General features: G+C 41.2%; 1 protein-coding gene across 2 annotated transcripts; it reads right to left on the reverse strand.

Annotated features, from left to right (window-relative positions):
* Positions 1-6,729: 6,729 nt before the first annotated feature.
* prickle2b (prickle homolog 2b) lies at positions 6,730-109,253 on the reverse strand. 2 transcript variants are annotated; one of them, XM_042502522.1, is made up of 9 exons: positions 109,098-109,253; positions 107,684-107,769; positions 21,876-22,059; positions 14,950-15,063; positions 13,560-13,697; positions 11,351-11,554; positions 10,543-10,729; positions 8,567-9,451; positions 6,730-8,300 (listed from the first exon to the last, which is right to left on the reverse strand). In XM_042502522.1, the coding sequence occupies exons 1-9, from the start codon at positions 109,137-109,139 to the stop codon at positions 7,357-7,359; spliced, it is 2,784 nt and encodes a 927-aa protein (XP_042358456.1). In that variant the 5' UTR covers positions 109,140-109,253; the 3' UTR covers positions 6,730-7,356. The 2 variants fall into 2 exon arrangements, with proteins under 2 accessions (XP_042358456.1, XP_042358463.1); XM_042502529.1 differs by lacking the exons at positions 107,684-107,769; positions 109,098-109,253 and adding an exon at positions 28,450-28,917.
* Between the last annotated feature and the right edge of the window lie 5,235 nt (positions 109,254-114,488).

Consider the following 114,488-nt stretch of genomic DNA (forward strand, 5'->3'; position numbering starts at 1 on the left):
TCAGGTGGAATTCAGCTCACCTGGTCTGACTGCTGCTGACTGGTATTTACATAAAGTCATAATTGTTTCAAATTCCATGTCTGAAAGGGGCTTTTCTCTCTTTTAACTGGCTTGCACTATTTGTTTGTTTGGTTATGCTTGGGTTGTCTTCAGTATACACTGTTGTTCAGTTAGGCTTAATTAAGGTTTTCTCTTTTCTCTTTAAATAAGTTAAAAATAAACCGTATGTGGTCTCCCTTGCTTGTTCCTCAAATACCGCTTGATTTTGACAAACACCCACCCATAATCTGTTTAAAGGTGACCCCTTCTCTTGCAAAACGGGTGCTGGCATGAGAATGTGACTTAATACAAAATATACCAGAAGGAAGCTCAGTCATTATACTTAGATTTCAGCATGTCCACATCATATAGATTTGATACATAACACAGGTTTGAGAAACCTGTTCAAAAGGACATTTATATCAACAGCTGAGTACAGAAAAAAACAGAAATGCGACAGAAGAACTGGCAGACCTCGCCACTAACAATGCAAACTACTCTACAGGACCATTATGGAATGCAAATAGGTTTCATGGCTGTTAAGAAAACAAAAGCCACAAAATGGATTTAAATAAGGGTTTAAGATAATAAATGTTTAAAGATTTTAAAACTTCAAAACCTTTGATGATATGATTGTCCTAAAATATTCAATTAACTTTTCATAAATAATTATGGATCCTTTTCAAATCAAGATTTTCGTATCTCGTCCTTTCCTCTGACACTTTTGATCAATTACAGCTACAACTGCACATGTAATAAGACAAAAGCCCCATTTGCCTTTCTATAAATCATCATAAGTGTGACAATAATTTGTAGGTCTTGGAAAGTCTTGGAAAAATGCGTCGCTGTTAAGTCAACATCACAGACTTTCTCTGCCTCATTTACAGCCAGAGGACTAATCGGTCCATCCATCATCTCTGCAAAAACCGGGACACAGAGAAGGAGAGAGTTGAGGGGAGAGAAAGAAGAAAATGCAAGAAATTAAGGGGATAGATGTTTAAATGATATACATGAGGGAAACACTCGAACAAATGTGTATGGTATCCTGCATTAAATGTTGCTGTCGGAGGGGATTTCGTACAGGTGGCAAACAGATGGGACCCCTCCTGGGACCTGAGCTTGTTAATGAGCCACAGAGAGGAGGGGAGCAGCGGGCTGATATCATGAACCAGACGGAGCCCTCTGGCAGCGCAGCACCGAGGTACCAAGCATGCCATTCTCCATTGTGGCGAGGTGCCCCTTTGGCCGTCGGAGCTGCGGATTAACCCAAACCTGGCAGCATTGCTCCGTGCCACGTGTCAGACTGAGCAAACACTGGAAATACATTGCTATTTTCTCTCACTGTAGCTGAAAGACAACAATCAGGCCTAATGAGGGGCCCCATAGAGACCTATTTTCAGCCCTAATTAATGGCGCAGAGCGTGTTTCATGATTCTTATTTACAGTATTTAATTGCTTAAAAAAACTTTGCAGAAACTTGAAGACAAGTCTATTGAAACAGGGATTAGTTTGAGAGGTGAAGCTGAGTCGGATACAAAGTGTTGAGCGGTCACAGTTGAGGCCAGTGGAAGGGCACAGGTCACGCTTAAGTGGGTGAGAATGCATTTCGAGATTAGCAGGTTTAGTCAAGATCTACAAGTCTAATGCTGTGCTTGACTACTTAATCATTCACTGTCTTTTTTAGCACACAAGTGGGAGCTGTTTGAATGAAAACAGCAGGGAACTTGTTGGATGTAATTACATTTTGGGTCAGGTATGCAGGTTTGCAGAAAGAAAGTAAGGCGTTAGGAACAGTTCACCCCCTAAATGACCATGTGTCCATTTGTATATCAATTACTCCCCATGTGTTACAGTGAATTTGTTAAGAAAACTTTGTCTTACAACAGCAAAACTATATGGTAAATGGACAGTCTTTTCAGACACTCAAAGCGCTTTCACAGAACATGTCACATTCAGCCATTCACACACACATTCACACTGTGGTGGCAGAGGCTACCCATTCATACGCATGCACACTCTGATGACGTAGCATCGGGAGCAATTTGGGGTTCAGTATATCTTGCCAAAGGATATTACCCCGAGGAGCCAGGGAGAGAACCCCTGACCTTCCAATTACAAGATGACCCAGTCTACCTCTGAGCCAAAGCTGCTCAGAATATCAGAACATCAGTTTACAAACTCTTGCACAACTTGTGCAGTATAATCCAAGTCTCAATCAGTCATATGCACATCACTTCCCATAAAGACAACCCTCTCCGACAGGGAACTAAACTGAAAGTAAAAATTATCGATATCCTCTTTAAAAAACAAACAAAAAAAGCCAAACCATAATTTGAGCTTCTGGTTCACGGCTGCCTCGATCAGTGATATGATATCTTGTGACTTCGGTAAATCCAAACTAACCCTTTAAAACACAAGGTGTACAGCATGAGTTGTGCGAGGTTTGTAAAAGGTTGTTTTGATATAGTTTTTGCTGTTGTTTTACATGGTCGCCTAAGATTGAAATTCCTCAAGATTTTTTTCTGTCTTGAGATTCCTCTTTTCATGCAGAAAAAAAAGTTTTCTTCACAAATTTAACGTAACACAAGATGAGTAACTGATAAACAAATGGTCAATTGGGAGGTAAAATATTCCTTTAAGATAGCAAGGAAGATCTTGTAGAGAAGTAGCAGATGGACAACAGGTTTACTGTCACGTAATATTAACACATCCACCTCAGGAGAGCAGTTAGCCTCCCAGACATGTTCAGATACAGCATTGGGGATATAACCCACTCAGGTAAGAGAAAAATATTTCCAAAACTCATTATCACTGTTTGGAAAATTGCTACAAAAAGAACTTTTGTACCAGTCTTGTTCATGTATCTAAATGTCAGATTGTAGTATACTGTGATATCTGTATTTGTGAATGTGTTGACATTGTTCTGGTGCATTCTTACCATGATAATTGAACACACATGATGAGGCTGAAGGAGGAGAGACTGCTGGTAAAGCCTCAGTCGGTCCTGTCACGCGTCTCTTATTCATCAGCCCAGTGTGTGTGTGTGTGTGTGTGTGTGTGTGTGTGTGTGTGTGTGTGTGGTGAGAGAGTTCACGTGTACTTGCATGCCTTTGAGATCAAGCTGGTTGTGTGTTTTTGTGTGCACGAGAACACACCATTGGCATTCTTCATTTGTAAATAATTGAATCAGGCTATTTTAGTTTGCTCAGAGCACAGCTGTAATTTGCAGCCGTTCTGCTCTTAAGGACCGGTAATTATGGCTTTTAGAGTCTCCCAAAACAACTCAAACAGCTTCAACTCATGACAGCTGTGCATCTGGGCCTCAACACACACATACAGGCACCTAACATATGTGTGGCTGTTAATTGAACTGGTCCATTTATCAACTAGTGGATTTAAATACAAAGGTACAACACGCAAGTAGCCCATGTTGTACATTTATTTATTTTTTACAAATTAATTTTTTTTACTAATAATTTTTAAAAATTAGCAATGATTTTTTTTCAACTATTAGACCCCAATATACAATGAATTGATTTGATATAGGCCACACAACTTGAAGAAAATGGTTAAAATATGATTATTTTTTTCCATGTTTCTAGTGAAATGTTGGATTATTTTTTACAAATTCCAAAAATACAACAAGCTGAACAACTTTTCTAATTGCTAACAATTAGCCATGTTCTTTTTTTGGTATGCAACAGGGCTCATCTTCTTTGCCAGGTAGAGTATCTACAATTTCTCTGGTTGCTCCACGGTGTGCCATTTCTGTTACTTGGAATAGTAGTTGGAAAGAACTTGGTTGAGGCACTTCCTTTGTGCCTTAAATCAAGCCTTTATTTTCCCTGGAGTTTGAACACACATGTAGACAGAAATGCATAGTGAAGGCAAGACCTATTGGGAACCAATCTTAACACTGATGGTGTCATTATTTTATAGCCATTACATAGTCAAAACAACATCTACTTTATAATATAAGTTTAAGTGAAAAGCAAAGGACCTCTGTCTATTTTCACGTTGTCACCTGATTGGCTTATTGTTTATCCAGCAGACACATACCTCAGAGTTAGTAAAAGTGTGGCTTTCAGTTCTCTAGACACTGTGTAATCTGTCAGGCTTAATAAACCAGAAAAGTCAATGCAATTCAATGGATCATTATTGAAGTGGAAAAAATTAGACAAAACAAAATTAGATTCCTCAGTTGGCTCATGTAATACAACAACCTGCAGTACAGTGTAGACACATGGGAACTTTGTCATATTAGTTAAAAGACAAATGAGAATCACCTCAGTTTTACTTCACTGGATCCTAAATGAATCGTTGAAAATGCTTCAGTCCAAAACAAAAAACAAACAAAAATTAACGAACAAACCTGAAATTAACCTGCACTAAATAACACTGAATTGTGTTTCCATGCAACAGTTGTTTTTCTATTCAGAACTCTGCATTATATTTTCTGATCAGGTAGTGTCTGCTGCATAGCTCCACTAGTAATTTTAATGACTATTTTGGGTGTGCTCTGGAAAAATGTTCAGGTTAAGGAAATATATACTAAATTGGCATTTACTAGACAGAGAAGCAAACTTGTATCATTTATGGACACATTATCAGAAAACAATGAAACCATCCCTCCTTAACAATAATGTCATCAATGTCACCAAACTCTTTGTATGTTGAATTAATCCTGAACCGCTCGTGGATTTAGTTTACCGGCAGTCACAGCTTGGTTGTCAATATGACTGTAACATTTGGAAGCATCCAAGCAACTCGAGGATTATCTCCCCACCATCCACCACCTTAAAATATGGCACGGCCCGGGAGGCATATGGCTGCAATCTGTGGCAACCCTCACTGATCGGCCCTCATTTGCTTTTAATTAAACACATGAAGACACCCCACACATGGGACCTGGCAAGGGACTAATAAAGAAACAAACTAATATGAGCTATGTAATGATGATGTAAGGGAGGCTCATGTGTCAAGGACAATAATATCCACATTACTGAAGACAGAAGTCTGCATGTTTTATTGTATGTCTCATTACACTTGGAGACACTGATTACAGTAACACTCGTCAAAACTTGCAGCTGATGTGATTAATAGTCTGCAGCCATAGTTTGAAGACTTGCTAAAAGCAGGGAAAGTCCACATTTTACCGACCAGGCCATCGGCAGTCTGACATAATGTATCTCACATGTTTTTGCAGCTGGTTTTGTCATGTCATGGCCGACTAAATGAGGACTCTTTTCCTCCCCGTCTGGGAGTTTTTCGAGTGTCCCAGAGTAAACATGAAAACTGGGACGCACGCCTTGGAAGTCGAGGTTAGGTGAAGTAAACGCACTAATGTGCCAATCATGTCAACAGCATTAGTGCTTAAATGCCTCTAATCAAGAGACTGGTGTTTGCATACCTCGTTCCAAACATATGTGTGTGTTTGTGTGTGTATGTTTGCGTGGATTATGGGGGCTAGCTGCAGTAATCCCTGGACCACATGGACGTCAGAGGCAATCCAATTTACAGTATGACACTGCTTAACTCTTACAGATACAACCTGTTATACTCCATATGCCCAGTTGACAGTTCTGTCCCATATCGCAAATACATATTTTTCCCCTTACCCGTAGTGCTATTTATCATACTATATTGTTTTGGTGTGAGTTTATTTTGGGGTTAACTGTCCCTTCAAACAGAAGAGGTTGACTTGTTTAGGATTTGACTTGTTTCTTACAAGTAGACAAGACTAAGAGGCTACAGGTGTGCAAGCTCACTGAGACTGTAACTGGGAACAGTGATCCCTTGAGCTAAATGTGGCATGCTGACAATGCTAACACGCTGATGATTCACATGTATAATGCTTATCCTGTTCAGCATTTGATTTCAGTGTGCTAGCATTTGTCAGTCAACACTAAAGGTGCAACTGTGGTTCATGACAATGCCATAAGTTTAGAAGGTATTTGGTCATTACCCAATTTTACAGGATGATGATGCTAGCCAAAAAAAGAAGAATGTGACCAAAGTTATAACAATTTGTCCTGGGGGGAACTTGAATATCTCTCCCAGGTTTCATGGTAATCCATTCAGTAGTTGTCAAGATATTTCCCTCAAAACAACAAAAGTCATGCGGTGCTACTAAAAAATGTTGTGCCAATCTAGCACATGTTGAGAAATTTTACTGGATAAGAGAAATGTTGTCCTGCTGGGTGCTACAGGAGAAATTAAAACGATCAACAAAGTCATTAGGATTTATCCTCTGGGTATCATAAGTGTCTAACTGAGCTTATTAAGTCTGGACCAAAAGTGGTGGCACATACTGCCTTTCTCATCCCCCACTAGCATGCCTTACATACTTGCACAAAGCAACACCACATTTCAATAACTACATCCTTAGACCTTTGTCAGCAGTTCCCAACTTGTATAGGCTGATGCAAGAAACCACAACTTCAGTGGCATCTGTTTCCAGGACAATGGAGCTCTGTGCGTTCAAATGTGACGGCACCTATTAGCGTCTAACAGCCGAGTGAAGGGTGACTCCCCTAATCAACCTCTACACCGCATTGTCATTCATTTATGCATTAAACAGATGGAGAAGGTGACTGTTACGCACTCTTGTGAACACCAGGCACGTGTTGTCGTCCTCTAGAGAGAAACAGCAACTGTCAATCAAAACCACTCACTGAAATACTCCTTTATTCCAATTGCAGGACCAGGTCAGCCAAATAAAACATGCATATGTTGTTTTTGTCATTTTCTATCTCTACATTATAGATATTTAATACATAAATGATTCTATCCATACAAAATATAAAAATATGTGAGGCCTCATTTACAACCATATTTACACGGGCATCCTTAACTTAAGTGAAATTATTAATTCATTTATCTATGTACATACTATGAACTGAATACAATAGTACAGTATCTTCTATATCTAGATCACATTGCATGTAAAAGCTAAACTGTACAAACAGACTACCTTGCACACGTGTTTGCTGCATGGAAATGAAGTTATGATAAAATATTTTTAAGAATTGCACATCAGCTTTTGTTAAATGTTGTAACTTGATAGAACTGCGCATGTTAATTGTTAGCCTTAATACTCAGGAGATATTCTGAAACATTAAATTGAACAAACATGCAAACGCTGTTGCTTTTTCACTGTTTACTGTTATTCATCACTGACTTTCAATCACTTGATATTCAACACTCAACAACACTGAATAAATGGACTGTGGGTTTTATTTATTTTTTCGTTCCAGATGGAAGATGTTAGTGTACACAGGCTGGACACAGTCATTTCCGTTACCAGATGACAGGATGTTAGGAGATAATGCAGTTCTTGCTTTTCCTGCGTTTGCGAGTGTGTAACTGCCCGCTGCGGTTGGGTCCTCCAATCCCTGCGTTGTTGTACTTATGGACGAGCTCCTGGTTGCTGAGGTAGCGCAGCTGGATCGGTCTGGGGATTGGCTCACCCAGGAAGTAACCTTCATCCTCTGATTCGGAGGAGGAAGAGCAAGTGGAGCACCAGCCATCATCATCGTAATCGTCCCATGAGTATTGATTCAAGCCAGTGCGTCGGCTGGCCCCAGGGTTCTGAAGAGTCAGGTCTGAAGTGGTTCTGGGGCACTGCCTGAAGGGTTGGGGCTGGTATCTTCCCCCTCCTCCTCCTCCAAACTGGTCCCTGGCGCTCCTTGGAGGTGGGAAACGGTCATAATCCTCACAGACACGCAATTGTGGTCTTTCTTGAGGTCTCAGCCTTCGCTCTGCTACCAAGTTGAGAGCGTTTTCTGAACGAGACCGACGGGATCTTCGGGAGCGGTGATGGTGGTGCCGCCGCCTCTGGGGAGTATCGTCTGGGGCTTCTATCCGAACACTGGCTCCCCTTCCACCACTGACACCACCCAGTCTGCGCTCACTGATGGGAGGAAGGCGGGCAGCGTTGGCGTTGCTCACCAAACTCACCCTATCCTCCTCCTGGAAGGTGAAGCCAGGTGGTAAATGACTCATACCCATACCCACACCCATGCCAGAGGGGTCGCAGTACTGCACCTGGTACTGGGAGGACCTGTGAGGTTCCATTTCCATGTATGGCTGATTGGCTGTGAGGCTGTGAATAGACTCAGAGCTGCGAAACTGCACTGAGGAGTTGAGGGTGCCCATGTTGCTTTTTTCGGACACATTCATTCCAGAGTCTTTGCTCAGGTCCGGCATGGAGAAACGAGAAAGGTGCTCCTGACGTTTTCCTCCTCCATCTGCAGAGTTTCCTATAGGGAAATAGAGATGCATTCAGTGTCAATACATTGCTGTGAAAAACAATCCTGCATTTGGTATTGTTTGATACAAGTTTTTATGTTTTTTATCATAATTAATTTATTAGTTGTTAATGTTACCAATTATCGATTAAGGAAAGTGCTTACAATTTGCAACCCTATTTCAAACAATACTAGAACCATTCTTGTAAAAACACACAACTTCACCTGTTCATGCTAACATGGCCAAGCAGAGGTCTAACTACAACCACTGAACCCACCTGTTGACATGGACAGGGCCAGAGACTCAATGGATCCTCTTGGGGTCTGCTCCAGTGGGGTCAGTTGCTCTGTAAAGTTAAGTGCATTGATGGGGTTCCTGCTTCGTGCCACTTGCGTCGCTGCTGGAGGCCCCGCCTCTCTGTCCCTCTGAAAGCCGTGCAAACTGATCGAGCGCTTGTCAGAGGAGAAGCCGTTGTGGTGCTGCGAACAATGGGACACCTCTGTAAAACTCTTTTGGGTCCTCAGTTTGGGTGGATAGTACTCCTCTGGAGCTGGCTGTTGAAACCACATCTCATTCAGAGAGTGGCCCTTCATGGCTGATATGGGTGGTCTCTTCAGACCTCCGTTCTCCTTGATTCGGTGATCCTGCTGTTGGTTATTCAGACCAGAGCAGGTGGGGTTATAGGCAGTCCTGACATTGCACTGGCTGAGGAGCTGGAGAGGGGTGGGGTTAGCAGTTGGGTCAGATTGGGGTTCGTAACTATAGCCATCCCCTGCTTGCTCTTGGCTCTGCCAGGCAGGTGGCTCGCGAGTTAAACTGGGCGTTTGGCTTGAGAGACTCAGAAGATCCATTTGCAAAGACAGAGGGTCCACCTCCCCTGAGAATCTGTCACTCTGAACTCCGCCCCCTCCTCCCCCACTTTTTCCTGCCTTGGAGCTGCGTCTGGACTCTCTGGTGGAGCGAGCGCTTTGGAAGGCCGAATCAGAGGAGTCCGAGCCATTGGGCTCCTCCCCAAGACTGCAGGAGCGTGAGCAGAAGATTTGGCCCTGCTTGGGCAGGAAAGGCCGGCCCAGCAGAGAGCGTTTACAGCGGGCGCAGCAAAAGCAGCCCTCTGTTGCGTGCCAGTGCTGCCCATCATATGTCATCTGGCCTTGGTCAATGCCTGCGGGAAAGATACACGAGTTTGTGTAAAATGACTGGAAAATGCACAATTAAAATACAAAGCTTATCAAAGAGCTTGAAATTAAATGTTTAATGTCTTTATTCAAAATGCTGTTTTATGTGCAAATAGTGGCACATTACGAGTTACTTGTTGAGTGAGAAAGTGGAGCTGGAGGCTGTAACTTAACAGCGCCTGGGGGCAAACTTATTATGGAGCTTTCCCAGCATTGTATAAACACGTTGCATTTTGAGTATGCTTGCAATTGTTGCAGGAGGGGGAAGAAAATCAGCTATTTGCTAATGGCTGCCATCTGGTTCCAGCATGTTTTCTGATGTTTTCAATTTATAATCAGTTGTGTTTTTAGCCAAATACTTTTCTATATCCTGTCTAACAAATAATTACAGAGCAAATTTGTTGAGAGGTATGTGCCAAAATCACACCTGGGCATCCTGTTGGGGGGGATACACGCACGTGCGCACACAAACACACACAAACACACACAAACACACACACACACCCACACACACACACACGCACAATCAGAGTTTTAACAGGAGGTGGCATGGGGCCAAGAGTAGCTAATATGAAGGTTTCCTGCTGAAAAATACCCCAGTTTCTCTTACACTACAAGTTGTGAGATGTTTAAATTAGCATTTTACTGACGCTTGGTGCATGTTTCTGTGATAAAAGCAGATCCTGAGAGGGAAAGGTCCCTTGATACAGTAATGCCTTTGCCCCAGGTTAGTTTCACGCTGCATGATATATACTGTATATATTACTGTACTCTCTAAGCTGAGGTGTCTGTGTTCCTCTGCTATGTACCCCTGCCTGAAATGCATGACATCATTCAATGATAAAGTGCTAAAATCGAGGCCACATCCCTTCTACCATAGCTCTTTCCTCCTCTGTGTTACTTGCTGAAAAAGAAATGAGGTCACTCTTTCATCCTTAAAAAATCCTGCAGCCCAGTATTGTTCTACTTAATTTTTCCCATGTATCCATGCATTTAGCATTTGGATTTTTTCCCCTTTGCTTGACCTTTTGGTGATTAATGCAGTTTGTATTAACAGCAAAAGATGCAGGCAGCATACCAATGTGTTCCCCGCAGGAGTCGCAATACTCGGCGTAGAGGGATTCGAAGCAGGAGCAACAGTAGGGCCGTCCCTCCTTCATGATGTAGCGCTGGCCCCCCAGCACAGTCTCACACTCGAAACAGCAGAAGTGCTTCATGTGCCAGTGACGCCCCTCTGCCTCAGTGCACTCGTCCGCAAGGATGATCTAAGAAAGGAGAGATAGGATAGTATCGTTTATCACAGGTCCTCTGAGGTATATCCTCAGTTGGGTTATTACTGTGCGCTGAATGACAGGACAAAGGCTCGCCCTCCCTCGCTCTCAGTTCACACCACTTTCTCCGCTGCAGCTTTGTACTCTTAGATCATCCTCTTTGTCACTGACTTGTGTAGGAGGCTAATGTGTGCGGGGACTTGTGAAATCTAGATGGTGCATTTACTTTTAATTACACTGCTGTTAAAACACCAGGGTGCTTTAGAAGTACTAACAGTGTCCTTGTCCCCATTTGCAAGGAATGTAAGTCAGTGCTAATGGTTAGAGATCAGGATATTGAGAGCTGACCCCATTAGATCAGAAAAACCATTGCATGTGTTGAACTGCGACTGTGTGTGCTAGGAAGCCTCTCAGCGTCATATGACAGCATGCTGTTGTGTGTGTAGGCATGCATACAGTATGTGCAAAATCCACGTGTAAACACTTAATACATAGCCCTACAGACACTGTACCATATTAGAAAGGCACAGTATTCTTGTGATGTGTGTGTCTTTTAACACATGATCTTCCATGTGCAGGCACTTGCGTGTGTATGTGCATGCTGTGTCTATCTACCTCATCACAGGCAGTGCAGCGTGGCTTCAGCCTCTCCGCATGGTGCCGGCCGCAGTAGATCTTCCCGTCCTGGTAGAAGTAGATGAGGTCTACCAGGAGCTCGTTGCACATGCTGCACACGAAGCAGGCTGGATGCCAACACACACCGTGACCCGCCCGTGACGCGAACACAGCAATGTCGCCACCATTTATCTGGCCTCCGCACTAAACAGAGATGGAAGAGGAGAGTTTTTGAGTAAATGGTTGCAGCCATGCAGCTTTTATCAGTACTTGTAACAACTTAGATTGCACTTTTGTTCTCCAATAACATTTGAGATACCTAAATTCAGAGTAGTGGCATACATTGTGTTACATTTTTGACAAACTGATTTATTCAAGTCTTGGAGAACAGTATCGATACACAATTTTCTTCCTGATCATGTCAGGAGCCAGTGTAAAGTCAGCCGGCTTGACCAGAGGTAGACTCTAATGTGCACGCTCTATGGACTCAAAACGTCTTGGGAATTCAGAAAAAACTTTTTTCTTTTTTTTTTCAAAAGTATTGAAATATATCAGAGGGTGCCATCTTGAAACACTGTATGGTATCATTACTTTTTTAGTGGAGTAATTTCTGTTTAAAACAAGCTGATGGGCTACTATAGACAGGAGGTGTGATTTGATAGAAAATGTAGAATGGTTGGATAGTTTAACCATTTATGAAGACTTAATGGGTCTATAAAATGCCAGAACACAGTTTAAAATGCCTTTCATCATTTCCTTAAGCTCCAGTTCATGTCTTCATATTGTTTGTTTTATCCAACAAACAGTCCAAAACCCAAAGATATTCACATAACACATGAGCATTACATCCTTATAAATAAGAAGCTATAACTCTGGAATTGGTAAATGACAGATTAATAGTGTCAGCACTGCAGTAGTTCACCACTGAAGAGGCAGTTTTCCACAAAGTAACATTTTTTCCCCAAGAAGCTAAATAATCTTTAATAAGGTCGGTATGGGTGCTGATACAGATTGAGTGTATCATCTGGGGGCATCTCTGTCTTTAACACAATTTTGCATGAAAACTGGACTAAACTGAGAGCACGAGGGCGTGTTTACATGTTTGGCCGAGGAGGGCAGCCACAGACATGGGGAGGAAGTTGAATGACTGCTGGAGGACGTTGCCGGGGCAAAGGGGAGAAATAAAAATTGAGTGATATACGGAAGGATAAAAAGGAAAGCGAGATTGGTGTGGAGGTGTAAAGGTGGAGAAGCTGGAAAGATAAACGAGAGGGAGTGCTAAGGAGGCAGGGGGGAAAGGTCGGGAGCCAAAGTAGATTTAGAGGGATGGGAAGATGGAGCGGGAGTTACTATCAGGTTATCTAACTGGCACAGAGCCTTCTGCTGCAAAAAGGCCAGGGGGAGGGGGGGCGGGGGGTTCAATCAATACACACTCTCCCAACAATCTGCACACTCGTGTGTGTGTGTGTGTGTGTGTGTGTGTGTGTGTGTGTGACTGTCTGCCATATAAACACAAGCTATACACCTTGGGCACCAACAGAACAGAGAGTAGCTCCGTTCTGCTGTTGTGCACACAGTAACAAATGGCTAGTGTAAGTGCACTAGTTTATTGTTAAAAGAGCACACTCCATCGCGGGCTGTAATCCCAAAAGGCCACTACAAGAATAAATGTAAACAACACATTAAATATTTGATGAGAGTACTATGAAATATTTTCAGGAAAAGCAGGTTCAACTGAAACTTAGTTGTCCACAGTTGACAGTAGTGTTGTTTGTCTTAAACAAATACTGCGTGGACAGCTGGTCTGGCAGAGGGGAAAATAAGACAGCATGTGCATGCAGCACCTCAAGATCCTCTTCAGAACAACACATTGAGGTGAAACTGACAAGGTCACAATATCTTTATAGAAGCACACCATCTCTGCCCTTTGCGTGTCAACATAAAGCGCCTCTCATACATCACTAAAAAAGACCTGAAATGCCAGCAGGCTGCTCGGTATGTCTGTCACACGATTCATGTCTTTCATTCCGCTGGCCACATGATGCACCTTTGATCCCGTCGCACTTAATTTGCTCATGTCACGGGATGCGACACAGAGATGACATTTAGAAGTGAGACAACGGGTGGCTTTCAGATCATCGTTGATCTCTTGTCTTCTCCAGGAAATGAAACAAAAATACATGTTATTTATGATATTTCAGTCAGTTACCTGTTCGCATATTGCCCCCGTCATCGTCACAGGGAATGGCCGGACATTGCCACGGCCCAGGTTCTCCCGTTTCCGTTGGTTACTGAAGAGCTTCAGTTCCCGCTTCTCCTCATCGTCCAAACCGTTACAGTAGCGTACCTAGACACAAACACACATCAACATACATTTGTAAAGTGGGATTTGTTACGCAGACACAAAGTTTTAGGTGGCTTTTAGGTGGCTTTATTTAAAAAAAAGACTATACATAAAAAACATTAATCTCAAAAAGAGAAGAGATGATTCATGCCAGATTTAGCTATTAGCTAGTTTACATCTGTAGTCCCTGAGCAGGTACAAACAGGACAAATACCTCACACTAAAAACACTCATCACACATGAAATGTTGTCATGTTATCATAATAAAAGGTAATACTTATCTTGAGTCAAGAGTACAACCTGTATTAGCATTCAAATTCTGATCTTATTATTTTTATTAATACTAAACAATGGTATTTCAGCCAAGGGTTTCCCCAGTTGGCTTTACAGAGGAAGATAACCACACTGGTTAGTCTTTTTTCTATCAGCATTTCATTATTTCCATTATTTTCTATTCCTGACACAAGCACAATAATTTCCTATTCCCTGCTAAATAAATCCATTTAATTGAGTAAAATGCATTCTAGAGGTAGCCTCACTACAGACCTCACTGTTCACTGTTTGCGTCACTTATACATCTGGTGTCGTGCTCATTGTCTAGCCAAATAAAGCTTAGTAGGTGGTGACATCGTCTTTCTTCATTGCTAGCTAGCTTCATTCATGGAAACAAACTGCAGAAAAATGGCCACAAAACAGCAAAAAGTGTGGGTGAAACTGACATGACTGTATTAGTTGTTACAGAATCAACATTTTTTAAATTGGCATGCTATTATCAAAAATTACAATATTGTTAAAGATATCTTTTGATATTTTGCCTTTATGAGTAAGTTGACAATATAGAGGCAGAGTTACTGATGTCATTTCTTACAAAAAAGAACAAGCACACTCTAAAACAGAAATTAGATAAAAATGAACATGATGCTACACTGAATAATGAAGTGAGAAAAGATGGCACCTCAGTCTGATTATCAGGGTGTCGAAGGGTGTCGATCTTCTCGGTGATGCTAAAAATATTTATGGCATTCACACCAATATATCAACATTATTTGTAGTTTACTGATGTGATAAATTTAAATAGGAAGCTACGCACACAAACACCGAACTATCTCATTCCTGTCCATTAAGAAGACAGACATCAGACCTCTTTTTCCTGTGTCTATCTTCTCTTATCTCTGTACCGCCCTGAAGGAGGGGAGGGAGGGGTAGATAGGTGGATGGATGAGGTGGCGGGGGAGGGGTCAGTTTGGACTCTCACCTCATTGTCGTGGGGCGGGAGCTGATGGAGCAGCTGTTTGATGCGGTATTTCTCTCCAGGGCTGTTCACATAGGGCACCTTGTCCTCAGGCAGGGAGCTGTAGTACTGATGGACCTGAGACAGACACAGAGAGACGATCAGAGTGATGACGGACAAAAACATACCTGTAACATGTAGACTAGCAGATAAACCAAAAATATACTTGGGCTGCAGCCAGTAATTAGTTTTGTGATCAATTAAACTCTTGGTTCCTATTGTTTTGTCTATTAATGCCACAAAATATCGAGAACTCCTATACTCCCTCTCTCTTATTATTGTTTTTTTTTGTCTGTACAGCATCAAAAACACAGATACAAATGCAGTATATAATGATATGATCCACAGAAAAGCTATAAATCTTCATTTGGAGTTGCCAAAACCTACAAATATTTTGCATTTTATTTGATAGATTACACAAAATTATTAAATCATCAGCCAAATGTTGTCTATTAATCATTTCAGCACCAAAGATACAATGGTGCAGAGACTAAATTAACAGATTTGCCCGTGCGTGTGTGTGTGCGCGCGCGCGCACACACACACACACACACACCTTAAAATCTCTTTGATTTATGGCCCACCAGCAAAGACTTGATGGAACCTCACCTCTCCATCTTTGCACACTGACATGGGAATGTGCTGCTGACCTGTCAAATGTGCTCACACTCAGACTCTCTCTCACACACTCACACACACACTCATACATGCATGTGATTAACATGAATGCATGGAGCAGTGCGTGATTGATGGTAATCTGGTCATTCCAAATTGCTTCGGACATTCTCTACATTACAGCGGCGGACAATGAGTGTCATCTCCAGGTTATTTATTGCAGTCTTTTTTATTACACTGTATCAGGGGGCCAGGGTGTAACAGAGGTCAGGCAGTCATATATGAATGTGACTGGAAGGGGTGATAACCATGAAAGCCACATAATTTTTAAATGGACATTTGAGGGTAAAAGAGAAGAATAAGTGAGAAATAAAAACAAGATGGATGAAGAGAGTAAAAGTAGAAGAATGAACAAGATCGTGTCTGATCAAATGAGAGACACAAAAACAATACAGCAGAAAACCTAACAAAGAGTAGGACTGTACAGAGAGACAACATGATCGATACCTGCTGACTAGGTCAGGCCAATCTTAATGACCGATCTGTCTACTGAATGAATCTACTGACTAGAAGTCATCAGCTTTGTCCTTGGCAATAACACCAAGTCTGTCACACAAAAACAGATTAACTTGACAAACGCAGACATGCATTGGCACGGAGAAACCAAAATTAAAATGTATCCTGTTAAAAACTCTCATATCTTGAAAATGAATTATCCTGATGCTGTAGCATCACAGTCTACAAGCATGATTGTTGTTGGGATGGATTTACAGCAGCATCTCTCCTTGTAAGTGTAACCTTATTCCTCCTGTCCTGCTTTTGTTGGCTTCCACCAGTGTTGGCGAGGGAAACAGGATCTGTGTCCAGCAGCACGTCTCGGGACGCCGAGGGGGATTTTAGGATAGTCCACGAAAGACTGACTGTGGTCAAGCACTAATAAATCACACAGCGTCCATGCTTCCAGATGCACACACGCACACATACCGCTAATGATAAATTACAAAACACGTTTCCAACAACAACAGATAGAAGACAGATATGCTCACACTCTTACATGCACATAATGGACACAGTTGCAGTGAGAGCCAGGAGGAGCAGCTTGTGATAATAACTGTAATCGAAAGCAGACAGAACTAAAGACAGGGCAGAATTTTGAATTGTACTGAAAGGAGTGTTTTTAAAAGATGAAGCTAAATGGTAGGACTAAGGCAACTGAGTGACAAGAGCAATCGCTTCACACAGCTGGTTTCTATTGCTATTAATGGCCAGACAGCCAGAGGAAAAGACACCACCAGGCACCAGTCTAACATTCTCTCAACAGGCCACTTTACAGTGGTTGGTGGACATTGATATTATATTGTTGAGAAAACACTGGTAGCTGCAGCCAAACATGGTGGGAAAGATGGTGTTCTCATAAGCAAAGTGAGCCGATTTAACGACTGTGTTTTCATTCTCGGTCATTCTCTTCTCACGTCTTTGCTAAGATGTGCCCATTGTTCAACTCTGAGGTCAGCGCAGTCGTGAATGCAAATTCAATGTGTTTGAAAGCTGAAAGGCCTGAGATTGTCAATTAAACACACAACAGAAGCTATACTGGACGTACAAAAAATCATACTAATATTCTACAGCCAAGCTAGCAACCCTGTAAAGTTGTATTTAGGCAGAGCAATGCTTTGAGCTACATGCTGTCGTCAGTCGGACTGCCCCCTGAAGATTCAAATATAAGTCGAAATCCCTCAGTTCACTGATGATCCCTTCAAATTGAGGGGACCCCAGATTTAGCTGCTGAGTGAGCACTCGATTGCTTTTATGCTGCTCTTTGTTGCAGGATGCTGCAGAAGTGGAGGTAGCTGTCTGAAGGACGAGAGATTTTGTCCATTCAGGCTCCTACATAGTGTTATCCTCTACCTTCTGCTTAGAAGTTTTGAATATACAGCTCACAGCAGCATAATACCATATGGTCTCCGGCTTTTGCATCTTTGTGTCTTATGTCTTTTTTAGCTCATTTGCTATATTACAAGAACATCATTGTCATCCTGAACATCCAACTAAAACCCATTCAAAGTCTCAAACACAATATGGAAAAAATGAAAGAATAGTTCAATATTCATATTGAAAGCAAAATCTGATGTGAATGACATAATTCTGAGTCAGGTACAGCCTTAAACATTAGCATGCTAAAATGCTCACATTGACGCTAGAGGGAAAGGGATCATATGAGTCACTAGGCTACTATGGAGCCCCCCCAAGGGTCACAGCAAGATTATTTTTAATGCTTCCTTGCAGTATGTTCAGCATTATCTTCTAAAAAATATTGCATTCACTTGCAATAAATTTTGAAAATGCGGATAGCACTTCTGCTCAATAGGCATGGTTAAGTGATTAGTAAAAGTAAAGACAAACAAATTGGTCCGTCTGTCTATAGGTTATGTGTTACTTCATGCTAGGGCAAGATGATGATATAACAATGTTGCATGGCAATGCAAAATTGTGCAAATGAAATGTAAAAGTATTGCGGGGTAACAAAATAGTATTGCAAGAGAACTCAAAAAAAAAAAAAATCTCGCTGTGACCTTTGGAGGGGATCTGTACACTCAGTCCTCTGGGGACAATTAATATCTGAAAAAACGTGTCAATCCATCTAGGAGTTATTGAGGTATTTCAGTCTGGGTTAGGGCGGAGAACTTCACTTCTCTTGAACCATGTTGCGAGCATGGCTAAAAATTAGTTTGACTGATTTTTAACTGATCTCATCTGAAATTATCATTGAAGGTGTATAAAAGCATTTTTACAGCTCTATCATATCTCTTCTATTCAGAGTTGCTGGCTGTAATCAGGTCAGGGGCTGGCAGTTTTTATTGTCCTTGACCCTGGACAGGACGGTTCTAATTGTGTTCAGGCCGATTTTGAAACAGGTCAAACTAGCCTCAGGTCCCTTTCAGACCAAATCTTTATTTATCTTAATCAGAGCTGTGGGTCCCTCTCAGAATCTGGAAACACCTTGAGTTTGCCTAAATAACCTTGAACTGAAATTCTATTTAAATACCCCACACGTGAGAGGCCTGAAAAAGCCGACTTCATTTTCACAAGCAAATTTAAATCAGATCCCATTACATGCTGAGAAGGGCTCTCTCTTGAAAGTCTGAGATTCAAACCATCAGGTGAAGACCCCTCAGTTGACTGAGATAGCTTCAACTCCAGCAGTCTTGTTTTTTGCTTGTCAGTGTGCTGTGCAGTACTTGTGGGGATGTTTTGGTCCCTCGATTTTGCTGCGGAGTGAACGCTCTTGTCTTTGATGATACTCTTTGATATAAGCTGCAGCTGACATGATGCAGCGACACTGAGGGGAAGAGAGACTCTAAACCATAAGCTTAGAGACAGCATTATCTTCTCTGCTAAGAAATGGTGAATTTACAGCACTCAGCAGCTTAATAAGATACAGTCTTTGGCATTTTATTGATATCTAGCGTAGGCAAAAAAAAATGCTGTTGTGCATCTGCGATCCATCATTAGCATTGTTAGCTTGTTTACTATATAGATTGCCGCAATCACACTTTAATATCCTGCTGAGCCCGTTCAAACTTAATATTGAAAACCACCCCGAATCACTGAATATTCATATTAAACAGTCAAATGGGATTAAACTTGCGAAATTCTGAGTCAGGTACAGCCCTAATGCTGAGTAGAGTCTGCACACAAGACTGCAGCTCTTGCTATGTGATGTTAAAAAATAAATAAATAAAACACCAGATACAGGCCAATGCTGAGTAACATTCTTGGCCTTGAAAAGCTGTAACTTGGCAACATACAGGAATTTTGTTTGAGAAGGATGAAGAGAAGAGAGCAAGAGGAGAGAATATTGGCAGGCCCTCCTTCACGCTGCAGCTCAGTAACATCTCTAACACACTCAGTAATGGTCGTGTTTGGTGATAAAGATTCATATTCCTTTATGGGTCTGTATTTCAGCAATTGTTGACAAAAATGCAAACACACATAGGACAGTTGAACAGTCCTAACTAAGTGCTGAGTCTTTGTCTGAAATCTCTCATTACGGAGCGGTGACTTTACACCCCTGCTGGCTGAATAGCAGACTCATACACAGCTCTTGCTCCCTACGAAACCTAAACCCACAGTTTAGATCCAAGAGATTAGCTTTGTGTTTACCACCTCCCTCTATTCTCACTCTTTCTTTACCTCGTGCAGAGGAAGGCCAGGTGTTGAAAAGTCCCACATCAGGAAATCTTCCGCTCCTCTGTGAGAGGTCACATAACATGTTTCCACAGCTTGAATGACTTGGATGTCAGGTTGGGGAAAATAGAAATCACTACAGCTATGCATGCTCTTCACTCAGGCTGTTAAAAATGCTCTTAACTGTCACAATTTGTCCACAAAATACAAAAATAGCTGCCGATTTTCAAGGTTTTTTTTAGCATTCTGCTCAACTGAAACGGCACAGTCCCATTTCCATTATAGCCTGACTGTTCCTGAGGCCGTACCACCACTAGACGAGAACCTAATTGACTCTGGGGTTAGATGTGTGACCTTAGGGGGGATGAAAAATAGCTGCGCTCAGTCCATGGAGGTGAAAACAGGGGGCTGTGATAACATTGTATTGACCAGTTCATTGCTTTCAGCTCATCAACAAAATGAAACCAGCTTCCATAAATGCTTCTATTGTCCTATAAAACTGGGAACCCTCCCACATGTGTGCACTAACAGTTCAATGACTATCGTAAAAGAGGATTTTCTTCAACACGCATGGACCCATTTAATGCCTTTGTGTATTACTCAGGCTTAGCTTAGTCGCCATGAGGGCGATGAAACCCAATTTTAACATGTTTGCAGGCAGAATGAATTGGAGATTAATTTGGCTGCTGGAGCCACACAATACTTGTTATCCATTAGCCTGCAGAAGGAGCAGTCAGCATAACTGGTGAGCTATCATACGATGAGGTACAGCTCTAACTGAACAGTTACAAAATGTAGGCATGAGGTGAAACACAATACACAAGTCTGATTAGGTTTACAATCTACTGGGGTGTATGATGGAGTATAAAATTGTGCAACGAATATCTGTCTGTCCATGTTGTTGTTTTACACCTCAAACATGTATCTTAAATTTGAACTTCCTGAACTCACACTGCAGTGTGCATGGTGAATCAGAACTTTTTGGTGACTGTGATTGTAATGTGATCCCAGGAATCTCATTTTTATGAAATCAGTCTCTAAGAGTCTTGATGCACAACTCTGTTGTTAACACCTGCTGTCGGACAATGAGCAAACGCTAAAAGTGTTTAAATTTGACGGGTTTTTTTCAATTTCAGACTGCATTTATACCAAATGGGGTTTTGCAGGGCTTTCCTTTGTAGGATATTACACATAAACGTTTTATTACATACTTTATTTCTTTAACTGGGTGTAATATTTAACAACAGAATGAGACTGTATTACTCGTTCCCGTGAAGTGCGGGCGTCTTATGGTCTGATCACAGCAGGTTGCTGTATTTGTTTTCAGCATCCCTGTGGCCCCACTGCTGCAACCTAGAAAACACGTTCACATCTCAAACTTGTCAAAAACTACTGCTTTGTAAGTGGACATTCACGCCTAAATATCACGTGTTAGGTATTCCCCTGCTGCTGTTGATGTTCCAGGATGGTGCGTCATTTTTGCTCATTACATGTGTACAGTCTTTTTCAAAATATACTTACAACTTGGGTGAAACATTTTGTTCTTTTGTTTATTTCTTTGAGCAGGAAAAGCTTGTGGTTAGGTTTAGAAAACATCATAGTTTGGATTAACAATCACATGGGTAGTGAACAGCGGGCTCCCGGTTCAAAGACCGGACTTTCTAGCTTTTTATATTACAGTAGTCGCCATTGGCATGTGTCTGATGACAACATAACTGACAAAGCAGCTGTATTTGACAAGTAAGGAATGAGAACAGGCTGGCCTAGACACATTACCAACACTGAAATAATTGGGAAGAGGGGCATCTTCACCACGATGCCTGATTTGGTGTGAACGCAGTATAACTGTGGAAAGTCAATGTTACTGGAGTGAATGCAAAATTTGGGTGCACAGCCTGCATCTTCAGATTTATTTACACTGCAGTGGATGAGGCTGGAAGGATTGGGTCACCGTGCGGTGTTTACAATCAGGCGTGATTGAAAACAGCTGACAAAACTGCACAATTTTACAGATCTTTAACAAACACCTCAGTGGTGCTGTCTAGTGTACATGTGACACGGCCAAGATGAATGTCAGATTTTAATACCTGCTCAGGTTTGAGTCCAGGTGGTACCCAGGCGTACTCCTCCAGGGCACAGCCGGAATCGTCGTCTGAGGTCGAGTTCCTCTGGAAGTCATACATCAGCTTAGTGACTGTCTTCTCCATCTCTACAGGCATGGCTGTCACTGCATGCTCCTCACGGCGACACTTACAGTGCACACAGATCTTCCTACGATGGACAAACACAGACAAAGAGCATCTGTCAACCTAATGTTGTATGGAGACAGCACTTTTTCACAACAGGCATATAAAATGAAAGATTTAATGGAATAAGAGACTCAGATAAGAAATCAAAGCAGTTACTTGACCTCCTAAATTGCGCTGCTGAAAAGTGTGATTTGTGGCTTGCAAACAACTATTTTACACTTTAACTCATTATACCCCAGAAAACACCACCATTAGTTCAGTTCAATAAATCATTGTGTAAACAGGGATACATTTGGGGCGATAGAGTTTCAACAGAAACAGGACGTCATACCAAAGCTGCTGTTCGGGCCTCTGAAACCTTCCATTAATCACTGAAAATAAAAATAACCCAAATTGCATTTTTTTAATTTTGTTTTTTAAAGCAACCTTAGACTACCTGTAAAAAAAGGGAAATCCATCACCCAACCTACTTGTCTAAAGAAAAATTATGTGAAACTCTTGACTTTTGTTCAAAACCGCATGGAGTCTGTTTGCAGACCCTCCACCCGTACAGCATGTGAACTCCACACAGTTCAGAGGTCAAGGTTTCCCACTGCAGCTCTCACAGGAAAATGTGGGTACCACAAATACAACACTGAAAAAACCTCTGGGGTACCAAGAACAAGGATATAATCACAAACAGGCTATGGAAATTAGCAGAATACAGCCAATGACAGTGATGGAAAGCAGCACTGTACAAACACACCAACACACACACACACACCTATGCACAAGGTTAGCGAGAAACACTAGCAGATGCTTAGCCAGGACAGTGCTCCACTCTCATTAGTCAAGCAGACCCACCCAGCTATGAAATGGAAAGTATCCATGTGTGAGTTTCCACAGAAAAAAAATGGTTGGGAGTTACTTGACACTGACACTTCTTCTGCTTGCTGCTCTTTCATCTCTAGGAGTGTCCAGAGAGTAATAAAAAGAGTTGTTATATTTCGTAGACTCAAACAACTATTCTGTTGTCTTACAAAATATTGGGATTACCAGGCAGGAATGACTCCTCGGAGAATAATACAAAGTTTGTGAGATGTCTCACAAAAAGCAGAAATGGATGCAAGTTACCTGAGTGCATGATTAAAATTAAAATATGGGCCACCTCACCATGTCTGTGCTCCGAACCAAAGGGTGACGACACTGCATACATACAGATTCCCGTGTCCTTGACATCTATAAGCTCATGCATGGAGGGGAAACTCTGGGTGGCCAGAAGGTTGCATCCCACTAACCCTTTCTGTCCCTCAGGCGGCCAAACCACGGAGACAATCCCATTACCTTCCCAGACGGATGCCTGCCTGTCTGACAGACAGCCCTATGGAGGAGCTTAAGGACACTCAGGACACCACTTGACAGACTGACAGATTGGGTCGGCGGTTAGTATAAAGTGCTTGGAGCGCAGACAGCACCATGTGGAGAGTTGGCCAAGTCTCACCTTGCATCTTGTTCAAAGGAACACTTCTCATCCAAGGGCAGAGTTTTGGTTAACAAAGCACTTCAGTCTGTTTTGGCTTAGCGCTGATGGATTTTGATGATAGAAATACTTGCAGCTCTCAAAGTAAAACAGACATGCCACAACTGGTCATATGACATGTCATCTTTGACAAGAAAACATACAAAGACATAGGTCAAAAATTCTCCATCCATCACCAATTGAGATTCTTTGCCATTCGCTTGGAGCCTAACAGCCTATTACTGTCAGCTCCAGCTTTCAACACCGCCCTGCAGAGAGGCAGACCTCTGCAACACCTGCGGTCATTGTGGAAGGGCCACAGGCTTTCCAATATGATTCCATAAATATTACACAAAAAGTGGCCAGATATCGGCATAAATATTAATGGTTATGATAAACAGAGTGGTGATACAGCCCAGGCAGACAGAGTCATCAAGCAGCTGTCAAGCAGACCGAATGGTAAATCCCTGTCCCAGCGGCGTGATGCTATAGCCAGGGGCAACACAGCTTGCCTCATTACAACCCAGCACCTTCACCATCATTATTAATTTAGGGCTGATTAACTGGCTGACACACACACAGAAAATGCATGCACCCCAAAGAACACACACTGGCTGCGAAGATGATCATAGAAAGTGAAAGACAAAGACACCAAAGGTGAAGATAAAAAGACTTAAGCACGTATGAACACCTTTTCCAGTCTTCTGACACGCTGCCAGGTGGTTATTTCTGCCTTGGGGTGAGGAGGGACTCTTGGAGATAAGAGTATACAAATAGCCAGAGCTGAAGGAAAGCATTTCACACTGCATTCCTTCTGAGAGGACACATTACAGCGTCCCTGCCCGACGCTCTGCCTATACTGTCTCTGTGGGGTTCAGTCTGAATACAGAGACTTGTTTGGGAAACGCACCTCTCCGAGCCACTCTCTCAATCCAGATGTGCAATGATGACCTTCCTTCAGTGATTCACCTCGCAAACATCTGATCTCCCGACATCAGCACTGGCAGAGACACTGTAGGCCTACAGGGGCCTGTTGCTCCTTCCCTCCCCTTCTATCCTCATGATTTACGACACGCTTCATGCACATGCCTGGGATTTCCCCTCTGCTGAAACGTAATCCCTGAGCTTCCCCTTGTAATCTACATGATTTCAATTAGGGAAGATTTGGCGACTTTGGTAATACAAGTCAAGTGCATCACTGACGCCTCATAAATGACTGCGAGGTAAAGAGAAGGAGTTAAAAGGCTTGTTTGTTATTCAGACGAAAACCGGGCCTGCTACCCCCCGGGAGATGTAAATGCTGACGTATCACTGGTCAGTTGGGAGTGTGAGGTTTGTTCAAGACCTGGGGGGTATTGTTGTTGGATAGTAATCCCTGTGACCATGATGTCAGTGGACAATGATTCACCTTGTCAGGTTAATTATCATCGCCTTGCTCCTTTAGGTTTGCCCGTTACCAAGGAAACGGGTGGTTTTAATGCGTAACTAGGGTCTGATAGGCCCCTTAGACAGTTACATATACTATGTTTAATAGCTTTAGGGCACTGCTGCAAGATCTTCAGCAAACGTGATCTCGGGTTTGGCCAAATAACCTGTCTTGTCCTGATCTAATACAGTGTAATTTATTGTATAACTTTAAGGTAGTTTCACATCAGTATAAAACAGCAGTTTTTCTGGAAGCAAACAGCAAAAGCAAAAGAATAGTTTGACTTACCCTGCCTCTGACTGGCTTACCTGGACATTCTTACCCTAACTCTAACCAATCTCACTCCTCTCGCCTAAACCTAACCAATCCAACATATGAAGGCATCAAGAAAGAACCAATAAAAAGGAGAGTAGGGTAGGTCATTCCTTCGCTATCCTAGGGTTTGCACATTTGTTTCCCGAGAAACAATTTTTCTTCAGTGCTCTACAACAGTAACTTACACAGCAAGTTGTGCTCTGCAGCCACTGGCACCTTTTGTTTTAGAGCTGCTGAGAAGAACTGATTTCCAGAGCGTTAAGTTTCTGTTACACTGCTATTCCATACTCTTACTGTCCTGTTTAAACTTTTAAATGTCTTTTATTTCACTAAATTGTTACTGCACTTTAAGTCTTTGAAAGAGTTGTCATTTATTTTCTAAGATTGTATTTTTTGGACTGATATCTATTTGGTAAAAAAGGGTAGTTCTATGGCATTCATTCTCTGTATGTCTTCGTTCATATTTTACCTTTAACCTGAGCCATGCAATAAAAAATAATTATATAAAATAATGAATTACATCCTATCCACACAGGGTTACAAGTATATTGCTGCTGTTTTTAAAGGCGTTGGTATTGGGTCGGAAGTTCATGAATTGAAATCAGTATCAGGAAGGAAAAAATGGTATCAGAACCTCTCTACTCAAATCTATCTTTACAAGACAAAAAATAGAGCTAGGGCTGTAACCTACAGGGTTAAAAGACTCTATTCAACCCAAGCTTCAGAAAACCCTCTGATTCAACCGTATCCAAGAGCTGGCGTAGGAAGCCTTGGAGGGTTTGATGCAGAAATCTCATTCCACTCTCATTCCTGAGCAGAAACCGCTGCAGCTTTTCCATGGCATCACTCTAGATGGTCAGATTAAAATCCCATCGTTAAATGGCAGCTCTGAGCGAAAGCTGAGGTTAGATGACAAGAGAGGAGAGCACAGAGAAAAGAGCAGCTGGGAGCACACAGCAGCCAAGTCTCGTCTTCTTTTTTCCTCCTTCGGCTTTTGTTTTCTCTGGAAGAAGTTTTGGGGAAGAGGAGGACAGGCGCTTGTCTCTGTAACAACCTTTATGTTTGGTGAATCTAACATATCCGTTCAGCGTTTTGAAGCAAATTTTCGGGGTCTTCAACGATTAACCCTGCTTTTATAAATGACTAATATATACAAGCACACAAAGTCTTTGTACCTGAACTAGATTGCATGATGACTTTAGAGCCAATAGTAGCTAATCACAGTTAAACATGACTCGAGGATCAGGCTCAACAAAGACATTTTCCATTTGCGGCCAATTAGTAAGAACCAGATGCGGTGTGTTGCAAAGGTTAGCGATTAGGCCTGCATCCACCTGTCATAACAAACTACAGAGCGCGGCTCTCTTTTCAGCTGACCTCTGGTCCAAAAGCCTCAACCTGATGATGTAGTCCTTTACTGTAGAGGACAGAAACATATAGGCATTTTAACCTACATTTTGACTGAAGTACAACAACTCCAGCAATGGTGCACATGAACTCCAATTGGACTTAAAACTTGCATTTCTTTTAAAACAGAAAGCCAGTAATACAAACTGGAGTGGAGTCAAAGAGACGTGGGCATTTAGGAGATCTAATCATAGATGCTAGTGAGTTGTATAATGGGAAATGTAGGAGCCAATATTTTTGGAACTTAACCCATACTTGATGCTAAAAAAAGTTGGTATATCTCGATTGCTGCTGCTTCAGTTTCAGTCACTCATTATTTAACCTCTCTTGTGTGCCAGTAAAACTTTATGGAAGTGCAGTAAGGTCATTAAAAAGTAAAGCGTATCATAGCTTCCCATATTATCTCTCTTTCTAAGAACTGAATACAGGACTTGTGCTGGAAGTGGGGAGCAAAAAGGAGAGAGAGGTATTTATATGTAACATCAGACTAGGACGCTTTTCAGCTGCAGCCACGCTATACTCGAGACTGGATCACATTACTTATTCATTCAGTGTTGACTTGTTCCATAAAGCGACACTACTTTGAATGGGAACACTGGGGAGTCATGGAGGGGCCAGGCTTCCAAGACAACCTCAGTACGGACTGAGGCCAAGACAACCAGGCAGTAGTGCCAAATCATCAGTGAATTTTTAACCATCAACTTAAGCATTAAGAGGCGTTGCTCTACTGGCGTGTGATACATTTTAGTAGAAAATGTCTCAGAATTCTGTGAGTGCTTCGAGGAACTTTATTTTTATATGATGCCGACTTTTCTTTCTTGTCAGTGGAGAAACCAGCAACCACTACTGGGCTGATTTTTTTCCCCCAGAGGCAGTTGAGGATGTCAGAAATTATGTTGACTTGCTGTTTGGGCTCCTGTCAGTTCAGTTAATGTTTGGACTGCTCTCAGACCCAAGGAGCCTGATGATAATGCAGCCAGCTGCTGAAGCCACATCATTCATTATCCCCCAGTCACTCCATTCATGTGCTAATCCAGTGACCCTTTACGCCACTGAAAAGTAGCCATCTAAATGGTTCAATTAGGCTGCATTGAGTTTTATAATGTTCTGCCACGGAGCTATGAAAATTATACCACTTGTTTCCAGTGCAGTTTGCAGCAAAGTCCATGAAATAATTACTGCTTTTTAACGAGGAAGAGTGACATAATAACAACAACATAGTGACACTTGACTGGAGATGAATTATGAAGCAAGTTGATTAGGAGGGTAAACAAATGAAATATACTACGGAGGCCTACTTATTTATGTGTTTACGAAGCCATTTAGCGCAGTTTCGGAGCAACAAAGACTTTCTGGCTAGAAAACGCACAGTAGCTTGACCATTGCGCCACAGGGGGTTGGGTGGGGGATATAAACCGCTGAGAACACGTCTATAAAGAGAGCTACAGTGAGAGTCCGACGACTCAGCGCTTTGGGTTTTATTTACATCCAAATAACACCCGCTTTCAGTCATGAATGCGCACAGTGAAGATTTCAGTCTGAATACTGAGGACGCTGAAAACGAGACCACTGGCTCCAGTATATAGTCCTTTGATCACTTTACGCACACATTTCTCAGAGGTTTAAGACAGAAAACAAACTGGATTTCGTGCAGAAAGCTTCAAATCTCTTTTCCATTACGCATTTAAAGCCCCAACATGGATGGTCCGTCGCGCGACAAAACGGCTCCGACGCAACATAAACAGGATCAATAATCAGCTGCTTACCTTCTCACAAACTGCGGCGGAGAGGAACCATGGCTCTGACCTCGGCGCTGGTTGCGGCGGTGCGGGTTTTAAAACACGTCTTCCTCATTGCACAATGTGACACACAACTTCCAGCGCCCAAGCTTTGCCACGAAAACACCGCGCTCTCACCCGCTGCGTGGTGTCCGCACCCCTCTGCTACATCTACCCCCTCCGTTTAAAAGCCTTTTGTCAACCCCCTGCTCTCCGCAAACACACTCAGGAGCTCAGCAAATGAGGAGAAAGCGAGGAGCCAACTTAAAGTGCGTAAAGTCAGATCCCCGTTTACAGATCCAAACAAGAGCGCAGACTCCGCGGAAATATTTGAAATCCAAATGATAAGTCAGAAGTCTTCCTCGGAAGCGGAGTTGCTGCTGGAGGCTCTGAGTGAAGATCCGCGCGGACTTTCGCTGCGTAAAGGCACGGAGCTCCGGAGCTGCTCCTCTTGCTGCTGACTGACCCACTGAATAACAGCGCTTTAATCCTTTCCCCCTGTCAAGTGCGCACACATCACATCATCACTTCCGGTTGGCACTTTCATATTAAAAGCACCATGTCAAATGCTTAGGACCATAGGTTTGGGACAATAATTTAAAAAACCCCAAATAGGCCTATGCCAAATTAAGTGCAATATTTTGAGCAATACGCCAAAGTGCAACAAGTTTCTAACCATTTAATTACAACATGAACACAGTGTTTTCCTTTTACTTTAACTGCAATGCAACAGAAAACTTATAAATGCTTATGTTAATTAAGAAGCCAGCAGCTACAGAAATTTGGCTTAGTTGAACAGTTTTATGAACAATTTAATCAGCCAAATTAGCTAGTCTTTTTTTAAACGCCATACATCTACACAGCCTATGTATTTATGTCATGTAACTGCAGTCATATAGGCTCTAGATATTATTAAGAGGTCTTTTTTTTGGACCAACTTAAAATATAGAATGCAAAAGGGAAGTGCTGCAAAAGGAAATCGCACACTAACAATTAAGCACACTCAGTCCACTGAGGATAATCATGACATTTGGTTGAAAGATATGGGGAAAAAGACTAAGTGGACCTTTTATTTAGATTTTATTTACTTATTTATTTTTTAATCAACCTACCGTTTCTGAATTCATGAATGAATTTCCACGCTAAGAAATTAATTAGAAAAAGGCTTTTGATTTTTTCTCTTGGTCAAACTGCATATTTATTCAATATGCGTCTTAACCATGAAAGTCTAGATATATTCTGTAATAGCCACAGATACATAAAGCTATGATTTTGTTTCCTTCCATGTCGCCATTGGCTTCTGTTTATTTCTGTAACTACAAAGCTTTTGTTTTCAGGCAAAGTCACTTACTTCCGATCTTGAGGACCTTCTCTGGTTAACTTCACACACACACACACACACACACACACACACACACACACACACACACACACAACACACACACACACACACACACACACACACACACACACACACACACACACACACACTCTCTCCTCCCTGCATGCTAATATCCCGGTGTGATGTCAGCAAGTCAGCGTCGCCAGCATTGCTGTAATTAGCAGCGTGAATGGTTGGTGTTCTGGCGAGATTTGCATGTGAATTAAACCACTTCCCTGAATCAACTGGCCCGCGACAAGAGGAGGGAGAGAGGGAGGGGAGAGAGGAGCTGCAGGGCGCTGACCTGCATGGGGAAATGGGGGAAATAGGGAGGTAAGCCCCTGTAAACAAAACGGTGCTGTTTAACATAAGGAGAGGACAAAAGGCTTACAGACCAATGAAAATCCACTGAATCAAAAACAAATGTAAAGCCAATTTAGAGGGATCTTAAAACTCTACAGCCTATTTTTAATACTGCACAGTGCACTTATTGGGTCTGTTATTATTTTAGACAAAGTTGTTTGCCATAGATTCATTAACTAGGGACACAGTAGACTAAAGTATAAAATGCTTTATAGTCACATGTAGAGCATTTTGCCACTTTTGGTTTGAAGTGTGTTTTATGAACTAAGTTTATTTCCTACACTGATATGAAAATAAAAATACAACTGACCCAGATACATTCGGTCATGAGTAAAATTAAAACGGGGGACTGTATGCGATCAACACGTGGCGCCAGTCATCTCAGCTATTGGCAACATCATGAACAGCAGTTTGCTTCCTAACAGAATGACGCCATCTCAGCTATTTTGGTTCTTTTTTTCATTTCACAAACACTCACATGACAATATTGCTATTTCTTGTCTCCTCTTCCCACAATGAGTGGTAGGAGTGTTAAACAACATCCCACCAATGCTCCTCATTTGTGTAACGCAAAATGTGTCAAGGAAAAAGGAGAAACAGCCAAAAGTTTTCTGGCGATCAAAGCTGAACAGATTCGTGGAAGATTTCAAAAGGCAACTTAGAGGATGGATGGAAGTGGGTTAGAGAGTAATTAAATCAAGATTTGTGTATATTTTTTCCCAAAGTGCCTTGCTGCTGCCTGTTGGCCAAACACAAGTAAAAAATGCAGAGAGCAATATAAAAACGCTTGCTTTGAAATAACATATGCAAAGCTGCACAAGGAGGAACTTTGCCTTTGCGCCTCAAAACAGCCAGCAGCTCTGAATGACTTCCTTGGTTTTTAAGGACAGTACTGCGGTCTCTTTTCTCCTTTTAGGAACTGCTCCTTTGGCTTCCCTTGAGTCAATCTATAGCTCTGCTTTTCTCTCTCCTGAAAGCCGTCTTTCTGCCCTCGATTCTCCTCTCACACGTGGCGGGGCGACTCTCGCTATGACTTAGTCTCATATATAAGAACATATAATCGCAGCCCCTTTACAAACACAAGAATATCAATTACAGCTCAGGCTGTACTTACGGCCTATCCACAAGATTTTATGAGCAGCCCTAAGTGACAGTGTCCTCTGCTCAGAGCGACCACAGAATGGGTCAGCTGGTTTGGGGCCAGCCGTTTACCTCAATAACTCATTCCCTTTTCCCCAATAAACTGTTCCTCGACCTGTAGTGAGCTGTTTTAAATGCTACGAGAGGACTGAATAAAAGCATAGGGGCCAGTGTGGGGGACATACCACAGATAGCATTGCCTGCATGGGCTCATGGCATGCACCAAGAGCCTCAGCTTGGTAATTTTAGACAGTGAGCCAAACAGGTTTACTCCCTTCCTAAGCACGCATAAGCATATTGAGGTTTTTGTCTCTATCAAAGGACAGGATGAGCGATATTGTAAATACATGCTCCCCAGGGCCGGGAGCTGTATCTGAAGTATGCAAGAAAGTTGTAGTGCCTCAAAGGATCTTATCCTACAAGAGCATTATTCATATCTTACCAGGAAAGGAACTGATTTATATACTGCATGATATGGTCAGAAAAACACTCCTGATAAATCAATGCCTTTATCTCGATTTGAAATGTAGCCAACATCCCAACATGGCCTCCTCATCTTTATTTCTCATCTGCTTTTTTAGGAACACCAGTCTCCTCTCCTTTCATGTGGCAAATGCTGATGGCTATCACTCTAGAGTCAACACACGAGGCAGCTGGGACTCACCCCAACAGCTGATAGCTCGGACATGTTGGGAGGGAGGGAGGGAGGGAGGGAGAGAACCAGCTTCCTCTCTCATGTAGCTTTTTTATCCCACTGCTGTAGAAGTTTTCTTAAGCAAATTTCTGACTACTTTGAGTATTTACACCGCCCAGAATGAGATCTCCGGCTGGCTACTGAACTGTGTTGTAGCCCCTTAAACCAACTGATCTAGAACTGAGGCGGCTATAATTTTGAGGGCAAGGTAGTATAATCACACAATATCATTCCTCAGAAACCAGACCAGCAATGAGACAGATAGAGAGCAGCAACACATTTTTTAGGTTTGATTGGAGACAAAAAATGACCAAAACTAATTGTAAAACTACGATTAGAGCTCTGGGAATAAAAAATACATTATAAAGAAGCTGAAGATGTACAAAAGATTATGCCTCCAGAAACACAAAGCTGATTGTTAACAACTGAAGAATGTTAAAAAACTTAACCTAATAAAGACAATTAGGGGTACTATGGTGCGAGGGTGTTGTCAGCTGAAGTCCGGCCACACATACCAATGAGCCTACTCATGAAGTCTTGATACAGCTATGGTCTGTATTTTACAAATTTAAAGTGAGACTGGATTGACTTCTCACTTGATTTATTACAACATTAAATATTTTCCTGAGGAGTTTATGGTCTGAATTGCCAATTTCAAGTCTTCTTCAATACAGCATAATATCCATTTTGTAAATTAAGGTCCAATTTAGAGTAAAATAAATTATAAAGCAGGTATGCTTTAGGGTGTCGCTACCTTGTAATTGACAAGTACTCAGGTTCTCAGCCAGCACCACCTGGCTCCAAAAAAGAAAACAAAACAAGATGGCAACGACCAAAATGCCAAACTTGAGGATTCAAAACAGAAGTCCACTAGCCAATGGGTGTCACCACAGTGGCTATGTCTACTTCTTTTATACAGTATGCTCTACAGCCATCTTTTGTACAGCTTTCTGGCTGTGGAAGTTTGGGTTGGGGAGAAAAAAGCATGTCTTCAACTGTTTTCTCTCTCTCGGCTCTCCCTCATTCTTTGCAAAACTGTCTCTCTCACTTGTATATAACAGAGTGCACCATGAACAACAGTTGAATAGTCAATCCTGTCTCAGCTGTCACCTGAAATCAAGATTTTTGCCTTGGCATCAAGTCTTCCAAACGGCTATGAACTCTTTTGTCTTTCGACGTGATTGGACAACTTCTAGTAAAAGAACACCTGGAGCAGCGTGAAGTTAATCTTTAAGTGTTGGATTCTGTGCTTCAGTGAATGGCACATTGGAGACATTGTTGCCAACCTCTGCAGATAATCCTGGTAAATTTTCTTTGTTTACCTGCTGTTGGATAGCTGTCCTTCTGCTACATTAAGGATGTAATGACTCATGTGAACACACATTCAGTCACAAGGAGAGGAAACAGTTTGGATAAAGGTAGTTTTTCTACCCACTCAGTGAGAGCAGTGTCACTCTGAAGACACTCTGACCTCACCCCTGCTATGAACTAGTAGTACTTTGGCCCAATTACTCTGCCCAGGAAACGGATTTAGTGTGACATGATACTGGGGGCTCACTATGGGTCCTCCACCCAAGAGCCCCTCTGAACCAATGTTCCCAGCAGATAAGTGGCCATTATTCATCCCGTGTTGAACATTAACTGGATTAATTCTGCGTGGGTTGAGGGGTGAAATTGTATTTGTCTAAAGGGAGGGAAATGGCGAGGAAATGAGGAGAGTAGCCAGCTTGGCTTAAATTCTAATTAGCTTCGGGGTTCGTTAGCACACAAACTCAACTCTTGCTGCAGAGTCCTTGCTGGTGCAGAGGCCTGGGTAAGCCATTAAGTCACAGAGCGGAAAACAGAGGGAGACAGCCAAAAAGAAAGAGAGAGAGAGAAGGGGGAAGAAAGAAAAGGTATGGACACTCAGTTTCACGCATATAGGCCCAGGGCAAGGAGGTGACCTTGTGGAGTGACTCCTCAAGGGGAATGGAGCTATTTTTTGCCCCTCCTAGCCCACTTACACAAGGGCTCTTCAGCAGAGAGGAAAAACACACTCCAAGCCCTCCACCTTCGTCTATCCATTAGACCATCCATCTCCACTGTAGACAGCGCTCTCCAGGGCAACGCAGCTCAATTTCCAGCATGCTGTGCCCAACAACAGCGGTTTGTCAATGAACTTTTCTCAGACGTACTGTACATGTGGATTCTGATTCAAAACATAACTAGGTCATGCTCCCATTTAAAAAAAAAAAATGAAGAGGGAGAAACTGTTTCAGAAAGTAAAGACATACTGTTGTAGACACATTGGGATATAAGAAATGGCAAAAAAGAGACAGTGAAAAATGAGCTTTGACACAATTATAATTCCTGTGTTTGTGCATTAGCTCTACAAAGATATTCGAGAGAGCTTTCTAAGTGCTCAACCCTCCCATCTGTGCTGAAAAGTAATTTTTTTTTTCTTTTTTTTTAAATTATGTGAGGTGATGCACAATAATCTCTCATTTCTCTCACAGCAACACATAAAGCCACAGCTCTGATGCAGAACGATCTTGTGGCTCCATGAATGAACCACCCACCTCCGAACCTCCCACATTCAGCACCCTGCAGCACATTTCTCTGACTCAACTCTCTCATTCAGCCTCCACTGATGTTCCTCTTCCTCACCTTCTCATCATGACCCAGATGAGTGGTGTAGGTGTTGATACTGATTTGCTGACTCTCTCTCCCTCTCATTGCGGTTTTTGTTTCATTCACTACATCACTCCATCAGCGCTTCTGATTTTTTATTTCTGGTGCTTTCTCCGTAACAAATAATCTCGCAGCCCTCGCCCGTGGCCAGACTCACATGCCGACTGACCACATGTATCATCATTAATAATGAATATTAGCATACTCGTTAGCAGGACAACAATTGCGGGGTGGCTGCTGCAGTCTTGATATATGATCTTACCACTTATTTTCAGAAGGCAGGTCGAAACAAAAGCCTTTATGTGGAGTTTGAGGATTTGCGTGTGTTGTTCTTTGTAAAAAAAAAAAAAGACAGGTAAAACCAATACATCCAGTTGGGGTGAAAAAGTGCAACAAAAGAAACATGTTGAATGTGTACTTGGCTGGTAAGCCTCTAGAGAAAAGCCTTGGCAGGTTTTTGGCCATGAATTTTAAATCTGGAGATAACATGAGATAAAAGAAAAAGACAGAAAAGAGTTCTGTAAGATGAGAAGAGAAACGTGGGACTGAAAGGTGAAGAATGAGGAGACTGCAGAAAGTCTTTGCCTTAGCGATGTAAACATAGCCTGTAAAAAATAGCCTTTGCAAAAAATATTCTCCGCCAAGGGGGAGGTTTGAACTCCACTTTCTCCAGAGTTCTGCCATAATGGTTTAAGCCCAAACTTTCAGTTAAATAAACCCCAACACTCAGCTATGCACCGTTTAAATATTTAACTTTAGAGGACTTGTGGGTAGTGCAGCGACAGACAGGATCAGTCCATCAAACAGAGTTTGTCCTGAAGGCATTCGATCGGCTCTTGAACAAACTAGAAAAATATACATGAGCAGGGTGCTGTGTTTGTGTAAAACTACACCATAAATTTGGATTGCAGTTTGTTATCAACACAGTCCTACTGGATGGAAAAATATTCTTTCAACACAACAACTGGACGCATGAGTTTCCCATCATAAAACCAGTCTGTGTTTTTGTGTGTGGCTTTGAGTAAAGTAATTAATGGCAACAAAAAACACGAGTCATGATAGTCAATTATGAGCACAGCCTCAGGTTCCACTGGCCTATTTATGTTGTGCCTTCAGAGTGGTTGCAAGTAGCAACATGTTTGTGGTGGGAAGAGCGGCAGAGCATTGTTCAAAGCATTTCAATCTTTGCATGAGGAGAATTTAATTAGCAGCTAAAACTTGAAGGGCGATTTGGCTTTATAACAATACACACACGCATGAAGACTGATCTATAATACAGACACAGGCTAACTATACAGGATACACAGAATATAGGGCTTGTAAAGACATAAAAATAAAAAAATAAAAATGTAACCTCTGGATCTTCTTTTTAAACACCTGTAATGTTTAAACAATTGGTCCATGAAAAGTTGGTTTCGAAATCTTGAGTACATCTCTATAACACTACATATTCAATAAATAACCAGCAAGCTAAAGTTTGAAGAGTGTTAAAAGAGTTAAATATTGTAAATTCTGCTTAATCAATACTGTTTTGATAAGACTTGATTGACAGCACCCTGGCAATGTGAGCAAACACCATGCTGTCATTAGATTCTGAGTAGAATGAAATTTCGCTAAATCCTGATCGGTGAATGAAAGTATGCGACATCAAGTTTTTCTAGCTGAGCCCCGCCCACTGCAAATCAGTGAGAAGAGCAAAGACAATAATATAATAATCTCTTGTTACAAAATAATAACTTTTATTAAACTTTATGTTGTGTTCATGTAAAACTTTTCTTTCAGTAATTAGCTAATTAAGACATTTTTTAGTGCCTTTCTATATTTCAGAAAATGCTGCTTTGTTGTTGCTTTCCTGCCCTCACAGGTGGCGTCATCTAACAGAGGGTGTTTATAATACTGATCACCCCCTTAAAAATAGGTGAAACACCGCTTTCCTATTGCCAGTAGACCAGAAGTAGTAGAAGAGTATGCCTTTGTGTTTTGGTTTTTTTTCTTCCGGTGTATCTCAGTATAAAGCACCATGTGAAAATGTTACAGTGGTTACTTCTTTTTTTTATACCTCCTTACTTAGTCTCTCTTTCAAACTAGATGAAATTTGGAACAATGTTCAAGCATGCATGGACAGACATGGATGGTATTTTGTGGCAGTCTCTCATTCCATTGTGCCACACATAGGTGTTGTATTTCCATTACTGCCTATTGAAGCTGATAAATACCTGTGACTACTGCAGAGTCATTTATCCTGGGAGTGTATGCCGTTTGTAACTTTTCCCTTTGAATAAAAAAGCCAGATGTTAGCAGGTGTTAATGGCATTTTTGCACAGTGGAAAAGGGGGCTCTATGTAGACATATATAATAGTACCCAGACAGTATACTCAATGCTATATGTAACTGGGAGGGGGAAAGGGGACAGCTTTTCCTCTCTTTACTTCAATTTGCCCTTTCTCACCACAATAATCCAGCTCAGAGCATCTGAACCGATATACATCTCATGGTGTGATTGTGTTCATATACAGCAGGCTATTGGAGAAAGAAAGTAAATGAGCTGTTTGAGGAAGACAGAGATAATCTCTGGATGATGTCATGTGTCTACTTAATGAACAGCTGTATCCGAAAGAAAAACAAGGAGATTAAACTCAAATCGGATTCAGACTAAGCAAAAAAAACTAAGTCACTTAAGCTAATAGACTGGTAAAACCACAGGGAACATATTCGGGAAGCCTACAGAGTTTCCTCAGAGATCGCATTTGATGCAATAGCAGGGTTTCATCTTGAAATGATTCCTCTCAGTCAGGTTTATGCAATTTGATTTCTCCCCTATTTCATCTTGTTACACTGTTTACCCTAACAAAGGAGGATGCATGATGAATCGATGGCACATACACAACACAACACGTCCATGTCAATAAGGCCACCACAGCCCTCTCCCCACATGATCTTGAAGGCCTGTGGAGATTATGGATTTGAGGAGAAATTGCCGTTTCCAGGACGTGACAGCCTGGCGGTGTATTTCATCACGGGCTGATAGAGATGGTGAACCCAGGGCTTTATTGACTGATCACTGCCCAGAGCTGTAGGCAGCAGACACGCATATACTACACACACAAGGACAGACAAGACTGCAGAGAAAGCACGGGAGGAGGAATGAGTCATATTGAGCGATCTGCACACGCAGACACATTCCATTAAACAACTTTTATCAAACCGAGGTCAAACTTTCAGAGTGAGCACATTTCCGAGCAAAGACTTACAGTCACTCAATATACCTTTTATAAAGTACAGTAGGCTTGTCTTGACTACCAGATCTAAGCAAACTTTTTCACAAGGTAGTCACATCGGAGTCTTTATCAATCTGTAGCTTTTTCTTCACCCACTTAATTTGTCACTTACTGCTGCTCACCTATGTTCCCCATTTAAAGCATGGCCCATTAGGAAGCAAAGAGAGAGCAGTGCCCTGAGAGAAACTAAATCACCTCGGCCCACTGCTGTTTACACCAGACCGGCTCCGCTGCTTGAACCGCTGTTTATTTGAACTGTGAACCTCCATGTGAGGTGTGTGTGAAAGGAAAAGTGTGTGTGCAAGAGAGAGAGAAAGAAAGAGAGAGCATGTGTACTGCAGAGGCAAGGGGGAGGGAGCTGTTCCACACAAAACCTAGTGTCTCAGCCTGCGATTTCTTTCACACCTCTCTTAACACGCTTTTCACAGCGTATTTATTCGCCCCACGGGCTCCTGGCGCTCCTCCGGTTCTTTGGGGCAACAGACGGGTCTCTGTGCTACGCCACTCGGGGACAAGGAGGCTGAAAACAGACCTCTTGCACCACCTGTGGAGCTCCAGACACAATTATGTCCTTCTGCTGAACCACATATGACATCACAGCCTGCCCCTCACACATTCACATATGCTCAGGCAGAAAACATACAGACACCTCTGCTGCGTAGCATGCACACACAAATGTGAGAGCAGGAACGCATGAAATTGTATGCTCATGGAACTCTAAGCGGACACACATACACACACGGGGAACAGTAAGGTTAGTGTGGGATCGGTTAAAACTGTCCGTGGCAAGAGCAAAGGATAAGAAGACCTGAGCATCAATGAGACCACTGTTCAAAAAGGCGCAGACGGACTGGAGGAGCAACGAGGAATATGAAAGGCTGCCAAATATTCAGACATGAGAGCAAAGACACACACTAAGGAGACACACATATACACATGAAATTAGAAGACATAATATACACAAACATGTTCACAAAGAGCTGCGCTTATCTGTGTCCAGGTCGTATTAAAAGCCTTTTATCTAAAGCTCTTGCTCTTTCAGCTTTCAGCGTTTATGTGTGGGTGGCTCTGAATTAGCAGCACAAGCGTCAATGGCCATAAACACGCCATTCATCGTCATGATCAAACTGTCAAACTAACAATAAAGCGGATTTAATGTCACTGTTTTTTTTTTCATCAAATTCCAACCTGTGTGAGGCATGAACACGTAAAGGACCACAGGAGAAGTAGCAGCCAAAGCCTGGTTTGAGTTAAAAGGATGACAAATAAGTGATCATCAGCATCAGTTCCCTTCAAAATGTTCACACATGCTCACTGACATGAAGCTATTTCATGAACAGAAAGAAAAAAAAACCAACCCTGTGGCTCCTGAAGCATGGAGCTGCTAATCACTGTGTATCATTCTTCTCGCCTCTCTTGCTGGGCTCCACATGTCTCCACATAAACACACATTGTGGCCAGACAGAAACATGCAGAGAGATGTGCAAACACACGATGCTCCGCAGTCACGCACTGGGCACTTGTGTGACAAAAAACACATATACGACACACAGACACAAAACCAAACAATCATATCAGTGTCTTTACGAGCTACTGTTTTCACAACAGCTCTGGGTAGCACAACAGAGAGTGGCATACTAATCTGTGAAAAGGCGGTATCCTCCATGTCTAATCACATCACAGCATTGAAGCTCAAGTGTGTTTGGTGCCTGCTCTGGCTCCTCTCTCTGGTATCTGGGGCAGCGTACCAGCCACTAGAGTAAACTCTGGACAGGAAAGGCTGTGTGTGAGTGTGTGTCAGCGTGTATTTGCATGCCAAGACTGTGCCAGCCACAAGACTGATGCTGGCGTCAGAATGAATCACACTCAGTCCGCTATCCCCTCCCCGCAGTACACCAAGAGGTTAGCTTAGAAAGAAAGACGCAGAGGGAGAGAGAGATCATAAAAACAGATCATAAAAGCAACATCAATGGGTGACAGACAGAGGAGAGAGGGAAATGTAAAAGGGAGTGTGAAAAGCAGGAGGGCTTGTGAGACCAAGCTTGAGAGGGAAACAATAAGGAGGGAGGGAGTGGATGCGGTAACACCAAGCCCATCCATCTGCAGCCAAGCTACATGCCAATACATTAATGCATTCTCTGGATTTGACCTATGGATCTGTGTAATTGCTGTTTCACCTCCCATTGTATGTAAACCACGCAGTGGCACATGTGGAGGTTACTGTTTAGCGTGCATGATGGATCAGATCAGTAGAGTACCTGACAAAAGGCTGCTGTGACAGCATTAGCCAATAAATGGGCAGAATTTTAAGAATTTTTGTGTTGCACCTGAAATTTCTTTTCCCATTATTATGTCTTAGCCTATGTCTAAACAATGCAATGCCATTGTTCCTTTGGCCCCAAATTACAAAGACCTGTCAGTCCAAAAATTGTTTCATTGAGCAGAAGTAATTCTCTAACACCCCCTTATCCCCAAAACAAACACCCATTGCTCTGAAGTCCTTTTCTCTAAAAAAAAAAACAACAAAAAAACAAACAAACCACTCCCTGCAGTTAGTTTTAGATACCCAGACACGTTTGAGCCACAGATCCAGATTTTTCTGTTACCATAAGCAAATCATTTTGGTGTCATACAACCAGACATTCACCACAGTATTGTTATAAATGTAACATATTCATGTTTACAATGAAATACACTGTGAATACATTTTTCTGACAATTAGCTTGTCTAACTACACGGTACTTCAGGGAGTGTAATTTTTCAGAGAAATTGGACTTTGGAGCAATGGGTGTTTGTTCTTGGGATAATAAGCTGTTGGACAAATGGGCTTTCAGTCAGAATGGACATTTTCGGACTACTGGGTCTACAGAATTTTGGGCCATTGGACCAATGATCTGTGTAGACACCACTAGAATAAATATTGTCCCATTACCAACTGAGCTAACTAACTTTTCAGCCGACAGTTGGAGCTTATTAGCTCTGGAAAACATCTACTGTGTCAGAATGTTTTAAGGACACTGTACAGTACATAGCATTACTTAGCTAGCAACCCCAGTAGTTCACCTACTAGTGGGAAGTCCCCTAAACACAGAACTTCAACCTGCCTATTACTGGTCTCACCAGGCCTAAACCCCCCAAGTCCTGAGTCAATATGGCCAATAGCAGGCTTCCAGCCTCAAAGCCGACCCCTTAACAAAAAAACCTGGATAAAACCTGGCTCTGATCTCTACTGATCATAAGCTGTTTTGCATGTAAGTGCTGTGGGCCTGTGACTGACCCTGCATGTCCATCTGATCCTCTAAAGACCACAGATCTTACCAACAGATCCACATGCTGCTTTGTCATGCATCGTGAACTCTATTGATTACACATAAAAATCAAGATTCAACTATTTCAATGGAGCCTTTGGGACAGACTTTCATTTTCTCAAACAATATCTGATCAATGCTCTGGATGAGTCAGCGGGTTTAAGTGAGAATAATCCCAAGCTTCACCACATCTTCATTGGAAAATTAGTAGATAGATGTATAGACATAAACAATATGTTATAAAAATGTTTCCCATGTTGGGAGGCGGATATGAGAGAGAACAATTTTTGATGACATAGCACAGATCTTGGGGTGCAGACAGCACAGCCTGAACAACGCATGAACCCCTCGCATCTGGGACACATTTAGTACCCATGTGCAAAGTATTACATTTTTCTGGAATCGAAGCCACGCTCGAGTCTGTAATCTGTTGATGGGAGTTTATTCCTGTTGTTCATGGTTTGGTCTATTGAGACCTCAGCATGGTAAGCAAAGCTTTTCTGTGAGGAGCCGAAACAGAGTAACCAAGGGGTGAAAAGGGAAGGGAGACAGAGAAGCTGGGCAAAGAAAACAAAGTTTTAGGAGTAGAGAACGTCAGAAAGAAGTGAAGAAAAGTGAAAAACTACAAAAACACTCAGCAAAAAACAATCCAATGCAGCTTTTCTACCTCCAGGCTCTTCACACTCCCAGCATTCTCAGCAGCAAATGACTGTTTTAGAGCACAGGGGTGAAATTCGTCACCCTCATGGTCAGCAGGCTGGGTAAACTTTTAAGATCCTGTGTCGGTCTGCAAACTCTGATCATCAACTTGAGGAGTCTGAGCTAACTTGGCACTGCAATGACCTTCAACTGGAAAAGGACAAGGAGAGCTGAGGGCACAAAAAGATGATTAGTAATTGTTGGGCTCTTAAAGGAATTGTTTGACATCCAGGGAAATAAATTTATTCACTTTCTTGACAAAAGTTAGAGGAGAAGACTGAGGTGAAGACTCGGTTGACTGGAAGCAGGAGGAAACAAGATGTAGACCAGAACAGCATAATATGAAGAAGCAAGAGTTGGTCTATATGGTATGCAGGTGGGGGGATGGATGAGTCACACAAACAATTAATCATCATTGGCTTTGGTGCTAATCCCAACCATCATGATGGTCCGCACCGTTGTGTGAATATAATCCACCACATGTGCATGTGTTCACGGTAACTGGTTGCATCATCTCACCAGTGCATTTCTTTAGCAGGATCCTGGTATGTTATAGCTTGACGCAGGAAGGATACCGAAAATGTGGTAGGTTGTTGTGGAAGGTCACGTGACTAAAGGTCACTATGTGACGAGTTGGGAGTGAGAATGTGTTGAAAGAAATGTAGCTCATTATAATTAGCAAGGAGTATCTTGTTCGTTTATTCTGTCCAGAAATCCACGTAAATCTGCAACTTTTTCTTGGCCTTCCTGGACAGTGCCAGGCTTGCAGCTTTTTCACTGTTTGACACTGCTGTCCAAAGCTAAACTAAATGTCTCCTTGCTCTTATTTCACGGACAGACATGCGAGCCTCACCTAATTCTTTGCAAGAACACAAATAAGCATATTTCCCAAAATGTCAAGCTATTCCTTTACCTATTTTATTTATTCCACAACCATTTTAGCTCTAACAATACAGGATTATCTTTCCATTACACCACAAAAATGGGAGATTGCATCCACACTTACATAGAAATCTAAGGATAACTTTCCATTGGTTTAACGGCTTCATGAATAATCACAGAGACCATTCAAAATTGATGTTCAGTTTTTCTTGGAGAATAAACAACAAGTAGGAATGCCTCCAGTAAGAGGGTTCTTTGTTGTTATTTTTCAACTATGATGAACAAAAGTAAGAAAAACAACAAGTGCTTTGGACAAAAGACGCTAGTGGACTAGTAAGATGTGAATTCAGTAAGAGACTCAAACTACATCAGTAATTTATCACTATGCCGTCTTTTCTAGGGGATAACAGCTATAATTTTCTTGCAAAACATTTTTGAGTACATTACAATTTCATACTATAATAATAAGAAAAAACAGCATGAATTCATGAAGACTGCCAGGGTCTACCACGGACCCAAAGCCACATTAAATCCTAATGGGCAATGCACAAACCAACAAAGACATAAAGACACGGCTTTAATAAACCTAGATAACATGAAGTTTTCAGATGGCCTGCCCAGCCCTTGTCGAAACCTCAGAGCAAAACCTCAGTCAGCCTCTGTTTGGAGTCAGCACCTACTGGTGGCTCGCTACCGTGTCCACTGGCTCTCTAGCTCTCTAGGCAGAATGCTAAGCAGGCGGTGAGGCTACTGGCCAAGCAGCCACTTGTTAGGTCTGTGGGGTTAGACAGCCACATCTGGTCTGCCTGCACCCACTTAAAGCTCCACCATGGTCTACTGTTCAGCCAAACCTCAGAGGTCACACACACAACCAGGGAACGGGTGTGTGTATTTCACTGTGTGTATGTGTGTGTCTTTGTGTGTGTACCCCTAACCCTTCAATCTATTTTATTGGAATAGGAATTGGATGCAAATTTGAAGATGCTGTATTCTGCTATAAATAAATATAAGCTATTCATCCAAGTGCCAGATTAAAGATTGCCACTTCTCCCCTATTTTTGGGGTTTTATGCGGGCTGTGTTGAGGTAAGGGAAAATAAAAAAGCATTTATGTAGAACTGTAGCGAAATAACTAGTGCTCGTCAAGGTAAGATATTGCAGGTGACAAAGTAGGTGGAGGTGAGGAGGCTCAAGCACAGCCTCAGGGTCTTTCACCTCCAACCACTTTGTCACAAAGCAAACGTCAGCACCTGATGTCGTTGGCCTGCTGTAATGACAGACACCAGCAGGCGATAGCTTTAGATGATGCACTCAAACATGAAATTAGGATGAAGAGCCCATCATATCTGCAATGAAAACCCACATAGTAATTGGGCACTGGCTCTGATCATCGCTGCATGTTATCAGTGTGAGTGTTGTGTCTGTTCAAGTGACTCACATGTTATCTGGTTGTGTATGACGCATAGCTACAATAAAAAGATGACATCATAATGATGACAAAGAGAGGACTTGTCACTGCGTTTCTGTCAATATCGGACTAATAAGACTGTTTTCTGAAGGTGTCCAAATACTAACGGCAAAAATAACTTCTTCGCTTTTATTTGTATCACACGTGAGAGACGTGACTGTAACTGAAGGACACAGCATATATGGTAACACCACAAGATGACAAGGGCTGCCTCCTATGCATCAGTGTTTCAAATCACCGATTCAGGAGTCCCCAATTTGAATCTTTTGTTGTCTTTTAAATCAAACTGTAAACAGAGGAACAAAGGAAAACAGTATGTAAGCTATTAACTTTTACAAACTGAGTCTTATCTCAAAAATGATCCGACTGCAAACTTATCAGTGAAAGAAACAGAGAAGGATGACGGACAAGGCAAGGCAAGCACCACCTCCTCTGCTGTTTTGGCTGAGCAGTCACGCAGTGCGATAGGATTTTATTACTGAACCGTGATCATACACTTTTCAAGTCTTTGACCTGTTTGCAAATCAGATGTTTTCACATCACGGATGATGATCAAAACTAAAACATGAGACTCGCAGGTCAGACGTGAGACTCAGAATATAGGTCATAAATTTAACCTGTAATGGCTGCCCTACTGCTGTGCTGGGCTAGAATGTGAGCAGGCAGAGTCTAAGTGGGAAGGGAAGGTGGTATGTATTGATTAAAAAGCATTAAAAAGTTGAGTACTAAGTTTTTTTTGTTTTTTTTTAAAACATCTATAGATTAAAAATAACAGCATAAAACAGTACAGTAAAGAATCGATATACAGTATATCAAGAGAGTCACCAAAAAGGCTCAGGTACATGAAAAATTCTATTAATTGTGAACAGTCTGCAAACAATGCAGGTATTTGTTCCCTAAAGACTTAGCCAAGCTTCATATCTACACAAAGTACACAACATAATTTACACATACATATATATTATACAGTATTTGCATGAAAACAATGTGCAAACTCATAAAAATGTAATTGCTCTCAATCATCACTTAAAGAAGTATTTCACTGCTACAACGATGGTCTTTTCAGAAAACTTGTCTGTCTTTGCAGTAGAAAGAACACTTTTGAAGTTGGTGCTACATTAGCAGAGAAAAAAGAGAAAAGGGCTGTGGCATCGACTTTTGTTAAAGAGATAGAATTCCTGAAGCTACCAGACTGCACAATGCCTCACCGGACCAATAAACGCTCCCGCTCATAATGCAAGTTTAGCTGTTATGACTAATAACGACGAAATAATATAGCAGCCTGCTGGTAACAAAGCATATACAGTCAAATTGTGAGCAAAAACACATTTGAGGACATAAATGCAGTAATAAAATCTTGGTTTATATTTGATCAGCACAGCCTAGTTTAACAATTTGGTCTGAGTCTGGGATAAGGGGGGATGGATCTCTCTCTTGATTTGCTTCTATACTCTTTGTGTCCTTGGTGGTGGACAAACAAAAATGCGGAATTACAATCTGTAGTTTGAGCAACAGCCCTAGAGCTAGTGGAAATTTGAGCTGGGAGATTAGCTGGCAGATCTAATTGCTAGTTGGATATAAAGAAGTTACCACTGTTCATTTAGACATACTATGCACACTGTTATAATACAAAGCTGGTTGAAGATCTGCAAAGTACCCCTTTAAGACCCACTGAGGTAAGGTGAAGCAACTCTGCCCTCTGCCTGTATTTCCTTATTTTCTTACCCCCTGTGCTCAGGTGATGTCAGGACAATGCAGAAAAAAGGCAAAAACAAACAACAAACAAAAAAAACATGAATATAGTGAGCCAAATAAGAGTGAATGGGGTTGGCTTTTACTTTCACTTGGGAGTGCGTTCACAAACCTGAAAATCCTGCATAGTATACCTTTAAGTCTTCTACATGGTGGTGACAGGGACATTGCAACAAAAATATGGAATATTTATAAAAACAGAATAATACACAAATGCAGAGGTGAGTATAGTGTTTGCTAAGGAAGTCATATCAATCCCATCTGTCAGCAGTCCACTTAAAAGTGGAACTGTACTGTACTTTGGTGTCCAGTCAGCATCTGCAGTATCTGAACTGCACTGCACTGGCGTGTTGCTATGTTCCCCTCACCTGCTGAAAACATCAATACAAAAAAACTGTTCAGAGACAGAAGGCTAAAGGCCAGAATTACTCTGACATTCTAAAAATACCCTAATAATTTCACAGAGATACAGCGACCAGAATTGGACTCTGTCACTGCACAGATTGTGAACAATTAAGCCGGGAAGCAGGTGGTCGCTAACGTGTCATATCTAGGCAGACATCAAATCTGGCATCAGAAGATACATAAGCAAAGTATGGCATGTGCTGAATTCAAGCAAACAGTTCATAGGAAAGACAAAAAATGGTGGAACTGAATGACTGTGCTTCAGCAAGTAGCAGAGGATGTTCATCACAGAGGGGCATCAGCTGGCTATGACGTTGGTTCTGCCTTTTGCTTTTCACTTTTTAGTGCGAGGCAGTCTGATCCGAAAAAAAGCTCCAGGTGGTTGCATCTTTGTTCACCGTGGAATCTGACAGATTTGGGTTAAATAGGAGGCTTGGAGCGGAGATATATGCAATGTTTGTGCCTGCAGGTGCACGTGAGAGAAATGGCTTCAGTGCGATTGTGAATGACTTTGTGATAATTGCAAGGGGAGAGAGAGATAGAGAGCACAGTCGAGATAAATAAAGGACACGACTGAGAATCCGGGATTCACATCCCCATGGCTCCATCTCAACGTCTTTCATTTCCCAAGACCACCTGCCTGCCGCACAGCACATGTACGTACACACACACACACACACACACACACACACACAGGCTGATAAACAAGTGTGAGTAGAGATGGAGAAAGAGGGATGGAGAACATAATCGCTGACAAACGGAGGAAGCTTTTCTGTCACAAAACACTCCAGTGGCTTCAATGAGAGAGCGACAAGTGCGCTTTCAATATATCGACTTGTAGCAAAACATGAAGGCTGTGTACTTTGGGAGTCTTGCAGAGAGTTCATCCCCTGTTTGTTCCTCATAACATCGATTTTCTCTGTTGGAGCCTTGCAGCCCCCTGCAATATTTCTCCAATGACTTCAGGACAGACAACTGACAGATTCAATGAGGAAAAGGGGAACTCTAGTGTGTGTGTGTGTGTGTGTGTGTGTGTGTGTGTGTGTGTGTGTGTGTGTGTGTGCATGTGTGTGTGCATGTGTGTGTGTGTGTGTGTGTGTCTCGAGAAGGGGAAGAACTTGGTGTGCCAGATACCAGAGGGTCTAACTGTATTATACAGATTAATTAATAGGCTAAATCTGTTTCCTATTATCTCTGTATGCTTGTAGGTGGGGGTCTTCAGCCACACGCAATGCTGTGTGGGGGCTGCGGTCTGCTCCAATTACATTAGATCTGGGGCCACAAGGGATCATTTTAATGACCAAAAAACAAAATCTCAAACAAATATCTCCATGATGCCCCTGTTGCCCACGGCAACAACCTCCTGCAGGTTGACATGCTACAAAATAAAAACAAGTTAAACTCTCTCTCTCAAAAAAAAAGGAAATTAGGCTTTCACAATGATACAAGATGCGGCATCAATTTTTGTCTTTATTACCAGTTTAAATGCGCCAAGTCAACACACTCTATCTCAGAACTCCTAAAATAGAGATGCTTGGTCAGTGGCCCTAAACGTCAAATCATGACTGGCTAGGTACCCCACTTGTGTCAGTTTTGGTCCCGCAGGGCTAGCATGTCAATTTATGCTTGTTAAATGCATTGTGTTTTTCAACATAAAACTTTTTTTCATAAAAATTTTTGCAGGAAAGTCTCAGCTGGTTTAATGCATAGAGTGTCTTTCAAAATCAACTTAGAACATAGGTAAAAAACTTTGTGTTAAGGTTTACTTACTTAGTTTTAGGGAACAAAAGTATGTGGTTAGATTTAGAAAAAAATATCATGATTTGACCTAAATTAAGTTACATTTCTATCATAATGGAATATCATGTGACATACATCACTAGCAAAGCATGCTAAACATACTAGCACACTATGTTGGTATTAAAATAACTCAACTGACTTTTCACACTGGAAATGAACAGCAAGCTCCTGGATAAAAATCCAGAGTTTGGAGCTACAGAGGAGGAGCTGCAGAAAATGCTGATGCCATGGGTCGATGCCGATGGGTCATCTCCTACTGCTGCTAAAGGGTGCCTCTGTGCATCTATGTATAACTTTCGGTTTTATCTGTGACACAAACAGCAGGCTCCCAGGTGAAAGTCCAGTTTGTTTGACCCTTCCACCGCCCCTCCTGTCTACCCTATACGGAATTTCTCAATCTTTATTTTCAAGTAGTTGCACAGAGTTAAAAAAAAAATATATATATATATATATTTTTTTTTTTTATTGGATCTCTTGCATCAGGCTTCAGTGATGATTGGATCATAAGGTGGGTGAAGTGCTCATGAATTTGAAGACAGTACAAGAAAAATGTTGACCACTATAACAGCGAGACAGAAAGAAAAATGTTTAATATCTTCAAAGGCGCAAGCGCATCAGTACATCAGTCAGCCTCAGTTGAAGGCATTCCCTCAAGCACATAGCCCTGTTGTACGGACACACAAATCTCTGTTGTGCTGAGCAAACACGCAGACTCAAACTCAGTAAAGTCAACCCAAATGTGTGCATGTAAAAGCCCTACAATATCCAGGAAGTCGCTCCTCCTGGGGTGTTTTGCGGGAGTGGGATGTAGTGGAAGTGTGTATATGAATATAAAGGGGGGGGGGGGGGGGGGGGGGGGGGGGGTTAGAAAGGAGGTCATTGACCATTGGAGGTCATTGCCCAACTTCAAAGGTCCTTGTTTTATGATGCAGAGGCAGACAGACTCGGTTGAGTTTCTGGTAGAGTGTATGCTTCATGGCTATGGTCTCCTCTTGGTTGGGAACAGGCATCGGCTTGGATGGAGAGATGGAGGCCTGGATGGATAGAGGGGGGGGGGGCAGAGGAGGAGGGCAAAACCAACTTTCTCCACTAACTAACATTGACCTGAAGCAAACAGTGGGGCCCTTTTTTGACTTTTGGGTGAGGGGTGGGGGTTAAAGGCAGTGGCAGCTTTTACACCTCGATGTCACCAGTCATTTGTGTGTGTGTGTGTGTATGTGTGTGTTTGTGTGTGCATGGGACAAAGGTAGAACTATAAAAGAACTTTGCAACCGTGAGAAAACACAGACAGAAAGAGAGGGAAGAGAAAGGGGGATAGAGCTGATAGACAGGCAACATTTTGAGCTTTATTTAAAAAGAAATCAGTTTTGTCACACAGTGGGCGTTTAAAGATAAGCGCCTTCCAAAGCGAGGATGGGGCTATCTTATCTGCAGTTTGGGCTCTGTTAGAGACTGTGGGAACATTCAAGGGTGGTCTGAAAATCACTGTTTTTCCAGAGAGTGAAATCTGCCGTCTGAGACATAATAATGGGGCTCACAATTCTACGCTTAAGGCTACAGGTCACTGATAGGCTAGACCAGAGGGAGCTAATTCATATATAGAAGTGCCCTTACACACACACACACACACACACACACACACACACACACACACACACAACATGTGCATACCAAATACCAGCGCTAAATACCTGCAAGTTTTTCTAGCCTGCGTATATGGAAGACATTCATTAATAATTCTACCATGGTCATTCTTTTATATATGTAAGCTCACAGACACAAATTAACTTGGTTTGAAAGTGGTCTGAAATGCTGTTGTGTTAAACGTCATGCCTGGTATGTTTCTGTGATGCCGAATGCCATCTTAAACACACTGGAGCATTATGATTCTGCCGTTGTTTGATTCTGTGTAAACATAAGAATGGAGAAATAAAAAAGGGAATTATTGGCCCTATAGCACGTCTCTGTGTAAAAAAACACCACAAAGTCTGTGTGTCTTGCTCCTATGTAGAAAAGGTGGTGGGGCCCTTTGCATATCTGTGCCCATGGGCCCATTGTCTCGTAATCCGCTCAGGTTGGCAAAGATTTCAGTTTGTGTACATCTTTGTGTCTGTATAAGCACTCACATGTCCATTGTCTGCTTGTGTGCACATGTGTGTTTAACTTTGCACAGCTCTGCAGTACTGCAGCGAGGTCTGCACTAAGCATTTATGAGCTAATTAAGGTTTGGCCAGGACTGGAAAGCTGGTGATAAGGGCTGTCTCCGGCCCTCTCATTAATGTTACACGCTCCGCTGGGGTTACACACACACACGCACACACACACACAGGAAAAGTCTGTCCTCCAAAACAACAGTGGCAGCACTATTCACTCATTATTAGGCAGGCCTCCAGACTGATTTGTCAGATTTTGCCATTTGGGAGCCTGACTGGAAATTCTCAATAACTGAATAAGGAAACTGAGAGGATGTGATAGCGTTGCATTAACTAATCTAACAAATAACTCTAGACTGGTGGCCAAATTCTGTAATGAGAAACCAATGTGGAGCATGCCTCTTCCTTTTTCTCAGTTCCGATATGGAGTTTTGGAAATGTGGAGTAGCTCTGTAATGTCACAGGGGTTACAGAGGCAATATTTCTATTTAAAAAGGCTTCACACATCTTTCTACAGCTGCATCTGCAACCATCTTTCTCCATCTCTCTCCCTCATCTTCCTTCTACCAAATTTCCTCTCATCACCTCATTTTTCTGCTCCACATTCCTTTGTATTTGATCACCGCCAATGTTGATATCCCACTCCCTCCTTCTGCTTCACAAATCAAACACAAGCCAACATGCAAACTCTCTTTGTAAATCGAGACACAACAAAACCTCTGCAACTCACTGCAACAATGGCACACGCTTTATTTATATGTGTGTGTGTGTGTGTGTGTGTGTGTGTGTGTGTGTCTGTTTGTTTTGTGGCATTCCTTTCGGTATAGATTTGGCAAAACATAGCAGGAGGAGACACGGATCACAGACTGCTGGGAATCAATTTTCCAAAACCATTAGTGGCCAAATTACAGATAGACAGAAACAAAGAAGGCAAGACAGCAGAAAGAAAGAAGGAAAGAAATCCTGAAGATGAAGATATGTGGCAGAGAAAAGAACAGCTTGTAGCAGTGCAGCAGAAACAAGTTACAGAGAGCAGTATGTAGGCTGGTTTGCTGGAAAGATGACTTGTTTAGGAACAGACTAATCTACAGGCTGTCTGTATGAAGCTGAGCCAAAGTACACACACACACACACACACACACACACACACACACACACACACACACACACACACACAAACAAACAAACAAACACACACACAGGCATCACTCCAGTGACCTCCATCACCCTGAACATGATAAGCTTGCCCAGTACCAGACAGCAGGCAAAGTTAGCTACCACCTAACGAGCTAGCTGAGTGTTTAGCAGCCAGATATTTCCCTCAAGAGATTGTGGAGAGCAAAACAGAGCTACAAGGAGAGTAATTGCTGGACTTACTTTCATTTAAAGACTAGAAACATGCTAAATCTTTCTCTGTACCTGCCGACTGTATAAATAGACAACTTATAAGAAAGTGGTTATTGATAGCATCTGATCGAGCCTCTGAATTTTACAGTTTATTGAAACCAGCATGCATGAGCTGACTTGGAATGCAAAGGCACAAGATTTTATGTCAGAGCCAGTTTGGTTTGGGCTTGTAGTGAGAGTAGTATTGACCAATGACATTTCAGTGGCAGGTAAACAGTCCAAATGGAGAGCAATTGCCTTCTTATCTTCTCAAAGTTACTCTAAATTGTAGTTTGTTTGTATTTTGCTCCACTACACTCTTAAAACCCTGGCAAAACCAGTACATTAGCACGGCTGCACATCAATGCTGACTTAAAATGACATGATTCAGGCTGATATGTTGGTCTCAAGGGATTGGTTAGAGAAAAATGTAACTTCCCTCTTCTTCAGAAATGTGTTAGAATGGACACAATGTCAGACTGAAGATGGAAACAAAGTTACATTTCTGTCAGTTATCAGGAAAGTAAGCTAATGAAGCAAACAGAGTTGCTAGTTCATAAAATGTTCAGGAAATTCTGAAAGCTGCACACAAGATGACATGTGACAATTTATCATTTCACAGAAGCAAGCGACAACACAGTAATCAACTGTATTATACTGTGTTCCATCCAGTTTATCATTAATTTAGAGAATCATAAGCCATATATCCAAATGAGAACTTTTTTTTTCTTTTAACAGACCTAGGATATAGCCCTGACCTGTGTTTACTCTGTACTTCTTATATGTAACAATATGAAACCTTCCACTGTTCCTGCTCCTGTACTGTATAGAGGCCAAGCCAACATGACCAGTTGCTTCCACCTTGCCTGGTTGGCATGGTGGGCGGGTGGCAGGGGGCTAGATGGAGTATCAGGGAGTGGTTTCTTCTGAAACCTGCTCCAACTGGTGGATGTGTAATTAGGCATCAGCGTGACTGTGGGGCCATATGGCTTTTTACATCAATACCACAGGGGAGGAGTTCACTATTTACATGTCACATCTAGAACACATTAGGAGGGATGCCCCTGTAAGACAGGACATCCAACATCAAACAAACCTGACCGTTACTGTCTGATACCCACAGTACTGATGCCATTACTCCCAGCTGCGTTTGGAGAAAGACTTATGCTGGATTCAGAGTACACGATATTAGCCCAATTTCAGCCTCTCCTGGCAGATGTAAGGGGTCAACTTGAATCGGGAAGAGACAATTGTTGTCAGGCGCGACAATCATTCATCATTTATCCCGTATCGTGTGACAATCAACGCCGCATCTGGGACGCCTCAAAAGGTCTTATATGCATTTTTTTCCTGAACTTAGATTTTGATATAACACTCTTCCACACAGCTGTAAACATAGCGAAGTGGGAGAGGAATGATGATGTTGGTGATGCGAGATGGACACAGAGGAAAGGTCACAGTCAAGTTTTCCTTTTTTTCTTGGGCTTTTCCAAATACAAGACAGTCAAAATCATTCACACTGCAACTGTTTGTTTACATTTTTGTTCCTGGAAGTCAATCTCAAGCACTTCCTATCCGATGACATTATGAACGTTGTGAAAGATAATGAGCTTTGATTGGTTGGGGACCAAGGTGTCTGACATGCATTTCAGTCAAGAATTTATGACTCAGTAATCCCCTAATCTGAAACAGTGATCATTGCAACAGACAAAAATATTCATGTGGTTGATGCTGCATAGACGAGCACATTAAGAAACATGCACATGGAGAGAAACACAGAGAGATATTGTGGATAGTCATACAAAAAGAAGAAAGAGAGAGAGAGAGAGGTCCATCGTCCCTGTCCTACTTTCCACCACAGTTCTCCTTCTCTCTTTCCCAGCTCCAGTCTTTTGGGAGGGATCAGTGAAAAACTGCCTGTCAGCAAAGTTCAGGCTATACTGTACATCCAGTGCTGTTCCCTCCTAATTCAAAGCTCCCCCTCTGCAACACTATCAATGAAAGGGAGCAAAGATCCACCTTTCACTGCAGATACCACAGAACCCACAGGCTGCCACAAAATAGCATGAACAGTAACATAAATAGCCAACATATGTACATATCGATGCTTCCATCACCACACATAAGACTATATAAACTGATCATTTTCTGAAGAAGACATTCTTAGTAATATTCACGAACACCACATTGCATCATAGCTTACTTCAACTGAAGTGTTCTACAGAGTTGTGTGTCATAGTAACACTTAAGTTTTGATTGAGAGGTTTCGGCATCTAAATTCTTGCATTGCATAATTGAAGAGGCGTGCAACCACAAGCAGACACACATCTAGAAAACAACACTTTTAGATTCCTCTGAAGTGCATCAATACTTTGTTGACATTAACCCACATGCTGATAAAAGTCAAAGCACCGTGGATTTGACTTGAACACAAAAAACATAGCATCCTGTTTTTTTTGGGTGGGCCATGATAGGTTGCATCACTGCAATGCAACAAAAGAAAAAGTTCAATGCAGGCTGGCTCTTTGAATTGGTGTTTGCTGTTTGTTGAGGTCATTTAGAGATTCGTTCCCCTCACTGACTGACACTAGTACTTGGATTTTTTTTCACTTGGGTTGTATCACTGTGGTTCTGCCTCCAGATGTATGGACACATGCAAAGGGGGAGAGGAGAAACACATGTACTGTTAGCCATTGTCTTGTATGCATACTGAACATGTACTGTTTGCGCAGTAGTGGCAAACTGGCAGGCTGACGTCTCAGTGTACCAGAGACAGCGGTGGAAACCGCAGGACAGCACGACTTGTTTACTGCAGGGGAAGAATTTACCATTTGTCTTGACTTCCATCACTCGCTGTGTATGTGTCTGTGAAGAAACACAGTGTCTTGTGCATTACCAGCCTGTCATGCTGAACAATAGGTTGTTTTACAAAACCCACACTCCTGCCACCCCTGGTCTGGGAGGAGAAACAGAATAAAGGTAAAAATGTGTGTGTCTGTGTGTGTGTGTGTGTGTGTGCGCGTGAGCATGTGATGGGGATGCAGTGGGTGGTAGGAATAGATGGATCATCTGTCATAAGTTCCTGTGTGTAAATGTGTGTGAGTGCTTTGTAATGCAGGAGCTTGTCACAAACTCTGTGTGTGTGTGTGTGTGTGTGTGTGTGTGTGTGTGTATCATCCAAACTTCTGTGTGTTTGTGTTCTCCTTGGCATGATTGAGTGGGTCTCACGGCCGTGCCAAGGCTGCGTTATTCTCCAGCCAGAGGCAGATTCAGAGGAGCACAGATACTTCATTATGGCCTCATTCATCACCCCTGGGACAGCTTGGCACCGCTCTCAACCCCCCCCTTACTTCTCCTCCCGCCTCCCTCCATCCCCGTCCCTTGCTCCTCTCTACTTACAGCTGCACAGGGTCCCTTGCCCAACATCTCCTCTACCTCTTTCACCTCATCTCCCTCCCTCAGTGCTGTTACAGTGTGCTTATTGCTCTTCTTTCCTCTGGTCAGATACTTCCCCCTCGCTCTGCTGCTTGCTTGCTTCGCTCCACTGTTTCCACCGCTCTCACTTTACTTACCTTTTCTAGGCTTCACCCTATGCCCTCCGTCTCTTTTTTAATTAAGTCTCTCTCTAATCCTCCGTGTTCCTCTGTCTTGACCCAACCTCCCAGGCTTTCATTAACTTCCTCACTCCCTTTTCTCTCCTTTTTCCCATAAACTCAGTCATTTTTCATTCCTGTTACTCATCCTGCTCCTCTTCCCAAAGGCTAACTGATCTGAGAACCACTGATGCATAATTATGTGCACTACCAGTATAAATGTAGTTAAATGTGGAGTTGGCCATTCTGTCAGGCAAACTATCTATGAGAATGGGTGCGTTAAAGGAAAAGTTTGATTTTTTGGGAAATACACTTTCTATCTGAGAATTATATGAGAGGGTAGATACCACTCTCATTCCTGTGCATTAAGTACAGAGTTAGACCATTAACCTATAAAGTGATAGCCTGGTTTAGCATAAAGACATGAAGAAGGGGGATATAGCTGGCAGGGCTCTGAGTTTAAAAATACATTTACCACCACCTCTAAATTAATTTCAGACAACAAGCTTTGTCTTTCTGTCCAGGAATATTTGCTACTGATAATGGTTCAACTTTTTCATATTTGCCACTGTGGCTAGTACTGTAACCATAGCAACCAAAAAAAAAAAAAAAAAATCACAAAAATGAAAATGATAGCAGGAGCTAATTTTACTTGTGTCTAAATCATGGAAGCCAAGGAATTTCAACCTTGTTGGTATAACTACCGGGATCCTCTGGATCTTCGTTGGGCCCACAGAGCAGGCTCAACTGGAGACTTTCGCCAGCCGAGCAGTTAAATTCTGGATTAGTACTCTGCTAACTTGAATGGGGATATAAAATGATTTAATTGTGTTACATTAAAGGTGAAATGAACCTTCTCTCTCACAATCTAAATCATTGGGAAAAAGTCTTTTTAGGCAGGCATTTCACTGTTTGGTCACTACCAAAATTGGCTTCAAAGGGGTTCCTAAACTTGCTTTCCTTGCTTTTTTTGTGGTTGCCACAAAGTGGAACTAAATCCATCAAAAAATGCCCTATGGCCCAAAAAAAACCAATGACTTACATAGCCAATGAGATGTCTCTAAATCATTTTTTAAGCATCAAAACCTACTTGAGATGACTTGTTCCACAATCAGAACTTGATTCATTTGGTCCAATAACAATTCAATCTTCTTATATCTATCCAATTTAGCGTAGTACTAAAAAACACTCTTATACCCCACACACATACTGTGACTAAATAAGGGTTTTTCTGAACTTAGGATGTAAATTATGTGGATGCATTTACCGTATAACAGGGTTTGTCTTTTTGGTGACTGCTGGAGGGCAAGTTTACAGATGTTTTTTATGTGTTTTATTTATCTTTGTATGTCACTGTGTTAACAGTTTAAAATTTACCTGAAAACAGGCAATAAAGTATAATCTAAACATCTTATCTTAAACTGCAAGTAGCTGGCTACACTGGCAGAAGTCTCTGGTGTGCCTTTCTTTGGGCCACAAAGTGCAGATCATCTAGGTAATTTTATATATGGCAGTCAAACTTTTTTTTGCCACTGAGCAGCTTTCATAGGAAATGACAGGGCTCCGCCTCCGGTGATGTATCTAGTTTTCTTTATACATCAGTGGAAACAATCAAGCAAAAATAAATCCCCTGAGTCATGCTGTCACAAAAAATAAACTGTTTTTTAGTTACATAGTTATAGTTACAGCACTTCCTCTGAAATCTGAAAGCTGTTTTTACAATCTTATTTGTGTACGGATTAAATGAATGAGATGCAATATGTTGATTGGTGAACTTCTTGGCTTCTAGTCTTTATGCTAAGCTAAGCTAATCGTCTCTTGCCTGTGGCTCCATCTAACTATTGGATAGAAATCAAATAAGCAATTTTCACAAAATGTCACAGTCTCTCTTTAAGAGATAATTATTTACCTATCCAACAAGGAGAGGTTTCAATCTTTTTCAGAGCATAAAAAGCATAAAAATGAGCCTAAAGCACAGAATCTGGCTTTTGGCCCTTTACAGTATTTTTCCTTTAACCCTCTGAATCTCTACCGTGTGTGTGCGTGTATGTGTGTGTTTGGACCACACGAGTGGGAAGCCTACCTGCTGTCCCATATGGTTGGCATTCAGCCTAATTAAAGCTTTTGTTGCCCCACAAACTGGGTGTATCACCATAAGTGCTCCCTGAAGTCCTGTATTTATGGCAACTTGGCATTATAAACAAGGATAAAAGGAGAGCAGAGACAAGTCTAAATTCTCTGCACGTCGCCATAGAGACAGAGGAAAAGTTCACACAGCAGCAAACCAGCAATGCCGGTTTACATGCCCACGTTATGACGGTAAATCATGTCGACGGCTTGGATTTTATGGTCATATGGACATATTTTTTATGAGACTGAGATTTTAAAAAGAAGATACACAACATGTAAATGTATTTATATCACAAAAAAAACAAATATTCAAAGGAAGCCACAGCAATGCTCCTTGGAGGATGTGGTCTACCTATCTCGTTCTTGCCATCTACGACACTGATCAAGCTGACAGTTATATACTCCACAAAGCACTCCTCTACAGCCTTTTCCACTTTCTAGTCTTATCCCACATAGCAGTCATACCTCTGGGACTAGCTCAGGGTGACCCATGCAGAAGACATATGACACTGAGACATTAACACATGACCCTGAGCTCACTGGCTGAGGTCAGTGTGGAGACGCTGCCCTCACACTGGCCTGAATAATGTCCACATGTCACCACACTTTCCAAGTGAGAAACACAAATGAAGATTGAAACCTCAATGAATCAGAAAACACTGAGGAACTGCTCATCATCTTAGCATGAAAAAGCTTTGCTCTTGCTGCGATTCAGTTCATAATTATCCTCCATCAGGACTTTAATGAACTGTGTGAGAGCTGGCGCTTCCGTTGCTTGCTGTGAAACCAAAAATAGCTCTGTTTTGTGTGGTGCATGCAGCAGATGGATCAAAAACAAAGAATTTCCACTGCCAAATTTTCCACCATGACACTTTTCTTTTCCACAGACAGAGGTGGTGGGCTGGGCTGTTAGGGGGCTCTGTGTTCTTGACAAAACATAATGGAAAAACATGGGAGGTGTGGAGGAAAATCAAATCAGCTTGTTGCTAATGCTGCGGCTCAGCTGTGTGTCTCATTTCCCTTATTAACCCTTGAAAGAGATGTAAGGCTGCTCGGCATCCCATGAAACTCCAATCCATCTCTTCATATGTAAGTAACGCTGCAGGACAGGAGGCAGCCCTTAGCTAAATGAATGCTACTCGGGCCACTTTCACAACAATGTCAAGAGATGGTGAAAGGAGATACGTGAAGAACAACATCTGGGGCCTCTTTGATCACTAGTGACTCGACGTGGGAGAGAGAAGGAAAGCGGAAAGAAAATGAAAAAAGATGGAGCGAGCCTGAACATATTTCTCTCTTTGTGTATGTGTTATCAAGGACACAAATGACTCAGAGTGATGCGTCCATCCGCTGTTGAAAACACAGCATGGGTAAAAACTCATTTCTTTCTTTGTCAGCAGAAAAGTTCAGACAGAAAAAGTTCAACTAGAGGATACTGAGGATTTCGACTCTTCACCCGGTCACCTTGAACCCACTCATCATAAGAAACTGCTGCTATAAGACTCTTTAAAAAAAACAAAACATTTTTGAATACTGATTGTGCTTACAGAAAAAATGTCTTCCATAGTGAACCTTGAACAAAGCACTATTGTTACGTCTGGGTCTCAGCATGACAATGACTTGATTTCCACAAGATTTTTATGGTAATTGAATCTCTGTAACCTAATCAAGGTTTCAGGCAGTGAACAGCAAGAAAATGAGAACAGAGGGTGAAATTGTGGTTAAGACTGAGGAAAATGGAAAAACGCTGTTCTATACAGCTAAGCAGAGTTAATTTTGACATGCAGCTACAGTAAGGAGTGCTGCTAATGACGGGTGGTTTGGCTGCTACACGACAAGATGGTCACATTCTTTGTCTCTGTCTTCTCTTTCTAGAGTTCTCCACTTCCTCCTCATTTTACCAATCTTTTACGGTTTCATGGATTCTGTACTGGTCCATTTCTCTCTCTCTCCGACTCTCCTCCACTCCCTTTCTCTTTATTCATTTGCCTCAATCCTCTTATTCCCTAACCACTCTATATCTGTCTCTCTGTCTCTCCATCTTCCTCTCTCACACTCCTCCCCCCTAATCACTCCCCTCACTCTCTTGTGAAGAGGGGAGGGAAGCAGGCTCTTGTGTTTGATGGACGGGTCCTGAGTGCGGACATCTCCCCATGGTTGACCTTATCACTGGCCAAGCTTGGCAAAGTTGAGTGGCAGGCAGCTTTTTCTGGCCACACTTTTCGCCTCTGGTCCTCTCCAGAGGTCTATCTGCAGTGTGAGTGTGTGTGAGTGTGTGTATGTGGTGTGTGTGTACAGGCCTGTCTGATAAAAACGTCTTGATACACAAGAGGCTATAATTACAATCTGTTGTTTAATTTTTATTAGGCCAGTGCTGATATATTTCTTTTCATTTGAAATGACCTTCAAATGTCATTCAGCACTGCAGTGGGAAAGAAAGAAAGAGCTTTTGTTTCATTTACCTCCCCCCCACCACCATCAACACGTGAGGTCTATCATAACTGTGACACAACCCAATTACCCAGTTACTCTGTTATTTCATTCAAGTTTCATCCTGTCTGATCCCTCAGACGGCCAGCCTGCGATTACCGTACTTTTGGCTAAATGTCCTGAGGCTGATGTTGTCTGGCACTAAATGGAGATGAAGTGCAGATTCTGTGCTGTCACACGATCCAAAGATAGAAAACGGCAAGGACGGACACAATGAAAACTAAGAAAAGATGAGGCAAAAAGGTAGACAAACTACGCAAGGGGATTCATGTTTTCTGTCTCCTTTCCCCAAAGTCGTCTTCAAAATGTCTGTGTATACTCACCATGAATACAATCCTGTCTGTGGTTCCATTATATGTTAAAATGTTAAAGGAATAAAAGCCTGACAATTGGAATTTAATTTTTGTCCAAGGCCAGCACCATGGCTCTAAGGATGGCAATGTATGTCAGTCATTTAGTCTGTTGTTCATCGTGCCGTCAATTTAGTCCAGACTAAACTATCTCAACAACTATTTGATATGAAATGACAAGCAGATGAATCCAGCTGATTCTGGTTGTTCTGCACGTTTCCTGTTGCACACATGCAGCAACATTTTTACTTATCCTTTGAAATGTCTCAACATGTATTGGCCAGCATCTTGTAAAGATGTTCATGGTTAACTTTTCAGAAGATGTATCCTACTGACTGTAGTGACTGGTACTCTAGTGCCACAACAATGACATTTGTGGTTGTGAGTAAAGTATTTCAATGACAATTTGATGGCTTGGCATGAAAATTGGTACAAAAATTGTAGGACTGAACCGATTTCTCGAGAAACTCGAGCAACTTGATTATTGATTATTTACGTTGTGAACACGTGCATGAAGAAGACCTCCAAATCATACATCAAGCTCAGAATAGAAGACGTGTTTTGATGTCGCTGACTGCAAAATGTGTATCCCAAGTTTCAGATCATTTCAAGCTAAAGCAAAATAAAAACTGTAGAATGTGTCTGTTGTAAAACCAAACTAGTGTATCACAACAGCATAATATACCAGCAAATATTGACTTTTGCTCTTTCACAAAGAATTATTTCTTTACCGATTACTTAATTTATCTAACAGCAGAATAGTTGATTATTAAAATAATCAATAGCTGCGGTCCTAAAAAAAAATCCCAGATTAAGATAACCTGTAATAGCTTTGAACTTTGAAATCTGTCAGTACTTTTGATTATCACTACAAAGCATTACTGTACAGTGCAGTCTAACAGAGCTGCTAGCATGGCTGTAAAATCTTAGTCTTGTTATTTAAAATGGTCCTTGACGCCAGTCTGGAACTACGTTACACAGCCAGTAGATGATGTCCTGAATATGTGAAGAATATTGTGGGAGGTGAAACTTCACAGCAAAAACATGAAATTAAAATAGAGTGGAATCTTCACAATAACAGATCACTTTGTCAATTAATAAATGCAATACCGATCAATAAAGAGGGAGCATGATTAAAGAATTAGCCGCACAAAAAGATAGAGATAATGGTGATATTGACAATCAAGAAGAGAAGGTCGTCTTTTTCTAAAGCTAAATGATATGAAATGATAGGCACAGTTACATCCCTTTTTAGGGATTCAGACGATGAAACATAATCAGGATTAAGATCGGAACTGATACACCACTGTGAGCCAGCTCCCTGACATCGATCGATTGACAGCACACGAATGCAGGGCAGTACGTCTGCCGGCAGCAGGAGGAGGGATGGGGGTTGGTAAGGCAACCACTCACTTACCAAATCAATTGCCACTCTTACCGCCTGAGGAACAACTAAAGATCCACTTGCAGAAGCTAATTCATTCATCCCTATATTTTCCATCCCCCCTTCGTCCCTGACCCCGAAACATTTGTCTTCCTCCTGCTTAAGTGAGCTCAGCAGATTTTAAATCTTTCTTTACTCCAGAGGATCTTTGAAGTGAGGGATGTTTGTCTTGAGGATGAGAAGGAAGTGGTAATAGGGACGCAATTAATAATAGGTATTTCCATAGCTGTCAACAAATCAATTTTATCTCATAATTCTACTGATGATACGATTTTCCTACACACACACACACAAATACACAAATTGTTCCCTAGCAACATGTTTAAATCACTCAGCGCAGAGGCTCTTTTCTTGTAGGTGCAGTCGCTGTGGGTGGGTGCTCCGAGCCCAGGTGCGGAGACACTGCAAGCTGCATAAAGCTGCAGGACTTTCTGTGCTCTAAATCCAAGATTCGTTTTTCCCCCTTCCCCTGATTAGTCTTTTACTAGCCGCTCACACAAGGGTGCCGTCAACAGAGCTGGCAGCATGTCTGTGTGGAATGCGGTCCGGCAATTTACGGACACACTCACACGGTCAATAAAGACTGTTGAGCCGGCACTGGATTTCACACATGTAAACTGTTCTTAAACTTGTCACATATGACATGATTTGAGGCAGAACACACACCGGAGGTTTTAGGGGAAAGGAACCCTCGATTTGTCTGGCAACTCGTGGCACTGACATATATAGGCATAATACAGTCACACAAAGGCACCCCCTCCCCCTCTGGTACTTGCAGACCCAAACACATACAGCAAGGGTGTCCAAACTTTTTTGAATGGGAGCCATATTGTATTATGTAAATATATCTGGGGGCCAGCTGCTTTTCTTATCAAATAGGTTATAAAATTTAAAAAAAAATTTAAAAATCACAAACAAGTAACTGTTAGTGAAAACATATTCAACTTTCCACTGCGCACGAAAGCAGTAAATAGTAAACTGTACATAGAAATTGTCTGGTGTTAGGTAACCATTCTGTTTGCTTTTTTACTGACTGTTTATGAAAAACAAAGTTCCCAAAACAAGTTTTTACTTGTTCATGTCTAAAAGCTGTATGATTATCCTGCCATTGTTAGGTGAGGGAAAAAGTGCATAGAGATCATGCTTGATAAACTAATATTGTGTTGCAGGCCGTAGTATATTTTGAAAGTCAAGCCGAGGGCTATTTAAAATTGGGCCAGACTTTGGACATGCCTGACTTACAGAGTCTGGGAGACAACAGTCTGCACGCTGCCTGGACCTGGCAGCCTAGTATAAGTGTCCGGGTTAAAAATAAAAAAGGGGGAGGCATGTCGCACAGCTGTGAGATGCTGGGAGATTTCTGTGCTGTCAGCCCACTTAAATCGCAACAGCTGAGATGACAAGGCAACTGCCTTTTCCCCTTCTCCCTTCTGTCGTTCACTTGCTTTTTTATTCCCCTCTCCCTCTAACTCAATCCATCCTTACACCTTTGTCCATTTCTCTTCCCCCTGACACACATTTTCTCACTTCCATCTTTTTTCTCCCTTGTCTAAAGATAACGCCACCCACTCCTGACAACTGCGCTGGCAGCCCAACAAAGCAGCACCCTGGGGAACGGAAAGACAAGATTCAAGTGACGCTTATACTCAGTTGTCACTCCTCAATCGTAATTCACTGTAAAAATCTCAGAGGCGGGATTGCGCACCAGCATGCAGGAACAGTCGCTCAAAATTACTCTCACACTTGTGAAAGCACAGACATGAAACACACACGCACAAGAGATTGCCCAAATTGTTGCAGTATGCATGCCCTCTCGAAATTAAAACATTCCATAATGTCTCAATCGTCAAGATAAGTCAACAGTGTGCTTAAGAAAACTAACCAATCACTGAGGGGATTAGCTATCCAGAACGAAGGTGTCAAACTGCAGAATTTACACCACCCAGGGGAGAAGTCTTGACTCCTTGCCAAAGACAACTCCTTTCCACCAATCAGCGCCTCAGAAGCTGGCATGAACAAATCAGCAGCAGAATGAAAGGGATGAAAATGTTTAAAAGTTACTCACCGCTTCCCGCTTCCCCCCTGGCTGAGCTGGGAATGAGGCGGAAGGGGGGAGAAACACACTAAACGACAGGAGGATCTCAGGGGGGGCAGAGAGCAGCAGCAGTGCGGCAGCCTGAAGCAAACACTTTCAACGGCTCCCCCTAATTGAAAAATTCTGTTTTCATCTCTCACAGATCGAGAGAGAGCAAAAGAGAGAAGGGAGGGAAAAGAAACAGATGCCTTGAGCTGAGGTGATGAGGAGGAGAGGAGCAGTTCTGCCTGCAGACATCCAGCAGGGTGAGAGCGCCGAGTGTGAGTAAAACACCGAGAGGAAGTGAGAGAATGACAGAGTTTTTCAACGGGCAAATGCAATTAGGGGTGACCACCAAACTAGTTGCTGAGAGGGCAAACAGTCCACAACATTAACCCCTCCCACTGCCTGTCAACAGCAGTCAGCGTTTTCTCCTAAGCCCCTTCCCCACATGCACAAACCCGTAAATATTCTGGCAGTTTTCTGCGCTGACATCATGAGGAACCAGGAGGCATGGTCGACTTTCCATGTTTATAGCAAGTTGCGGAGTCAGGATCAAGCAGGATTGCTGGATAAAAACTGCAAAAAGTTAAGAAATTCTTTCAGATCATATTTTCTTGGATAGAGCGAGCAATCACAAGAGATGCAAACAGTTCATATCAAGCAGTGGGAAGCTCTGATATCTATGACCTGAGAGCTTTGACCAACAGTCATCAACAGTTAATTGAGAAAGTGTCTATAATGGAAATATCATTGGAGACCTAAATGAAATACCTTTGATTTGTCACATAATAGCCAAGAATCGAGAATCCCCACATAACTATTTTCAAATCTACAAACAAGAATTTCCAGAACTGGATTTTCAAGTGAGACGAGAAACAGTCCGGAAGACAAATAATAAAAATTTGTGTAAATAATGTTAATAACTTATTGCATTAACAGGTTACAAAAATTAGTCTGGCCAACATCCTCATGTTTCTAATTTATGTGGCTGCACATGTATCAAGTCAGCAGACTTTGGAAGCACTGTGTGAAACAGTGATTGATGATGTGTCCATTTTTTTAGCAGCTCAATATTTGAGCCTGAAGGCATATGTATTATACTTTAAGGACACTGCACGAAAGAACAAAAACTGTTTTACTAAATTATTTTTTTATGCAAATTAGGTGTCTTCAGGTGTTCAATGACTGATCTTTACGTTTATAGAGACTACTCTTGTGTTATTCCCTCTTCAGCAGTCAATCAGTCTACTCTCCCTCCTCCAAATCCACAGGGGCAGCAGTCTATGGAAACATCTGCTAGAGCACTCTCCAAAATCTCTCTTCTGTAAAAAGTTGGACTGATGTACATTCAGTGAGCAGCGGATAACTTAAATCAGCCCAAGCTGACTTCGACCTTGTAATGGGTCTCTGGGTGCCAAATACTAAACTAACCATAGCCCAAAATGGACGACTCTGAAGGGAGGTTTCCCCCCCCCATCCCTGCCTGCCAGTCAAATGTCAAATAAATACAGGAAGAGAAACGGTGAGGGAGGGAGGGAGCGAGCACAGGAAAGAGTGATCTATCTCCGCGCTGTCCGAGGTCGAGGTTTCTGGCACCGTCAGCGACTGCGATGTGGGCAGAATGTCATCACTTCTTCTGTGGTGCTCACACTGTGCACCTACTGTTCTCAGGAGTGTCGGGCAGCCAGACTCACAGCTGTAAATCTTGAGAGATTTCTAGAGAACAAGCAGCACTGCAGTCAAGAGAGGTGGCTCCTGTCCACACCTGACAACAAAGACTTGTGTTGTTTCGGCTGAGGAGATGCAGGTATTCATGAAACATTCACATCTCACAAGCACAGACAGAAACGCAGCAAACCAAAGATGCAACGACAAACGGGCTTGGAAAATAATGCTTACACAAAGCTGGTCACCATCCTTAAAGACACACAATGTCTCAACATTTATGTAGATTAAATCAGTAACAGGCAACAAGCCACAACGCCTCATGTTTCCTTTCCTGCTACTATGGAAACTGAACTGCTGCAAGTCCACATCACTCAAATCTGGTACAAAAGCTTACCATCATGCCCCAAATATGCTGAGAATCACCCTGCTGTGCCAGGCAAAATTGGTCCCATTTGTAGTGGAGCACATAGCAGAAACAACCAGGCACCACCTGACCGCATGCAAGAGCTCTCATGCGACAAAAAAATCCCCCACACCTCAATTTGCTAATGACCGACCTAATGCTTTTCAAAAAATGAGATCATTTGTCACTGTTAAAAACAAAATGTGCGTGAAGAGGGCCTGAGGTGCATCCAGGAAGAGGGAAGGAAAAGAAGAAGAAAAAAAAACAACCACACCCTCGTCCCTCCATCCCCACACAGAGAGGATAAGTCATGTACTCATCCCCCTTTTCCCTTCAGGAACAAATGAAGTTATCAATCAATCCCACAGTCCCACAGAGAGAGGGAGGAGAGGGCCAGAGGCAGACAGAGAGCAGCGCTGAGGCGGCCAAAAACACTCTAAGAATACAAGCTGATTGTGTTCGAGGAAAAGCCCTAAAGCATAGTTGCAAAGGGTTGATTCTGTATACATCAATACATCTTTTTGTTTGTACACATTTGTATATATGCAGGTGTACATCACAGAATGACACACTGCTGTGACAACATTTGGGAGAAGAGGTGTTTTGACATTCATATTCATGTATTGGTAACTAGGTCTGTATGAGCCATTGGGTCATTAAAGAGTACCTAATTAACTTTCTCTTATTTTCTGTAGTATACTATTTATATTGTTACAATGTTGGATATTCATATTAAATGTGGCTAAAGCTACAAATAATAAGTTAAACATATGTAAAAGTAATCCATGCGAACAACAGCCTGGAGGCTTGAGACTGTTATGACTACTCTGTTTCCAATGTTTTTGTGTGCTTTTGAGACAAGCTGTTGCTAACTTGTGACAGATTTTTATCTGCTTCAGGCACGTCACTGCTTTACATTACATAGCCTACAGTGCTACTTGCTTATGTCAGGGAAACATGTAATCTTGGTTGCAACTCTTGCTGTTGCCAATATTTCTCTCCAATTTCAGATATGTTCCTGTTGCTGTTGACGAGTGGCCGCTAGTGTATAAAGGCAAGGTTTGTAAAGTTAAGATTAGACAGTATTCTCTGATTCAGTCATTCTTTAGCTGCTATGATATTGCTAAGACGTAGAGACACAGAAGACACAGAAACACTGACCAATCAGAGCAGACTGGGCTTTTCAGAAGAGGGGCTTAAAGAGACAGTCCCCTAAAGAGAGTTTTTCAGACAGAGGGTTAATACAAGAGTTGCAGTACAGACTGTATGAGGAAAACATGTCTTTGAACATTAAAGCATGTAACCATGTTCTGGTAGAAACCCAAAATATATGTATGAACCTGAAGATCTTAGCATATCTTTAGCAGCTAAAGAGTGGGATACCCTCAGGAGTTGGTAAAAATCAAAACAGAGCTAAAGGACAGTGTATATACAATATTGGATTTGCATCAATCAAATAGACAAACATGACACAAAATAAATGTTAATGTTGCTGCATGTTTGCTGGATGTGTAAATAAGCAAAAAAAAAAATGTATTTAAAGAAGTCATAGCACTTCCAAGAAAATATTTTTTCCTCCATTAATATGCAAATTTATATAGAAAAACTAAAATAGCTCTTCTATTGTTGTTGAAGTATTGTATGCAGACCAACGTCAGGAACTGTCTAGAATCAGACACAGCCATGACGACATAATGTATTGCATACCTTGGAGAGATATAAAGACGATACAACTGTGGACACACAATTATTACTACACACACCAGAAACTGCTTTTCCCTGAACAGCCAGATGGTTTTTAGAACATTAATTTGACCGCATCTATGAAAATGTAAAGAAAAGAGTAAAAAGAGGGACAAAAATCATCAGTTTCCATGCCTACCTGTGTGAATCAAGGTTCCTTTGGTAGTCTTACTGAGCGACAATGAATGAGACGGCTGCAGACAGAATAGAGAATGATCAGCATAAATGACATCCTATGTTGTAAGAGAAACACTCCCTTCTCTTAAATCCTCAGATGGAAATGGATCATCTTGAATGAAAAGACAACCTTGCAATAATGAAATGTCTGCTTCATGAAACCAGTAAAGTCCTGGTGAATGCCTCCTCTTCAAGGCCACGCTTATCACATGTAGCCACAAAAAGGCCTGGAATTTGTTTTGTGACCTCGGACGTCCACACAGCTCAGCAGTGAACTCATCATCTCATAGTTTCTGGCTGTCAGTTCCCTCAGCTCATTGGCTTGGCTGCATTTCTCTCTCAGACAGTGTGGTGGGTGATGAGAGGAGCGGTGAGGCCGAAGACCACGAGCTGAACTTTAGCCAAGACCAATACAGAAAGATGGAGGGGGATAAAAAAGAAAAGAAAAAGAAGAGAGGCAGAGTGAAATACTTCTGCTTTTGTTTGAAGGCGAATAAAAACAAAGAAGGATGAGGAGAGAGAGAGGAGAATATATGGACTGTGTGGCCGGGAGAGAAGTCAAGAGACTGAAATAGAGAAGGATGAGAAGAGGGAGTTTGCACCCGCTCTTCTCTTCTATGCTCTCTGGGCTGGCAGTCAGCCTTTTGGCAGAACCTGCGGTATCCATTGCATATGGGTAACCCTGTAGAGAGAGGCGGGCGCACACACACACACACACACACACACACACACACACACACACACACACACACACACACACACACAAACAAAGGGACCAAAGTTAAAACAACACTGCAAACTTTGAGGGGATTTTCGAGGCAGGGTGCTCTTTTTGTGAAAAACAATGTCTGAGGCATTGCACCGCAACTAACTGAGAAGCCAAGATTGGCCCTTATTAGCCAGAATAATTTTCACAGCTGTTTCCGATCTGTTTGAGCTTCTCGTGGACGGAGAGGAGGGATGGAGGGGAGAGGAATGGAAAAGTGGGGACACAAAAGGAAGGAAGGAAAGAGGCACAGGCAAAAAGGGAGAGCCAAAGAGGAGAGATCTGTGCTGACAATAACTCAATAGCCAGTCACCATTTAACTCCACACACACACACACACACACGAACACACACGAAAAAAACATACATACACACAGGCAGAGAAACACACACACACGGGGCCACAGGAGTTAACTACGTCCTCAGTGAGCTCTTGAGGGACAATCCTTCTACTTAGAGGAAGGCTTGGATTTCACAACACCCAGCTGTTTCCTTTGCACAAGTAAAGCCCATGAAAATTCCTGCTTACAGTGAAGAGACATCGCTGCGCTCTTTTCACATACACACACACCTCAAACATACAGGGGGGATGAGCTCAAGGCAGGGGAAGATCAAGCCATTAAGTTCATAAGGGGTCTTGTTTCCTCTGCATCTGTTAATCCTGTTTTCTCTCTGTCCGTCTCATCTTCCAATCTGCTCCCCTATCATTCCCACAATAGATCTTAAATCTCTGGGGAACAATGGTCACACACACACACACACACACACACACACACACACACACACACACACACACACACACACACACACACACACACACACACCACACACACACACACACACACACACACACACCACACACACTCATTTATTCACAGCACATTCAAATACACTCCCACACACACTTTCATAGTCTCCCCAGTTAGTCACTGTGTCATCATTAACTGTCCCGTCCAGCTCCAGCAGAGTACACAGCAGCTAATAACCTGCGTGCACAGCGGCCGTCAGAGCTGTCACTCAAACCAAACAGGAAGACGGCACATTAAAATAAAGTAAACACTAGTTGTCTACTCAGTGATAAAGACTTGCTGCAATAAGTTTATAATAACTACATCGTTATTTTTATGAGAATGAGGGATGAAGGGTGCAATGAATAAATATACAGAGCTTTACAGACCTTATAATGAGCATAGTGAAAATGGATTTCAGCTTGATATGTCACTTTATATAGCACTTTCAAGGAGGTGTATGGGGGGAATAAAAAACAATTTATACTATTTAAAGGAAAATGAAAGGAAGGGAAAAAAAATCTAAAATGACAAACAATCCAGTTTTCAATTCTGCTTCTCTGGGTCTCTGCTGTGGCACACAGGGATAGTGGGCCACGATACTAGACTCACTGGGTCATACAAAACGAAAGTGTTACAGCAAAGATCAACAAAGATGATATTTATGACCTGGTGGGCTGCTACAAGAAGATTTATAGCCTACTTCTAAAACTAAACATTATTTTTGTGGCCAATTATCAAACTCTTGCGCAAGCTTCCACCACTGCATGGTCATCTTCTTGTTGCCCAATTAAAAACACAAATGCTGCAGAGAATGCATGCTGGCTTGCCATTCAAGTACTATTACAATGTGGTGTTCACCAGGGATCCATGCTTAGGCCACTATTATTTCCCATTTATAAAAATGATTTACCAACCTCACATAGTTTCTTTCTTAATGTTTCCTGATGACACAACATTGGTTTATATGATTATGCAGAATGGTTCAAAGCAAATTACATGTCACTAAACATTGAATATTAAAATGAAATGCCTCAAATCTCTAAATTCCTCAGAATTATCTTTAAGAATTATAGAGACAACACAATTATTATCAGTAAAACAGTATAAATGTATTAGTATAAGTAGACAAATAATTTATATTGTAGACAACACATGTATTCATGCCCTTTATCATTCTTTCATCTATACTTCTCATACTGCAACTAGCGAGTAGTGTCCACAATACGGTGTAAAGTCTTTGCTTTCCAAAAACATTTTGTTAAAAGTGCGACGCACTCAAATCTTTTTTCTCACAAACTCCTTTATTTCTGGAAAGTTAGCTTCTTACAAGCCATTTTATATTTTCAGAACGTGTACTTTATATTTTTAATGGTGTGATTTTATTTTGTATTCTACAGGAACTGTGAGGTTTTGAATAGTCAAATCTGATCTTGCAGTAAAGGGTCTTTTAGATGGAAAGTTTAAAAAGCTAACTTTTGTTGTTTGCAAGAAGACGGTCTACTAAATGTCTAAAATGGTAATTGACTGGTGAATCAGATTCCAGTCTGGGTCACTGCATCATCAACCATTAAGGAGGACTGCTTAGCGGGAGTCCTGAAGACAAATCTCCCAGTCAGACACACACACACACACACACACACACACTTAGCTGAGTAATCAACCACTGGCTGTGATTGCAAGACAGTCCATCTGCAGCAGGTTTTCATGTCGGGAATTAAACACGATCTCATCACAGACAAAGAAGGTAACATGGAATTAGACACACACACTAACCCAGCCATGTCTGATTAGGCCGTGACCTGTTTGAACCCTGACCTGTTTGGATTATCTGGGTGTGGGGTCATATTTGTGTGTGTGTGTCATAGCAATGCTCACAGAGTCACCACTTTCCCGATAACGCCTGAGTGATGTAAGCATCTTTCGCTTAAGCTACAATTCATGATCTAACCACAAATTTATAAACAGATTTTTGTTTTTACAGAATTCTCCATATAAGTTTGTGTCATCTGTGTACAGTGGGTTCATCCCTTTCAGGTTGTGGTTGTGTGTGTGTGTGTGTGTGTGTGTGTGTGTGTGTGTGTGTGTGTGTACAGCTGTGGATGTGCGTGGGAGAGATGCTGCCTGTGTTTATCATCGCAGCCACATTGATGAACTGTGGCTGAAAAGCCTCATGCCATGCAAATCCTAACGACGAGTCCTCACAACTCAGAGTGGGAAAAACTGGGGAAAACCTCCCTCAAAAACCAGCTCTAAGTGCAATACTCAAAAACTAAACCTCTCAGCATACACATAACACATGCTTTGCTCTCCAGTCTCATTAAAAAACCATCGCCTCACTCTCTCGTGCGCCCTAACAAATACAATCGTAAATTGAGAACAGGGCGGAGGAGCAAAAAATTCCCACAAAATGGAGGCGCTCCCTTTGTGGTGACTGTGGCCTCACAATATGGGATTTCTGGAGTGTTTCCAAAACAGGCGCGTGGCCCCCTGTTCTCACAACAGCTGAGGCCCAGAGACCCCCACCCCATCCCTCCACACACACAAACACACACAAGGTCTCCAGGGATCAGCTCAGTGTGACACAGTGACACAATCAATCAGTAGATATTGCTTCTATTGACAGTCCCCAGAAGAGTCTCCTTCTGTTTGATGATCTGCCGCCCTTGTTTTTCTCCTTCTCTGTTTTTTCTTATTTCACTCTTTGGTTCCTTCATTCTTCTTTCAAATCGTACACCGACCTTTGAGTCCATATCCATTTTATTTCCACTCTTTCATCCTGTACTTCTCTCTGTCACCACCAACCACTCTGCAGACCAATCTTTCTTTTTTCATTTCCGCAGCCATTTGAAGAAAATACCACACACCACCAACAAGACTGGCACGTGCACACACACAAACACACGAACAATTCATTGATCTTAGCCCCTAACACAATAAGACAAGACAAAATGATTTCTTCCTTTGGAGGAAGGAATGAGGGGATGAGGAGGGGAGTCACAGGGGCTCATGCATATTTCATATCTACTATGATACACTTTCTGGTCCATGCATAATGCAGACACTGTTTAAGGATGAGCTTTGGGGGGCAGGGAGGGATTTAAGTTGGGAAATTAAATGGAAAATGAGATAGCATCCGCTAACAGCCCATCACTGCGTGTCTACACACAAACACCAGTCGTCCAGACTCAAAGTTTGCCTCTGCGCTTCGTCACAGCAAATACATGGATGACTATTTTGAAATGATCCTTCCATTTTAATACAGAGGAGACTTCACATGTGGTGCACAAGTTTTGTTAACTGGACCATCAGCTATTCAGTGAATTATAGGAAAAGGTCAGTGATTGTTGCTATACAGCAGTGCAATCTGCAGCTATTGTGTAAATGTTCAGCACTTTCAGTTTTATTAAAACTGTTTTTAGCGAATGAATGGTTCAAAAGGTGGCAGTTGCACCCAACATTTTGGTCCAGACACAACTAAACAATCTCAGCTCAACTCGACTCAACTCACAGTTGGTACCAGGTCCTTTCCTATATTTTGTTTTCACTGCAGATAGTACCCTCCTGAGTGTAGGTGGGATTCTCAGCTGATTGCCATAGCGACACAGCGTGAAACTGCCATGACATCATCATCAGTGTGACACATCACTGCATTTTTTAATCAACAAAAAAGAGAGAAACGTCAACACTAAATAAATGTATAGTGGAGTGTACGTGGTTTTGCAGGCAATGTTTTTCTAGAAAAATCTGGGTCGAGTTATAGAAAAAAAAAGGGGTCACTTTTGATGGTAGCTTGACTATTTAAAAATAGCTGGTTTGTGCAGGTGGTTCCTTGATAAATCGCTCTGTCATCTTATGGGCTCAGCTTGCTTGGAACTTCAACCAAGGTGGTACCAAAAGAAGTACCAGGTACCATCAACAGCTTTTTGCTCATGGAAAATTCAAAACCAGTGAGTCAGGTTGAGTAGAGCCGTGTACCACGCATTGGAAAAGGTCAGGTTGCAATATCACTGTGTTGCTAGATCTCAGCAATAACTTAAGTGCTGACATTGTTATCATAACTCAGGAAAAAAAATCTGCACAACTTAAGTCATTTTGACTTGTTGAAGATCCAAGTAGGATCAAAACGTTTTCTTCATTATATTTGTGTGGCATGGAGTAAGTATGCATGCGTTACTTTATTCCTCATGTAAGCTGTTTTTTGATAGCCTTACACCTATGTGCGTGTAACTCCTTTAAATTACTGTCATAACTGACAGAAAAGTATGGCCAGTACTAAAAAAATAAGACCCAAGTCGTAATAAAATGGAACTATCCTTCAGTAAGAGGAGGTGAAACAGATTACTACACAGAAAAACAGAGAATACATCAAATTCCCTTAGCAGTGGCCAATGTTCTTCTTCCTTGAATTTCCCTTATGTGCATGATCCAGTTCCAGTTAACCAGATGTCGTAGATCAGCCTCTCTGTGAGGAAGCCAAGCCACTTGTCCCATCAATAAGGCTTTCAAAGCATATGGTCTGAACATCCTCTGTATTCTGACTTAACATTCAACAGAAGACAGTGAGCAGAAAGGGGGGGGGGGATCAATAACTTCACCGTGACAAAGGAAATCCCGTCCCTTTAGTGGTTTTAACAGAAAGCTGCTAAAGTGCCTAATTCCTCTACTTCATCAGTGGATGTACATTTAGACAGGAAACAGAGTCAAAGTGGATACTGGAGGAAGACAAGAGTTTAAGACGGTCTATCACTCAGATGGAAACAAGGCAATAAGCTTTCTGGCAGCAGCCTGTCAGTTTAACGAGGCTTGATGTTCGCCTTCCTCTCTCTTTATAGCCTCACTTTCCCTCCTTTTCTCAATGAGTGATTCTCTCACACTCTCTGTTTCCATATTTCTCTGGTTTCCTCCTTCTTTGTGTTTTCTCCGTCTGTCCCTGTCAGAGATTTCTTGATAGTTCAGGGAGCCATTTCAACGGTGATCGAGTAAGTCCACTCTCATGAGTGATTTTTAGTTATTTCTTTTTCAATCCAAACCTCCTCCTTCCTCCCTGTCTACAGCCCAATCCTTCAATCCAGATGCACAACGCATGGAGAGAATACCAGAGATGCATTTCCATGTGCCACTGGGGATGTCCACAATCCAATTCCAGTCAAACAGATGTCATATATCAACCTCTCTCAGAGGAAGCCACGCTACGAGAGCCACAGGGAGGGAGAGGGGAGGAAAAGAGGAGGAACAAAGGGATGATCAGGGAGGGCAGCAGGCTTAAAGTCAGACCCCACATGCTACAATTCAAGCACACAGACACACAGACACACACACACACACACTAGGATTGTAACAATAGTGCGGATGTGGTTACCACACCATTATGAAAACTCTTTGCTACCTGTATATCATCCTTTTTACCCTACCACTATGAACACCACCACCTCCCCCTCCTCCATCCCTCCCACTGTCTGTGGTAAACAATAAAGACAGTAATTTGTGGTGAATTTACTCACTTTTCCATTGAGAGTTCCCATTGTGCTTTAGCTTTCAGGCTAAAAGGCACCATAAAGGTTGTCAGATGGGCTCATTATGATTTGTTGGTGCTGAGCAGAAGTCATCAGTCACAATAGTGAAAGGGGTTGGCTGGCTGTACGGCTAGATGGTGGTTAGATAGAAAGCTAAGTTAATGGACTTATAAATGACCCCTATGCATATGGCATTAACATGCATTCAGGACAATTAGATTCAAATTAGATTACTGGACTGGAAAATGCATTGAATGCAGGTGAAAATGTACCCGAGAAGCTCGGAAGATGTGATTATTCAAATAGTCAGAGGTGTATTGGACAATGTTAGTGATATATTGCAGTCTATATTCTAAGTGTATATACAATATTCTACATATATATGGGAGCTATGGAAAGAGAAAATGATAATCAGAAACAAAACTAGGAGTCTACAGCCATGCTCACAGCGTTGTGAGCATGTGCTTAGACACAGCGGTGCTTTGAGCTAAATGCTAATATGGGTTTGCCATTGTGCTCACAATGACAATGCCAACATGCTGATGATAATGTTTACCATGTTCACCATCCTAGTTAAATATGTTTGCATGCCAACATTTGCAAATTAATACTTAACAAGAAGTATAGCTGAGGCTGTCAGTTTTGCTGATATTTGGTCATAACCAAAGTCTTGGACGAATTATACATTTGGCCTGATGATAAATCAAAATCTGAGAATGATGAGAGTTTGACATATCCAGACCATAGTTCTGAGAACCCTCTTTTTTATTGTATCTGCACCACAAGAAGCAGGAATAATTGTAGTTCTTGGAACACTGTTGAGGGATTTTTTTTCCCGCTCCTATTTCAGAGCAGGCACTCTCTCAGCACAAGGAGAACTATGATCGACATTAGGTGTGTGGTGATTGGTCGATTAGTTTGTAATTAGTTTATATCTTGTAAGATAAAGATTTCTGGTAATTAAGATGATATATTAGAATAAGCCTAGAGAAATCATTATTGTATAGCTTTATATTGATGTGGAGGCTAAATAATTGTCTAATATTAAGTTTTGGATAAGGGGTGGGATTAAATAAGTTAGTACTTCTTCCCATTAATTTTCGGATATGTGTATCAAATTATGATGTATTGTTTACTTTTTTCACATCATATTTTTTTGATGTATTTTCTATGTCTGTCCATTATTTTATGACTGTCATTTTTTCTTTTATACTTGTTTTTTTCACATTTGGAATAAACTACTACAAGTAAGACAACCGACCATCCACTCTGGCAACGTGCGATTGAATCAAATTTCAGTGTGTAAAAGAGCTTTACAGACGTACTCCCATTTCTTCCCACAGCCAAAAGTGAAGCAGGGTCTGTAAACCTGTCTCGTGAGCAGAGATAAAGGATGGTTGGATGGATGTAAATACAGTCCAAGTACATGAGGTCTAGACTGAATCTGGATATGATGGATGAATAATGGATGGGTGGATGGATGGAGCATGACGTGTTATAAATGTAAGATCTGGCTCTAAATCAATTCAGATGAATTCTGAACATCACCTTGACAACCCGCCGGGCTGAAATGTACTGTACATGACACACAAAGATAATTACAAAGTGCTGAAATAAAAGACATCAATTATGCATAATCATGAGCCCTTCAATGTGACATCCAACACTCATGAACGGCAAAGTGTAGCTTATGTGTCAGCTACCAAATTTGTATGACTTCATGTTGAAATTGATATCTGAAATAAATATCAGGACTTTGACTGATAATAGTTAGGCCAAGAGGAGAGGAGGAGGCATCTGTCAGTGTATGACAATAATGAAAATTTCTCCCTTTCTTTCATCCCTCCTTTCATCCTCCCCTCTCTTCTTCCCTCCTTGTCCGTCTCCACGCTGGTGTCCTATCTGTGTCCAAGCCTTTTCTGTTCATGGTTCAGAGCTTCTATCTGCCTAAAATGATTCCCTTGTGGCGCCATGAAGCGAGACAGAGAGGGGAGAAAAAAAATCTCATTAAAGAAGGGATCATCTGCTGTCAACTGCCGGCCCCGGCCCCAGCCAAGCTCGGACACAGACAAAATACAAATGGCCAGAAAGACCCGACATAATTTGGAGTGCTGCCATGCTGCACACTGCTTTGTGTTATCTGTAGGATTGGACAATGTAGTACATTAAACAAGAAAGACTGGGAAACCTCAAAATGGAGGATATGAAAACCTGCTGATGGAAATATGACTGCCATCACTGTTTTTTTGTTTGGTTTTTGTTGCTTTGTATGTAATGAAATACACCGGGGGCAGTTGAAAAAATGAAATGAGAGCTGCATCAAGAAAGCCTGCATGCAGTGAAACGAAGTCTGGTCTTCACTCTGAAACACTACAAACTAAAAAAAGGCTGAGGCAAAAAATAAATTGTTAAATGAGGAGAACTGTTTTTCTCTGTGAAAAGTGGTGAAGCTTAAATTAATTTCTTGATTTGAGGCACTGGAAGGAATTGGATGCCTGATTAGATCTCATGAGAAGCTGCATATTAGACCAGAGAAGAACGCAGTGCGGTAATTGTATCAGGCCTGCAAATTACTTTTGTTATTGATTTATCTACTCATATATTTTTTCAATTTAAAGAAATAAGTTAAAAAAAAAACAAATCTATAGCATTAACAATGTTATTAAATGAAGGAAAGCAGGCAGATATTATTATTTGAGAAGTTTAAACCAGCAAAGACTTGATGTAAGCCCTTTTCATGGCATTTTGACATGTTATAGCAGCAAAAGGACAGATGGAACTAGCAACAATAACGATGGTCCCAGCTTTCACATTCGTAATGTTGGTCTGTACCGGAGTGCAACCGATTGCCAACTGCTACCTGCATCAAACAGCAGTCCATTATTATGATTCAGTACAGTTGGTTTTGAAACCTGACGCAAACCCTGAGTGCACAATAACCACACACAATACTGATATTTCACTTGGAGATATACAAGGTTCACACCAATCAAACAAACTGGCTTTTGGGCCAAGGGTACTTGAATCTGGGCCCTGGGCCTTAATGTGAAAGCCTCTTTAGGCCTTCTATTATTAAAGGGCCACTACATTTAACTCCATAAGTTGAGTAATGTCGTCTGCAGCTCCAGAGGGGCTTTCCAAAGTTTGAAAAATGAACCCTGATGATGTCAACATTTCAAATTTAGCATACTCAAAATTACTGTTGCAAAATAATAATGATCCATAAATTTCCTTTTACATTTTCTGCTTTCCATTAAGTAATCTTTAAAGCACCTTCTAGATAGGAATTAGTGAATGAGTGAACAAGGGAGTCATTTCGGATACTACCCAAGGGTCATGTTCAAAAAATGTCGTATAAGGATAACATGAAATTATGAATTTTATTAAAAAGTAGTTCTTCAACTTTTAGCCTTAGTATTTGTATTTGTATTTATATGTATTTATTAAAAAATGTGTTACATTTTGTCAAATAATCTAACAGAATTTAATCAAATTTGATCTAATCTAGTTTCTTTTCACACTCTTACGCATTAATAATTTTATTTCTCATTCACTGACACAGACTGTCAACCAGTCATTATTGATCTAGTGAGAACATTCATTCAGAAACATGTCATCCACAGGGACAGGGTAAAAGCCGCCCTTTCACTTAACTTCAGAGTTACCTTGGTCCCTCAATAAAAGATGCTCTCAGCAACTTTGTGAATAACTCTGAAGAGGAAACTCTGCTTGGAACCTTTATTGCAATTTTGGAGACTTCCTAACAGTTAAGACATTTTATGAACACGTCCCAAAGTCTCTGCCAGTATCCTGGAACTGAAACACATAAATGAAATACAGCAATTAGAATGATAAATTATAGTCTCTTTCTCATACTAATTTAATTCTTTAGGCAAAAACTAGAATGACTTCACACTTAGATACAATGGACACACCACAGACACACTTAGATACATCAGTACATGAATTTGTCCTCACAAAGTTTACTGCAGACTTTCGTCATTAAGTATTATCACACCTTCACCCCTTCCCTGAATCACCACAATGACACTGCCTTAATGAGTCCTCACTCCTCACTTTACAGCTCATACCTCATCAAATAAAAAAGAAACATGACACCAAAGTCCTTTGATCATTTACTCATTGTTAACTACAATAACTTACTAATTATTTTGACTTTTGTCAACCTTTAAATGTCTCCTATTTCTGTGAGCTGTTACTGGAGAAGCAAAAGCTTCTTCAAACCAAGAAGAATCTTTTTATGCTTCTTGCCGCCCTATTTTTCCAAATGATACTATCTACAGCACTTGCATTGCAAATTTTCACCTGAAAAAGGTTGCCTCATCCCCAAAAAATATCCCTTTCTAAAATTCAGCACTCATTAGCTGAAATTAAAGTGAGGTTGCCTTTTGCACTACAAAGGTAGGGAGATGTAAATCAATGCAAAAGTGAAAACGGGAGATCAAGAGAAAACGGGATGAAGACGGAGAAAGAGGGACTTCAAAGTGTTGCTTTGTGGAAAAAATAATCATTCCTTCTGGTGCTGGTGCAACAGGTTACCATCTCTGTATACACAACCTGGAAACCCCAAACACACACCTTCACACACAGACACACTTTTTCTCCTGCTTCATCGCTCCCTTTTCTTGTGGAAAGTATAACTCTCCCGAGTTTAGTGTGCTGAAACGTCCTGTCTCTGCATCTTCTCAAACTCATCTAGTGATGATGTGACCTCTCCTCCCTGGTGTCTCCCAGTCAAGCCTCATTTCCTCTACATCAAAGCCCCACCCCAGTGAGGTGCTCTGGTCGGACAAACCAGCGCTCCTCTGAGGTGGTTTAATCAGAGGTGACGCTCTAATAAAGCCAACACGCAGTTTGGTTTTGGCAGAGAACAGACATCCACAGAAACCCCATGTTGTTTCCCACCTACATCTCCCACCCTCACTGCATCCTACTTTAACCAGGACACTGTGCACTGTGCAGACACAGGCCCAAACGGCAGACGAATCCCATGCGGCTCATTAAATCCAATCTAGCAGATTAATGCTAGTTGATAGGGACAGCCAACATGCACCTTTCTTCAGAAACTGCACTGTAACAGGCATGTTGAGCGCATGTGGTCCAGTTTATATTTGCACCTTGAAAGAAGAGACTTGGAATAAAAATCGGGAGGGGTTAGCTGTCTGTATGCGTGAGCATTAGCAAATATGTATGAGTCCATGCATGTGTGTGTATGCACCATATGGAGAACAAATTAGACACCACACAAATCATTGGGAAGTCTGGTGTGTTGAACAGGACTGGCCTTGGGTGCTTCTCCCGCAGTGGGATTTGAACAATGCGGGCTGGATCTGTACATACCTGCCAGGACCAGTGCTATTGTGTCAAGGCCGGATGTTCTGTATAGTGTTTCCAATATGGACATGGATACATTTTTACTTTCACCTGTGTCTTGAAAGCTGTTAAATGAAACAAATAACAAAGCCTGAAAAAGTGGCGTTAAGTGATCTTGTTATAAAAGTTTTTTAGAGCTGTATACCAGCCGAGGCTGTTGTCACGCACTGTCCATACATATACCTGTGAAAAGTAATGCACCACAATTTGTGTATAACCTTCGAAATCATTAACATTTAACATTTAGTTTACAGACATATCAGATTCAAACTCTATTCAAACATAATTTTCAGCTAGTCGGAACACATGAAGGGACAAACAACACGCAGGGAGAAAATGAATAAAAGTATGTGATGGTAAACAGAACGTTAATAGATATCAAAGAATATTAGATGTATGTTACATCAACAGCTTTAGAAAATAAATTTGTTACATTATGTAGAAGATTATCCACTGAAGATAACAATTTCACTATAAACAACAAAATCTCATGACTTTTCCAAAACTTTTAATGATTTTTACTAATTCCATGACTTTTTCAGGCCTAAAAATGTGATTGTGAAATTCCATGACTTTTTCAGGTTTTCCATGACTGTGAGAACCCCAACTTCACTTTCCTAAACCTGACTTCTGTAATTTTAGTTGCCTGAACCTAACCTTTGCAATTTTATGTTACATATGAAACTTTACATCAAGTACATAACATGATGACAACAACCATCCCAACGCCAACAACATCCACCATGTTTCTTTTCCTAAACCTAACCTATTAAACTTAACCGATGTAACTTTGCATTATGTATTTAACTTTGCATTAGGTACATAATGTGACAACACCATTCATGGGGTGCATATTCGTTACATATCATAAAACCTGCTGTATGAGAACACGTTGACCAGTTAATGTCCTCTCATTGACATTGCATTACAAGATTTTTTCATAGGACATAAAGACAAGAACTAGTGAAGGAAAAGCTGTCAGTAGCAAACAGTAAACATCCCACACAGCAGCTCAGGACAGGACCTCATATTATGCCTGCCTCCACACTACCACAACTCCGCTTCAACCTTTTTCCATTAAGGAGCTAAAAACCTGTCTTCCAAAAGGACTAAAATCTATGCTGTCGCAATTCAAACCTATTTCAGGACAAAATTGCAGTGAAATGGGATGACTCACACCACAAAGACCGTCAGAAATATCACTGAGAAGAGTTGAAGAACAAGCTGCTGTGACGCAAGAGTGGAAAAAGAGTGAACAACAGCAGCAGTGTGGGTGTAAATATTCACTGACTTGAACCGAAGAAATACCATTTACCAGCATGACGATGATTAAGACTATTGACCTCAATCTTTATGAAAGCTGAGCACCTAAGGACTCTTTTTAGGTTCTTTTAAAGGCCAGTAGGGCTGATTTCTCTTAACAAACACATTGACCATGACACAATACAAAAATGTTACCAGCTCTGGACAGTAATAGTCAGGTAAGCTTGCCCACTCATGGCACTGTGCTCACTTTGATTAATCACTCCATACAGGATCCAAGCAAACTGCTTGACGTCAAGATGATACTGAAACCAAGAATACAAAAACAAGTGCTTTCAAAAGCTTTCAAGTTGTGTGCCCACTGACCAGAGGTGTTTGTGTGATTTAGTGTCTGTTACTGGCCTGAGATCACACCCCACAAGATTTTTCTTTCTAGCTAAATAAACTATACATACACTCAAAATAAACTGCTGGGTCTTTCCTGTTATCTAAATAAAGAAAAAACTGTGTGACGTAAAGGAGTGGGGGCCACAAGAACAGCTTCAAAGTTGCTTGGCACTATGTCTTTTTGATGCTTTGATGATGGTTTTGGAGAGTACTAACATGTTGCTCCAAAAATCTGGGTTGAGTTTCTCTGAAATTCAAATGTTAACTCTATGGATGCATTTGCATTCACTGTGTTTCTCCATTCATGTAATAATGGCCTCAATGGTCACAGTTCCCAGGTTGCAGTTGGCACTCTCAACAAACTGACAACCAATTCTTGGCCTTTGATTGCCACAGTGGGAACCACTTTTTAACATATGAAAGACAGGGACAGCAAACAGCAAAGCATGCACTCCAAAATAAATTAAAATTTTATAATATATATTATTGCATTAGTAATATTCAAATATTATTTTTGAAATAAGAACCTGAACCAGACAACGCTGCAGGTACAGTATTTTGGTGGGTTTACTTATGTGGTCACAAACATCTGTTTCAGAAACAAAGTGACTCAAATTAAGTTGCACTAAGAGTTCAAATACTTTTGCATGTAAGATGAAACAAAAACTACAAGAAATTTTGTTACTTAAAGTTTTTAAACACTCTTTACATCAAAACTTTTTTTTTTTTTACAACTGCATGTTATCTTAATTACTAAAAATATAAGGTGACTTAAAATGTCTAACATATCTTCAGTTTTGGCGACCAAAAATTGATGCCTGGTTGCCAGCATGGTAACCACTTTGAGAGGGAAGTGTTGAGCCCTGCACTCTTATTCACTTGCAAAGATGTAAATGAGAAAATTGATATGTGTCTCTGAATAGCTACTTGGCTTGGCACCAGTTTTTTTTTGTTTTGTTTTGTTTTTTTAAGACTGACATTGCACAGTTTCACTCTTGCTCTCTTATGTAAAAACTAAGCTAATCGGCTGCGGCTGGTGGCTCTGGTGGATTTACAGATGTGAGTTTTATTGAACTTTACATTGCATTTTTCTGCAATGCACAGTCCTTTGGATCGTAGTTCATTAAAGACATATAATACAATATACAGTTCACAATGACAGAGTAGTGAATAGTGTGAGACTGTCAGAATTACTGACCCCTGGTGTTGGTCAAGATGGTTTCTATTCCTCAAATGCACCAAACTTCATCAAGCTTCAACTCCAACACAAAGCAAAGAGACAACATCTTCTACACAGTAAGATCTTGTTGCTCCCTTTTCTTGTTTGAATGAACATCAATGGAACACAAAAGTGCTATGAGGCTCAATGAACATCAAACAAAGTCACAACTTTTAATGAAATATGAGTTAGAAGCTTTTTCATTCAATAGACTTGAGTGAAACCCTGATGTGCAATTCATCTCTCAATGCCAATTGTTCATTATTTCTTCATACTAGTTTTTCAGATTCATGGGCTGAATTTCAATCAGCTTCCTGAATTGTAATGACTTAGATAGAGCTATGAATCAATGAATGAAAGCATTCTGAAATATGATCTTGACAGATGCCTGCTTAACAAGCGAACCCCAAAACCTGCTGCCCCCCTCTGCCAGGCTAACCTCTGGACTAAAATACGTCCCACATGTTCACATTTGGCAGGAGCACGACCTTATTAACCCTAAACAAGCCTTATGCTGGGCCTTTACTAATGACCCCCCCCACCCCCAGCCGCCTGCCTTCGTCTGGTCCATGATGGCTGACTGACAGTCATGGTCTGCACACACAAACAAACATAACACATCATTGGGCATGGACACACACATAAAAACACACACACAGGTCCTGTGGAGGCTGGTTGTGTGTGGATAAGGAGGAGGTCAAACAACAGATGGTAGCCAGAAGATTAGTCAACAGTCAACTTCTAGTTAAACAGAGACCTACACATACATTTGTATTAAAGCAATGTTATGGAAGTCACACCCTACTATTGTTTAGTTTCACCTAATGCCATATTTTAACTCACTAAAAATGTAAAGCAGCTTTACCTGCAGAAACTTGGTTAGCTATGTTTTGCACTCACATTTTGTCAGTTCCAACCAATTCCATATATGGTTCCGAAATTGTCCGCATGAATCAATCTCAAAATCGAACAGAAATCTTTGGCGTTTCTGCAACTCAATGACATATTTAACCTGTTACCATGGGTTACAAGTAGATACTGTTTTGCTTTACACAGCCACAACCCAAAAGGTTTGGAACAAGTGCCCTATCTGATCTCTAGCCATTAAACTAGAAATACAACATTAATAAATTACAAGTATTTCACATGAGAAGAAAATAGAGAAAGGGGCAATATAAAAAGACACATATGAAAGAGTAAAGGTGCTAAATTAAAGTTATAGTGGTTACAAGTTTGAGTTTCTCTCTCCGTCATCCTAATTTTTAATAGATCAGAAAAGAAAGCAGGAGAATTTCTATCCACCTTCTATGTTTCATCTTGAATTTGGACAATGAAAACTTACTTTTTTTTTTTTTAATGATTGCAGTTATTCAAACAGTTAGACAACAGATACGCAAATACAACTAATAGCTCTGTGACACTAAACAAACTGTAATACTACGTAGACCTTCTTGGGGTGTTAGCCCTAGGTTGTGTGAAAACATCACTGTGTAGGCAGACGAAAACAAACTCAAAAACGCAACCTGCTGATTATATACTGTAGATAACAGACTGAATGATGCTGGGATAAATAACGGATATTAACTGCATTCCTAAATGACTGGTTGTTACACACAGATAAACTTCAAGACGACTGATAATCAGTTAAATTCATCAGTAACAAAGCCTTCTGAGAAAAAAGAGCTGACAGATGTTCTCATAAATTGCTTCACAGGTATTGTGCAATGATAACGCTCAGCACTATAAAAATAAGCAATGGTATGTTACAATAAAAACACAACTTCACCAGTTATGAAACTGACACTTCCAAGCAACAGCAGGGCCAGAATCTCCTTACAGCACAAGTGATGCTCGACAGGAGCGTGTGTAGGCATTGATGTTTTCTCTCCGTTGTGCAACCATGACTGTAAACTTTTTAGGCCAAGCACGCTCACGCTCCGGGAGTCCTGCCAAATAAATCGAGCGCTCTGTGGATGCTTCGCAGCTGTCAAGCAGTTATCATCACAGTCGCTTCCACAGAGACTTGTGAAGCTCGATGTCGACCAACATTATGATTCAGTCCCCTCTGGGGTAAATTTTCAATTCAGTACAGACAGACTTCTCAGGATTAGATGTTTTTATGTACAGTCACACGCATTGGTAAGGCTGCCTCCTTGTCTCGAGGTGTTTCTGGTAGTTGGCAGAACACACACACACATTTCACTTTTTATCCCTCTCTCCCCGTTACAACCTGCTGAAGCACACAGGTGTCGACTAACCAAAACTCCAATTGCCTCATGCAGGCAGGCAGGCAGGCAGTGAGGAGAAAGCAAATGATTTGTGTGAGTGTGTGTAGTTATGTGTAAGTGCATGTGTGTGTGTCTCAGTGACCATCCATTGTAGTTCTATTGTGTTTGGGAAGCAGAGCCAGTCACTCTCCCTTCTTTTTTCCCACATCATTAATCAGACCAGACAGAATATATACTCTGTGCTAATAATATGCACCACTGGCTCAAAAGCTAAACCAGTAGGACAATGAAAAGGTCCCACTCAGGAGACACACAGATAATAAAAAGAAGTAAAAATATATTTGCACCTCTTTTTTATTGACAACAAATCCCATGAAACCACCAAAATCAACGATGAATCATTTACATGCATAAAATATTCAGTTTTTGACCCTATTTCAAAAAACACAATATTCCTACTAAGCTGTTTACATGACAAAAATAAATACTCCACTAATACTCCCATGCAGCTGTGCATACGCTGATTGGCGTCATTTATCACATCAATATGGAAAATCGAAATGACTGGAGCCATTCGTGCCATTTTACTTGTTTGCATCAAAATCATGGTCAAAATTGGATTTTTCCACAAACTTGCATACTTGTCAGACTGTGCAAACACAGCTTCCCGCTTTCATTCCTTTAACCGCATTTCTGCGCTATGATATTTGCATATATCCAAGAAGCTGTTGATATCCTGGATTCACTGCATACATGCCCAAATACTGCTCCTAAAACTCAATTAACATTGGCATATCTCACATGTGTTAATCAGAAAAGGCTACATTGGGAATGCAGTCTTATTCGAGTAATCCAAACCAAATATGCTGTTTATATAATCAGGAGTAGAGCTGATTCTCCTCCTGAATTGGCCCGATTTAACTGTAATTTCTCACTATTTCCTTAATTACTTATTTTAAATTGTTTTTAAATGAAACTGTCTGTAAGTGGGAAAGATGTGTACCATGCAGCAGAGATTGGTAATCATCATCTACGCACTGCATCCCCATGCATCGCCGTGCATACTAGACACACCAAACGGTGCATTTTTTGGGCCCAATGAGAGCTCTAATCAGGACTAATAGTGGAATAGTAGTATGCATGTAAACACTGTCAGTGAGTTATGCCTCTGACTACTTCCCGACTTCCCCACGTGTTACAGCAGCTTGTCCTACCTTTCTTAAGTCACTAGCCAGTGCAAAGACTTTCCAGTTAAAACAAATAAACAAATTCCTGCTGCATTTCTAACAACAAAAAAATAGGCTAGGAACATCTGCCTTTAAAACTTTAACTAAACAAAAGCAGTGAACCTTGCAGTAAATGTGTGTAAGAATCACTATAAGTGTGTTCATTTTTAAATGGCTGGCAAATCTATTGTTTCACCTAAAGCAAAATCATTTCCCAAAAAAGCTGGGCACTGTAACCAGAGTAAATAAAGAACATGCTGGGGACTACTTTCTCCTGTGGACTAATACACATTTGGTGCGATGGTGAATATTTGCAGAAGCAGGATTAGCAGGATTAACTCAAAACAAATGAGAGAAGTTATAAGCAAGGAAACAAGGGAGTAGTTCAAAATTTGGGGAAAAATGCTGGCTTGTTTCCATACTGAGTTTAGATGAAAAAAAATTGCCACTACTTGATGTCTGGACAATCAAGATCAAGCGCCTCTAAGGCTTACTAATTAACACATTTTATCTCATTTGTTTTATATCTCCAAAAACTGAAGTGTGCAAACAACAGGTTCTTGTTTCATTGGACAGCAGTGAGACGGCTTCTGCTGCCCCCAACACCAGCCAGAGCAACAACAGGACAAATACAACAGCATACTAATCAAGGCCGGCACACACACAAGTAGAAATCCACAAACATCAGACACACACAAGCTCCCATCAACCATTCTCCTCGTGCTCAAGATTCATTATTCAGGGACTTGGAGCACAGCTTGTCTGAGTTTGAGCATCTGCAATTCAAACAGGCCAGAGGTGGAGCTGCGACTCCGTGAGCAGCCCGTCTAACGTACCTTCAACAGCCCCTTCAAACACACACACTGAGACGTGACCAGCTTACCTAGAGAGAGACAGAGAGAGGGGGGGTCAATGTCAGTACCTGAGAGTGCATCTTTGTGGATTTAGACAAGAGGCAGGTGCCATGGAGCTTCACAAAGCTTGGAAGTCATCCATGGAGCTCTGAGGCCAATGTTGTATCAAAATGTACTCCTCCCGGGTTAGGGCTAAAGGTTTGGTTCAGGTTCAGGCAGGAGGAATCACAGTAATGCCCGACTGATATGGCATATTTGAGACTGATTCCAATTTTAGAGGGGGAAAATTCACCAATAACCGATATGGCGGCCGATACAGTAACCTTTGTAGCTGGAGTAAAAATAGCCCTTTTCTATGTGGATTGTGTACTGATTTTACACTGATATGACCATGTAAAGTTCTTTAATCAATAACTTTATTAAAACATTTTTTAACATTGTTATACACTGTCAACCAGTTATATAAATGAACAAATGACCAAATTTGCTAGATCTGTGGCTTAGTCTTGCTTTGCAGGTACTGCAGACAACTACATCACCACCTTTGGAGAAGTAGTCCCAGACCTTACTGCCTGTTTACTGTAGCTTTTCAGCTATCATTAGTTGATAAATGAAAAGAAAATTGTATTTTAGCTGGGCATTTTTAACGGTTTAAAGATACGTTTTTTTTGTTTTGTTTTTTTAAAAAAATATTTTTCTGAGCACTTTTTATTGTAGGACAGAAAAGAAACTAGTAACTATAACTAGCTATAGCTTGGTTGGGCTCTAAAAACAAATATCAGTTTTTAGTTGTGCTTGCTGAAATTTAAAATTGTTATTGTTATTATTATTGTAATTGTTATTGTTATTACAAAGAAAGACACAGATAATGAATTAAGTGTGCAGCTTCTGTTCAAATGTGAACAGTATCCAACCGTACCCGTCTTACACTGATGTCAGATTGGAGCATGAAATTTGATCATTAGGCTAAACATCATTTGACAATAAGAAATAAACTGGGGCACACTTTCTGGCTCAAGTGGCAAGCTATTAAATATTACAGGTCAAACCTCTGTGGCGGCCGTTCTCCATATGCTGCTGAGCACGGGCAGGCACGTGTGGCTTGGCACACCTTACACACAAACGTGCTCACAGGTGTTTACGTTTTGCATGGGCTACCCTTGCCTCAGGACATCCCAAAGTTACACAAAGAGACTCCAGCATTTAGCATAGCACCAGCTGTCACACATGCTGCCTCCATACCTGTCACCTCTCACATGTCTTGCACACACACCCCGTATGCCACCTGTGTGAGGACGCCAATATCAATTTGGAAAGCAGAAGCAGGAGGAGAGTGTGGCAAACAATTCCCCCCCACAAACACACACACACACACACACTATGTCAACAATACCTCTTCAAACCTATTGTCATTACGGGACATTTTCTCTCATGTGTCAATCAGAGACAAGAGGCTCCATCTGACTGGCTGGAAACCAGATCAGGAAACAAATGAGGCGTCATTAGGCACGGCCCTGACAGATGCGCATCAAACGCCAGCTTATAAAAGGGCAAAGAAGATGAAATGGCCTTAAAACACATTAAATGATAAACAAAGAAAGCCACGGGTCTCATAAGCCGACCAGATGGAAGTTAAGATGTGCCATAAAAACACACAGGCCAGAGCTCAGGCAGTGTGATCTCTATGTTCCCACATGACAGGAGACAGGACTTTCCATACACTGCGGGCTGCCCAATCTGTCTTCCTCCCGTTTCATCACCAGAGCTGCAGGGAAACAATTTACATTTCACTCCGAATGTGCTCACATCGTGTTCATTATATGTCAATTAAGTTTGTGCTCAGCGAGGACATTAAAGCGGCTGTAATGAGGAAGAAGAGGTTTGTTTTAAACAGATAAATAAATAAACACATAGATAAATAAAAGGGCAGATGGGGAATGGTCTCGTCAGAATCAAACGAGAAACAAATTATACCCAAAGACCACTTATAAATACTGAAGTCTTTGATCTCCACACCAAATGAGCAATTTGGTCTGTGGGGGAAATGATCAGTGTGTGTGCGTGTGTCTGTGCTTGTGTCTGTGCGTGTGTCTATGCGTGTGTGTGTGTGTGTGTGTGTGTGTGTGTACTGTTGACTGTGTACGCCCGAGGCCACGTTATTTTACAGAGGGGGTAGAATTGATGCAAAGCTAAGCTCACTGTTAAAGAATGCAGAGACAAACAGCACAGATCAGAAGCCTCCCTGACTAAGCAAGTCCAGTCAGCTTTACAGGCCCAAACTGCTGACTCTCTGAGAGAGCAAATGTAGACTGATGATACCTCCAGTGGAAAGAAAGATGTAAGAGGCTCCTACGGCACAAATTTGTTTCTTCTTTCTTTTTTTATAGGAGGACACTACTTTACCTCACAGAGGAAATGGGCTCAGGCAATAAAATAATAGCAATACATCACCTTCATCCAATCCAATCCAAATTTAGTTATAAAGCACATTTAAAAACAACAGAGTTGACCAATGTGCTGTGCATTGATAAATAAATTAAAAAACAATAGTGATAAAAATAATAAATAAAAAATATCAATGGCAAATCTATAGTTTCACTTAAAGCAAAATAATTTCCTAAAAAAGCTGGGCACGGTAAGTGGAGTAAATAGAGAACATGCTGGGGACTACTTTCTCCTGTCACATTTGGTGAGATGGTGAATATTTGCAGAAGCAGGATGATGTATGCGGGATTAAAGGTTATAAGCAAGGACACAAGGAAGTAGTTCAAAATTTGGGGAAAAATGCTGGCTTGTTTTCATCCTGGGATTAGATGAAAAAATATTCACCCATTGGACCTTTGTTGAATGTCATACCTCTCTCTCTCCTCTAATTCCAGGCGACAATGTCATCTATCATATAAAAGCAAAAATACACCCCAAACTATCTTTAAAAAAGAACAAAAAACAATGATAGCGACTTTTAACATACTTGGATTTAAAAAATGGTTTCAAGTCTTAATTATAATGATAACACAGTTGTTCAGCCAAAACTAAGTGCTCTGTATTTATTCCTTTAAGGGTCACTCTGACTGATACTAATAATAATAATCATGTAATACTGTCAAACCGCAATATTTACTGAGACAGTTATTGTACCATTAAAGTCTCATACTGTTGCAACCCTGCATATGATCAGATACTGGATTCACTTTTACACTTGCTTGTTGGAATTGGAGCCACAGTTCTGCTATACATGAATCCAAGGAAGTAGAAAAGTAAACAATTCACCTTTACTGCGGTGGCGTCTCCTGACAATACTGGCACGTCTAAAGGCAAGCTGTCCTAAGAAGTGTACAGTTTCTACTTTTACCTTTACCTTCTATGTAACCTAACTTTTGACAACAGTGTCTTGGAGTTTAGGAAGAACCTGTGCTTCAGCTTTGGAAAAAAAACTGATGGTGAAACAAGTCATGTCAGCTAGGTACGCAGGCATACCCACCTCTTTTACTGGTAGTTTACAGTATACCCCATCAACCATAGAGCCATTAGAATATAAAGGAGAGTATACCCCTTATTGGTAATCTACCTAGTAAACCCACCTCATCAACTACCACTACACCACTGCTGCAGGAGGTCCTTGTTAAAGCCTTCAATTAAAAAACTCAATTTTAAACACACACACACGCACACACACACACACACACAGAGTGTGTAACTACGAGCGACCACAGACACATTCAGCTTAAAGTCATGAGTTAACATGGTTGTTACACCAAAACACCAGTAGCACTATGTTTGGATGTTTAGTAGAGGCGATTTATTTTGTTATTTTAACCATGGGAAAAAATTAACTGTTTGAAGACAGTTAATAATGTATGCATTTTATGCAAAAGTTCAATTTTTGACTTAATTCAGAAAATCAACACTGTCATGCCAGAAGGGAGCAGCAGAAAATGCGACCACAATATTGGCGGTGGCTCTTGATGGCAGAAGACACAAAGCTTTTTAAAGATTCATCTATACCTGCAGGCCAAAAGATCTTTGTTGAAAATATGAATACTTGTCTGAATGCTTGTGGTGGCTATCAGGAGCCATCACGCCTGTCTGTCTGCGGTCTGGTTGGTCCAAGATGAGCCCTGTGGTGTGGGAAAACCCCTGGGCAGAGGATTAGATGGGAGAAAAGGGGATTTGCTGGTTAAAAGCTGACCTCTGACATGCATACAATGGCCTTTTGATTTAACAGATCAGCTCATTCTGCTTTCCGCCTCTGGACTTTGCAGTCACGCTGTCACTTAACCAAGGTCACATTCACTGTCATGGCGCGGCAGGATAACAAGGGTTTATATTCGATGCCACAGCTTGGGACGCTGCAAAGACCACAGAGAGTGTGATTGCACATTACTGGCGTTACATTAGCCCTTGAGACTAACGTGTGATACAGCCACACTGCTCATGTGACTCATCAACTGATACACTGGACCAAGTCAAAGGTGAAACTGCTGGCTGACATTTTAATTAAATTTCCAGGTGCATATGTAGTTTTTCCAACTCTAGCCTTCCACGCCAGGCTTGTTTCCAGTGTTGGGTATCACAATCATAGTCAAAGCTAATTTGAGCTCTTTCAACATCAAATTCAAGAATTGTTACAGTCTGTCTGCTAGCCATAACTACAAGAGTATCAGGTTGAGAAATAAATCACAGAGGGGGTTTACAAGGAATGGCTACCTTTCTGGTGAGTTACTCTGCTCTCTGGTTTCACAAGATTTTCAGACTTCACAAATGGAAGGCATTCCTCCACAGCCTGAGCGCTCTTGGGGCAGCGCTACTCAGTGAAGAATGAATCAGGGACATTTCGTTACATTCAATATCTAAGCATTGCTCTCCACAAATGTCTGGTTTTGATTCTTTTGACATGTGTCTCTGTTTTATGTTTCACAGGGGGAAGTCAATCAAGTGTTACTTGCAGAAATGCAAACTATGTGGTATCGAGCAAAGCGCTGTGTTTTCCTGCTGACTAGAACCTCGATTTGACTGAAGCCAGAAATAAATCAATAAAACAATTTAAAGGCTCAGACACACCAAACAGACATCAGACTAGTGTTGAAGAAGGACAACTATTAAGGTGCCTCATGATGACTGTGTCTCGGGCCAAAAGTTGCACCTGAACACATCAAAGACTGCAATGGGCAACTAGCGTGAACGTTCTGCACCTGCATGAGAGGAAATAAATCACACCAGCGGGTGGCAGTAGTCTGTAGTTGTCATTTTAAAAAAAAACCTGCAAGTTTATTTAGCACGTTAATAACACAACCCCACTCTAAAAGAACAAATGATATTTACTGTGCCTTCATGAACAATAATGCAAACAATTACAAACTATGCTAAAGAGCTCATCAGAAAAAAAAAATCTTTGTAATCTCATGCCTTGTTGGCTTTAGCCACTAATTTGCTTTTGTTTGCTTTGTGTTTCTTCTCATGCACTGACTTGAAACAAGTGGCAACCTCTGAGGTTAAAAACTAAAGCCAGTGCAGGAATGATTTCAGATGGACCGACTAGTGCCAACATTGCAAGACACAGTAAAAAAACTAAAGCGACAGATGCTCACCAACGGCCCGGCACTGACCAACAGCTGACCATCGGCTTAGTGTGTCAGAGCCCGTATGGAAACAAATGAGCACTCTGTTTGGACCTGATAACTTTAAAGTCACTAAGGAAATTGTATCAAATCCAGGGTCATGATGTGCTTTTCAATTTAATACTGTGATTTATTTTGGCCAAAGCATCAGGATGCTGATCTTTTGATACCCAACATAATTAAATTTGACACTTTTCAAAAAGGCCTGCAGTGTTTTCCCAGAAACGTATTCTTAGCAGGGCCAAAATGTTTTTAATACAAGTTTTAGATCATGGAACACTGAAATATTACATTGAGTCACAGCCAAGAAAAACCTCAAAAACAATGTTAATTCTCTTTCTGTATCAACTCTGCCTACTCAGGTCTTAGCTATTCTGCATCACTGACCACAAGGAAAGAGCAAACACTCAGGAGTCTGACGTCAAGTGAGCAAAAGAAACCTCTTTGTTTCTTAATTCTTTCTTTCTCTCATGTGCATGCTCACTCTGTCTATCCTTATTTGTTCTGTTTCTATTGTCATACTGATAATGCTGTACTTGTCTGGCCTGTTGTCAAGGCAGCAGCAAACTTACAGAACACTCATCGCCTTGGCAACCGGTCAACCTGCACAAATAAACTTGGCCAGATGAGTGATAAAGACAGGGAATAGCAGAGCTCTAAGTAGTTTCAAGCTGAAGCAACAGAGACATTATTTTGCGCAACAGGGGCGATGATGGCTTCAATCTGAGGTAACTGTCAGGTGTCTGTGTCACTGGCTCCCATTTCCATCCATCTTAATCCAAAATGACTCAATGTCTGTGCCCACGCTGTCTCTATGCAACACACAGGCCTTAAAAGTACATGTCATGTTACTTCACATCCTCCTGTCTGGACTGGCTGCAGCATGCACCATGAAAATGTGTTTTGTGTGTTTGAATTCAACTTTTGCCACCTTGTGTTATCTATCCATCTGTTTCTTCAATCTATTCTGCAGATCAGTAAAGATATATATATTAAAAAAAACTTTTACAGTGGAAAATGCAGAAACTAGAACTGGACTGATGAATCATCCAAACTGATATATCATGCGATGTCTGCGTGCAGGTCAACCTCTAAGAAAAATAAAGCGCTATACAAAAATGCCAAAGAGCGGCTTAGTTTTGCAGGTACTTAGTGTGCCAGCATGCCAACATTTCCTAATTAGCATCACACAAAGTATAGCTGAAGCTGATGGAGATCTTGTTATTTTTCTTATAGGTATTTTGTCATAAATCAAAGTTTTGGACAAAGTCAAACTCCGACTTGATGAACGAATTACCAGCATAAGTACAGCTTCTCCTTCAGAAAACGTGAATATCTGTTACATGATAATCCATCGAAACTTATGGTGGTGCAAAAGAAAAATTAAAGGGATCACCAAAGTCAGTAGGTTTAATCCTCTGGGAAACACACCTTTTTTTTTTCAAATTTGTGCCAATGCATCTCTTGGATATAAAGATATTTCAGTGTATAAGAGGTGGCTCTACAGGTCCAGATCGTAATGCTAAGATATGTGTTTCAAGTGATCTTTTTATCCCAGACCATGGTTTTTTCCTAAGTGCCTTTGTGCCTAAATCTAACCAGACCTAAATCAAAGCGCCGTCACACCAGAAATCCACAAGACAAGAATATTTTGAAGAGACTTGCTAGAGGTTCAAATCAGGGGATCACCAAGTAATGCTGAAGTCACATGAAACAGTGGCGTAAACTGTGTTTGAAACCGTTCACTCAGCGACTCACTCACTCTTCACTATGTAGTGTGTATTAAAAAGTGAACTAGAAATGGAATAACTGAACAAGATTTCGGACACTACGCTGGAATTTTCGTCCTCCGGATATACACAAGCTCACTGAATTATGGTATATGGGAGTGAAATGTAGGGTACATCAAATGTACACTCAAATTTGCTGTGCATTGTGGGTATTTCATAGTACACTATATAGTGGATGAAATTAACTGCTGAGAATTTGAAGATTACTACAAAATGTCGAACATGCTATATGGTGAGCAAGCTGCGTCCATTTGACTCCACAGCCAGACTCAATGTTGAAGATAGTTCAACTATAAGCATCTATTACCAGAGAATACCTGCAGCCAGTCAGTAAGTCTTGTGATTCATGTGACATTCACCTATGTTACAAATAATTTTCTCCAACATAAATGAGTCTCACAGACGCAGTTTAATTTAATTATTGCAGCTAATTGCATTTCACTGCTGCTTAGTGTGTTTTCGGCATTCGTATTCATATTTTTGGCAGCATTGATATCTGCACAATATATCATGGTAATCTGTCCAATAGTTGTTGAGATGTTTCATTTGATCAAACAACAGTCAGACATTGACATCCCTGGAGCCACATCAGTCTCACTACATCACTAGCAGATCTTTTAAGCTCTTAAATATTGATATTGGCCTAAAAATCCAGTATCTGCTGGACAATAGAAAAAAACATAGATGAAAAGAGCTGTAGCCCATATTATATTTTTTTTGTGAATTGTTTCAGATTGACACTTCCACATCACCCAGCACAACCACGATCATTACTGTAGTCTCTGTTTTTTTCTCTGAATTGTGTGTGTGTTGACCTAAAGTGTGTCAGCAAAGCAGTGTGTTACTTCAGGCCTTTATCAGAGGAAGCTGGCCTTGCTTCAGAGCCTTTTTTCATCTCCTACTTCCTGCCCCCTCCATCTCTCTGCCCCCAGATCAGTTGATAGATACCTGTACAGCTTGGCACTGAGAGCCAGCTTACTCTCTTCATGGACTACAGCCTTCACTTAAGAGCCTCTCTGCTATTAATACTTACACACACACACACACACACACACACACATGCAGATGCATTGGCTGGAGAAGAAAACTACACAACATAAGGAAAGAGTCCGTAAACCAACTGAATAGAAACAGCATCACAGCTCTTCCAGCCTATTAGATTCAGCTTTGACTCATGCAGAGCAGTGAGAAGAAGAACTAAGACGACACCTCGCCCACTCCTCAGATGACGACAAATCATAAACAGCGACAGACAGACAGGGGGAGGAAGGAAAAAAGAGAGATAAGAGTCAAGAGGAAGGGTCAAAGCTGTGACGCTACATTGGAAAGTTTAACTGGGGAAAAAAAGAAAGCCAAGTGCAATTTAGCAAACAAGCAGGTGTAAACTTTACAATTTGCTTTTTCCAACTGACACATTGAGTCTTAAAAAATAAAAATGCTCCATCAATAACAGCAAATAAGCCTTGTGTTTTCTCCTCAGCATTGTTTGATGGAGTAGCTGTCTGGGCCCTTTCTTCAATATTAGGCAGCAAAAGTCAATTCTCTCAGGTCAATATGCCACTTAGGCCAACCTATAATCAATAGGCGCACCAAATCAATAAACTAATCAAATAATTTAACACTGCAGAGTCATCAAGCTCCTCTTTTGCAGTTTGGACAAATGAGGCTTTGGGTTCCACTGGGATTTGGGGTCTGTAATGAAAATAGGACAAGTCATTAAAGTAATGGGGAAGTCAAAGAGAAGCTGACAGCATGTCTCTAACTTATGAGGTTACCCTAAAAACTAAAGTAATGATTTCTGTCATACAGTGACTCTGAGAGTTTGGCATTATTCATTTATTCGTTCTTGGTCTTTTTGACAATCACAAACTCCAACTTTTGCATGAACCAATGATACAAGGATGACGGGATAACGCACTACTTTGCTGCTGTACAATGCTGACCTCTATTGGCTGCCACAATATTAAACATGAAACAGGGCACTCTTTTTCCAAAATAGCCACCACTGAGGAAGTCATCCAAAACACACGAAATCCATCTAGGACTGTGTGTTCAAACCACGCAGCTGGTACGGCTCTGATCAAGGATTTTCACATCCTCACACCACCAACCCCCCGGATGGGAACAGGTGGCTGGACAGAGAGAAAAGGGAGGGGGATAAAACAAGAGGAGGAGAGAATCAAAGAGGTCTTTGAAGTGGTGCACTGCTTAAACCTTGCTGCACTGGGCTGGCAGTCTTTAAAGTGGATAGATGAGGAGGTGCATGGATGGATGGATGCAGAGAGGAAGACAGAGGGGCCGCAGGGATGTAGGGTTAGTGAGCTGGTGAGGTGGATGCAGTGATACAGGGGGTATGTCAGAATGAGGATAAACAAGCACAGAAAAGAAAAAACATCAGATAAATTGTGGACATTTTTTAAAGACCAAAGTGGTGTAAAAAAATGGAAACTATGAGAAGAAAGCCTATAATAACAAAAACATTTACTTTATCCATCTGTCACTCTCATTTTCCATCAATGTGATTCTCCCCATATTGATTTGTGACTTAAGTAATCAGTCAACAGCCAAAGAATTCATTCTTAACCAATTTGATAACTAATCCATTGTTGAAGTCAGTTAATGAACATCAGTCGCTCGACTGACCAATTCTGTCAAGACTGAAATATCATAACAACCACTGGATGGATTCCCACTTACACACATTCATGGTTCCCAGAGGATGAATCCTAAAGACTTGAGTGAGTCCCACACTTTTCATTTAGCAACACCATGAGGTTAGATTAATGGTCTGCAATGAAATTTGGTAAAGATATTTAAGGTTCCCTGAAGATAAACTCGAACTTTATTTCTGGTTACTTTTTTTTCGAGCTCCAATGATATCTCAGCACCTGATGATGGATCGACAGCAGATTTTGTACAAACATTCATGGTTCCCAGACGATGCATTTTTAATTCCATGACTTTACCTCTATCACCAGCAGCAGGTTGACTTTCTCACTTTTTATTGAAATATCTATCAGATAAACTGCCACGACATTTGGTACAGACATTTATGGTACCCAGAGGACAATTTAAAATGTTAGAAGTCTAATACCTTGACCTTTCATCTAGCATTATCATTATCATCCGCTCAATTTCTACATGCATCTGTTACTTTGGCTTGTGACCAAATACCTGCTAAACTAATGATAGTCCTCCCAGTCTCAGGTGAACTTTGTGTCTAGTGCTAATTAGCAACTGGCATGCAAACATGCAAACGAAGATGGTAAACTTCATACTACTAAAAATCAACATGCTAGCATGTTAGCAGGTTCAAAGCACTGTTGTGCACGGCTGTTAGTGTTATAGCTTGAATACTGCTTATCATCAACAACCAATTTGACATTTTATAAACTTGAGTTTTCATCAAAAATTGTTAGTTGCGAGGTAACTTCAGTTATTTTTATTGCAGCAAAATGTATCTGGAGGATGGAAAAAGCAATTCATTTTATTATTCAAGTAAGCTAGGAAAGTTACATTTGTATTTGCAAAATAATAATTTACATAATTAAAAAAAATGACACTTGGTTTCCATGTATCAATACAACATTACCACACAAAATATCACAATACTTTGCTGTATTAATATTTTCCCCACACCAACTGCTCAGACAGAGAGAATCGTCACTAGCACAACATGACATCAAACCCGGGATTTTTCAATAGCCAAGCTACTGTTGATAGCGACTGCAATTTTTTAGTTGGTTGACCCAGATTTTAAAAATGTCCACCCAGAAAACTACAATGTATACTATGTACACTATGCTGTACAACTGACAGAATGTAATATGATATGAAGCAATATGAATGTGTTTGTTGCTGAAAAGGATCCAGCGAGTGTCACATTGAAGATGATGTCACTGCATTTTCATGTAGGGTACCTCTGGCAGTCAGATAACAATCCTGCGTAGGGGGGTATCTATCGAGGAAAACGAAATAGAGAAAAGCAGCTGGTAACAAAAGCGAGTCCAGCCAAGCCAAGCAAAACCATGCAGTGGAAATTAGGTATTAGACAACAGGATGCAAATGCTAACTTTGAGCAAGTGTGTGTGTGTGTGTGTTCTAACATAAATTGAAAAGGTACTGGTGATAAGGTGTTTCACACCTTTCTTAGTCACTGTGTGTGCATGTGGGTGACAGAGATAGAACAAGAGGTGGAAGAGTGATATCGTGTTAGTATTGCTTGCATCAAATGATTTAAGCAGGACACAGTAAATGAATGCCTGAACTAAAGGGAAGATTTGCTTTTGTTCGACGAGCAGCTTTAGCGAGCAATGATATCGGTGTAGCTAAAGTCAAGAGCTGAAAATTCCACCAGCACAAAGTGCATGAAGTAACTAACAGGAGAAACAATCAGGATGACATGAATGAACTCCCTACCGGGGTGGGCGGGTTGGAATTGTAGGCCTGAGCACAGTAAATGCTAACTTGCTGTGCATATGACAGCAGTGAGCCTGCTTCCCTTTATTTCCAGTGACAGTTCAAAGGAAGCTTAGCGCGCTAAGCCTTCATTAAGGCATGGATCAGCACCAGGGCAAAAATCTGAGTGAATTAACATTGCTGGTGCACAGGCCAGAGGTTTGCTAATGTGAGAAGAATGGAAACTAGCTACAAGCAGTACAAGGCTAAAATCATGTTGTGTTAATTTAGAGCAACTGCAGCACAGTTGTGCAAAATAGTGTTTAAATTCAGAGGGTATGTATGTTAATCCATTGACGCATTTATAACTTCAATGTTCCTTTTACGTCTCTGACAGTGATTTCCCTTTCTTTTATTTCAAAAAAGAACCACTTCCTTTCACACTGTGGGATTTACATCCTCGCGTCCAGTCTTTCCAACTCTGACTGAACTCTTGTCCCCAGTTAGTAACTGACTCCATCATCACTGATACCTGACTGACATGTAAAGGAATAGTTAGCAAAGCATGAAAGACAATCATCACTAAACTCTGATATTAACCTGCATACTTTTTTTTGCACCAGTTCATTTCTGAAAACAAGCTTGAATGGTCTTAAATAAGTGAAAGACAACAGATTGATTTCACAGTCTGTAAAAAGGAGATTAAATAACACTCACTGTTTCTTATCTTTAGGCATGAGCCTACGTATATAAGAGCATATTAAAATGCACACATCCACACTCACACATACCACCCTCTATGAGGGACTCAAAGGACTTTTCTGATGCCTATCAGTCTTAATCCAAATGCATGAGCACCTGTTAGAGATGACCTTGATAAGAGAAGCAGGGAGAATACTGGAGCTGCAGATCAGAGTAAAGCTCCTGGCTTTATTGCAAAAGCCGCCACAAAACATTACACAGACTCACACAGCTGTGCTACACAATAACGCTCTACTAAGACCTTATGAAAGAGAAATTGTTGAGTTTGATTAGATAGCACAGTAATTTATTCAATTCTGCTGAAGTACAGTAATGCACTTTGAGCAGAATAAGAGAATATTGCCTTTTTTTCCTTGATTATGGATCGCAATAACAATGTTTATTTTTGTCTTGTGGGTGCTTCACAGCTAAAGAGCATTCACATGATGTGGTGGCTCGGTATTATGGTCTCTTGTTAAATGTCCTTCTGTTGACAAATGTGTCTGTGGCCTTGTTGCCTTAAGCAGAGAACTAATGCCTGCGCACTTACTCCGTGCCACAAAAGTTTAATTGAGACAATGTTTTAATCCTATGTGGATCTTTGTTTGGTCAAAATGTTTGAATGGTTGCAACTAAATTTATATGCATAATGCAAACCAGTAGGCTGACAAGCTCCATGATGCGAGTGGCCTTATTGCCAACCAGACATGAAGGAGAGGATGATTTAGGTTAAAGTATCTATAAATTTAGATTTTTCTTTGGCATCTCTCCTTTTTTCCCCCAGTCATAAACTGTAGTGCTTCGTGACTGCTTTAGCTACCAGTTAAAACTCCCCTAACCAACCTTTTTTTTAATAAAATCAAATGAAATTCTGTTCACTTTCCTCTCAGTGTTCATCTTAGACCTTGGAACTACTGATTGACCTCTGCAAAGTGTCTGAATTGGACATGTTTGCCTCCTACTGGTCATTTTGTGTGCTTCAACCCCAGATAAAAACAGCTGAGGACTGAAAAACTGAGCTTTGGAGAGCATCTGACTCACTTAATGGGACATTCCAGTGCTTAATTTGATGTATTAAAAGAGTCCTATCAAAAATGTGAATTAATCAGGGAGTGAAAAACACTGTTTTTTTACTAGAATTTTTCATTTCATATTTACAGCTCCTTCCTTCATTATGATGCACTGGAATTATCAAATTCCCTCTCTTAAACACTGTTTCTAAAACTGTTTTCTACAAACGAAAACATAATAAGATGTGATATGAAATCTGCTACTGGGGAGAAAACAGGCGAATATAAAGCCAAAACCATTTTTTACTTCCCCATAGATTTTGATACCCGAACTTGCTTGAATGCTGATCCTATACCACTGTGTTTAAAATTAAATTAAAATCAATTTTTAAAAAAACTTAACAGCTGTACACTATTAAGCCTAACTCTGTTGCTCATCAAATTTGACACTTTGCTACTCGCAGTTTCCATGGAAATCTGTTCTTCTTCGCTGCTTTAAAACAGTTGGTGAGTTGATATAAGCTGCAAGGCCCAACTTGTGTAGGCAACACAAGAAGAAGAATTGTAGAAGAATTGACTTCTGTGAAAACTGCTGTTTAATCTGGGTGACAAACTGTTTTAAAGTGTATCAATAAATAATTTAGGCTGTATCGGAAGCATTACTGATACGGGGATCTGCATTGAAACAGCTTTAGGTGAGCTTATAGTCAATATGTGAGAACTGAGGTGAGAAAACATCCCTCTATATGGCATCTATTTTACCTCATGTGGTGCTGTTGTTCAGGGACAAGGACAAGGACGACAGTTTCTTCCACAGACAAAGACGAAAATCTAAAGAAAGCTGAACTGCACAACATGTAGCTTGAATAACAAATAAAAATATACTTAGTTTCAGTTACATGTCATGCAATACGAATAATACAGGAGCTACAGAAAATTACAAAAGCAATTGCAAGCATGGAGCACAAGAGCAACCCAACACCTCATGAGATCTCCTGTTACACGTCCGGAACCCACCTGGCGGATGAGATGACATTACCTGCTGTTATGCCCTAAAGCTCTGTGCAGACACATCCAAATTTGTTTCAGACATGAAGTTGAAAGCCTCACACATGCACGCTCTGTGCATCTCCAGCTCCAGCCTCACACATGTACACTCTGTGCGTCTCCAGCTCCAGCATCTGCTCCAGAGGTGTCACATGTGCATAATTACAAGCTGCATCTAACCCAGATGAGGGGGATCATTTCCTCTGATGACAGGGTCTACAAACATTCAGCCAGCCAATAAAACAGCTAACACAATGCCGCTCTATCGCACCAAATCACGCTGAGGAGGCGTAAACTGCTCTGCCTGAGAAAGCAATAAACTGCGTTGCTATCAGTTCTTGAGAATACATTCAGGAATTTTAATAAAATGATATCACGGTGTACTTCCTTGCAAAGGGTAGTGAAACACTGTGTGCAATCACAATGACAAATCAGACAATATGTCGGGATTGTGTGCTTGTTTACAACAAATGTTTCTTTACTTGTGCTTATTATTAAAACCCCGGACAATCTTAACCACTGGGAGAGAGGAAATGAGGAATACTATTGGAATTCAGCAGTGATTCCTTCTCTGGCTTTGACCTCTGTGTGTGTTTTTGTGTCACATCAGTCTGGCTCTTGAATTTTGATGCTGGAATTTCATTGGAATTCAGCAGATGAGCGACGGGCCCCTCAGGACCTCAGCCGGCTGCATGCATGGACCATCTTTGTCTCCGTGACCGCCATGCTTAAGTCCCTAACCATGATAGTTAAATCTAATGCTGGTTTATTTATGTTTACCTTAGCAGTGGAGGGATAAAACAAGGGGAAAACACAGTGAAATGGCACACGGGAAGAAGCTGGCAAGAGCAAGAGAGAATACGTAGTGCAACAGAGTAAGAGGAGAACGATGGGAGGCGACAAGTTCAGCCCAGCCCTGTCTGAGAACCCAAAGGTCAAACTATGATTTATATCGGGCCTTCACAACTCCCTGGGTTTGCATTATCTGTGAACATCAGTCATACATCACATGACCCCACAGACCTGTCAAAATATAACCCCCACAAAATGAATCTGTTCCAAGTGACAAAGACAAAAACACACCATTTACACAATAAGGGCACAGCTTAACATGTAATTTGCCTCCTGACCCATTTGAGTGCCATCACAGATGTTGCTGCTGCTTTCTGCTCCAAAACAAGCCCAGGAGCGAGACAAGACAGCAGGTTAGGGAGTGTTTTCACCCCTGGAAACAATTGAGCAAAGAGGCTTACCATCTCCATGCAAACACGCAGACATAGCTTCAGTAATAAATCTGATAAGTTTCTATTGTGTGGCACTGACCACCAATGGCTTCTTCTTTTCTCTCACCCTCCCTCACCTCATACTGAGTCTTCTTCTTCTCTGCCGAAATAGCCTTTCATATGCCTGGGCACCCTGACAGTTTTATTTGCCAGGCTGTCTTGTTAACACAGTGAATAGCAGGGGCCCGCCTGTGTTATGCAGATCAGACTGGGTTACCGAGGGGACAGACGTCAGCAAGCCATTCAGGGACGGGTTAAAACTCAACCTCAATCCCTCTTGTTCTACCGCAACCATCCTCTTTTCTCCTCCTCCTCTAACCCCCTCACTGCTGCTTTTAGACAGCTAAAGTTACGGCTAAGACCCTTCTGCATACAAGCGTGGGCTTTGTCCAGCGCCAGTCAGCTCTGGCAGCCTGAACTAAACCTTTAAATGGAGTTTTATGTTGTGCTGCTGGCCGGAGGAAATGAAGGTATGGTAAATGGCATGATCTCATGGCGTAAATTCTCCTTCGTAGTCTGATTGGTGTCTGGACTGACCTAACCCTGCCAACAGGTCAAGTGTAGCCTTTTAAGCGCACATTAGACGCAGCTCTAAAACACACCGCCATCATGCAGAAGAGGGTCATGTGATCGGGGCGATCAGGTAGCACGTTCACACTCAGGGTACATGCTAATAAGCCTGGTAATGAGTCTCATTAGCACAAGGAAAATCAATTGAGCCAAAGGCAGGCATTAATAATTCAGGAGGAGCATGCTGTGCGAGGAGAATCCACTCCGATAGCCAACCTGCCCACTCAGGTTACTGGGTTACACACTGACACACAAGCAGACAGGTTACAGAAGCTCTTCTTTCATCTGTCCATTTTTTTTTTTTTTTTACGTTGACCAAAGCGGCCAGGGGGTCCTTTTCCACTGTAACTTCTGCCATCTTATCCAGAAAGATCTCAAGGGATGCTGAGAGAAGAACAGAGTCCAGATTCTTCTACCAGGCCTTTAAATGTGCACCATCTAGATCCGGTGACTTGCCTCTGTCATTGTGAAGCAGCAGCATCGCTACAGCAAACTTCCGTCACACAGAATGAGACTGCTCACCGTGCAGACAATCCTCATTTTAGCCACTCGCAAAGAACTTTTTGTGCTTTCAAAGTTTGCAGACACAGGCCACTGCATTTAACATTCACATCTGAGTCAAATAACATCTCCTGCAAATTCTTGAGGGTAATGTTTTGGTAGGCCTGGGTGATTTTAAATACCCAACCCTGGCTCCTCTCTTGACTCTGAATGGGAAATGCCTCAACACACTCAGTCAACTTGCTATGAAAGAGCGGGCTGAACCCCCCGGGAGTTTAGCTCAGTGGAAACATCTTATACAGAGGCAGTACAGAAGAGGAGGGGAAGAAGAAGAAGAAGAAGAAGAAAGGGAAGGGGGAAAAACAGTGCTTGTACTATATAGTCATCTATTGAATATTTAGAGAATCATCAATATTTTAGTGATTTCTGAGACAAACATGTTAAAAGTGCGGTGAACACTGGGGCTGTGTAGTGTAGCTCAGCACCATTCACTGTAACTTAAAAATTCTCTCTTTGAGCTCAACAAACAGCACGTCTACCAACATGCATGAATTATACTGCAGTGGAGTGTTGGAAAACTGGTATGAAAATATATAATTCAAGAGTCTGATACAGAGGTCATTATGTACTTGAACTCCACTAATCATATTTTAGTGTCGTAATTGCTTTACAAAGGATTTCCAACCTAACAACAGGGAGACCCCCAATGGGTGCCAAGATTAATCTGAGGGTTCTTATCATTTTTCTTTTTTTTACACTTTTTCATCATTTTTGTTAAATAGGCCCACTTTTACCATATGATGTCTCTTGATACCCTTATAATGAGAAAGAGAAATTAAGCATTGGTCAAACTGCTAACAGCTCATGTCCACACTAGCCTGTGATAAGACAAAAGCAAAATAATGAGCTGGGGGTCTACTTCACCTCCATGTAGTGGTTATTGTAGTGTTTATTAGCCACAACATTGGTTTAGATCATTTTCTTTTAAATATGCCAAATAAAATGTAAAAGTAAGAAAAACAAAACCAAAATGCCCATTGGACATGTTCAGTAAACAACATAAGTATTTAATGTCCAAAAAAAAGAATAGAAGCAAATGAATATTTATCAAATCCTACCCCTTTTTCTCAATTTATAAAAAAAAAAAAAAAAAAAAAAAGACTTAATTTTAAACATGAATATTCATTTTCGGCCTCAACATTCATCATACACACCTCCATCAAATCAAGAAAAAATTAAGACAAACAAAAACATTAAGACAAAACATTGTTCTTTCTAACTAGAACAATTCGTCCTGGCAAACAAAATTAATGTCCTCCAACTGTTGGCAGTCAACCAACCTAATTGTGGTGCTGAGTACTTCTCTCTCTCGCATTCTCTCAGCATACTGGATATCTGCACCAAACATTTTGGCAATCGATGCAAACATGGTAGTGACTGACAGACATTGCCCTCCATAGAGCCATACTGCTTGTGTGGCAAAAAAAATGATGCCAGTGATTTGATGACTGACAGTTTTCCCCCATGAGGAAAAAAGATAAATCATAGGCTACCAGGCAGAGTGCATGTGAGTTTGAGAAAACAATAATCCACACGCGCCATGATGACTTGTTGCATTTACATAACAAAACCAAATCCATTTGAAACTGTTGTTTTTGCTTTAGAAACAAACAAGCAGCATCTGGTAAGTGACCACAGACAGTATGTGCACCTTCATCACCCTCATCTCTAACCTCTCTAAGTTTTCTCCACAGGAACAAAGACATGTTGGAGCCGTAAAACTGCCACAAAGTCAGGCTTCTTAAGGCTGTGTCCACTGACAACATTTTATTCCAGTATGTCTGAGAGTAAAAAGTTGACTTTTTATTGTGGGACTGCAAAGACAGGCAATTAAAGGCTGCATTCCTGAGCCTGCCGTTGCCCCTGTAATAGTTTACTTTACAGCAAAGATGGTCTTTATGGTTCAGACCCTCCCCTTCTATTGTGGATTCCCATAACAAGAGAAAATGCCTGATGAATCCATGGCTGCCAGTTAACTTTGAAAAAGCTGGCTCCAACCTGGCTGACCTTTCTTTTTCTCCTTTCTTTTGCTAAGACATTGTAGTGTTATGTTATTTATTCTGTGCTTATGGCTGGAAAACTGGTATTAAGAGTAATTCTGGTGTGCTACAGAATAAAGTCATGTAGATGGAAATAAAATTAAAACTGAATTAAACTTTTTTTTCCTCATGCTACTGCTCAGTTTTGTTGATCTTATAACTTTGGCAAGCAATCCTCAGTGTTTCAAGTCAAGCAGCTTATTGTGTTCCACAATTACAATGTGGGATTTGTAAATCAGCACATAATGTGCCTTTGGGTTTTGTTGTTTCCACAAACTGAGCTTCAGCCACTAAACCACAGACAGACACCAGTATAGCTCACAGCATCTCTATTTAGTCAGTGCTGCTATAAGAGTGACCTTGTTACCGAGTGTTTGGTGCTTATAAGAATCAGCTGATACAGATAAAGTAACAGTGTCCTGCGCTCTCCTCATATAGTACAGTACAGTATGTGATGCTATTTGTACCGCATTCCTAAGACAGAGTTGCAAACATTAGTCACACTCCTTCACACACTAACCTGAACCACCTGTACTTCAGAGCAGGATTACTTTTTATTACAATACACGGTTTGTTGCGCAGTGTAAGTAAATGTACATCCTCCCAGTTGTGACAGAGAGATTGTAGTGGCAGCAGGCTTGAATCCTCACTGCTGCATGATTGGTCTCTACAGTAAAAACTATTATCTTAGAGCACACAGGGGAGAACAATGGTTTCTTCACAGCAGTACGGATGGCTGGCTCTATTCAAAGTACCTGAAAAGGTTTCTCGTGAGTGCTACTCTACTTAAAGAAGGAACCCTACAGTTCTTTTTAACATATATCACAATGTAAAATTACCTTGCCAAATTGCTGGTGGCTTTAACAACCGCTTACACGTCACGCCAGAGCAGAAAATGATCATTATCGTGCATTCACTTATTGCCAGCTGCACATTCACATTAGATCACAAGAATTCATATCAAATGCATGCATATCTTTGGCATGGAAACACCTGTACATCAAGAAAGAAAACTGGATGTGTGCGAGCATTGATGTGACTTTGGTGCGTAGAGTAAAGCATTGCCATTACCTCCACTTGTGCAGGGCAAAGCCAGGACACTGTTCTCCACAGGCGACGCAGGGCTGTCCTCTCTGTGGCTCATCTGAAGGGTTCAGCTTGGGAGAAACAGGAACAGGAGATGACGGGTACGTTAGATAGTTTGTATCAGCTTAGTCCATTTAGACGACACTGCCGCTGAATGTCAGAATGTAACTGGCAAAGTGGTGACTTTCTTCTATGAGCAACTTCACCTACTGTATTCCTCTAAATAATTTTAGAAACACCAGAACATACAGTATTATGTTAAAGTATAACATATATTTTCAAGCAACAATTTGCCACAAAATAAAAATACTTTTTTTTCATCTCACCTGTCGCACTATTTATCAATCTAGATTATTTTGGTTTGAGTTGCCAATTATTGGACATCACGACTGCCTTCTCTTCAGTGTAATGGAACTAGATGGCAATCAGCGTTTGGGGCTTAAAGTGCCAAAAAATACATTTGAAAAACTCAAAAGAGATGTCTCTTTCCAGATATCATGATCCAGTTTCTCAAGATAATCCACATACCTTGTTGGGAGCAGTTTCATATAGGAACTATTTTCTTAATACGGAACTACACCTGCCAAATGTATCACAGCACAAAAGGAAGAGTGCATCTATTGCAAGCACACCTAGCATCACTGAGCTAGCTAACATTACATCTCAACAGATGTGGACCCCTTTAATGTTGACATCTTGTGCTGTCCCGAGCACAAGCCTCTCATCCATGAGTAAATGCACACTTCCCTCTGCGCAGTGATACTGTTGCCAGGTGTAGTTTGCCAAAAGCAAATGCATGAAATTGCTCACAACAATGTCTGTGAATTATCTTGAGTAACCGTGTCATGATTTCTTGAGAGAGACATTGCTGTTGAGTTTTTCTAAATGTGTTTTGTGGCACTTTGAGTACAAAATCCCCAACACTCTGCAACTGACACCAAAACAATCTAAACCGATAAATAGCTCCAAGGGTAAGACTGAACAAAAGGTATTTTTGATTTTGTCCCTTTAAATTGAGTTGTATATACAACCTGCCTTAACTACAAGTGAAAAGTTAATTAAAAATTAAACAGCTACACGCAATAAATCATTTTGGCTCTGAACGTTTCATGTCTTGCATTCATCAACAGAAGCCACTGGTTGAAACAGAGCAAACATATCTTTCATCATGCTGCATGCTGCGTTGTTAATGAGGCTCGTGCCAGCGTTATCATAACAGAGCAGATGTAACTTGATGCCCTCAGCAACAGGACAGAGCAGACACACAACAAGGAAAACTTCACATCAAACTAAAATAAGTCGCATGCGTTTTTTTTGTTTGTTTTTTCCTCAATTAGAGCCCCAAAACAAGTAGGCACATGCGCGACACCAAACCTGTAACTTTGTTTTGCATACCTACCGATCTGCTGGAATCTCTCCTCTTATAGCTGCGACTGAACATGACAGGCTGATCTCAGGACAGTGAAGGCACAGTCAGCTACTGGCGACAGCAAAAGATGCACCCAGCAAACTGGAGATGAGTGTATGTTTGTCCTCACGACTTTTTCAAACGCACTGAGCCCCGGCTGCAGTCCTATCCTATTAACCCGCCTTCATTAATGGATGGAGCTGTTCCGGATTGCAGCTCCACCCTGTTTCCCTACAGCCAATAGAGGACCAGAGAAAATACCTTTGCAAAGAGAGAGGAAAGACTGTAATCATACTTGGACAAAAACAGTGATGCAGTGGTTAAATGAGGGTGTGGGCGAGTAATGACGTCCAGTCTGAGAAAATCTTAAGGCAATAACAGACCCTGTAATCACTGAGGAGATAATTGTTTTCCTTCAAACCTTCTGCCTTTACATAACCGGTTTCCAATTATTCAAATTGCAAGGCGAGAAAGCAAATATCATGATGGCAAAAGATTCAATTTTAAAAGCTGAATACGTTCAGAAAACACTTTCACATTTTGAAGTCGCTGCTGAGTCACAGTGTAACATAATGCAACCCTGACTCAGGGACAACACAGTATTCTCTGCTCCTGCTCCCACTCACATCTTTTACATGCCAATACTGTCCTACATCTGCTCTCTCTCTCTGTCTCAGGATGTCTCTTAATTCACATTTGTTCACAACAGATTAATTGCTAACCTCTTTTCAGCTCACAAGAAACGTCCGCCATGTGCCCCATGGGGCGTTTTTTTCTTCCCGATGGTCTGACAGTGTTGACTCTCTCCAGCAAGTGCCCACTATTCATCACCAGAGAAAAGGCTTCGGTGACAATCCCTCAATGTGAGAGAGCTTTGGCTCAGAGGCACTCTTCCACCAAGATGTGTAAGACACTTTTTGTTCAGGGCTGTGCTCCAAAGCCTACCATGCAGCTCTGTAAGCCTCTTAAAAGTTTAGGTACGCACAATACTGGCATGACATTGAAAGTTGTGGATGGATCTCTTATTATTGGACACACCACCTATTTTCTTTTCCTTTTAAATAGAGTGGCACTAAAAACTAAATGTCATAGCTGTCTATAGACGACCCAGACTTTCCTGCTTTACTGCTGGAAGGTGGAATTTCTGAGTGAATCTTATAATCACAAATCACAATCACACACAGTATGTGAGGTAAAATGTATCTTGTGCCTAGCTTCACAAAGCAACTAGAAAAATACAGTAGAATAGATTACTGCAGAATAGAACATTTTACAAAAGAAACAATGAAACAAAATAACACTACATTCATTATTTTATTTCATTTATTTTCTTCTGCCTATTCTGCAAAGACAGATAGTGTTATAGTCAATAACTATGCTAAAGATAAGGTTGAAATGCAAAGTTTTACTGAAAAAAATTTCAGTATATAATGACTGCAAACCCTAGACTAGTTTTTCCTCTGACAGGGAGGTGGTAACGCTCAGGTCTCACCACAGTAGCAAAAATCTTACGACAAGGTTCATTATGTGGCTGTTCTGAAGCTTTCAATGGTATCATACAAAATAAAAAAATTATAACTACGCCAGCTGGTTTTTAGGCCACTTGGGGGCAGCAGAAACAAGCTGTAAACACAACATTTACATCTTAAAATATATTGAAATATCACCTTGTATGTTGGTAAACAGTTGCCTGTTGCATCAAGCAGACAGAGCAGGATTAGCATTCATTTAGAGTCATACATGTGTCCATCTGGCTAACCAAAAATGGTGCTATGAGAGCAGTGAGAGTGAATATAAACACTAAAGTTGTGGGCTGATAACCAAAACATTTGTGATATATTTGTTGCTTAATTGGAAATCAGCTAAAAATAAACTGATTCTAATGCAACACACTGATGTGATTCTATACAAATATTTTGTAGCACCATTTCTGTCTTTTACTGAAATGTATCCACATCAACTGAGAGGATGTGTTATAAATAGATGTGATATTAGTATAACTTTAAAGCTGGAGCTTTTGTCTCCCCCCTTGGACAGTGATAGTAATTACATAAACTGCTGAAGTACGCCTATGACGTATGCCTGCAGGTGAGCACTCTACATTGGGTACAGGGGCACTCGTCCAGTGTTTTTTTCTAGTGTAATCCTTCCTCTGAACACTGAGCTTCTTTTTTATTAGGAGCAGAAACTTTTCCTGGACACTTCTTAGAATTTTTCTGCCACAGCTTGTGCCATACTCAAAACTGCTGCTCAATCACTTGTCTCTCCAATAGCTATGATCACTGCGGCTGTCCTTTGTTTTGTTTTTTTTTATGATTATCTCAAACTGTCAACATAATAGTATTACAAGAAAAAAATCACAGTCACTCACATACAGATGAAGCAATGACAATACAAAACACAAAGCAGTGCCAAATAGAAAAGGACAACAATAACAAATTTAGCATGACATAATTAAAGTAGTCTCTCGATAGCTAAATAGTCGTTCATTTATATGTAAAAGTCAGATTCTAGCTTTAAAAGCAATCTATAGAAGAACAAAGAAAGTGAGTCTAAATCATGTTTTCTGCTCCTCACCCTCTTCTGAGGAGTTATTGCTTTCACATTTTTTGGAGTGAGAAAAGCAGAACAGCAGCAGCAGGTGCTAAGGTGTCACAGGTCCACAGAATTGAGACAAAGCAGCGAGTTCTCGTCTTTGTCTCAAGGACAGACCTGTTGCCCTGAGACACTCAGCCGCACCGGTTGATAAAAAAAACAAACCATAAAATAAAGTATCCTTGTCACACATAAGCAGTCTGGAAACAAATGATGGCTGAGAGATTGAAAAAAAGAGAGGAAAGGACAGAAAAAATACACACATACACACAAAACAGACATGTAGTCATTCCACGTTCGGATAAACACATACTGTATCTGGGCATCCAGACTATTTATGTGTGTATGTGGGCCTGAAGCTTACTGCTAAGCCTCAGTTCAAAGCCATCCTAGATTACCTAAAGGAATGATGATGATAATGATGGCAGAGGAAGCTGACCCTGGGGACTCATGACTTTAAAACTCCCCTCGTTAAGTCTTAAAAAAAGCTTAACCATTGTTGGCAGAATCAAAAACAGCTTGCATGCTGGACCTACGAACACATTCTCCTTTTTCAGTTGTATGGTGACTGTTAATAAAGTTGATATACTTTTTTTGTCTTTGACGAAAAACAACTATCTTCACAGATGTGGGATTTCTGATGCTTTGCATTTTGCATCATACTGGGCCTCATGCAGCAACATTCTCTACATTTTCAGGTAATAGGAAATATATGTATATGTTCTTAACCATACAAATCTGCTCTTGCTCAGGTGCGCTCAATGAAGAATTCCACTAACTCATTACTCACCTATTGGTAAAGGTAACACCCCCTAAGCACTATATAAGAGCAGGTTTTGTGCAGTGTGCAAAGACTCTGGCATATGCCCAGGACTGGGGAGAAGGCGCCAAAAGGTTGTAAGACGAAGTTCTGCAGTAGTGAAATTGATGTCCTGATAAATAAACTTAAAATAAATGTGATTAAAAGCATAGATGTAAAAGGAGGTTTAAATAAATGTAATGAATCATGATAATTTAAAAAAGTAAAAGGAAAAGTCCTTATACATACCGTATATAAGAGAGGCTAAACCCATAATTTTTTTTTGAATGAAAAATGAATTAAAAAAAATAATTTTCTAATTAATCAACTAATTATTTTTTAGCTCTATGTATACTTTTACATGGTTTATGTACAAAAATATTAATTTGTGAAGTAGTAGTGTAATAATAGCGGTGCAGTAAAAGGTACAATATTTCCCTCTGAAGTGTAATTGAGTAGAAATGGAGAGTAACATAAGATTAAAATACTCAATTAATGTTCCTCAGATTTGTACTTAACTATAGTATTGAGTAAATATACTTGTTATATTCCAGCACTGGTCAGCAGAGGGATGCACAGTAACTGAAATTATAGTAATGAGGGATCATGCACCAGCTATAGTAATACTTCTTTAGCCCTGAAATTTACTAATCCAGTCACTGAAATTACTCTAAAGCATGATCTGATATTCATACATTTTTAATGTTCCTTAAAACTTATTTTTCCATGCTCTGGGCAACAATTTGTGGCCTGTGAAAACAAGATGTTTTCTCTTATCTTGGTAAAAGTGTTTTCGAACGCTTGTAAAAATTTCTCTTACCTAATAGAAGAGAAAAATAAGACAGTATTGGTGAATCCCAAAAATTTATGTGTACTAACAAAATAAGAACAAGTCATTGATACGAGCAAAAATAAGAGAAAATTTATTCATTTCCGGCATGAGGCCCATTATCTCAAATATCTTGCCTGTGAACTTTGGATCTGTTGAAGTCTGTCAGGATGAATTTGGCTTCTACAATCGGCTGCTTGGAAGGTGGCGGGCACGATGTTCATAAGGGTTGGGTACGTCTAGTTCAGCCCGAAGCCTACAGCTGCCTGGTCTAATCCTTGTGGGAAGGTCTGTGAGACTAACTGAATACTGCACTCATCAGAATACAAATATGGAAATACACATGGACGTAGACTCTAGCAGTTTTATGAGTATGTGCATTCTTGTGTTTATGGTATTCATCACAAATATTCACATTCATCACCTTTTTGTTCCACAATGGAAAAATCTGAAATCTGCTGTCTGAGTTTAGTGGGCTATTGCTGTCAGGGGTGTCAAATAATCCATGTCCCCTGTCCCCACACAGTCCACTCTATCGGTGTCACAGATATACACACACTTCTTCACACCTAACAACACTTAGCTATGATAGCGTCCTCTGCACCATTAAAAGCAGTAAGCAAACCCGGTTTCAGAAACCTTTCTCTGCGACATAATCATTCACCCTCTCCTTTTTCTTCAGTCAGCAATAACAGTACCTATATTTCCTACCAGGGACACATATCAGGGTGCTTTTCGACCCTACTGAGAGTGGATGTAAGTGATGGCAGCAGGTGGTACCATTAAGCTGCAGGACTGCAGATCACTGACAAGGACCCAGAGGAAAAACTACAGGGCAGAGAAGAATACCAACAAAATCACTGAGGTGAAGCACTTCACCTGCACTGCTGCTCCCATAAAAACAATCTATCTGCTGACTTAGCCACAGCTGTAGACTGAGTGGAGGTCGGTTGGATGTACCGCTAAATTGGGAGACGGCTTATGGTAGTGAAATAAACATTTAGTTCACAGGCAACAGCTCTGGAGGACATTCCTGCAGTCAACATGTCAGTGGCACACTGCTATCAGTGGAACTGTGTTTTGTGATCAGACTTTTTTAAGAGTGGCCTCACATTGTGACCATCCCAGGGCACACCTGGACACACCACCCAAATTTCTA

The sequence above is a fragment of the Plectropomus leopardus genome, chromosome 2 (assembly GCF_008729295.1).
Source record: "Plectropomus leopardus isolate mb chromosome 2, YSFRI_Pleo_2.0, whole genome shotgun sequence".
Classification (NCBI taxonomy): Eukaryota; Metazoa; Chordata; class Actinopteri; order Perciformes; family Serranidae; genus Plectropomus; species Plectropomus leopardus.

Bases quoted from the DNA above. Each gene is read 5' to 3' on its own strand.
- prickle2b (XM_042502522.1), bottom strand. From the start codon at position 109,139: ATGTTCAGTCGCAGCTATAAGAGGAGAGATTCCAGCAGATCG. The intron at 15,064-21,875 runs GTATTAAAATCT...TGTCTGTCTCAG, and splicing joins CTGGACTCAAACCTGAGCAG to GTCCATCAGTACTACAGCTC. The intron at 10,730-11,350 runs GTAGATAGACAC...CTCCTTTCTTAG, and splicing joins GCTGCACTGCCTGTGATGAG to ATCATCCTTGCGGACGAGTG.